This window comes from Melanotaenia boesemani, chromosome 13, assembly GCF_017639745.1.
Source record: "Melanotaenia boesemani isolate fMelBoe1 chromosome 13, fMelBoe1.pri, whole genome shotgun sequence".
NCBI classification, from domain to species: domain Eukaryota; kingdom Metazoa; phylum Chordata; class Actinopteri; order Atheriniformes; family Melanotaeniidae; genus Melanotaenia; species Melanotaenia boesemani.
This window is the reverse complement of record NC_055694.1, coordinates 6,625,740-6,751,773: the sequence shown is the minus strand read 5'-3', so window position 1 is coordinate 6,751,773 and position 126,034 is coordinate 6,625,740. Positions and strand designations below refer to the sequence as shown.

General features: G+C 37.8%; 8 protein-coding genes across 9 annotated transcripts; 3 read left to right on the top strand and 5 right to left on the bottom strand.

Annotated features, from left to right (window-relative positions):
* Positions 1 to 9,225: 9,225 nt before the first annotated feature.
* ormdl2 (ORMDL sphingolipid biosynthesis regulator 2) lies at positions 9,226 to 17,176 on the top strand. The gene is made up of 5 exons (XM_042004735.1): positions 9,226 to 9,244; positions 9,397 to 9,515; positions 11,465 to 11,638; positions 13,699 to 13,850; positions 16,824 to 17,176. Exons 3-5 carry the CDS (start codon positions 11,465 to 11,467, stop codon positions 16,957 to 16,959), a joined length of 462 nt encoding a protein of 153 aa, XP_041860669.1. The 5' UTR covers positions 9,226 to 9,244; positions 9,397 to 9,515; the 3' UTR covers positions 16,960 to 17,176.
* A 2,465-nt stretch (positions 17,177 to 19,641) lies between these two features.
* On the bottom strand, positions 19,642 to 26,477 carry nemp1 (nuclear envelope integral membrane protein 1). The gene is made up of 9 exons (XM_042004729.1): positions 26,316 to 26,477; positions 25,694 to 25,815; positions 23,039 to 23,255; positions 22,878 to 22,950; positions 22,689 to 22,782; positions 22,477 to 22,591; positions 22,009 to 22,234; positions 21,590 to 21,766; positions 19,642 to 19,965 (listed from the first exon to the last, which is right to left on the bottom strand). The coding sequence occupies exons 1-9, from the start codon at positions 26,422 to 26,424 to the stop codon at positions 19,818 to 19,820; spliced, it is 1,281 nt and encodes a 426-aa protein (XP_041860663.1). The 5' UTR covers positions 26,425 to 26,477; the 3' UTR covers positions 19,642 to 19,817.
* A 2,131-nt stretch (positions 26,478 to 28,608) lies between these two features.
* On the top strand, positions 28,609 to 39,785 carry cd63 (CD63 molecule). The gene is made up of 8 exons (XM_042004732.1): positions 28,609 to 28,733; positions 29,473 to 29,552; positions 35,255 to 35,443; positions 35,629 to 35,703; positions 35,787 to 35,885; positions 36,090 to 36,233; positions 39,009 to 39,092; positions 39,353 to 39,785. Exons 2-8 carry the CDS (start codon positions 29,487 to 29,489, stop codon positions 39,416 to 39,418), a joined length of 723 nt encoding a protein of 240 aa, XP_041860666.1. The 5' UTR covers positions 28,609 to 28,733; positions 29,473 to 29,486; the 3' UTR covers positions 39,419 to 39,785.
* Positions 39,786 to 40,292: 507 nt separating this feature from the next.
* letmd1 (LETM1 domain containing 1) lies at positions 40,293 to 48,583 on the bottom strand. Its single transcript, XM_042004731.1, has 9 exons — positions 48,353 to 48,583; positions 47,909 to 48,063; positions 46,716 to 46,831; positions 45,383 to 45,465; positions 45,085 to 45,271; positions 43,003 to 43,104; positions 41,565 to 41,717; positions 41,387 to 41,483; positions 40,293 to 41,036 (listed from the first exon to the last, which is right to left on the bottom strand). Exons 1-9 carry the CDS (start codon positions 48,466 to 48,468, stop codon positions 40,948 to 40,950), a joined length of 1,098 nt encoding a protein of 365 aa, XP_041860665.1. The 5' UTR covers positions 48,469 to 48,583; the 3' UTR covers positions 40,293 to 40,947.
* Positions 48,584 to 54,926: 6,343 nt separating this feature from the next.
* zgc:56699 (uncharacterized protein LOC405758 homolog) lies at positions 54,927 to 59,125 on the top strand. Of its 2 annotated transcripts, none has more exons than XM_042004734.1 (7): positions 54,927 to 55,018; positions 57,073 to 57,184; positions 57,276 to 57,382; positions 58,114 to 58,240; positions 58,327 to 58,413; positions 58,663 to 58,720; positions 58,810 to 59,125. In XM_042004734.1, exons 2-7 carry the CDS (start codon positions 57,106 to 57,108, stop codon positions 58,883 to 58,885), a joined length of 534 nt encoding a protein of 177 aa, XP_041860668.1. In that variant the 5' UTR covers positions 54,927 to 55,018; positions 57,073 to 57,105; the 3' UTR covers positions 58,886 to 59,125. The 2 variants fall into 2 exon arrangements, with proteins under 2 accessions (XP_041860668.1, XP_041860667.1); XM_042004733.1 differs by lacking the exon at positions 54,927 to 55,018 and adding an exon at positions 55,380 to 55,488.
* A 4,525-nt stretch (positions 59,126 to 63,650) lies between these two features.
* nr4a1 (nuclear receptor subfamily 4, group A, member 1) lies at positions 63,651 to 69,714 on the bottom strand. The gene is made up of 7 exons (XM_042002905.1): positions 69,629 to 69,714; positions 68,147 to 68,927; positions 67,904 to 68,033; positions 67,428 to 67,591; positions 67,142 to 67,344; positions 66,858 to 67,036; positions 63,651 to 66,421 (listed from the first exon to the last, which is right to left on the bottom strand). The coding sequence occupies exons 2-7, from the start codon at positions 68,915 to 68,917 to the stop codon at positions 66,165 to 66,167; spliced, it is 1,704 nt and encodes a 567-aa protein (XP_041858839.1). The 5' UTR covers positions 68,918 to 68,927; positions 69,629 to 69,714; the 3' UTR covers positions 63,651 to 66,164.
* A 24,485-nt stretch (positions 69,715 to 94,199) lies between these two features.
* On the bottom strand, positions 94,200 to 104,499 carry tamalin (trafficking regulator and scaffold protein tamalin). Its single transcript, XM_042004070.1, has 8 exons — positions 104,167 to 104,499; positions 102,543 to 102,595; positions 101,467 to 101,521; positions 99,572 to 99,674; positions 98,340 to 98,433; positions 96,758 to 96,824; positions 96,128 to 96,194; positions 94,200 to 95,151 (listed from the first exon to the last, which is right to left on the bottom strand). Exons 1-8 carry the CDS (start codon positions 104,362 to 104,364, stop codon positions 94,661 to 94,663), a joined length of 1,128 nt encoding a protein of 375 aa, XP_041860004.1. The 5' UTR covers positions 104,365 to 104,499; the 3' UTR covers positions 94,200 to 94,660.
* Positions 104,500 to 106,187: 1,688 nt separating this feature from the next.
* On the bottom strand, positions 106,188 to 123,532 carry dgkaa (diacylglycerol kinase, alpha a). Its single transcript, XM_042004069.1, has 24 exons — positions 123,314 to 123,532; positions 117,181 to 117,284; positions 116,765 to 116,841; positions 115,513 to 115,642; positions 115,260 to 115,334; positions 115,127 to 115,176; positions 114,951 to 115,025; positions 114,542 to 114,658; positions 113,355 to 113,472; positions 113,114 to 113,202; positions 112,886 to 113,005; positions 111,527 to 111,625; positions 111,209 to 111,295; positions 111,012 to 111,085; positions 110,856 to 110,930; positions 110,686 to 110,771; positions 110,499 to 110,588; positions 110,171 to 110,328; positions 110,000 to 110,064; positions 109,662 to 109,752; positions 109,365 to 109,551; positions 107,582 to 107,699; positions 107,335 to 107,395; positions 106,188 to 107,220 (listed from the first exon to the last, which is right to left on the bottom strand). Exons 2-24 carry the CDS (start codon positions 117,254 to 117,256, stop codon positions 107,140 to 107,142), a joined length of 2,199 nt encoding a protein of 732 aa, XP_041860003.1. The 5' UTR covers positions 117,257 to 117,284; positions 123,314 to 123,532; the 3' UTR covers positions 106,188 to 107,139.
* Positions 123,533 to 126,034: the final 2,502 nt, after the last annotated feature.

Genomic DNA, 126,034 nt, shown 5'->3' with positions numbered 1-126,034 from the left:
GCAAGTGGATTGCGGTGATATTCGGAGCAGCTCTCTGGAGCTAAATCACTATGCTAAAACAGCTGTAAACCAGGTGAGTCAATATGTTTGAATTTTTTGTGCAAAAATGGGTTAAATCATTGAGGGTGATATATATATATATATATATATATATATATATATATATATATATATATATAACTTATTCAAACGCTTGCTTTACACTTTAGTGTTTGTCTTTTTGTCTTAATTTATTATTGACTGTTTCCAAATGTTTTAGGCCAGAAATCAATCAACAGACCTGGCAAATTTCTCCAGCTCTCTTGCCTGGATGGGGGCTGATGATTTGTGTGACCCTGGGAGCCTTAAACAGAAGTCTACGGTAATACCAGCAATACATTCAATTTAATGTCCATGTCTGACATGCACCATGGAGGCTGCAAATGCAAATTAAATGATGGAACTTTAATATAAAACCATGTAAATGTTTTTTTTTCTCTTCCTCTTCAGCCATGTGTTGGGAAGATACTCAGAGTCCTGATGAGCTACAACTCTGCAGTTGAAAGGATTTCTGGATTTCAATGCTGCTCCAAGTTAACCAAGGATGTGAAGCCAGCTGTAGACCAATTGCAAAAAGATATGAGCAAATGTGTGAAGTCCCTTGGAGAGTGGAAGCATGAGGAGGTAAGTTTAATTCATTTAAAAAGAAGCAAATAAATCAAGGGTTGTATCACAGCATTTCTAATTCCAGATATGTCCCCACAGGACTCTCACATCCTTGAAGAAACTGCTCAGTCCAGTAAAGACTGGCAGGAACCTTATCTGTGCCGCTACACACTGGAGAGACTGTTTTCCTTCTCCATCCTCACCGCTCGTGTCTTTGCCGTTGGTGATCCAGCTCATCACGTCGAAGGCTCGGCTCAGAAATGCATGTAGAGCATCAAATGTCTCAGTGTTAGCTGATGTGCAGCTGCTGATTATATGATCACACTGATCAAAGCATGCAGTGCTAAAAGTTCATTATCTACAAGTGTTTCCACTTGTGTTCATGCCATGCATGCATGGAAAATTGTATTTCAATTATTATCTGAAATATTTATTCAAATTATATTTATTGTATTTATTTGGTATTTATACAAATATTTAAAAAAAAAGATCTATCTTTGTGTTTCTTTTTATGTAGAATAAAAAATATTAACAAAAAAAGCCTTTTCACATTTGTGTTTTGTTTCACACATAATCGCTTTTCATGGTGACTGTTCTTTCCAAAGAAAACAATCATGATATGCAATCATCAAAGAAAGTTATGAAATTACCTGCACTGAGAAACTCCCCTTTTTTGAATGAATTTAAATAATAACATATCAGTATAAGAAGGAAGCTGTGCTTTCCTGAAACAATCCTCCTGCTCATTGGAGATCCACAACTTCCTGAATACTTCCTCTCACACATGCTTAGCTTAGGTTTTTCCAGGTTTTATTATACAGTGTCAATCCTGTGGTAATTTGAAAATTAAAAAGGAAGAAGATGACATCATGTTAAAAAGGAAGAGGAAGTATTAATAATTTTAGTGTAAATGTGGGTCTATGGTTGGGCTCAACAAGGAAGTTTCTCCTCTGAGTGAAATTGGAGCAAATTTTCAGAATGACTTTCAACAGACTAACAGAATTTTTATTTCTTTTTTATAGTTATGGTGTAAAATAGTATTAGATTTATCCTGGACCTCAATACAATAAACTGGTTTCTTGAAAGAAGATCAAATCAGACCATTTTAAATTAAGAAATAAATTAATTATTATATAATGATTAAGTTATTATGATTATATAATGATTAAATCCCCCCCTATTAAGAGGAGCCAGATGAGGTGGCTCGGGCATTTGATTAAGATGCCTCCTGGACACATTCCTGGTGAGGTCCTATCAGGCAGAGACCCGGGGAAAGTACCCAGGGAAGGGACTGCATCTCTCAACTGGCCTGGGAACACCTTGAGATATCCCTGAATGAGCTGGAAGAAATGGTCAGGGAGAGGGAAGTCTGGGCTTCCCTGCTTAGGCAGCTGCCCCTGTGACCTGATCCTGGATAAGCAGAGGAGAATGAATGGATGAATGGATTCATTTTGAAAAGTTGTCCCAGTACCTTATGCTTCAGGTCAGTGGTGCATCTTGGAAATTTTTAATAGGGTGGCCAAAATAAAACAGACAAACATTAGTGTTGGGTGTCAGGTAGATATCATGAACTGCAGTAGTGGTGGGAACCCTGGTTCTCGAAGGCAGCAGTCCTGCTACAATACACCCGATTCAAATCAAATGGATCCAACAGCCTTTCAAGTTCTGCACAGTGATTCATTAATTGGAATAAGTTGTGTCAAAATGTCAAAAACTTGCAGGATGAGGGCTAAGTTCCCCACCACTGAACTACAGGGTTGAGCAGTATCAGTTTAAATTAGCCATGTTTCCACCAAAGGGTTCAGATCAGTACAGGAAGGGTTGGTTCAGCAAATCCTGATCTCTGTTGGATTTTCCACATCCAACCATACCTTTACACTGACAGCATGTCAGCCAGATAGCGATAGATGCATCAACTACATAAAAGTGTGATGTCATAGCAGCGCAACACCTTTTTCTGAATTCTAACGAAGAAGAATGCGACACAGAAACAAAGGAGGGGAATGGTGGACATCCAGCAGGTTGTGTTCTTTGTCCTTGGCATGTGGTTTTAAACCACATAAAGTCCACAGTATATTTAAACATGGTGCTGCATGGGAAGTGATGATGCCTTCGACCGATCACTAAAAAAGGCGATTTAATCAACAAAAAGAAAATCTGTTGCTCTAAACAAGGAACCATTACTTTGTTTTAACACCAGATTGCACAGGAAGGGATTTTTTTTTTCAACCAATCAAATTATTGCAGTGTGTCAAGTTCCACCCTTTTTGGGTCGGATTGATTAGATTGGTACCCCAAAGGAAGGGTCCCAAAAAAGTGGCACAGGTCTGGTCAGAAATTAGGGTACCCTTCCCACTTTTTGCATGTGGAAGCACAAAAAAATGTCCAGACCCACCCCGACCTGCACCTGTTAGTGGAAATGGGGCTTTTGGTTAGAAATAATTGGCATGACATCAGAATAAACTTAAAACATACTATAATCTTTCCAGGTGAACTTAACTTGACTTTCATGAAAATTTTTAATGAAAGTGTACAACAGTTCAATGTTTAAGTACTAATCTCACATCCTGCCAGCCACCTATTCGACCTGCTGCCATCAGGGAGACGTTACAGATCAATCAAATCACGCACCATCAAATTCACAACCCACTTTTCCTCCTGGGCTATAAGAACTGCAAACAAACACTGGAAAAAAATTAAATTAAATTAAAACATCAAATGTCTTAATGTCTTTTATATTGTTTTTATCATGTCTATTTATTCTTGTTCTTGCACACTGTACTGACTAAGCAACTTAATGTTGTTGCATGTTACATGCCAACCAGACATCATGGTGGTTGCTAAACTACAAGAAGGCAGGAGTGATTGATGGAGGGATCCCCAAATGGCAAAAAATCAAGAGGAAGACAAATGGGAAGCTGAAAAAATACTAAGAGCTGGGAGAGGAAGTGAAATAGACGTGGGAAGTGAAGGCAGCAGTTGTGCCAGTGGGAATTGAAAGCCGAGGCTGTGACACTCCAAATGTGGGTGAGTGGCTCCAGCAGATCCACTGTGAATCACCTTCCAACCTTCCAATAACAAATCTCCTTCCACTACAATCAATCAAATGTTTGATATGATTCCATTTTTATTTTGATCACTGGAGAGCAGAAAAAATAAGTAGTTACTTCATCCTGCTCCTTTTCAGACTTAATAACTGTTCATATGGTTAAACAAATTTTTGTTTTATTTAGTTGCTTTTCTAACTATGCATCCTTTTATTTTGTAAATGGAGTATAACTTTGTTTACATGTTTGAAATAAATAAAAAGATACCAAATGTTTGAAATCTGATATTCAGTGTGGCCCAAGAGATGGATAGTGTTTCTGTTTATTTTATTTTTCTAATAGATTATTTGGTCAGGGACCATGTACCGTAAGAACATTAGACTCAGTGATGACAACCAAATGTGTAGCCACAGCTACCCGGTGGCAGACTGACTGAACCTGGCAGCCAGTCCACACCTCTCCAACAACCACAAAACATTTATCCACATTCCATCCATCCATCCATCCATCCATCCATCCATCCATCCATCCATCCATCCATCCATCCATCCATCCATCCATCCATCCATCCATCCATCACCTCCTCTTGGCAAAGCAAATTTGTTTAGCACAACAAAGCAGCCAGACCATCATTCTGCTGGACACAAGTATCCTCTTCATCACATTATTTACGTTTTCCTCTGATATAATGACCTATTTTAATTTAAGCATGGTTTAACTCTGTATGAACAAAATGTAATCAACATGTTATTGTTTCTTTCATTCTGCTCCTCTACCTCACCTCATAGACTTTGTACAACCAACTTCCTATACCCACTTCTTTCTACTGTTTTTGTCCTCTTTCTTTGATTTTAAGCCAAACTACAGATTTAACTCACAGGTGCCTGTGAAACTGCCTGGCCAGAGTGTTTATTTAACGAAAATAAAGAGTCATAGGTTAAAAATGACTACACATACAACTGTCAGTGCTTAAATAATCTTGCGTCATCCTCTCAAAATGGTTTTTGGACTATAACCTTGACAGGAAAGTTTGTTCTTTACAGGAACCCATAGATTGAAGTTACTCATTTCCAGCAACCATCATAAATAAATCCTAAAATAATTATTATTTTTTCAATATCTAAAACAATACACAGCTGGACAATAAAACAATCCAGGGTCTCATTTCTTCAACATAAGCTGTCAAAATCTCTCCTGCATGTACAGATAAAATCAGTGACTCATCTGTAAGTTTTACTGCTGAACTCTGACTCAGTGGATGAAACAGACGTTGTCTCAAGAGTGCTGTTATGCATCTGTGAATATCTGAAGATAGCTGGTGTTGTTATTTTTTAATATACACCATAGTTGTAACAATAGGAGCTATTGTTTTTGTCTAAGTTGAAGGTGAGCTGTCGGCTTGTTTTCTTTTTGCAGCATGGACTTACCAAGTGTGATGCAGGGGACGTGTACAGACTAAGAAAACATGTATAGACGAGTTGGCAAAAGTTTAATAATTCATGCTACCTGGTTGGCTAGGAATAAGAAATTCTGTAGCCTGTGGAAAAGACAAAGGAAGGCTGTGGATAAAGATTACATTATTTGTCTCTCTTCTTTTTAGTAGTGTATTGGTGAAATCAGGAGGAAGCCAAAGAAGGACATATTGATGGACTAATATTTCCTTGAGAAAAATCTTTTATTCTCTCTCTTTTCCCTGCAGGACATTCCTGTATCTTACATTGAATGATCTTCATTATATTCATTTTCACTGACCAAGAAAGTTAAAGTTAGCTACAGTCCTATTACCTCCATTAGATTTCCCCCCATTTTCACTTCCCATTGACTTCCAACCAAGCATCTCATCACATCTGATGTGGGCTTGATTTTTTTTTTTTTTTTCAAAATTTTCTGAAAATGACCAAATCCTTTATGTTTTTTCTGCTAATCACATTTCAAAAATGTTACTGGTTTTACTCTGTTTCTTGTGAACAATTAAACTTCAACTGGATATAGTTTTAATCATTCCCATCATTCCCATTTGGGCTGCAGGGCGGTGTGGTGATTAGCACCGTAGCCTCACAGCAATAAGGTCGGTGGTTTGAGCCTCAGCTGGGGGGGTTTTGAACCTGGGGGGCAGTTGCCTTTCTGTGTGGTTTGCATGTTCTTCCCCCCGTGTATGAGTGGGTTCGCTTCCTACCACCGTCCAAAGACATGCATGTTAGGCTAGATTCTCCCCAGGAGTGAGTGAGTGTGTGAATGGTTGTTTGTCTCGTTCTGTGTTGGCCCTGCGATGGACTGGTGACCTAGGCTCCAGATTAGCCGCGACCCGTGATGAATGAGTGAATGTAAAATTTCCATTTGAAATTCCCATTCATTCACTTAAGGGTATGTGGGATAATAACAGTAACGTATCTGAGTTGATATAAACAGAGATCAGTGGTAAAACCCTCCATGCAGTCCATATGCAGTGGATTCGGTTTGGCACCAAATCACCAGGCATTTCTCCAAAACATCAGTTACTGAGTCTGAATCTTCATAGATTGCGATGGTATTTCATAAAAAAAGGAGAGCTGCAGCCAGATGATGCAACAGTAAGCTTCTCATATGCTATTTACTCCATTTTTCTTTCATTAACCAAACCAATACAATTTATTTATAGAGAACCTTAAACACAAAGTGCTGAACACTAAAACAACATATCATTTACAAAACATGTATATCTATAAATACACTAAAACATAGGCCAAAACATCACTCAGTCATCAGTTTTATTGTTTTTATTGATAAAAAAAAATAAAACCTTAGAAAACATAAAGCCATCACATCAGACCTCTGGTTTCAGTCATAATGCCCCTTGTTTCTTTCAGTTACTAACAACCACCTGCCATCTCCTATTTTTGGTTTTCTTATTTCAAATTCACTGATACATAAATAACCTTTGACCCTGGGAAGCATGCTTCATGATACTTCTTTAATATCACTCTTACCAATTACACTTGCCCTCTAACCATATAGCATCACAAGAGGGTTAGGATACCTGTTTCATATTACAGCGCTTTACATCCGTTTTAGAAAAAGCTGTTAGCTTTTGGACACAGTTGAATTTCTCTCTCCATTTCCTCTTCTGCTTAGACAGTCTTCATTTCATGTTTCTCCAAAAGACACTTTAACCCGTATTTGTGGAATTTAAAAGTCAGCTTTTCATGAATTGTGACAGTTTTGTTCTGGTGACCAGAACCAGCAGATGAAGACTGTAAACCAAACTATTTATTTATCTTGTTTTAAGGAGGAAGTGGACAGATTTGATCAAGGAAATGAACATTTAGAAACTTTCTGTCCTTGTTCTACTGGAGCTTAGTGTCTTAATGGTCTTGGGCCCTCTTATTTATCTGACCTTCTTTTAAATTATGGACCTTCACTGACCCTGATGTCCTCTGCTACCAGCCTTTTAGTTGTTCTAAGAGTGAGGACCAAAACATACAGCAAGGCCTCTTTCCATTGTTATGGCCTCGTCTGTAAAACAGCCTGCCAGAGAACCTCAGGGCTGCAGAGACTGTTGATGTTTTTAAAAAGCGGCTTAAGACACACCTTTTATCTTAGCTTTTAACTAAATTTTATTTGATTTTAATTTATTTTACATAATTTTATTTTCCTTTTACTCAACTGTATTACTTTATCTATCTATCTATCTATCTATCTATCTATCTATCTATCTATCTATCTATCTATCTATCTATCTATCTATCTATCTATCTATCTATCTATCTATCTATCTATCTATCTATTTATTTATTTATTTATTCATTTATTTATTCATTTATTCTTGGTTGTTCTTTTTGTTTCTTAAGGTTATTCAATCTTTGTTTTAACTCCAGTGTTTTTCTAATGGGGATCCTCCATGCTGGGGGTTTTGCCTGCTCAGTCAGGGGGTTGTTGCCGTGGTGATCGCACCTGTCTGGATGGCTGGGATCCTGCACTGCAGCCTTAGTGCTGTGGTGTCGGCCCCGGTCTGCCCTGTTCAAATGACTGCTGTGGCGGTGGCGACTGTGGACATGGGTGGGCTGGTGGACTAGTGTGGATGGATTCCCATGATATTGTTTCCTCACAGCAGCATCAAGCCAGATGTTTATCACTTTTAGTATTTTATACCTTTATTCAGTTTAGAGACAGAAATTGGGGAGTCATGTTTGTGCAAAATTAGGGGGCTGCTTTGGGTGTGTGCGTGCAACTGTGTGAAAGATTTCAATTATTGCTATGTAATCTATTTTGACGTGTGTAAAGGCTTGTTTTATTTTTAATATGCATGAATTGCTTTTTTATATCATGTAAAGCACTTTATAAATAAAGTTTGATTTGATTTGATATCAGTACAGTCGGAGTAATAATAATAAATGTTAATATAAGAAAACATAGGATTGTCCTGCACATGAAATCACCGGGCTTTTAGTTCTTACATTACATCATCTAACAGCTTACATCACTTCCTTTTTTACACATGGTGCTGGGAAACAGTTTCCTCAGTGACTGGAACCATCAGTGTTTTTGTTTTTATTCCCACTGCATTTGTCATTAACCCTCTAATAGGCTGCTCTGGGTTTCTTATTCTAGCCTAAAATTCCTGTCTTCACTTAAATTCAGAATAAATTTCCATGCTTGACTATACAGGTCACTGCAGTTCAGACTGATGTAATATAACTCAGCAGTGTGGCTTCAGGGTGATCAAAAGGGATGTTATGTTTGCAGGTCATTTAGGGGGGGGAAACTGATGACAAAGGTTTATGGCTGTGTAAACACATTGTTTCAGTTTTTTACAATGTACGGTAAAATGACAAACTCTCTTAAAATGTCTGTTTCTCTTTGGTCATTTTGTGCAACACTGCAAATCAGAGAGCATTTCTGTTTTAAGGTAGTGAATTGTTGTATCAGTATGATCCGGTTTTTCCTGGATTAACATGCATTCACATCTGGAAATTTTATCACCAGTTTTTGAACTGCAGTTGGAATTAGATGGATGTATTTTATTTACCAAAAAGATAAAATGAAATGACAACCACTAGGGTAGAAGACAGTAGAAAATGTTGACATCCTTACATAAAATCCTTCATTTCAGACACAGAACTGTTCTTATGTTTTCCAAACATTCAGGGTTTTTTTTATTTATTTTATTTATTTATTTTTTTTTTGTTTTTTGTCAGATGTATTTGCTATGAAATAACCCCAATAAGGTGATAAGGCGCACTTTTGCATTCAGGATCATCTCAAATCTCCCCATGCAGTTGTTGCATTAGGGGTAAGTTAGTTAGCTAGACTGGCACTCATTCATCTGCTAAAGAAAAAGGAAACCATATCCCTGGCAAGGCATACTTTTACCAATAATAGTTGCCATTAATATTTTACCAATGCAGCTGATAAGCGAAATAATTTACACTTGACATTGGTGGGATGTCACTCTCTCTCTTAAACGCACACATGCACGCGCGCACACACATGAAAAAAACTTTCTACCTCCAGTTGCTAAAAACAAGCACAAGAAGAAGAAGTGGGGGGAAAAGAAGAAGAAGAAAGATGATGCGGTGTTGAATTAGTATTCTTGGGAATTAACATTATTGAATAAACTACTTTTTAATTAGAACTTTTGGGAAATTCTTGGAGGACGGCTGCTCTTTCGTGATTATAGCGCGCGGTTTCTTCCTCTCACTTAGTCTGTTTACCTCTCCTTGTTCAGGAACGGTCAGGAGTTTTGAAGGTTGACCGCTGAGGCAAGAGGAACCAACCCCGACGTAACGAGGGCGGGGTTACAGAATAAACAAGGAATTTCCTGGTGCGCTACGACAACAGAGAAAGGTAAAGTTTGCTCCGGTGAAATGTAAAGTTTTAAACCTTGAAATGTCGAACGGGCCAGCTTATTTCCCCACAGCTTAGCAGAAACTGTAACCCTGCTTAGTATTAACGTGTCAGTAGCCACTGTTAGCTACGGTTAGCATAACTTTTAACTTACCATAGCTGGACAACCTGTGGATGTTAGCAAGCTTGCGAATATTCTGTCATTATTATTAACTAACAACATGTAGTTAAAGTGTGTGAATATTGTATGAATGATTACTGTGAGACTCTTGTATAGTATTTAATATATCTGCTTCTTCATGGTCGCTATTTTGTGCCGGGCTAGTGTATGAAAGCTGAGGCTAGGTAACGTTAGCTAAGGGATGGTGCAAGGAAGCGCGTCTTTTGTTTACCAGAACGATTCAGTCGCGCGGAGTTAACCACTCGGGACTGATTAGAGGGATTATAACTATTATGTAAATTGTGTAATTTTAAGTGTCCAATAATACAACAAATTATGACTTTTGTATGTAACTTTGAATCTATAACAAAATTATTATTATTATTATTATTATTATTTTAAAGTAACTGACTAATCATTAAATTAATGACTCTTTATTAACCACACCAGTAGTTTCACAAGTTCAGTCAATAAACCATTAATTGGACAACATTTACACTGCAGGCAGCCTTCAGTTTGTGGCTGATGTGGAGCAAAATATATCATTATATTTACACCTTCAGATTCAAAGTTATTGGCTACACACACACACATACACACACACACACACACACACACACACATATATATATATATATATATATATATATATATATATACATATATATGTACGTGTGTGTGTGTGTGTGTGTGTCATATAGGTGTGTATAGATAGACAGACAGACAGACAGATTTTGGTTCATATTGACATGAATGCATCACACAGTTGCTGCAGATTTCTCATCCATGATGAGAATCTCACGTTCGACCACATCACAAAGCTGCTCTACTGTATTGAGATCTGGTGACTGTGGAGGCCGTTGGAGTCCCGTGAACTCATTGTCATGTTCAAGAAAGCAGTTGGATATGATTGAGTTTTATAACATGCTGCATTATCCTGCTGGAAGTAGTCATCAGAAGATGCTACACTGTGGTCATAAAGGGATGGACATGGTCAGCAACAATACTCAGGAAGGCTGTGGGGGTTAAATGATGCTCAGTTGATACTAAGGGCCCCAGAGTGTACCAAGAAAATATCCCCCACATAATTATACCACCAGCAGCAGCCTGAACAATTGATACAAGACAGGATGGATTAATGTTTTCACATTATTTCCACTAAAGTGGACAGAAGTGGCACCTGGTGTGGTCTTCAGCTTCAAGGTTTGACGTGTTGTTCACTCAGGGATGGTATTCTGCATACCTTGGTTGTAATGAGAGGTTGTTTCTATCATCTCCAACCAGTCTGCCTATTCACCTCAGACATCAACAGGGCATGTTGGTCCATACAACTGCTGCTCACTGGATATTTTCTCCCTTTCAGACCATGCTCTGTAAACTGTAAACTCCAAGTAGATCAGCAGTTTCTGAAATACTTAGACAAGCCCATCTGGCACCAACAACCATGTCTCGTTCAAAGTCACTTACATTCCCTTTCTTCCTTGTCCTGATGCTCAATTTGATCATCAGCAAGTTGTCTTAACCACATCTACAAGCCAGAATGCGTTTTATTCCCAGCATGTAATTGGCTGATTATTGGTGTTAACAAGCAATTGAACCGGTGTACCAGATAAAGTGACTGGCAAGTCTAACCTATGACTATTACATCCTATTCTACTGTATGAATAAGTTCCTCAAGAATGACCTGGTCTAATTTGCTGCTTCAATAACATTGTGTATAATAAAGAGCCATGAATGAAATCTATACAACTTTCTTGCAGCCATATTTACTCTGTCTCCTTCCTTTCAGATGAATGTTGGCGTAGCTCACAGCGAGGTGAACCCCAACACACGGGTGATGAACAGCAGAGGAATATGGCTCACATATCTGCTGCTCACCGTCGTGTTGCACATCACCCTGCTCAGCATTCCTTTCTTCACAGTGCCGCTCGTCTGGACGCTCACTAATGTCATCCACAACATGGTCAGTCAAAAACAATTTTAAAAACCAAACAGTGGTCAGAAACAATACTACAAGAGGTATTTTTATGAATTTATATATCCAACAATTTTCATGGTTGAAGCAATCAGGTATAAGGTTTTCGTGTGATTCTGAGTATCACGAGCATTGTTTTCAATGAAAGAAAATATGAGGTTTTCCTATTTTTTTCTTTTCTTAATGTATGAAAAAAAAATTGTTATGCATAAAATTAACTTGTTGAGAATATATTTTAAATGTGATTATAAACTTGAAACAAAAAGTAAGGAAATTTGTGTTTGGTCGATCATTTCTTTAACAATGTTTTTTGGGCAAATAAGTCTAATATCATCAGAAAGTGTTTATTTTCCATTTAAACTGAATTACACTTGAAAGGAAAATACATTTGTGGAAGGAGAAGCAGAGTTGAGTATCTTGGTTGCTACCATGAAAAACGGGCCATATCTTCTAATACCAAACAGCTTTTTCTGCTATTGACTCTTGTTTGTTATTGTTTATCGGGTTGAATAATTGAAGTCTGAAGAAAGAAAACATATTCAAGCTTTCTTTTCATTTTTAATTACAAGAAAACATATTGGTTATTAATAATTTCTTCATTTAACAAACCGGGGGCTCAGCACACAGCGTATGGATATAGTCACAACAGCCTGGCACCTCCTCCTCATGCTGGTCAACAGCTTGGTTCCACACTGCTGTGGGATGGTATCCCATAATCAACCAGATTTTTTTTACTATTAACAATCGTGGTTGTGTTGGTCACTCAGGCACAAATAGCACACCCAGGCTGATCCCACAACTGTTTATTGAGTTGAAGTCAGAACTACAGGCTGGCCACCGTCCTCTGAACTTGAAGTACTTTCTGACAAACCTCACTCTGTGGGAGTGAGTGTCATCATCTTGGAGAACAGAGTTTGGTCCTAAACTGTCAAGACATGGGATTGCTACTGGTTGCAGAATCTCATCTTCATATTTCTTTGCAGTGAGTTTGCCTCTAATAATGACACCCCTTTTTTCAGTGAGGGAGATGCCACCTCACACCATCACATTGCCTCCACCCAAAATTATAACCCTGTCAGTGCCTTCTCCATACTTTGACCCTACAGTTCCAACTGACTGTTATACCAGGGTCCATGCTCATAGATGCAGCTAATCAGGAACCTGGTTGTCAGTACCTGGACTACCAGACGCTAAAACAAGAATCAATAACAGAATAAGCTCAGAGAAGATTTTTTTCATAAGGTGTAACCCACATACTCAACTTTGTTGCTCATCCCACAAATGCATTTTCTTTACAAACGTGGCTCAATTTAAAAGGGAAATGACTTTCCAAAAGAATAAGATTTATTGCCAAGAAGCATTAATGCACTCCTGCAGGTTTTAGATGTTTCCTTGCTGCAACACACCTGACTCATATGAATGGGTAATGGAAGAGGTTTGTGCAGAACTTGACAAGCTGTTGGAGAATAATGTCATGTGATGTAGCAGGGAAATATCTAAAATACTTTTTCTCAGTCTGCATCCTCAGGGACCATGTCCTGCATGTTTTAGTTCTTACCAACTCCAGCACACCTGATGCAGATTAATTGAACTGCTCGTCAAGTTCTATGCAAGCCTGTTAATGAGCCATTTATCTGAGTCAAGTGTGTTCAAGTCTTGAAACCTCTAAAACATGCTGGGGCAGTGGTCCCTGAGGCCAGGATTGAGAAACACTGGTCTAACACCTGCAGCATACTGGCCCAAGAGATCTGGGGTTTGTGATCCCTGCTCTAAAACCTGCAGGGCAGTGGGCCTCCAGGACCAGGGTTGGTCCCTGCTCTGTTCCTTTGAATGCATATGATTCAGGCTCAAATCTGACATTTTCTTTTTTCTGCATACAGTGACGTTGGTCAGTGAACACATTACATTCTTCCAATGATTCAGTTTAACTCAATTTCTGTGAAGGATTTGTAACATAATTATATAAGCGGGTGGGGAGCCTACTGTCTTTGTGGTCTTTGTGTGTGACAGTCATTGTTTATCCCTGGTGTGTGTTCTTTCCTCTGCAGGTAATGTACCTGTTTCTACACACAGTGAAGGGCACCCCTTTCGAGACACCAGACCAAGGAAAAGCTCGTCTGCTCACACACTGGGAACAGATGGACTATGGTGTCCAGTTCACTTCTTCACGCAAATTCCTCACCATCTCACCAATTGTTCTGTAAGTACATTTGTTGTCTAAGTTTGAAAAGGTCATGTACCTCAGCACTCAATTTCACTTTCATTATAACCAAATCCGTATCTTGTTAGATACATTATGTAAATACTTTACTGGAATAGGTGTGAGGTTTTGACTCACTTTATGTTCAGACTGTTGGGACTCTTCAAGCAAAGGTGGGAGTAAATTAGAATAGATAAATAATAAACAAGCAATTTATCAGTACCAACAAATGAACAACATGCATAACAACATAACTTATATCAACTAAAAATATTAATGTAATGTGTGAATTAGTTGCTTTTTGTGGGTGTACTTATGTTTAATTAAAAGCACTCTGCCAAGCCATTTTTTTGTCAATGACTGTGGGCATTGTTTTTGAGTTAAAAGCTTTAATGATAAAATTATCCTTATCTCCTTATAGTGAAGAATCCTTTAAAAAATTCCTGGATCCAGGCTGTGTTCCGGATTACCACCAAAATTTAACCACCTCTTCCTTATTCTATTCCTGAGTTTTCCTAACAATTTAATAAAAATCCGTCCATAACTTAGCCTTGGCGGAGGTAATAAACATCTTTAATACGACATAAAAGCACTGTTCAAATGCCCTTCATTCAGAATTAGATTTTTTTATTATCTGGAACTTTCTTTTGTTTTTATTTTATTTTATTTTTTTTTTTTTAACATCTTAGCCAAATGATGACCGAAAAATGAATTACACTGTTGCTTTATAGCTAAACTGAAAATGAGATGAAAGTATAAAAACAGTGACGACAGGCCGATTGTTGATGGAAGCTGAGACGTGAAATTACTACATAAGTGTCAGACTCAACATATCTGTTACTGTGTCAGAGTAAATTCACCTGGAACGCAGTAGAAAACATAAACCATTATCACCTTCTAAAAGAAAACCACATTACTTTCAGTGGAAACCAGAGGATATCCGCCCAATTCATCTAGGAATTATTAAGTAATATCAGATGAGGAACTGTGTTAAAGTAGTAAGTAAAACAGTAAACCTGATCAGTTTTGCAGATGTCTTAATAATGATTTTATAAAGGTAAATATCTCAGGAAGCCATCGTTTGATTTTGATGACCTCTATCAATCCTCTGAGTCAGGGTAATCGGCGTATAGTCCCCAAATTTATCTTAGAAACACGAGAGTGAAAACTTCACCACAAAACCTCCTTCATCTGCGGGTAAATTATCAGGACCTTCATGATTCATTTCAAATTAGTCATAGGAGAACACATTAGCAGAGTTTTTTTTTAGGTAGAATAAAACTTTTGACCACAAAATGGCAAAGGTAAGACATGTTTATGATTAAGGTTTTTTAGTTTTTTGACCACTTTTTTGGCTGCTATCACAGAGCTTTTGTCACACAGTGATGACACCGACATCTTTGTAATCATCCATCTTTTAGAGATGTGACATTCATGAACGAATCGATTCTTTTGAATGACTCTTTTAAATGAACGATGGGACACTGCCTTCATCAAATCAAATCAAATCAAACTTTACTTATAAAGCGCTTTTCATGCCATAGGCAACACAAAGTTCTTTACATGATTAAAAACATAAGAATGAAAACACTCAATGAAATCTTTCACACAGTCACACGCACACATGTATACACACACATGCCAAGCCCAACCCCCCATCCCCCTTCCAGCTAAAAATGACTGAATGAATAAATAAATGAATAAATAAGAAGTAGTACAGTTGAGTAAAATGAAAATAAAATAAATAACATGTGACATCATAGAAGTCTGATGTCCAGCACACTCCATTCATGTGAAGCATCTTTGGGCAGAGCGTGTTTGGAAACAAATACTGTGAGTTCTATCCAAAACATTTACTAGAATTTGCACTGACGGCTCAGGTTTATCCTTTTTTATCTATATTTTCCTATGATTATTCAATCTTGTATAGTAGATTTTATACAGGTACATATTTTAATTGTTTGTCATTCTTATATATTGTCAAATTTTGTAAGATATTGGGAGAACGAGCCAGTCTTTTGAATGAAAGGAACGGCTCCTCAAGATCCGGCTCCCTTCAAAGAGCCATAAATCTACCGTCTTTGGTTTCTTGACACCTTGTTTGTGTTGTTTGCTTGACATGAAAAAATTAACAAAACTTCAAAGTGGACAGTGCTATTCTTGTGTTTTTGTCACATTCCCATATAATTGCTTGGGGTTTGAACTGATGCTAGTGTTTAGTGGAGTCTCATAATGGGAGTTTCTCCCTGTGATTTTGGCATGCTACATGTTAGGATTGGTGCTTCCTAGTGTGTGCAATGCATATATATCATGCATATAATCTCTTCTTGTCAAGAAGAGATTAAACCTGTGTAATGCTATTTCTGAAAAAGTTGGGACACTATAAAACACATAGAAAACCAGAATGCAATGATTTGTAGATCTCATAAACATATATATTTGATTTCCAATTTCCACTTTTACTGGTTTGGGAAGAATATTTGCACTTCTTTATTTTATTAACTAATACCATGCACAAGCGTGTGCTCTGGTGAGCAAATGCTGCAGGATATTTGTTGACATGTTCATACACTGTCTGGCACTTTGACGGCCCCAGATAATGTCCAGAAAGAATGTTGTGGACATTTGTGTTTTTACATGGCTTTGCATTAAACATTTCTAAAATATTTCAGGACTCCAGTGCACTATAAGCGACTATATACCTCTGATCGAAGGCCTCGTGGCCACTTTGTTTGATTTCATAGTTCTAACACATGCAAGGTGCTTTTATAGTTGTTGTTTTTTTTTTTTTACATTATGGCACTTCCTGGGAAAGACATGAAATATCTGGTAAAAGATGGGGAAATGCCAAAATCTTTCTCCTAGCACGAAGCTTTGCAACTTGACAGCAGCCTGTGATATCTGGAATTTAATGTATACCATTATTTTTACTTTCCGATATCTCTTAAGTGTTTAAATAAACTCTCTTTGCAGGTACATCCTGGCCAGTTTCTACACAAAATACGATCCTACTCATTTTTTCATCAACACCTGCTCCTTGCTCAGCGTTCTCCTCCCAAAGTTGCCTCAGTTTCACGGAGTACGGATATTTGGCATCAACAAGTACTGACAGAACTCAGAACTGGACTGTAACCACCAACACTGGACCAATATGTTGCTGTTCCTTCTGAACCTTGTTCTGTTTTGAGGAGAAGCAAGTTAGTGAATTGTCTTAACTGTGCAACGTAGAGAAAAAAGTAAATGTGCTCTTCACTGAAATTCCTGATATTAAAATGAGAGTTGTCTCTTGTTTTTAAGAGAGCAAAATTTGAACTGCACAGCTTTCAGATGTGTTTTTTTTTCTTGTCTGTAAAGCTGAGTGGATCATGACTGAATGTTTTCATTTACTGGGGCAGTTCTTTTTTTTCTTTTTTTTTTATTTAAAACGTGCACTTATACAACCACAATAAAAATATTGCCATGTTATAAATCCTGTGATGTGCTTATTGAATCTAGTTCTGCAAATTAGGCTGTTGAAGCCACATAGTTCAGTAGAAAAACTCTTTTGTAATGCTTTGTATTGATGTGTGTAGCAATCAACTGATCAAACACAGACCAGTTTTCAACTTGTGGGGAAATCCAGACACTTTACATGAAGCCACCATGAGGGGGTTGTCACAGTGTTTGCTATATAATCACATATCCAAGGGTTTCCCCCCCCCTCCACATCTTACAGTCATATTTGCTTTGGAGTGAGGTTTTCCTGTCCAGAATGCATGTTTTTGGGGAAGTAGTTCAAAGGAAATGTGGCATGATGTGAATGTGATTACACTGTTGATTATGTCAAACACAGCCTGGGAAACACATGCAAATCAAGCTAGCTGCATCAGCTGTTCTACACAGGCTGAGTAATTGTAACTAATCATTTGCAGTGGTGTTTATTACATTTCCTGCCTTCCAATGCTTCCTGCACTGACAACCTAGGGAAGCCTTTTAGTTGGAATGAACACAACAGCTGGGTTAAATGTCAACATGCCCACAACATCTCAGAAATGGGCCCACTGAAACTAGAGTGGGAGAAAGAATGACTGTACCATGAGCAACTGGTTTCAAATAAAGATAACATCTGGGTTAAAACTGAAATTAGGTCAGTTTTTTAAACATTTTTAATCAGTTCCGTTTATACTTTAAATTTAAAGAAAAAAAAATATCTACCAAGTGTGGCGTAAAATGTGCAGCTCAAGTCTGTTCCAGTCACCCTTGTAACTTTTGAAGCAAAGATTCAGAAAAAATATGTGGGAGGCAATGCACCGATAAGAGAAAGGTCAGAAATCTCAAAAAAAAAAAAAAAAAATGTTCTCATTTGGATGGGATTGTAGATAAAAGGAAAAACTAAAGTTTATTTAAATTAATCAGAAAGTTGTTTAAAGTTTACAATCAAACGTAGCCTGTGTAAGTGGACTGTTTGATTTAACTCAATTCTCTTGATGTGTGTGAAGTGGAAAAGCCTAAATTCATGAGCGTGCCAAGTACTAAGACTGACCAGTAAAGAAGCTGGTTCATAAAGTGAAAACCATGCTGATAACTGATTAAATGGTAAATCTGAATACAAAAAAAATTAAACTTGTTTCATCTTCCAAAATGCCGGTATCAAATTATTCAATCTTTTGATTGATTGTTCAAATATTTTAGGGGGTTTTATTGGGTTAAAACTTGAACTGTTTAAAACATTGTCAGAAGCTCTTAATACTGATCTCCAACCCAACACTGCAATGGCCATATTTGGTACTACAAATAAAAACACTACAATAAGGAAAAGTTATAAAACATAATTGCTTTCACAACATTGATTGTATGTAGAATATATTACACTGGAAGTCACAAAAATCCACTTAAATCGTCTCTGTGGTTCAGTGACTTAATGCAACACATGCAGCTATAGAAGACAAGATACACTCAGGAGGTCCAGGGACTATTTTTTCCATCTGGGAACCACTCAGTACCAATTAGAAGCTCCTGCATTTGTACTTGTGATATTTATCCCTGTGAACCGTGTCCTATGTAGTGCAGTTTTAGCAATGGTGAGCCTGCATATACTTTCTTATGTTTTCCTAATTTTTTGGATTTAATTATTTTCTTTATTCTGTCCTGGATGGATGCCACATATGTTCCTGGAGAGGGGATGGAGGTGTTATTAGAAAATACAGATATTAGCAGTATTCCAGAAATCCTTTTTCCTTTGCATTTGTATTGCCCTGTTCCACTGGTGCTCAATAAAAATATATAATTCATGTAAAACATTTCAGGTTTCACATTTTTTTAACCAAAATAATATGGACTTAAAAAAACTTATTATAGGATATTAATAAACACAGAGCACAAATATATATATTTTATTCAAAACACGTGGGGACACTTTCACTGATGTGTCCAATAAAGTAAATAAAATGAGTGGAAAACAAACACTTTTCTTTCTCTAACAGAAATCTGGAATAAGAGCTGTTTTAGCTGATGTTCGAAGGTCAGAAGTAGAAACATGATGTAAATCTAATTATTAAAGTGAACATCATCAAAATGAGGCTGTAAACTGTATATTTAGAGAACTAAAACCTTTTTATGTTACTAAGGACAACAGAAAGCAAACAACAGCTTTCAATCACTGAAATTCAACGTATTTATACACTTATAGTACATGAACCCATCTTCCCATAAGAATGGATTTGGTTTCAGTGCACATTGAAAGTAGAGTTGTTATTATCTTGTAATGCTACTAATGAATCTGACCTCATAGATATTTGAACTCTTTGTTGTCATGGGGATACAAAATAGTTCATGTAAACCTGGAATCCAGTCCAGTGTTTGGTTTTTTTTCTTCTTTCTTTTAATCTAGCCTAGCCTCCACAACGTTAACAAAATCATTCTGGACAGCCCCCCCCGCCTTTCTGAAAGGCAATAATTGTTTCTGTTTTTACACATCGACTTTGTGCCTTAAAACTCTGGCTTATTTTCCTCCTCTTCGTCATCAGTGTCAAAAAACTCATCCTCAAAAAAAGATCCTCCAAAGCCGTATTCCTGCGCATGAACAGACACCTCGTTTGACATCAGGTGAGGGGACCCTTCAATGAAATCGGCAAACCTGTGGGTCAAGGAGAACAAGTTAACACTAATATTTACAACTGAGGGGGCAACACATCGACGAAAGCAATGCTTTTGAAAATGAGCAGAGTTTGTATGCTTTATTTTATTTTCATACATTATTTTTTGCTCAAATCAGCTTCCAACACTCGTCACACAACTTCTTCTTCTTCTTTTAATAATCTAAGTTAGCATCTGCTGTCTACAAACTTGACTGACGCTATTACAAATTAAAGCGACATAATTGTTCCTTTGTTGATTCTTCATAATGTGGGTGATAGAAATAGCATATGCCTGTTTACATGATTAATTGCAGTGTATGTTAGCTTAAGTGTTTACGTAATTGAAAAAAAGACGGGGGTATGCTTCCCTTGTCTTTTACATAACCAAAAGGGAATAAACATCCATAAAAAGTTACCTAAAATACTAGTATAAGGTGTAAAATACACGTGTAACATGTTTTCAGCCCATTTTAATACTCACTTCATGTCATCCAGCCGACTGCTTTTAGAAGTCATGTCATTGGGTAAAGGAAGATCACCTACATGTAATCAAGGGGTTTCAGAGGATTGTAATTTAAATACATCTGTACTATATCCAAAACTTTCCAACTTGCGAGTCAGTATTGTGGTACAACTAACAAAGCCCCTCATCTAATTCTTTTCTGGTGATTAATGTTATGAGCTTGCCGAGAGAACGATACCTACACAAGGATACATTTAACGAATATTTTGCTCAAGCCTGTGAAAATTACCCTAATGTTGACGTCAGTGTTAATGCAATGTTAGCGACATTCACTTGTTGGTTCAGGTGATGTTATAGTTACTTAAAAAAAAAAAAAAAAAACAAAAAAAAAAAAACAGAACTATGTCAGGTAGTTTTTTGTAATGACTGTGAATGTTTTTAAAAGAAAGGGAAGAACCTGAGGGAGAGAGTCCGGTGACGTACGATAGTAGAGGTTCAATGTTCTTGATTTATCATGACTTTATGTCCTCAAATTCAGAGGAATAGATGTGATATTGATGACCCCAATGATAACTGCGCAATAGAGGTGATGCAAAAGAATATAACAGTTGCTACCTGTTTACTAAACAGTCAGAAGTAGTGGAAGAACCTAGTGGGGGAAAGAAAAGTGGAGTTCGAAAGTGCGGTAGCACATAGATCAAGGATGGCCAACTCCGGATCTCTTGGGCTTACAGGTTTTAGATGTTTCCCTGCTGCAACACACCAAATTTAATTGAAATGGATTTCCAACAACTTAAGTTCTGCACAAGCCTCTTAGTGACCCTTTCTGAGTCAGGTGTGTTGCAGCAGGGAAACATCTAAAAACTGCAGGATAGTTGCCTAAGAGGTTTGTAGGTGCTGATCCCTGACATAAACATTTATATGTCTTTATTGCATTATGTACAACTACATACATACATTTTCATGTCATCTGGCAACATTGTTGCTTTACAACTTTTTCTTCTTTTTTATTCGGAACAAAATTAATAGTTGGAATATTGCTGTGCAGGTCACAGTCACGAGACTGAGCCAAAATTCTGTTCAAGATATGATGCATTAAACTTAAAGAAATGTAAATACAAGAGCATAAGATTAAAAAAACGAATAATAATAATAAAAACCTTTTAGGTGACTGAAGCCTGGACACAGCCTTCCATGGGCTGAACTCTGGGCTGTTACAGTATTTCCGGAGCTCTTCCAGAGCATGTCGAGTCTCTTCCTCTCCTTGCTTCTGATATTCTTCCTCAGTCAGCAGGCGACGTGGCTCAGGTTTCCAGTAAATACGCTTTCTGATTTTCCTGCAATGCAGATCAAATATGTGAAACACGAACCTGTTTAATAACACTTACAGATACAACAGCAAACAAAGTAGATCCCCCCCCAAAAGCTGCAGTATAAAGAAATAATGTATAATTTTAGTACTACAGCAGAATGAACATGATAGTGAGGGAGACAACAGGAACACCACATGAACTCTGTTCATTTTGTAATTTAACAATACTGTTACGCCATCTTCTGGTTGAATTTCAATAGCACATACCTCCAAGCCGCAACTGCAAGAGACACTGGGTACTCCAGGTTTTTGGAGAACAAAGCTGCCACAATGATCGCAAAAGCAACTTGCTGAATCTGAATTCCTAAATAAATAAGAAACAGACCAAACAGCTGCAGCGTCCATGACAGGATGTTAATGCTCTTTTCATCCGACAGAGGGCCGTAACGGTAACAAACAGCAAAACTGATGAATCCCACCACTGATACGTAACCTGGAAAAACCAGAAACATTAACTTACACTGTGTTAAAGCACAAATTGACAAACTCATTTGCATTTTCACTTAACAGTTTTGTTTTTTTATAAATATTTTCATATTGCATATGGTCTCACAATAGTTCTTTATTGTGAATATAAAATAGAATGAGTAATTAAATATTGCAGGGTTTTTTTTCTGTGCTTCCTATTCCACAAAGTCAGTCTACATACTGTCTGTGTTCATGAGGACTTTGTACCTAATGCTGCATGCCAGTGTTCTCGTAGAATTAAGCTGAGGTTCCTGCAGACAAGCTGAATGGTGTACAGAGAAAATGACCAGCCGCTGAGTATTAACAAATAAAAGGGGCTTTTCTGTGGGAATAAAAACAAACACACAAATGGAAATTAAGCATTAAGAAGATTTAACTTGTAAAACAATGTACATTTGGATGTAATAAAAATAAATTACCTTTGGTAAAAAGCGCGCCAGAATAAAAAAGAGGATGATGAGAGAGGCGATCATGCCTGTGCTCATACCAGCAGAGTAGTAGAAAACTTGACTCCTTCACATGGTGACAAATCATGCAAAAATAAGTAGTTAATAATAATAATCCTGTTAACTCAAGCAATGGAAAGATGGGTTATGAAAAACAAATACCTGCTGAGGGAATCTGCAAAGACAAACAACAACGCCCCAGAGAGGAACACCAAAAACAGGTAGATGTCAAACTCTGTGAGGAAAAAATTACAACCAAGATTGGCCATCGCTTATATGTTAATAACCACCAATCTAATTTCAATCACTCATTTTCTACTTACTGCGAATGGCTTTGACAGTGTACTGAGTTTTTTCAGTAGGATCAACCTTGAAGCATGTCTTCTTGCTGAAGAGGTTGATGTTAATGGTGGTTTCATTGTGCCGCTCACGTAACAAGCTCTGGAACCAGCCCCAAAAAGTGAAACGATCCAGCTCCTGCAGCTCTTCCTCACCTTCTACAGTGTCCACTTTAAAGACCTTTGAACTCCATACTTTCACCTATCAGAAATCAGACACCATTAACAGAATTTATTGGAGCAGCCCTCCCCTCCCACTCCAGCTGCAAACCTCACCAGCTTCAATTGAGGAAGTGGCATCATCTGTGCTTTATTTTGTAAAAGGTCTAGGCAATACATCAATTTATATTTGAAGTTACTATGTTTGACAATTTGTTCTTACATTTTTTGGTAACTGTAGATTATAATGGAGCCTGATGACCTTGGTTACGGTTAAACATGTGTGAACATGGGCCACTTCACCAGAAAACACAAAACGGTTTTGAGACTTTGAAACGGCACCAGAACCAGAATGGTCTCTGTCTAAAAGGACTGACAGATACACAGTCAAGGCAGTCGCCATTCATAGCTGGAATTTAGCTGCACACTTGACCACAGAGAGAACTGTTGCCCTCTGTGAGATGCAGAAGAAAGCAGCAGCCACAAACTCCTGCTAAAGCTGGATTTATAAGGTCAGTTACGGAGTCACCACTGTATCAGTGGAAACTTGACGCACAGCTCTTTCAGACCTGACATGGACCCTTGCTTGCAGCACAGTTATGCGAAACTACTTTCTTGTGAATGGTTGGTTTGCAATGACGTCTTTCTAGATTTCTGGAGCTTCTCGCTGGAGCGTCTTGTGTGGTAACTGCGGAAGAGAAACTGCAGTACAATGCCATCACTACGCTGGACTTTGTCAGCACAATACACCAAAGTCAGTATAAACCCAGCTTAAGAAGCAACCTACATCAGGGGAATGGATTTCAGTGTATCCTGTCTGATGAGAAAGAGGCCCCAGTGGAAAGAAATCATGAATATGGTTGTATTGGATAGCTGAAGATGCAGTCTTTTTTTTTTTTGAGTGGAAAAGCCCAACTTTATTCACCATATTCCCCAGGTTTTTTGGTTTTTGTGTGTGTGTGTGTTTCTTTAAATACAAGAGGCACATTTACATAAAAAAGCATTGAGTTTATTTTTGTTGTTAAAGACCCCTCCCTGTGCTGCATATTGCAGTGGAGGGGTTTGTGTGCCCCGAAGATCCTAGGAGCTATGTTGTTGGGGGCTTTAAAAAAGAAAAATATTAAACCCAGAAATTGAATCATTGGAAAAAAAAATAAAAATTTTATTTATTTGGCCATATCGCCCAGCCTTATTTTGCACCTTCATCTGGGACCTTGCTCTAGGGCAGGGATCTCTAACTCCAGTCCTCGTGAGCTACTGTTCTGCAGATTTTAATTGTTTCCCTGCTGCAACAAACCTCACTCAAATCAATGGATCATTACCAGGCAAAAATGAAGAAAAAGAAACATAGCAACAACCAGAAAAATGAAGAACCATGGCAACAACCGGAAAACACAACACACAGCAGAGCAGAGGACATACATAATGAAGTAATGATGGTGGTCCTGCGACCATTATTAAAAGTACCATATTATACATTTTTGGAACAATTTCATACGGTTTTCAGAGGTCCAACAACATTGTTTCTGGACACCCAAATTCAGCCTTGGTCCTTAATTTCAGCCATTCCAAAAGTTGCCCTAGTGAGAACAGGCTGTTTCTGTATCTGAACCTTTAAATGTTCATGAGTGGTATCTGGCCATGCCCACTCCACCCCCTCTCTGAGAGAGAATCCAGCTGTTGCTGGTGCCTGCTCTGTGAATTCAGAAGGCAGGCTCAGCTGGCTGGGAGGGGGGGGTCAATGGCCGTGACCACTAAAGATCTCAGACTTACTCGTTTGAGCACACGTTTGCTTTTCTTTTTTTTTTTTGCATAAAATGGGACTTTTATAAGAAAAACCCTGAACTGAAAAAAAAAACAAACAGACTGGAGAAAGCGTGACCACAGACTTTACATCCTTCCTTGCTCTCCAGTCAGCTCGTTTGTTCTACATCACAATCCACATAGTCACAACACAGGAGTCATTGGCTTTCCACACACACGTGAAGATTTTTGGTCGCAAATATTGAACATGTTCAATAATTCCAATTGTTGCCTATGACCTGTTTTGGAGCCGATTGTCAGGACAAATTCGGTCTTAACACAGCTCAGACCAAATGATAATTTTATAGGATAATCTTATAAAACTTAAGATAATTGGGTGCTTGCTGTCCTTGGGTCAGGAAGGGGAAAAATCAGGACAAAAACAGCTGGATAATCTTTATGTGTGTACCCAGCTTTAAGGTGATGCTTCACATTTGAGTCTAACAATCAAAGTACTTAAAAAATAATAAATAAAAAAATTACTTTATTTGACTTGTCTGTGTTTTTTTTCAGTGTTCTAATGATATAATAATAAATTAGAATATCAAATGGTTACCAAATTTATTTGAGATGCTTCTGTCCTTCTGCCCAAATTCCTCTTTCAAGCACATAATTAAAAGACTAAGAGCAAACTGTCATGGATATGGGATGTGGCTGGATATATTTAATAGATCTTACCTGAATTCTTGTCCAGGCTTGCCTCCAAGTTGGTACCACAGAATTTTTGTAGCAGAAGCGGTTGGACCCTGACATGTCATGCTCCTCTCCATCCTGCAGGTCAATCACTGGATACTTGTTACCTAGGTTTGACAAGCAGAGAAACACGAGATGCTAAGACTGAATGTTATTTTCTAAACTGGAATCTCAACTAAAAGATAAAGGTGATATGATTGGATAGTGCTCATGGTTTGAAAAGCAATAACTTATGGCCTGGTAAATTATGGGGTAACACGTGCATTCTTTAGGTTTTTTCAATTCAACACAGAGAAAAGAATAAAGAAGAAAAAAAACTGAGCTTGTACACACTTGTACAACTTTAAGGATCTCTAGACTGGTTCTAAAAAAAAACTACTACAAATTAAAGGGCCAAATACAATCTTATTTCGGACAACAAATATTTTTAAACATCAGTAACAGCTGTAAGTGCTTTAAAATGCGCCACAAAGGCTCGATATAAAATTAGTGTTGTACAGTTTCACTTTACTTCATAAACAAGCTAACATTTATTAGCTTCAGCTTGTTTGAATGTGTACCAGATAAGTGAATATCTCAGTTCCTGTTTTATAGCAGAGCTTCTTACCTGTACTCTGGTGGGATATTTGGGGGAAACTAATAAAGAGCACCGTAAAAACCAATAATGTATTCCTTGCGAAAGCATAACAGCTTATCATTTTCATGCATCCCGCCATGATAATCCTAACAAACGCCCTCCTCTAACGTCTGGTCCCGCCTCTTCCGCTTCTTTAACTTCGATGAGTAACAGGCCGATTATCCAATCACGACGCTTTACTGCTATCGTCATCAACGTCTCTTGATTAAAAAGTATTTTTAAAAACAAGTAAATATACTTACAAGCTGTGCGTACGTTATGTCAGAAGAGATGTAACGCAATGTCACTGTTTGCTTCTGTTTGGAATTTTTCCACTTTAATGAGTTTTCAAACTGTTTTCTGTAATATTTCTTAAAATGCGTTTTCTTTACAAATATATATTTTTGCACACATGACAAGTGTTATATATATACACTGATCAACGACACAAAATAGATGTGCTACAATATGCGTTCATTTCATTGGCATACGTATATATTTTGTGGCCATATTTATTCATTTTGGTATTTATTTATTTAATTATGAATAAAACGATTTTCATAGCCATCAAAGATCGGAGGTCTGCTGAAGTACACGCTGCTCTCACAAGTGAAGGTTTTATCAGTGGTTGATTTTTCTTTTTGTCTGTGAAAACAATGTAAAAATTGAAGTTGAGTAACAGCATTTGGCTCCACCGTGTGGACACAAGACAGAAAGACAATTATTTTGGACACAACCATATGTCTTTGTTGTGTCATATCGCTGCATGTCACATTATGAATACCACAGTTTAATTTAATCTTGTGGCTTGACAACATGCAGCAGGGTGACCAATCCTGCTGTGTCACTGACAGGTGTGCATGTGGGCTGCAGCTTTCTTGTTTTGTCTTTTGTATCAATGTATTTCTATTTCTTTTTACACTAGCAAAAAGTGCTAAACTACTATTCCTGATGTGTATGTGAAAAGATGCTAAACTAAAATGGTAAGTATGACAGTGTGTTAAACAGTCAACAGCCACTGTGCATAGCTGCTTGCACAACTACAAACTTCTGTTACGTGCTGAACTAACACCCTAATGTTTTGGCTAAAGTGCTAAACCACAACACGTTGTTGTTTAGATGCTTTAGCTGTGGTCTACCTTGGTATTTTTATACAAATAGCTTCATCTTTGAGACTTACTGCTACAGTAATGTAGTCAAATGTACTGTAAAACATCTGAGCTACTCGACTAAATACAGTTTGTGACATTAAATAGTCTCACTTCATCTAGTTCAAGCTGTTGTGTGTTCAGTGGAAAATACTGTGTAAAGAAAACACATCTCAACATTACAAACATTCACATTTGAACTGTCACACCTTAAATACATGAGCTTCCAAAATGATTATTTTCACCGTATCAGCACTTGTGACTTTCAACACATTTACACACACTTACATGTCACTTTTTTCCATTAGAATTATGAGACATATCCGTCATTATTTTAAAACAAAGAAGTGCTCATGCTTACAAAACCCTAAAAGCTTATTTAAGTAGGATGACAAGTTGGTGGTCATGGTGTCATTTCTTTGAGTTTGTTGCACAAGACAGATGTTTTTTCAGCAGTCTGATGATGTTAGTGTGTGAAAGAGGACATGTTTGAGGAGTTAGTCTTCCCTTTACAGCCTAACCTTTGAAACAATTATTCAGATTCATCCTTCCATCTTTTATATCACCTCAATTAAACAGCTCAGAGGTTATATTAACAAAAGTAATGCATGATTTCAAATTCTACTTTGGCACAAAACCCATTCAAAAACACAGATGCCTCATTAGAAATTTCTAGTAAAATTGTTATTAATAAAATTGCATATGATTAGTTTACACAAATGGATTCCAGGCAATATACTGCCAGGAAAAAAGTGAAAAAAGTCACCTCCTACCTGAATATGAACTATTCTCATTGCTCATGAAATGATTTGTTTATAATGATTTAAAAGAATTTTAGGAGTTAAAAACAATCTAATAATATAGCTGTTAAATTAGCAAACAACATAATTATAGAGCTCACATTCTAAGAAGATATCTTTAATAATTTTAGATCAGCAGCACCATCTTGATAGACTAGTTAAGTTTTTAAGTGTTAAATCTGATATTAGGAAAACCCCATAATTTAAATATTATCGTGATAACAATAACAACTTAGCCTAATAATTAGGAAGCCACAAACGCCCTAATGAAAAAAAACGTCAAGAGTGATGTGTTTTACGAGGAGCCTTGAAGGCACCACACAGTCGAAAGTCGTGGGGGGAGCACGCGGGGAGCAGAGCTCACTGAGGTCTGAGTGTGAACGCAGCAACTTCGTGTGAAACTTCGACACCTTGTTGTTTTCCTTCCTTCGGGGATTTTGAAGTACCATTTTATCTACAAGGTATGTCAGAAATGATAGCGAATACATTTTAAAAGTATTTTAGTAACGTAAACTTTCCGTTTTTAATTTTCCGAAACGAAGTATTTAACGGGTTCGTCGTACGTCTTCACACACCCACCAGAAGACAAAAAAACGTAATCAAATTGGGGATTTATTAACTTTTTCGACGTACATTAAACTTTAAGTGCTTAGCTGTTAGTGTTTATAAAAGTCTAACTCACTTAAATGAGTTATGGATGAAATCTTTTTTGGTTTGTGTTTGATGTAATTTGGCCTGTGACAAAGCTGCTGCCGTTGTTAGCGGCTATTAACGGTCCAGAACGAAGCTGGACGGCCTCTCAGAAAGACACTTTTATTACTTTTATTTGTGCAATTCGCGCCTGTTCAGTTTTTACACTTTCTGGTGTTTGTCTCGATGAATTTTTATTTAGGCCCTTCCCCTTTTGAGAATTATCTTTAGATTTGCCACCAGTTTATGACTATGTCGCAAAGGCAGGATTATAGAAAATATTTAAACTGTGACTGTTTGTCTTTTTAAACTTAATTTTCAAACGTCCTCATATGTTTATCTTATAGTAAGTTAATGTAGACTTCAAACTAAAGTTTTTCCGTCATCTTTTTTGCTAATAATGATTCATGTCCTCCACGCTGCTGCTGCTCATGTTACAGCTGATGCAATGATCTTATAATCCAGCCTGATTTACTTTTTATTTTTTGTTTTCCTTTTTTTAAAATCTAGGATCTTCATCAGCCATGGCTATAGAAGGGGGATTGAAATGTGTCAAGTTTCTGCTTTTTCTTTCCAACTTCATTTTCTGGGTGAGTAGCACTCCTTTCTAAATGTTTGTGGTAGAAAGCCGGTGGATACCATGTGGAAAACACCCAAAACGTCCTTGTTATGATGTAAAATATTTTGGTTATTAGAATAAAAGCAGCAAGGGAACAGAAGAGAAAGTAAAAACAGGTTCTGATGTTTGGTGTAATTATTGCTATCATCCTGGTAATCTGATATGCTTCTAATACTGTAGTACTGGACTTGTTTTGAACCAGCCATATGACTTTGAGCATGAAATACAATTTTGTTCCACTACTTTAAGGATGACATGCACAGTGTTATCAGCTGATGAACACACAGTCACATAGTCTATTGGACAGCCCCCTTTGACTTATACTTCCTGAATCCTTTTAGAGTGTTTGTTTATTATCACATTAAGGAAATCCTGGACAGTATATATTATGTTTGGATTGTCTCTTTATGATTTGAGAGTTTTAGAGGAGGTGAAAATGGAATGTAAAGTCTTATGACTGGATTTTAAAGTGTAACAGGATCATGTGACTCATCCAAGTTGAGGTGAATGAATTTTTCCCTCCGTCACAGATGCAGCGTTTGCACACTGCGTAACAACCAAGCAATTGCGATTGTGACATGAGGAAGTGCAGAATTGCTTAAGTGTGTTGGTAACACTACTCTTGTCCTTCCAGTTACTTTATACAAATACTTACTTGCCTAAAATCACTATAATATAGGTTTAATCCAGTGGAGTATTTGCATACAGCATTTGTCAGCAGTTACACCCTCTTCCATGAACACATATTTTAGATTTTTATTCATGATGTCTATACAGTGGAGTCCACTTTCCTGGGCATATAAAATATTTGTCAAAGCCAATACAATTTAATTATACAATTTAATATTGTAAACAGATATTTACAGATGCAGAAGACTTCTTAAAGTGGAAGTAAGATATATAAATGGTAGTAGTTACCCTCATTTATCCTACAGTCTCCAACGCCTCATGGCCGTCCCTTGGTGTTAAATGGCATGGGGTTATGAAAAATCTTGTGAGGTTTTTCCCACCCCATTGTTGAACATGTTGATTCCCATTGTGAATATTCCCCATTGTTACCTTGTAAGAGTGAAATTACCCCTTTTCTCCCATTTCTCTTTAATGTACAAAGTACTGCCTAATTTGGCCCGGAGAAAACTATTATGCAGTCTGGAGATCCCCTTATTACAAGTGGATGAAGTGAATGCTGATATAAACACCTTTAAGGTACTTGAGATATCCACTTCAAGTGATCCACTCAAATGATGTAATAGTGTCGAACATGAACATATCTGTAAAAATCATTTCACTTAAGGGCACATTTTCTCTGTAGGAATTCAAAGGTCTTGACTGCATCCTTATGGACAAATGCCCCATAGTTTAATAGGCCTCTGCTTGACCAAACTTTGAATTTAGAGTCAGTTTTATTTGGCAGGAAGTCAGTATAGTATGCACACCATCTAAGCACTCTGAGAGTCCTCAAAGTCTTCTGATTTTACAGTTTCCTGCCAAATGTTCACAGTCGAATCAATCAAGGGATTGTTTTTCACCCCCAGCATGTTCTTAAACAAGATTGGGATCACCAATCACTGCTGGCAACGGAACCACATCACTCACTGAGCTCTCAATATCCTTCCACCGTGAAGAATAGGTCTTAAAACACCAACATATTAGCGGCCTCAACTGGGCAGCCAGTCCTCCCAGCTCTGTCTTTAATAGCAGGATTTTAAATCAATTCCATTATTTATTTATTTATTTTTATGCCTTGACACAGAAATCTAAATATTAATTTTTTCTAGTCTAAAAATTGCCTTGCAGGTATTTCTAAAGGGACCATAATCAAGATCAAATAATTGGAAAAATCTTGAGTCAGTGTAACCCGGGGTAACTATTCAGTTTCATGAAGAAGTGCATGTCAGACGGAAATGTAACAGTAGCCTTAATAAACTATGACTATGCCTCACTTTATCCCTTGTAATCTCATACACTATTCCCTTTGTTTTAGTTACTCAGTAACTAACATATGGGAAATAATTAAGCGGTTCTCCCAGAACACAGCAGTAAATTAAGATTGCTCAATTGCTGAATTGCAAAGTTGATTATTTTAAATTTATTTTAAGGACATTTAATTGATTCACAGAATTGGGTTGTGCAAAGAAACTAGCATGAATGCTGTGAATGCTAGTTTTTATGGCACTTTGTGGTAGGTAAATTTACTCAGTTAAACAAAAGGAAAATAAACGTAGTATTTAGTGAATACGGACACAGCCTTGTTTTATCAGTGTTATATATTCTGCCCAGTATTTTATTCCATGACTCAGTTGCCTTTGTTTACCTGCTCTGTTCATGCCTTCATGTTTTCCAGCGTCAACCATTAGCCACCTATTTGACCTGGCTGCAAATATTTACATTAGTGTTGCAACAAGGAAAGCTTTTAGCTGAAGAGCTTAAGATGGTTAACATAAGACTGGGTCATTTAACTGTAAGGCTATATAGATAGTGGCTATTATAGTAAGTATTTGATAAATCATCTTCAAATATTGTAAATATAAAAAGACACTGAAGAGTGTTCAGACCAGTTTGAGCTGGAGCTGCTGTTAGTCGGCTTCTCTTACTGTTTTTAAACAGTCCTTGAACTGCTGTTTGAAACACTACATAATAGAGAATTCATACAGTATATGCATAACAGTGAGAAATTATGTGTCTTACTATCTTTATTTCTAATGTTGTATTTTTGGGGGTATTTCTAATTACACAAAATACCAACGAGTTCCAATGTTGTTAGTTTTTTAGTATTTGCTGACTTTTGTCATCCTCTTTCTACATAGTGCGTAAGTAATGATTTGCAGCTTTGACTTGAGCTAAACTAATTGTGATTATCTGATTATTACTTTAGGTAGATTATTAATTAACAATTATTATTTTTAAATTTCCCATTGGGACAAATAAAGTATTTTTCATTTCATGAAGCCTTTTTAAGACTTGTTTCTGTCAAAAAGGATAGCAACAAGTACCATGTTGAGTTGACTTCAGATTGTTGGATTTCAATTATCAGTAAATCTCATCTTGTTTACTGTATAATTAATCTGAACAGATATCTGTATTTATACGTAAAACCTGTGGGTAGGCCTGTCACGATAACAAATTTAGCTGTACGATAAATTTTCTCAGAAATTATCGCGATAAACGATAATATTGCGCAAAGCGCTAATGTGTCATTTTGAGACCATTCTCAACTAATACAATAATAATAATGCAAGTACACATTTTCAAAGATCAATAAACTAAATAAATAAAAGCGCCTTTTTCACATAAGCCGGGACGCCGGCCCAAAAGTAATGCAGCCCACTGGGAATCCTCCCAAACCTCTCGATTAGCCGGCATTGCTCTTAATGTGTATTTTGTCAAATACGCTAGTGTTAACCATTCCCGCTTCTTATCCGCCGATAGTAGTCGGAGGACACGGGAGAGATCCGTCCTCTCCAGGGCCGAAGTGGAGTTGGCTTCGGGGTTAACTCCCAATTACTCTCTTCTCTCGCCGCTCACGGCGTGGAGCACCATAAAAAAAAGGAAACAGCGGTTGTGCTGAGAAACGGCTTTATTATAACGCACCGTTATTGTTTTTCCTGACTGTTCTGCCTAACCGCTCCGTCTCTTCTCTTCACACCTTTTCTTCTTCTGCTACTCTCGTTCCTCATAAGCTCTTCTTCTCCTCCCTCTGCGCTCACGCTCACTCTCACGCGCACTGAGCTGCTGGATCGCACACACAAAGTTAGACACATCGCACAACACTAGTATATAGGCTGACTCTATTTGCGTAATGTGCCTGCGGATTACAGGGGTTATTACGGTAGACCAGGAAGTGGGGGCTTTGTACTGACGTCGTAAGCTAGATGTGTGTGTTCTGCTTACATGTGGGGAGCAGCGAAATGATAAAAGAGGAGGTGCTTGCATCTATTATTTCTCCATTCGACTTATTTACATATTTCAGCATGAGAATCGGAGGTTTAGCGCGAGAGCGTGAGAAGCCACTTAAATGCGCAAGTCTCACGGCCATTGCGTGTTGGCAGCCCTGCAAAACAAATGCGGCTTACCGGCTCGTGCTGCAACATGCTGCAGTCAAGTATGACACCAGAGAGATCACTCCGCAACAAACCAGAGCGTTGAGTCGAAATACGCCATAGTGAAACCTATTGTCATACACAGTTTATGGTAAAGGGGGGACTAATAAAAATTATCGCGGCCGGCAAACTTATCGTGCTCTTATTTTCTTATCGTTCAATTAATTGACTTATTGCTTATCGCGACAGGCCTACCTGTGGGTGATAGAAACATTGGTTTATTCATAAGCTTTATTATGAGATAAGTTTTAATGTGTAGTCTTCTTGAGTAGTATTGACCAATCACAGTGAAAATGGCCAGGCAAGAGCTGGCATACAGAGCAGGAGGTCTTGGCTCAGACAGCAGCCATCTGGAATGATATCTGCTGGCTACATGGGTGGCTCAGAAATATTTCTTGCTGTCCCAAAAGGGATAACCGTCAGACAATTGAATCCCAGATTTCATGTTTTATAATCATGAAATGTGAGTTTTAATATTTTAGAACTTAAAACTAGCAAATGTTTGGTGATGTTGCTTAAAATGATAAATGAACAAAACTTTTTGCAATGAGTTTACTTTAGAATAATTTATAGTTGCCGTTCTGATCAGAGCACTTTTTCTTGGGCTCTGAGAAATATGTATACGTGGATATAACTTTGACATGTTCTGTCATTTTATAGCTGTTACAGTGGTTTTATGTAGCCGTTGATTCTTGTTACTGAGTTTTTAAAGGATGATTCAACATTAATTATAATGTATGACTTGCAATTATGTTTCCCCTTCTCTTTATTGCCACATCATTTATCAAACTCCCTTACTGATGTGTTATCATACTGTTAACACACTGACTAATATGCGGTGAAAATTAATAATAAGATACAAATTCCCAGTAATTCTGTAAGAAATATTGTCCACGTCACAGCACACTGCACCTAGCATGATGTATGGTCATGAGTAAATGTAAACACTGCTTGAGTAACTAATGGTTACAGATACTTTGTATTTATTCATTCAAAATATATATATATTTTATTAATGACATTAACTGTTGCAGTTGTCATTACCTATACAATTTTTTTTCTTTCATTTGAAACAATGCAGAATAAAAAAGTTTATAAGACGGATTTTGGCTTGAAAATTTCTATCCTTACTGACATTATGAGCTATAATATAGAAGCTCTGCTCTGACGTCAGACTGAATCCGCCACGTTTATGTCATTGGGCTGAACTCTTCTCTGGAAGAACACAGTTAAAGTGAGAGGAATCAAGTTTTCTGATGTTTACTTAACATCTCATTGATCTCAGGTGATCATAGTCAAACAATTTATCAACGCAATGTTTGTAAAAGATCTGATGTCCTGCTCTTGTAACTCCACCCTGAAGAAGGAAAGTTGCAGGTTATTATATCACGGTAAAATTTGTCTCTGTAAATATCGTGATAAGAATCATTGAGTATTGTATAAGTATTCACTAGCTTTTAAAAATTAATTACTATAGTCTTTCCTAGTATCCATACAATCACATGAAACAGTGATATGAAGGCTACAGACAGCCGACCATAAAACCTAAACTAATCTCTCCCTGTTTCTGCAGTTATGTGGAATTGCACTGATTGTTGTGGGAATCATGGTTCAGATTTCCCTCCATAAGACCTTCATGATCCGTGATGCATCAGCCTCAGGAATTCCCATTGTGCTCATTGGAGTCGGTGTCTTGATTTTCTTCATCGCCTTCTTTGGCTGCTGCGGAGCCTGGAAAGAAAACTACTGCATGATTACCACGGTAATCTATACAATCATTCATTTTATACAACTATCCATTAAATCATAATGTAACATTAAGTTTTCATATTTTTACTGAGTGGAATTTATCTGATTGATAATGAATTATGTGTGCAAAGCACATGTTACATTAGTGCTCAACACACAGAAGATCCCCTTAATGTTTTTAATTCCTCTTCATTTCAGTTTGCCGTCCTTCTCTCACTGATCATCATCACTGAGATTGCAGCAGCAATTGCTGGATACGTCTTCAGAAAGAAAGTGAGTGCTGAGCTTCAGTTTTCTTATAAGTCCACACAGAAGGGTTGTTTTAATTTTTGCTTTCATTTGTGTCTCCTATGTAGCTCTCAGCTATTGTCCAGGACAGTCTCACGGAAATGATTGGCAACTACAAAAATGGCTCAGCAGATTTCATAAAGAGCGTGGATCAACTGCAGGAGGGGGTAAGTTCACTGCAAACACTGCTCGTCAATGTTTACTTAGTCTGACAACGCCCTCTCATTACACTGCTGCATCCTGTTGGTTGGCCCCACAAGCCATGACATTATTATTTTTTGCACCATCTGTTGACCCAAGTTACATCCTTTTACTGTAATGGCCAAACCTTACAGCTGGCACTTCCATGACAATGACTGACTCATTTGCAGTGGAAATGCTGTGGGGTGAACAGCTCTGCTGACTGGAGAGATTTCGGCCCTGATGGGAAGACAGTGCCTGATTCATGCTGTCGCAATGTCACCAAAGACTGTGGAAAAGGGAACATGATGGATCAAAACAAAGTGTACCTCAAGGTAAACCCCCATTGGCAAATGTTTGCCAAGTCAATGCATAAAAATGATATCAAACTGTAGATGGAAAAGGTACTAAGAGCACAAGAGACTTCGTTAGGCCAAACACAAGCTACATTCCTCGTAGATGGAATGTAAATATTAGACAGAAACATGACTCCGGTCAGATAACTGTGTTGCTCTGTGACAAATAGACATGAACACATTCTCGGGATACAAGTACTCACAGGTGCATGAGGGGGAGTTCCAGTGGGTTTGTTGGTCTGATCAGCCTCTTGTGTCCTTTTCTTTAACTACCCCCAAACTATAAAGAATGGTGCCCAAGGAATATCATGTACATACAGATTAAAACAGAAGATGTTTCCTTACGTGTATTCATAGTTTATCATAATTTCCTTTTTCTGCAATCATCACTGAACACTGAAACTTATGTTTTAAAGAAAAAGTTTACCTTCAAAATTTCCTTTGATATTAAGGTTTAGAAACAATAATCATTTAAAGTAATGAAAAACCTGTGAACCTCTTTGGCATTATTTACAATTAACAGAAATGATGCTAAAGAGAGACTTGCAGTGGAAAATGCTCATGTGCCAGAAAGATAACTGATTTTGCTGTTATTTTCATACAAATAGGACTTGAGTCTGGACAATAAAGACAAAGCCAGTGCCAACATGCCTTTCAGTACACAACCTTAAATGGACTGTTTACTCATTGACCAATGTTTAAATTTTTATTTTATTTTATATATTTATTTTTATGAGGCCTATTTTTTGCCTCCTGTCTGAAATGACATACCCAAAATAAATTTTACAGTTACTGTGTCAGAGTAAACTCACCTGGAATGCAGTAGAAAATATAAATAGTTATCTCCTTTTAAAATAATACCATATTACTTTTAAAAAATAACAGCCCAATTACTAGGAATTAGTAAAGTAATCTCTGATCAGAAACTGCTCATAAGTAGAAGGTAAAAAATCAGTGGATTTGATGGCACTTCTATTAATTGTCAGAAACTGGAGAATCGAGGGATGACCCCCAAATTCACTTTAGAAACACCATGAAGATCCAGAAAGAAGTGAAACCCAAGATAGTATAATAAAACGATTGAATACTTCATTATAAACCTCCATCATCTTCATGGAAAGTTAAACGAGAACAGTTATTTTATGTTTTTTTAGCTGGAATAAAACCTTTGACCATAAAACAGCAAAAGACGTGGTTTTGTGATTTTTTTTTTTGTATACTTTTAGGCTGCTAGCTCAGACTTTTTGTCCCACAGCGATGAGGCAAGCAATTTTGTAATCAGCAGTCGTTGCTCTCACATGACTCCTTTCGTAGTTTACTCAATGTGGAGAAATTAGCAGAAGTACTAAAATGGACGGTGCTGTTCTCATGTTCTTGTTACATTCTCATATAATTGCTTGGGGTTTGAATTGTGTTTTGTTTGGCTGCCACTGCTTGGTAGAGTCTTTTTTTTTGCTGAGTTTCTCCTCATGATTTTGTCATGTTACATGTTAGAATTGGTGCTTCCTAGTGCGACGATCTTTTGTACTGCATGTATCTCATGCTGCCTCCTGTACAGGGCAGAGGTTAAGGCTCCACATGATCTAAAAAGTGCATATCCAGCTCTGCAGAATACTAGAGCTGTATAACATATACAAAAATTATATGTAATTATTTAGGACAAGCACAGTTGTGTTAGTGCGGGTTGCTGTGGACTTGCTGTGGTATTTCTGCATGTTCTACAGCCAACTAGCATGCATCGGTGCAAAAATGGAATGCAGCCCTTATTAATACACCAGAGATTAGCTTATTGAAGTTGACTTGGATGTGATTCTCATTGCAGAAATTTTAAGAGGAACATGTACATTTACATTTCAGTGTAGCATAAAATCTGCCTGTAAAGCAACCAGTCTCTTAGATCACACGTCAACCAGGTCGATCTTTGTCATTTTTCCTTTATTTAACCAGATTAAACTTTACTGAGATTCCAAATCTTTTTTTTTTTTTTTACTTGTCCTGTCCAGCATTGTAGCAAACAGAATGATGGTCGGGTTGCTGTGTTGTGCTGAACAAATTTGCTCTGCCAAGAGGGTCTTTTTAGGGGTATAAGGCTCCTCCTGATAATCAAAGTTTTTTGTTATTTGAATATATTGTTTTATCTTATTTATTTGGAATTATGGAATTTATGTAATCTTGCTAGACCTGACCGGAGGGGACAGAGAGAAAAAGGAGAGTAATAAATAAAAATAAAAAGGAAAGTGGAAAAAAGGTAAAGGGGACAAAGATATAGTAGATAATGGCAACGACCCTTTAATCCAATCTAACACCAGACACCCAGCTGCTACACCTGTACAGAAACGCAACAGAGAATTTCCTACAGCTTTTACAAGTTAACTGAGCTGACAGTCATTAGGAATTCCTAAAAAAAAAAAAACAAGACAACAAGATGTATCACAACAACAACCAAAGTACCAAAGACACACACATTAAAAAAATAAATAAAAACAAAAATAACTTGTGTATAAACCCACTGGACAACTCAGTGACTGTCAGCATGTAGAGTGTGAGGAATGAGGAGTGAGCAGAGATGAGTGTGATCGTGCAAATATGACCAAGCCTCCACGGAGGCTAGAGGCAGACTAGGGCGGCCCAGAGACCCGGGCGATCAGCGGCAATCCCGCTGAAATCTCTTCTAAGAGCAACCTGGCCAAGACGGCAGCATAACCACAAGTTGATAAAATACAACAAAACAAAGCAACATTTGTTTTGTTTCAGGGTTGTCATGATGTCCTGGAGACTACCCTGAAGAACAACATTCACTGGGTGATAGTTGCAGCTCTTGTTATTGCTTTCATTCAGGTATGTAAACTGTTGATTTGTTTTTCAGATTGATTATTACACTTTAAATATTATGTTTTGTTTATTTTTATTGTCATGTCTGGGGCCTTCATTTTGTTTCTGAGTATCAGAATTTCTAAGCTTGGTTACTTTTAAAGTTGAACAGGATAAAAAAAAATTCTCATGTATTTTCACCAGCAAAAATATCTTTTTCAGTTGTTTATGAACAGTTTTAAATGTAAGAAACATTAATGCCAGCGTTTTGGACTCTCTCCTTCCAGATAATGGGCATCGTGTTCGCCTGCTTGCTGATGAGAGGCATCCGCGAAGGCTATGAAGTCATGTAATAAACTCTTTTGTAGGTGTTGGCTCGTTAAGCCACTCTAATTGGGATCTTCATTAGGAAACGTTTTCATAAATGTTAATTTGCTTCCTATATCATACACAGAACAGTATGTTTTTACTTACTCAAATTTTGGGTTTTTATTTTAATAGGTGAGCCATATCCCTGCTTTGATGCTGTACATGCATAAGAATGAAATGTTAGAGAAGGTTAATGTCCACTGTAATGTGTAAGTACGTGTTGTTGGTTATGAAGGAAGTCTGAACTCTTTTTCTTTGTTACTGTTGAGAGATTTCAAATCTATTTTTGGGTTGAGTTTTTATGTGTTGCCGGTTGCCAGTTTCCATTTTTATTAAAGATTCTTTAAATTACACCAGAGTTTGATTTAAAGATGAGCACAGAAAATTACACGTAGCTTAAAGATATTTATTTCAGACACATTTCAATTAAATTATATATGATATTGGCACAAGAACACAACTTGAGCAATAATTGCAAAAAAAAAAGAAAAATCACCAAGAGAACATAATCTTGCAGCTCATCGTTTGGATGCATTGTGCCAGTACTTGTAAAAGGCACAGGAAGCAAATGACAAGCCCGATTTTACCATTTACAACAGTCACAAGATTCAGAAGGCAGGTAAGAAATTTGTGCTGAAGTGTAGGAACCTTACTGGGATAACTTCATTTTTAACCTCCAAGGCAAGAAAACAAAATTATTATAAGAAGTAAACAAAGTGCCATTACAACTCTTGCCAGACACTTTGTAACTGCAGCAAAGCAGCAGTTTATGACGATAATGTTCATCAACGGTAAGAAGTTCAGCTTCTCACCATGCGAACACGCCTCAGTGTTGGGCTTCCTCTTTTTTTATCTTAATTTATCAAAGTGCTCTTGAACATTTCAAGTTTTTGGTTTTTTTTCTGTTGAGAAAAGTCTTCCTCTTAAACATGTTTGACAACTTCATGACTAATAAAATTCTAAGTAAAAAGCAGAGCTCAAAGTGATTCAACAGCACAAGAAGATTCGTAATGAGAATGTTTATACATTTTAAATGCCAGCTTATCTTATTAAGAATGGAATATAACTTAAATCAACGGGTTTCCTGCTGAACTTAAATCAGGCAGAATAATCTTTGTTTTCTATTTTGTCCCTGTAGTAAGCAGATGAAAACTGATCATAAATATACAAGAATCCAGCAACAAGTAATCATATCACCATCTCACAACTTAACACACTTAAGTGCATCACAGTCAATTAAATTCCCACCTGAGAAACATAATTACACAAGTACTGATCTCTCAGATAAAGACACTTCTTCTTTTTTCCCCAAAATAAAGCTCTTATCACATATGCATAGGCTCTCCTCGTTTTTCTTGTTTTGTCATTTCAGATGCTTGATCATAGTCCCCTCCTCAGTCTAATAATGTTACAAAGAACATTTTTAATCAACTTTTTCCTCTGCATTAAAGAGCCGTTGACAACTTCTCCAGTGCAGTGCACAAGAGACCGTCGTCACGAGTTTTCGTTTTCATCAGGCTTCCTGTTTGTGGCTGCTGGGGGGATTTGGGTAGTTTGCAGAGAGAAAGACGATGCAGTGCAAAAGTAGTGAGACCTCTGATTCTGAAAAAGAAAAAAAAGCAGATAAACTAAATGATACTAGAGTAAAAGCAATGGTGCAACATGCAGAGGATTTCTGCAGCCTTTAAAATGATCCATTCAGCCTCCTCAAAAAGGCCTTTAAAGTAAATTACTAATGCATTGAATATTTCTTTTCCTTCTATTTAAAGAAAAAGGTTTACTATTTATACATATCAGAATACATTAAATAGCTACAAGCTATTGGTACAACAGTGGACAGAATACTGCACAAATTTCAAACTATACATTTCATATACCCTATATAAGGAAATTAAACTTTCATAACATGCTACAGACTAAATAAGACATATATACATATCAATAATCAATACCTTTTAATGAAGAGGACATCTGAAGCCACTGGGACAACCACTCACGACACTGATAAACATCAAGACTATAAGAATTGATCCCTCTTAAATAACAAGCCTGCACAAGAAAACATGTTAGAATGATCTTTGTGTAAAATAAACCAGACTGAACATGAAAACTCTGGAGGAGTTACAGAACCTGTCTCAGTTCGGAATCGCTCAGCTGGTGAGGGCCCAGTTTGCTGAGAGCCCGATCCAGCAGGAGCAGCTCCACGGCGTGACTCTTTAGTCGCCAGTAAATCAGGAAACCCGGAAGGCGTGGCGTCAGGAAGAGGAGGCGGCTGATGTGTCGCTGATTAGCCACAAAGATGAACAAGCACAAAGATGTCCTGCATTATAAGACTTTGTCATTTCATGTTCAAGCCCAATTGAACTAAATTTAGAGGTTTGCATGGACGTGTTAATTTCTGAAACATTATATGACTGTTCCACAGAATTATGGAGCTGGACTGGTACCATTTTTCAGATTTTCTGATCAGGATTTTTAAGATGGGTCTAAAATTGAAGATCCCAAACTGTGAGTGAGTATTTAAGGAGAACAAGAGTCAACCCTCTCCCTAACAACGATCTTATAAAAGAGTCCCACTACAATGCCTCAGCTGAGACGATTATGCCACCTAGCGGTGTAACTAACAACTAGCTAGCCAACCATTTTGCCTTGATCACTGATGCACAAAAAAAACAATAAACATGGAATCACGATGGTCCTCTTGAAACAAATAATAAATAAATACATTTAGGACAAAGAGAAAAAAGGTTGGCTGCATGACCTTAAGCAAGGTAAAATAATCTCAGAAAGGTTGCCCCTTGTCAAAACATTTCCTGATTACATCTTTAGGCTGCTGAGAGTATGACCCGGCCCATTCCCTTAGATCTTCAGGTCAGTGTTTACTGGCTCCCCCTCACACCAAATTCAGGACCAGAGGAGATTGTGCCTTGCAAGCGGTAATTGTTCAATGCTCTGCCACCATCTGATGAGTCTTTTCAAAAGCAGCTGAATAAACTTGTTTAAATAGGCTCTTAGCTAGATTACAGCTGTTTTACATTATTATGTTTGTATGTTGACTTAGTAGCATTTTATCTATTTTACTTTATATTTTTGTAATATTTTACACTGAAGCACTTTGTGAATCTTTCTGTGAAAAGTAAATAAACTGTAGTTAAACTGAAGAGGAAAAACTGGGTTCATGTTGTAAAGAGAGGTTAATACGGCACTGCAGATGTTAGAGATTTAGACTTGGTGGACTGAAGGATCAGTTTGGTAATCTCGTACTGCATGTTACACAAATGTACCTGAATGTTACCACCAGGGTAGCAACACAGGTACGATTCTGAGGAGAGTCTGAGAAATAAAATCATACGAGTAACTACATCAGGGGAGAGAGCCACAGTGATGGAGACCTGGGGATCACAGCCAACACTTACCTCATTTTCCACCCGGAAATTTTACAAACATTTGGCACTTATTTCTCTGTGATATGACAAACTCAGTGCAGATGTGTCACTGCTTTACTATAGATTTTAAAGAGCGACTGGTGTATGTTGATGCAAAAATGTGAGTGAAAAGTTTTACTGACCATATGATTGGCATTCATCGTCCTTATGCCCAGGGGGGGTCCATCAAACAGGCTTCGAACTGCAAGGATCTCAGACACTTCAGGGTTTTCTCCATTTTGCACCTGAAAGTACACAATATTTACCCCTTAAATCTCCAAGGTCCACCTGTTTTTTTTAAAACATAAAAATGTATGTAACAGCTCTGCCCTTTAATCACAGTCAACATACAGATAATTTTTTTAGGACAGCTTCAGTTCACAGAATATGAGGCTAAAATGATGTAAAATTAACATATCAATAGAACAGTATTACAAAGAGCAATATTTCCAGTTATTTATGCTACTATTTACCTACTATCCTCACACAGCTCGTTTTTGGCGCCCCCATGTGCCGAAAACATCTTCTTGACTTTACTCCAGACATGGAGGAGCATCATTTTTCTTTTTTTTTTCAGACAGACACATAACTTTCTGCTCACTCGTTGATCTTTGGCTGCTCGTGACTGGACATCACCATCAATTTAAGCTAACTGATTTGTTGAAAGTTTGACAGAAATTGGATCCTTTATAATTTCCGTGTCAGAACAGAGCTCACTAACTGATCACTAACATAATAGTGATAGCGATCTTTCTTTTAATACAAACATTTGGTGAATAATGGTGTTGGATCACTCATTGTGGATTTACCATAGAACCTCTGGATGAACACTACATTTTGCAGCTTAATTGTAAATCTCCTGGACAAGATATAATAACCTGAAAACTTCTGTAGATCACCTAAATGGTAAGCTCTGTTCCTGAGAAACGGTTGACAATATAAGCAATAGTGGCTTGGGAGCACCAACGACCTAGCAGAGTTTTAAGGGTTAAAGAGAAATATTTCCCTAACTGTACCTTGTGGTGTCACAAGCTACATTTAAAGGGGTAGTCCAACCTGAAATGTGTTACAGAACCTGTCTCAAGTGGTAACATTCCCTTAACTGTGATGAAAACCATCTATAGTGTTGATAAAATTAGTATTTTTTTATTTTTATTTCTTTATAAAACTGGATTTTCTGGGTTAAAAATAGCCCATAAGGCCCCCTACAGGGTAAAACAAGGTTTTGTTTTTCGTCATGTAGAGCCATACTTGGTGCTTTTCTGTCACGAGAAAATTTTAAAAACCTCACAGCCCCTCCCTCCAGATGCAAATTGGCCAACAACACATATGAACAGATGTGATATGGTGTAGATTTGCTAGTTTCAGACTTCTATTCTTTCACAGAGTTTCTGATTAAATATTCCTGCAATGGGACGGATTTGTGCTTTTGAGGAGAGTAAAAGTAACACCGGACTTTATTCTTTACCTGCTAATCTTTATCTGGTGACAGACAGCAGCTTAAATCGTAGCAGCAGCAGTTTACAGCAGCACTTCCTTCAGCTGCCACAACCTGCCGCGAGTCTCCACAGCTCTCCAGAGCTGCTGAAAGGCCAGCGTAACAGCGCTAACGGCTCAGACTGATACGGTTCAGGACCACCTTGTTCACGTGTAGATGAGGAGATTCAGGAGGGTAAAAGTCTTCCACCTCAAAGACCGCTCTGTGGCATAGCTGCTTTGTGAATCTAGCTTTTCAGCTTGCTAGTGGCCACTGAGCTGCTGTCTGTCAATCATTTCTGCCTGTGTATTCATGGCCCGCCCACTCTCCACCCCCTGATCACCCCACATCCCGCACCCAACCCTTGACATTTCTGACATTTTTCAAAATTTGGCAGTGGGTGGAGTTATGCAAAAAGTAGGGAGTGTAGGTACACTGTAAGCTTTTCTAAAGTAGTGTGAAGTCAAGGAACAGGAGCCTAAGGTGTTGCCCAGCCTGCTTAACAGAGAATATGTGGGATTCACAGAGGCAAACGTGAACCACAGAGACAGGGTCCGAAGAATTCTGATGCCAGAGATCCCATAAACATACCATGACAGGCTGGAGCTATTTTTAAAGCAAGAGGGGACCTTTCAAATTATTCGTAGAGATGGATTTAGGACTGTGACTCATTAGGGCTTCAAACACAGATACAAACAAATAAAAAAATAAAATGGTACAGCTAAAAACTTCTCTTAGATTCACTTACTTTAGCACACAGTTCTTTAAGGCGACTCAGCAGGTGATCATTGCTGTTCTGGTGGCTGATTCGCTCGACCCCTTTGAGCACTGGCAAGTGGTGCTGGGCCCTGAGGGTGTGGTACACCCCCCGAAACTCTACGTGCTGCTTGGGAGTCCAAAAAACAGGGATCAGGAACTGACGGGGAAAATAGTACCTGTGATGGAAAAACACAACTGATTGGTGTGAAAAAGTGGCAGCTTTTCAGAATTCTTTGTTTAACATGAATTAAACTCAAATGTCATCAGAATAAACAAAAGGAACTCACATTATGACAATAACAAGGTAGTTGGCAAAGGGAGGGATAGATAAGATCACCGATGGGATTGCCTTAATAAGGTTTCTGCGATACTGAAACATGTCAAGAAAGTGAGGCTGGTATGAAATAATTATTATCACAGTGCTCAAAGGAGAAATTGCAATGCATGAAATAATAACACAAGACACGTATAAGAATACTACTCAATGTACAGCAACCAATAATAAACAAATCCACATAAACTAAGAGTTGTCAATAGATTTTGTTCCTGCTCTATCAATATTGTCTGCATTTAAAAGATGCTGCAGCAGTCTTCATGAGCATTGGGGAGAGTTTTAAAGACAAATATATTACAGTAAAATCGGCATTAGTGGAATTCTCTGTATCTTGTTCTTGATTTTTTTCTTTTAAGGTCTGCTGTGTTTTTTTTAACACTGAATATATTCTTTTTTTCTAGAAATTTTATTTTGATTTTAATTTAAATATCCTGGAACACCCTAAACCAGATGAGAATATGCAGATCCGCCACATTAAAATCACAGCGGTCCACCTTGTACCACCAAAACAGATCATGAGTATGGACACAGTATGTCTTGGTTTCCTGTGATAAGTTGGCACCAGATTCTGATGAGTGCAGGGTTTTGAATCTTTGCATCAGTCCATTCTGTTGCATCCTGAATGGTCTTGATTGCATTAAAATCTGGGGAGTTAAGAGGTCAAATTAATGTCTAGGGGACTGTGCAGGAGTTGTGCTTGGTCTCAAACAAAGTTTAGATGTGTGGTACTGTCAAAATAACGAAAGACCCAAGGTTATGCATCAATGAGATTTTGAGCAATGAGATGGTAAGACGTTCAATGTCGTTCACCTCTAATTGGTTTAAATATTGTGGCTGTTTAGCTTAGTTTACAAACTTTCCTGGATATAATGGGTCTACAGGATGTGCTCGAAATATCTCCTAAGGTTGAGCCCAGACACACTTCAGAGGAAGCTCAGTTTTTGGTGGCTTGTATTTATGATCAAAGTCTTTCAGATATTATCCAAAGCTCATGATCAAAGGTTATGGTTGAAACATAGATCTAGACAACTTAGCCTTTAAACTCTTAACTCTGTTCGGTTCTACCTCCACTTATGAAGAAAATCCTCTACTAGATAGTAAGAACATCAACGCTCAAAAGGGTACCAGTCTATGTGGATTGGGACTTACCAGTCCAATCCCCAGCTGCTGAAATTGGTTCATTTGTGTCTCTGCAAAAAGCCTAAGACCAGTACTTCTTATTTCTATTATAAACCAAACATGGTGCCGTTAAAGTGTGGTGAGGCTCACCGAGTAAAAACACTAACCTCTCTGAGTTTCTCCATATCTCTGTAGGGCAAATCCTGGACCTCCATGTTGTGATAAGACATTTTTGCTCTTATCCTTCCCACCTCATTGGCATCTTGGAACAGCACCTTGAATCCTGCAATGACACAACCCCTGAGATGTACTCCACTGCTTTATATTAACCTGTGTTTCTCACATTCTGCCCCCCACCTTCATCCGTGTATCATTGGGCCTCTTTCTGGGACAATATATATTTTTATTGTTGAGATGAAAAAGAAAACCAAACGCAGCAAGCAAACGTTAATCGAATTTTTAATTCTTCATCATTTCTTTTGTAGCCAGATTTTCTGTCTTTGATGTCAAGGACTTCTACTTGCACTTTGGCTGACGTATGTGGAAACAATACTTTTTTAAACCATTCTGTATATCCTGTATAGCTTGCTAACAAACATACTCAAAAGAATAAAACATTTCTAACCAACCTTATAAAGTCAGCAATATATATATATATATATATATATATATATATATATATATATATATATATATATATATATATATATAATAACTGATTTAATGAGCCATTCGCAGTTTCACTGTACCGTCCATGTGTACTTAGACTTGCATGCATGCATGCATACATATATATATTTATATATATGGGCTGGGTAGCTGTTCATCTCAAGCTTGGGTCCTCTACCAGCTTGAGGGTCCTACGCAGTATCATAGCTGCTCCTAGGACTGTGCTCTTCTGGATGGTGATGTCTATGTTTCTCCAGGTATCTGATGGAGCCACTTCTCCATCGTTGGGGATGGCTAACATTGATTACTACGGCCTTCCTTTGCTGCTTATCCATGAGCACTATTTCCGGTTGGTTGGGCACCACCATTTTGTCAGCCTATATCTGAAAGTCCCACAGCTTCAGGCTGTGGCTCTCATTCTCCACCACCTTGGGAGGTGTTTCCCATTCTCTTTTATCTTGCATTAATTGCCATCTCATCTACCTTATTCTTCAGAAACCTAGAAAGGGTGTGCAGTTATTATATCCTCATTTTCAGCAGAGTACTTGAAGAATTCCATGTTTACAGGCTTCTGGGACATGATGTTCAAAGCTTAGACAGGATAGTCCAAACACACTATCCATCTACAGTAAGAACGTAGTACGTCATGAGGTGAGTTTTGAAGATGTCTGTGAGTAAACGCTGACCTTACCTTTCAGAAAGGTTTGATATAGCTGAAAAAATCGGGGGAATCGCCTTCTAAGGAAATCCTCATATTTGGTATTTGCCCACTGGAGCTTGGAGACGACATATCGTCCAAGACCTCGTCTAACTTCGGAGGATCTGTAGTGTCTACACAGGACCTGTCTGGGATGTACCAGTAGTAAAATATGACATTGAATGAATGATAATCCAATATATCATTGGGATTTTATATATATATATATATGAACGCTGACAAGTCTTTGTTGGAAACGGAGCAGTGAACATTTAAGTTTAAATACCAATAATAATACACATTAGGTTATATATATAATATATATTAAAATGTTCTTTGACGTTGAGTTAAACAGGTAACTAGCTAGCTTAGCATAGGTTTAACAAATGCGACTAAAATAAGTGATAAGTACTGATGGCATGAACTTATAAAACATACCTGGACTGACGAGACATGTTGGGTAAGTGAAAGCCATGGGCTATCCTGTTGATACCGGGACCGCACAGTCGGATCAAAGACAACTGGCTGCACAGTCTTGAACAGGACAGCGCCATGTTTGCTACCCCGCGTGGTTACCGTAATGATGCTCATATGCGTCCAAACTGACTGTTGATCAGTTACCGTAATACAACGAAAGCCACATGATAAACTGTACGTTATTAATAATAAGCTAAGTTTAATCTGAGTTATTGATTTATATAACTGCTATATTTATGATTATACGAACACTTCTTTGTAATTTAATCAGAAAAACTTCTCAGAATGAAAAATTCTTTAGTGGATTGGATGCCTCACTTTCAATGTGAGTGTTGGTGCTGCCGACCTAGTCTCTTAAAGGTTAGTTTTAGTGTTTGATCTATATAAGTTTTTTTGTTGTAATTTTATGTGATTTTTGTGGCCACAAAGTATGACAAATAAGGGTCAAGGCTGTTTGAGCAGCTAGAATTCTACTTTAGATAAGAAATGGACAATATTCCCAGATAGCAAAACATAAATGGCCCAAATAAGGCCCACATCAGCATTTTTTGTTTGGCCCATATTTAACCTTGACTTGACTCTATGTGAGTGTGGCTACCAAAACTCACACCACTTCTGGCCCACCTAACAGTTGCCATAATTCATGTCCAATCCAACAAGTGATGTTTCAACCACATTTAGCCTATAAAATACTTGCAACCCACATCCTGGCTGGCAAATGATATCTGGACCTCCTCTGGGCCACATAACATTAGCCAATGCTGTAACAAAAAGTAGCCGGATTAAGCCCAAACTTGTCGGATCCTCTCATATGTGCTGCAAGTGGTCTCCTCATTCCACAGACATTTACTGGTTGTTAAAGGTCCCATATTATACACTTTATTCCCAATCTGAGACCATTCATTAATATCTAAATGAAATATTTCCGCCATGGTATGGACAAATCGACCCTCAGTTTGAGTGCAGCGGCTTCTCTTCACCTCCCTCTTTTTAGCAGCTTCAGAAATGTGCCGTTTATGGTGGGCGGAACCCTGGTGGAGCAGCTCAGCTGTTGGCTCCGCCCATCGCATCGCCCGTCATGAGGTGATTGACAGGTTAATATATTTTCAAGCTATCAGACTAATAAGGCCGAAACGATAAAATAACTGCCAGCTCTTACCTCTCCAGCTGTGTCACCGACAGTTGGTATTGAACCTGGCTTCAGCTTCAAACGGTTGGCGAAGCCTGCTTTCCATGCCCCCATGTTGTGGAAACAGTCCTCTTTGAAATGCTGGCCACAGACATGCAAAACCTTTGGAAGTTTTCCGGGTACATTTCCTCCAAAAATAAAATTAATCCACTCAGTCCTCGTGGGTTCAGTGGATGGAAGTAAAAAAACGTTTTCGTGTTCATTTATGCAGCCACAAACAGAACAGTGCTTCTGTCGCTTAGCCATGTCCGCTAACGAGGGTTGCCGAAGAGGGAAAAACACTGGGCGCTAGGTGATTTTTAGAGGGCGGGCTTTGAGAGCCGGTAGACGGGTCCATCGCTCTGTGGGGAGTGGTTATTGTCCCTTATGACGTCATAACGTACACGCTTTCAAACAAGCTCATTTCAGCGCTTACTTCCCTAGAGGTGGAGCAGGGGGGAGAGAGAGCGCCTGAAAGAGTTTCACACTTACGGGTCTCCTACACATGCGGGGGGACCAGTATGACTGTTCCAAAACCATTAAAAAGTGAATTTTGCATAATATGGGACCTTTAAAAGAAAAGATTGTGCACATATTTAATCATAGTCACCTTTTAAAAAGCACAAGATTAGGTTGTAATTGCATGCATGATTATTAGGCAAATTGCATTACAGGGCATAAGCAACTGCTTGGAATGCTACCCACCCCCCAAGTGTGTTTGAAATGTCAAGATATCTTGATTTAAAATAAATTAATAAATACACAAATGTTATTAAATGATATAAATAGAAAAAGTAATACAGAAACTTGACTTTATACTATTTTAATCATGAAAATGTCATGGTTGTCTATAGTTTAAGTTATATTCTATTGTAAGATTACACACTTTTGTACCTCTGTTACAGATTTTAAGTAATTAAATGGCTTAACTTGTTTACTCTGCTGACACTTTCCCTCACTTTTAGATACAAATTCAATACGCAACAATAATACAGCCCTCTGCATATTAACCTTCTTAATGCCAAAGTTGCAAAATTGCAACAAGCACCAGGCCATGTCTCCAGGTGAGACACTATATCTCACCTATACATAAAAATATAGTATGAGAGAAAACAGTTTGACTTTCTCAGGGACCTATACACCATATGCAGACAATTTTCAGACAGCTGTGATACAATCTAAATTTCTTTATAAATTAAATTGTACAACTTTATACATTTCTTTATATATATATATATATATATATACACACACAACTTTTTCTTTATTTTAAAACCTAATGTTAGAAATAAAAATGTGATTCTTCAAAAACGACAACAAATTTACTATAGTAGAAGTTGACTTTTCTCAAAAGGTTTTGTAACATTAGCAGCTCTAAACGAAATTTCGCTGGCTGAGGGGAAAATGGCTCTTTGGATTGTAAAGGTTGCAGACCTCTGCACTAAACAAATAAACAGATTTAACAGCATTTTTCTCTTTAAACAGTAAGAGTTAAAAATATTTCTTAAGAGACATAAAATCAAATATTTATGACAAAGAAGTATGAAATTTTCAAGAATTACTAACTAAAAAGTAAAAATTCAGCAGGATGAATTTAATATCTGATGAATATCAGCCATCAGGTGAACAGACAGAAATCAAGACTAGAATCTCACAGCTTCTAAATTATAAGGACAGATAAATATTCATAATATGCACAATAACTTCCATCCATGCACCTTCAGTGGTTCATTATCCAGATTCCTTGCTTATAAATTCTCTAACTTTGCATTCTTAGCGTGACTGTTTAGCTTAACCTCTTGTGCCTGCACCCTCCACTGCTGGGAGTTAAGGGGTTAACATCCGGATCACTGGTGTAATGTCAGGTCTGTAAATATGGAAAGCCGTTTTATTCAAAATTAAATAAATAGAAAAATAACTAAATTATTGAATACATATGTATATATATATATATATATATATATATATATATATATATATATATATATATATATATATATATATATATATATATATAAATAAATATATATATATACATATATAAATATATATATACATATATATATAAATATATATATATATATGCATTAATTTATTTAATTGGGATCATGAGGACACTTTTATTTTGGAGTAATTTTTGGGAGCAACATATAGTGCAGCACCACATTGTGCTGCACTATTTCGTGCTTCTGTTTTATTTCGGATCCTTATATTCAAATTAAGGGGCGGGGCTTCTAGACGTGGGCTGAATCTAGTAGGGGCAGAGTAGAGTGCCTCTAGAGAGAGAGTGGCGCCATCTCCGTTCACTGCAATGGTTCAGTTTTTTCACAGCAATGGCGGCGTATGGAGCCCCTCAAAAGTTCCCGGTAGTTAGCAAAAGCTAAGCGACGGTCAATGTATTTCAATGGAGCAGATTGTCGGAGCTACACTTCTTCAAGGTAAGATGTTTTAATAGTCATATTTCCATATCAGCTGTGAATCGAAATCAACTTGACAGGAGTAATTAAATATGTCGACGGATTGTCCCCGTCTAGATTAATATATTTAGAGATTATAAACCGATAAAAGTTTATGCTAGCACACTGATAGCAACAGATGCCACAGGCTGATGAATGTAAATTCTGTTCGTCAATATAAATTGATCCAACGCCGTTGATAGCGAGGTTAATGTGTAGGGAGAGCGATTGTAGTTACATTTTTATTTAATTTTAATGTATTTATAAGGCTGTGGAATTATGGACAAAGATATGAAGATGAATACACAGTATTAGATAGCACAATACTCTTAGTATATATGTTTACAATCTTTGCAACTATAAAACCTAACCTGTTAAATGTTACAAACATGTTAACCTTAAGAACAAAATATACATATACAAAATAAGTGGCTGATTGTACTTGAATGCATTTGCTGCACTAGAAAGCACTCAGCACTCTCCCAGTGTGCAGGATGAGAGCAGAGAAGCAGAGAGATGCTTAAGGGAAGTATATCACTCTTCTCTCGTGCAGCATTGTCCTGAAGAACTTTCAGCAGTTCTGGGGTTGCCTGACGTTAACTGGGATACTGTTCTTCTTCACCTTCCTGGTTTGGCCACTTTTAAGTGTTGTTTCCTGTCTTTTTTTCTACATTCTGCAACCTCAACCATATAAATCTCCCTGTGATGTGTTCTCTGTGTTTAATTTAAAAATATTAAACTTCCCAATGATATGGTCTTTGAAAATGTGTAAATGCATTGTTTTAATATGATTACCGCACATATTTTTTTGTTTTCACAGTCCCTGATGGTGGTCAAATGTATCCTGCTGACTTTGGCCATCCATATTTTCCTTCTGTCCCTGTCTTTGGGGAAGCCATACATACGCACGCCTTTCTCTGAGCGATTGGAGCATCCCCATGCAGCACAGCATACCATGGTGAAGACTGTATTCAAGGATAGCAGAGAAAAGAAATGGCTAGATATGCTGATCTAGTCGAGTTTTATTGTAAAGGAATTCTTTTAGGTATTAAATGCATTTGGAAAACAAAGGGTGTTTGTCTGATTTATTGTGTATATGTAGGGAGTAAGTCTTGGGATAGTTAACAAATAGTGATAGAAAGCCATGTATTTTCCATGAATTGAAATCAAAATTTTATTTATTTGCCATGGATTTTCTGTAATAACACATTATATTGTGAGTCCAGACTTGTGTAGTTATCAGTCTGCCTCAGTCAAAATAAGTCTTAAGACTTAAAAGCAATTCACACAAGTAGATAGTAATAAGTAAGAATAGATAACCCATTTATTTGAAATGAATTGGGATCTAAATTTTATTTATTGGATATAGATTTCCTGTAAGAACAGTTATCATTATGCTGTGAGCCTAGATTTATTGTGTAGTCACTTTGTAAATCATTGTCATCACCTGTTGGTATGCCTCAGTCTGAAAGATAAAGTTAAAAAAACAGAAAATATTACGATTTACATTGCTGTTGATGTCATACAGGTTTAGTTAACATGATTCATATCAATGAACACAACTATAAAAATATTGCAAAGCAAAGTCTTCATTGATCATTATTTACCGATTATCGTAGTTTTCTTATTATTTTGTATTGGCCGCCAAGCACTTCCTGGAACTTTTGGAGGCTACATGGACCACGTGATCGGCAAGCGTTTTGAGCTTCCGGTGGCGCCACCCTCTCTAGAGGCACTCTGCTCTGCCCCTACTAGATTCAGCCCACGTCTAGAAGCCCCGCCCCTTAATTTGAATATAAGGATCCGAAATAAAACAGAAGCACGAAATAGGCGCAGCACAATGTGGTGCTGCACTATATGTTGCTCCCAAAAATTACTCCAAAATAAAAGTGTCCTCATGATCCCAATTAAATAAATTAATGCATATATATATATATATATATATATATACATTTATATTTATATATATATATATATATATATACATTTATATTTATATATATATTTATTTATTTATATATATATTTACTTATTTATATATTATTTATATATATATATATATATATATATATACATTTATATTTATATATATATATTTATTTATTTATATATATATTTACTTATTTATATATTACTTATTTATATATATATATATATACATTTATATTTATATATATATATTTATTTATTTATATATATATTTACTTATTTATATAGTACTTATTTTTATATATATATATATATATATATATATATATATATATATATATATATATATATATATATATATATATTCAATAATTTAGTTATTTTTCTATTTATTTAATTTTGAATAAAACGGCTTTCCATACTAATGAGATATTTGATGTATAGATTTATCTGTGGCTTGAATAACTCTGAAAACAGCCTTGTCCTGATGCTGGTGAATCCTAGTTTTAGTACAGTATGTTACCAGTCTTCTCTGTGGAAACACTGGTGTAAGTGTCTTTTATAACTGTTGTTGTTGTTGTATTTGTTTGATGTTTCTTTTTATGGACCTTGAGTCTGACAAATAAAGATGATGATGATGATGATATATATATATATATATATATATATATATATATATATATATATATATATATATATATATATATCCCCATCCTAAAGGACTGTGAATCAGGACAGACAGGCCAAAAAATAAGCGAATCCTATCTTCAACTTTACATTCTCTTAATCTGACCTGTTGTTGTACTTGCTTTTTTAAGTTCCTACAGTGCAAGCTTAGTTTGTTTTCTATGTATTACTAATATTTTCTATTATCTGTTCTGCTATCCACAGTCTGGACAAAACAGATGGCTTTTGTTTTTGGACCTTGACTTGTGCTGTGTTTATGTTGTTGAACAATGTTGGGGAGGGGGAACTCTGGCAACTTAGCCATACGTGTGTCACGTGACTTTCCGCTAGGATAAGAGAGGTCAGGGTCGCTACTCAGGTGAATTAAAGTCGAGGTCGGGTAGACGAGTAAGTTAAGTCTATTAACTGTTCTTGTTTCGAAGTGAAATATCACGTTTTCCTCTCTGTGTTTGAATTCTTTATTTAGAAATGATCACACGTAAAGCTCAGTCCCTCAAGCTCCGCTTGTTTTAACTTTGTTTTCTAACGTAAAAAAATGAAACAACTCTTTAAATGAGCTACTTGAGTCACGCTGCTAATTGCTAGCAAGATTGTCTACGGGCCAACTTCTTGTGCTCGTACCTATTGGGAGTGAGTTTGGGTACTGGTTTAGTTGGGATTGTACTGACAAATGTGTGTGTGAAAAAAGTCTCTTGCATAGTAACGCGTCAACACACAATCTGGCGTCCTTATGTTTCCTTTTAAATAGTTCACTGGCGCGTAAGATCTTTAAATGAAAACGCCGCCATCTTGGCAGGAAGACGCAGTGTTCAAATTACTGTCACATATCTCGTCGCTTGCAGCTCAGCTGAAAAACGGTAAGTATGGAGAACAACAAAGGTCTCTACTCTTGTCAAGTATGTAGCAAACTTTAAGAACAACAGCAGCCGCTACCAGCTTGTTAATGTTAAACCAGGCATTCTTGTAGGCTGTTGGGTGGATGTGACGATTTCGTGCGTGTGTATATGTGTTAGGAATTGCTCACAAACGTTTGATCACCGAGACATCGCAATTGTAAAACTCGATGACTATAATGAAATGATACACTATACTGCCATGAACATCGAAAACACCCAATTTTATTGTTTATTCTTTGCATTTTCAAAAACCTTATTCAAATACCACAGCGTCATTAGATTTTAGTTAACAATATCACACTTCAGTGTTTAAAGAAATACATATAAATAAATCAGACAACGTTGAATGGATGGCTGTATCATGAGTGTGTGAGGAGACCTCCAGTGGATGAGGAGATCTTCCTAACTACCGCCACTGTGAAAGTCACAGGTTTGCTTGCCCATAAAGGAGAAGAAATTGATTTGTTCTATTATGACAAGATTTTCAACTCTTATTTTATTTATTGAAATATTTATTTTTCTAGAAGCTTGTTTTTTAAATGTTTCTCGTAGTAATTTGCAGTGTTTTAAAAGTTGTGTGGGAATAAAAACACAGGAATAACAGTTTTTTCTCGGTTGCTTTCTTGAGTTAGTATTGCTATATTACAATTGTAAAGAGGTAAAATAAACTTTTTAGGTGAAAATTTCACGCATCAGTTACACTCAGAGAAATTCCTCCCTTTTGAAATTGGGAAGCGGATCAGTTTGCACAGGTAGGTCATGAAAAGTTAAATTTTCCCTAAACTAAGACATAACAATAACAGTCCTGGAAAATACATAAAGTTCTATTTTTAAACAAACAAAGCTGTAAATAACAAGGGTAAAGTAGTCCTATACCCCTGCACCGTGAAATATAAGTGTGCAGGGGGTATAGTACTCTCTTTGCAATTGTAATATAACAATACTAATTCAAGAAAGCATCCAATAAAAATCTTTTAGTTGTTCCTGTGTTTTTCTTCACACACAACTTTTTACCACCAGTAAATTGAATCCTGTTGGTCCCAGCATTTTTTACTTTTGAGAGTACAGTCAGACCATGTAGGTCTGAGCTTAGCAGCTTAGCTTTCTGACCAGCTGAGGCAGTTAGGAGCATGCACGAGTGACATATGTGTAATTTACAAAAATCACCCATTCACATAAATATATTCTCCAACTTAATTATTTTACCATTTCATACTGGGCTGGCAGCTGCAGGGGAACCGTAACTTATTTAGCAGATTTATTTTTTCCTGTGCTTTGAACCATAACAACACAACTTAAAATAGGTTTAGATATGTTACATGGAAGTTACCCCCTCCTTCCCCCCCAAAGAGTGCATCTATCTAACAAAAAAGACCCCCACTCCTATGTTTTTTTTTCTTTCCTCCCTTCGTAGTAAGAATCCTATTGCTCCGTGGGACTATGCTGTGGTTATAGATGTTTTGAACATTGCTCAAGCAGCACGTGTGTCTCTTATCTTCATAGTTTTTTGCAGTCTCTCCTAACTCAAATTATATTTCTTCTCAGTTAATCAGTTGGCTTGTCTCAGCACAGTTGGACATGGCAAACACCGTCCGATTTGGAATCACTACTGATCCATGCAGAATTGCTTCTGAGAAACAGGAGGTTGAGGAATACGGTAAAACTAGAAATTCTCACTACTTTTTGTTTATTTTTAGTCTGTCAGTTTTGAAATATTAACAAGATTTATTCATTGTTTTTTTTTTCAGATGAAAAGGCAAACTCTGACCCAGAAAAACTTGTGCAGTGTCCTTTTGACAAAAACCACCAAATCCGAGCCTGCCGCTTTCCTTACCATCTTATTAAGTGCAGAAAGGTGAGTTGAGAACTTTTTCTGTTGGCTAATGCTAGCGGCTGTGGAAAAATGGACGTGCAATAATGGGTAAAACTTGCATCAGTCAATGGCCAGACGTGGAAAAAAATTTAGTTTGGCTGATCGATAACTAAGAAATCTGCTTGCCAGTCTATGTGGACTTTGGCAAAATGCCACCTTTTTATTTTTTATTTATTTTTTTTTTGTGTCCTAACTAGATTGATCAGTGAATCAAGTCATAGAAGCTTATTTATTTGGGGTTCTAAGCTGCGGGTTTTGTTGGTTGTGTGGGTGTCATTGTAGCAGGAAGAAAGTCATAGTATAGAGTTCTTGTGGGCAGACATGACATTCAGACATGAATATAAAGTGAAAGTAAGGGCACACAATGTTGAAGAACCTAAAATATTTGGGCTAAAGGGCTAGCTTTATAAAAAACCTTATCAGTGAGGCTTATTTGTTGGAGGGTATGAATGTTATTATGGATGGCTAGAAATGTGGTGACATTGCATGAACTGATTGAAATGATGCCATGGCAACTGTCCCATAATCAAAGTTAAACATGAGTCAAAAGAATCTTAAGCTGTGACTTATTTCCCCAGAATCTGTATAACTAATTGTTGCTTTTTTATTTATTTATCAATTCAAACTTGAGGCTCTTATCCTGAGTGATAAAGGGATACTCCTCTGTCATAAACTGAAAGTTTATTTGCTTGTCTCATTTCTTACTGATACAGAATCATCCCAAATTGGCCAACGAACTAAAAACCTGCCCCTTCAATGCACGCCACCTGGTCCCCAAGCATGAGCTGGCTCACCACACCGAGACCTGCGAAGACCGGATATCTATGGACACTGAAGATGGTGAAATGATCATTTGGTTGTGTGTGTTGACTCATGTATTCAGAGTTGCATTTTTGGCAATGAGTGAAATTACGCTTTAATTTCAGTCAGTGGAAACGCAAATGGACATCGTGAATGGCATGTTCCCGTCAGTACATGGACAAATCCAAACGCAACTGAGGACTGGGAGCAAGGTATGAGTAGTAACCACATTTTATTTATTTATTTTTTTTACATCTATTGTTTTATTGGAGATATATAACTTGTTGGTGAACTTTAGATAAGCTAATGATTTGATGCTGTTTAAATTTGTAGTCTGCTCCATATTCACAGATGTGTTGACGGTACTGGTCTTTAAAATATGACTTTTTAATTTCTTTACCACGGTTTGCCTTGTTTGAGATTTTGAATAAAGTTAATTTTTAAAGTATTTGTACTTGCAGAGGCAGATAATGAACCGACTCCATTTGTGTGGGGTGTCAACACAATGTTGACTCAAATGTAAGTGGTCTGCTTCACCTCATCTGTCAGAAATTACTGTAACACTTTTTTTATTTGGTTATTTAATTGTTTTGTTTCCCTCTCTGCAGCCCTAATGCAAGGCCCACCAGCAGTCCTGGCCAAAGTCTTAGAGCGCCCAAAAACCTGCCATGGTCGGACTTCTGAGCCATAAACTGTTCTTATTATGCATGCCAAGTTTTTTTTTTTTCTTTCTAGAAATGTGTTCTTAATGTTTCTATGGCCAACTTTAAACTGACAAAACCAAATTTTCTGGTCTGATTTATTTGTTTTAAAAATTTTTTAGGTTACTGGATTTGGAAGTGACATGTGTACAAATTTTTTTTATTGGTCCTGTGTCATTGTTGCATTGCTCTTGTATGTTTTGCTATAAAGGTTTTGAAATTTTGTGGTTTAGAATTATTTATATACTGTACTGAGCAATGTCAGTACACAAGGGGTTTTAGATATATTGAAATATAACTACGGCAGAATGGCTCATTTGATATAAAGTTATTGTATAGAACTGTTCACATGCATTATTAAGTAGTGTTATGTGGGTTGTGGGTCAAATTGAGATTAGAAATTAGATTTTGGCTTATTGGTGTAAATGATAATATAAAATAGGCCTAAAATCTTGCACTTTAGATCAACTTTGCTTCAGCTTTAACTGAAGATTTACAGGTGAAACAAAAAAGTTTGCACAAATTTTAATTTCAGTAATTTAACTTAAAATGTAAACTTAATATATGCAAAGTGAGATATTTCAAGTATAATCATTTTGATTATGGCTTACATCTAATGAAAACTCAAATCAATCTCAGAAAATTAGAATATTACATCAAATCAAAGTATTTTGAAATGTTGACCATCTGAAGAGTATAGTCATGGATATGAACTCTACTTGGCTTGAGCCCCTTTTGCATGAATTGCTGCCTCAGTGCAGCGTGGCAAGGATCTTATCAGCCTGTGACCCTGCTGTGGTGTAATGGAAGACCAGGATGCCTCCTTAGCGACCTTCAGCTCTTCTGCATTGCTCGGTCTTGCTTGTCTGGTCTTTCTCTTGGCATTATCCTATAGATTAATGGGGTTCAGATCAGGAGAGTTTGCTAGCCAGTCAAGCACAGGAATCCCTTGGTTATTGAACCAGGTTCTGGTTCTTTTGGTAGTGTGGGCAGGTGCCAAGTCCTGCAGGAAAATAAAGTCAGCATCTCCAAAAAGCTTTTCTACTGAAGGAAGCACGAAGTGCTCTAAAATCTCCTGGTAGATGGCTGTGTTGAGTGTGGACCAACACCAGATAACATGGCTTCCACGTCAACACAGACTGGAAACTTAATGCTGCATTTTTAAGTGTCTTGGACTGTTGTTTCTCCATTCTTCCTCCAGACTCTGGAACCTTGATTTCCAAATGAGATGCAAAATTTGCTCATCAGAAAAGAGCACTTTGGACCGCTGCTCAGCAAACCAGTTCATTTTTTTCTTTAGTCCAGGTAAAACGCTTCTGACGTGTTTTGTTCAGGAGCAGCTTGACAAGAGGAATACAAAATGTGAAGTCCAGGTCGAGGATCCGTCTGTGTGTGGTGGCTCTGGAAGCACCAACTCCAGCCTCAGTCCACTCCACGGGAAGCTTCCTCACATTTCTGAACAGCCTTTTCCTGACGATCCTCTTCAGGCTGCATCATCCCTGCTGGTTGTTTCACCTTTTTCTTCCACACTTTTCCCTTCCACTCAATTTTTTATTGATGTGCTTTGATGCAGCACTTTGAGAGCATCCAGCTTCTTTTGCAATTACATTTTGAGGCTTTCCCTCCTTGTGGAGGGTGTCAGTGATGGTTTTCTGCACAACTGTCAGGTCAGCAACCTTCCCCATGATTGCAAATTCTACTGAAATAGACTGAACGACAACTTCAGTGCTCAGGAGTCCTTTGCAGGTGTTTTGGATTAATTAGCTGATGACAATGTGGCACTTCGAGGCTACAACATTGAGCCTTTTCACAATATTCTAATTTTCTGAGATTTAAAATTTTTGGGTTTTATAATTAGCTGAAATCCATAATCATCAAAATTATAACAAATATGTGCTTTAAACATCTCACATTGCATATGATTATATGTATTCATTTAACTTTTTTTTTAGTAGAATTACTGAAATAAATAAAGTTTTGCGCAATATCAGTTCTCTTATTTTGCCAATTCCCCTCTGTGAAAAAGACATTCATCAATTTGAAAGTGGAAACTACTGCTGCTGTGGCCTCCATAGATCAGAATCAGGATTTAGTTAAGGGAGTAGTTAACACTTAGTTTCTTTGCAGTGTGTTGTGAGCAAACCATAAGCAATTTGATTAAAGATTAATAGAATAATAATGAAAAATAAGTGTTTATTGGTGGAGAGCAATGTCCCACTTCGCAGGTTCTTTAATGAACAGAGCAAAGAGCAACATATTTGATGTGTAATAAGTAATCTGAATCTAAAACAAAGTAAAAATCTTAATAATTTATCTGATTATGTGTAAAAGTGGCACATGTGTAGAAACTGATAAAAAATAATAAAGTATAGATTACTGATTGAATCATATGAGTTTGGGAAGCTGTTTCCAAGTCAAGAAAGAATTTTGAGTTTAAATATACTGACCACTAGGTGGTGCTACTCATCAGCTTTTTCTGCTTTTAAAAAGCAGTGTGCAGCCCTGACATCAGTAGTCATCTGTGCCTCCACTATTTGCCTTTTTTGAAGACATTATTTTGATTTTATTCATTCAAAAAGCTCCACTGCAAATCAGATGTTTTGAATGAGCACATTTAATATAACGACTCGCGAATCAGCTGTGTGCTGGAAAAGAAATTCCCTCCTCAAAAGCAGCGGTCTAGGAGTGAGCTCAGGGTGACAAGTGTCAGGATAATTCAAGTGTGGGGACTGCCTGCCAGCACACTGTGTCATATCTAAGTGGCATTATTGATTTCATGTGATGAATGTCTATTTTGGTTGTAGCTATTATTGGAAGTCCTCAGACACATCTCTAAGGATGAGATGTGCCTCCTCAGAGTTGAGTACATGCTGATTTTCTAACTTTGACTCAGTGAGTTCCCTCTTAGATGGATTGCATACTGTATATTTATTAGTTATAGAGAATACTTAGAGGGGCATAAAGAAGCTTGTGTTAATTCCAAACTTGACAGGCTTAAATGTCACATTGTACCCTTTAAAAATTTTGAAATAAACAGCTCAGTGGAGTCCACTGGTCATGTCACTTTATGTCATGCCTGCAAGAATTGCTTATAGGAGCTGCAATTTAAAAAAAAAAAAAAAAAGAAAAGGAAAGTTATGCACTCCATCCACTTGCACACCAGCACATGATTACTGGTAAAGGCAATCAGCTAAAAAGATATGCATAAAATGTAAGTACAACCACTTATAAAATAATGATCACTAATACATTCCAAAATTGTACATAAACATATTTATTATTTATTATGACTTTACCGATGTCAGTTATTAATGCACTGGTTTTACTACCTGCTATTATTGGTAGATCCTGGACCAAGTTGTTCTATAAAATATCTGCACAGTGATTAATCACTGTTGATTAAACCCTTTTCCACTTTGGTTGAAAATCCAATGCCAAACCTATATTTACTCTCTTGGCAGCCACAAATGTGACATGAAACCAAATCTCTATTACATCCTGTTCCAGACTGACAGCCTGGTAAGACACTGACAGTTGGAAGAGTACTGTAAGTCAACCAGGGTACTATTTGTCTCAAGGGAAACTTCAACTGATTTAAATACGTCTGAATGTGGCATCACAGTATCCACGACAGCCCCAGCCTTTTAAAAAACAAATATATATTTCTCTCAGCCAGCCTTATGAGCTTTTCCACCAGAATGAACTGGTGGTGCTGGTTGCTCTTCCTACATTTTTTACTCCAACTCATCTACAAACCTCTTAACTTCAGTCCTCCTCTGATTTATGCAATCTTCTTATAATAAATTAAATCAAACATCCACATCTTGAGCTCAGTTTGGCTATTTTTGAGATCGGTACTAATGAACTTCTATGCAGCAGATGGGGTCTTGATCTTGAGTCGTCTTTTATTGCAGCTTTTGACTAATTTTGGAACTGACCTTGATGAAACTTTCAAATAAATAATAAACTATTATTTCTCTTTACTCAAGTTTTGCAATTCTTCCATTAGTTTGCATGACTTGCACAGTTTAATAAGGTTAGTTGCTGCATATTAAGAGTACCTTAGCACAACAAAAGTGCTGTCAAAAGCATCAAAATTGATAAGTAATTGATTTATGTCACCTGAACACCTGCTAACTAAAAACATTTCCATGTGATTATGTCATGCAGCTGCTCAAAATAGCATGCGTAGGTGGCTGCTACAAGGAATGTAACATTCATTTTGAATATAAATCTTTTTTCATGGTTCATATTTAACCTCTTATTGTTTTTATATCTGGGAAAAAAACTAAAATTTGAGTTAGTGGATGTGTTCCAATAATTTGTTTATGCTATAAATGAATAATGTTCAGCCTCATTGTTTCACTGAGTAAACTAAAAATCAATAAGCACCTAACTTCAAGTCTTGTTCACGTAACAGTGCAGAGAGTTCATATGTTCACACTGCTGGTCTGGTGTGACCCTGAAAGGCAAGGCAAGGCAAGGCAGTTTATTTGTATAGCACATTTCATGTACAGGACAATTCAAAGTGCTTTACATAAAACAAAGACATTACAGATATTTAGAATAGTAAAAGGCATCAACACATAATCAACACATAATCACAATAAAATAATAAATTACATTAAAATGATTAAAAGCAAGATAAGTTAAAAAAAAAAAAAAAAAGTTACCGTGCAGATTTCATGCATAGGCACATGAGAAAAGAAAAGTTTTTAACCTGGATTTAAAAATGTCTACATTTGGGGAAAGTTTAATCTCCACTGGCAGTTTGTTCCATTTGTTTGCAGCATAACAGCTAAATGCTGCTTCTCCATGTTTAGTCTGGACTCTGGCCTGGACTAGTTGACCAGAGTCTTTGGATCTACCACCTGACCTAGTGGACGCTCTGCAAACAAGTTCCAGGCACGTCTCTGAAACCAAAGCCTCTTGGCTGGTCTCACTTTGTTAGTGTGGCACTCTCATTTTCTCACAGACACAAGAGTCCTACACAATATGCAGCAGACGGTTTAGGCCCTGGAGCTGGTCTCTAATCCTGTAAGTCTGCGTGAAGCTTGTGATCCTCTGTTGTCGCCTGCATTTCTAGGGGACATTTATGCTGCTCTAACTTTGCCTAGTAACAACTGAGGCATGATGGCTAGACCATTATCCATACTACACTGCCTGGCCACAACAAAGTCCACACCTGGATTTAACTAAGCAAATAGGAACAAGCCTCCTTTGGATCATTACTGCATGGTCAATTATCTTTCAGCTGGCAGCAAGTTATTTAACCCCAAATGATTGATTGAGTAGCTTCTTATTTCCTAAACAACCACGTGGAAAGACACATCCTGTGGTCGTGGAAAAGATGTTAGTCTGTTTAAGAAGGGTCAAATCATTAGCATGCATCAAGCAGAGAAAAACATCTAAGGAGATTACAGATGCTAGCAGACTACCTAAATATACTGAATGACCAGGTTATTCCATCTTCCCTGATGGTACGGCTATGTTCCAAGATTACAGTGCTAGGATTCATTAGGCTCAGACTGTGAAAGAGTGGGTCAGGGAGCAATGAGACTTCATTTTCACTCATGGATTATCCACCACAGAGTCCAGACCTGAATCCCATTGAGAATCTTTGCAATTTGCTGGAGGAGGCTTTGCGCAGTGGTCAGACTCTCCCATCATGACCATGTTGTGGACTGTTACAGTGGGTCATCGGCTCCTACATGCACACGGATAATAATATTTCATAACCATGACCTGCCAGGAACTGTGGCAGTATATCCCAAACAATACTTCAAGCACTACCAGGTGTGCATTCATGTGATTGCACACTAACATGGATTCATGTGCAAGAACAAAAACACACAAAGATAAAGTGGTCTGGGTTATTTGAGACTGGACAGGGAATTCCACCACCTTCTAAAAACAGACCAGCACATAACTGGGAGGTGGGTGGGAAGGGGGTGCATTTTTCAACAGTATGTTCTGATCTGTTGCCAAAAGAAGAAACTGTACTTGACAAAGATTTACAGGCTGCTGCTGCAGCAGAATACTCTCCTCTGTCAAACAATGGAGGAATAAACAGCCAGCCAACCCAATACATGCAAAGGGAAAGATACGGTATAGTCAATGTTTGTAATGACGAGAGAAAGACGTTGTACAAACTTGTGAGCTCATGCGGACGTCACTCTTTAAAACAATAACCAAACCTTATTACTACATAGTTCAGGAGACAATTTTAATACTAAAGAGTAAAGATATTTAAAAGATGCAGTTCTACAATTTATTTTAAGCCACAGTGAAACATCATCTTTATATCATTAGCCTCATAAGATAAATGCCCAAGTCATATTTTAAGTTTTTTATGCAATAATGCACAGCCAATCGGCAAATATAAGGAGAGTAGAGTTAGACAGATATCACAATTTAGCCAAAGTATGACTTAGGTAATTATGCTATGAGGCTAACTGCATGTAAAAATAACAGGCACACAACATTTTCTGAGACTGTTAAATACAGTTCATGTGGCAAAACATCTGCAGGATTAAAATCATGTACAAACAAGATCAGTGTGTAAGACTGTACTGAATCATACACAGTATTTTAGCTGCCCAATGTTGATTCATGATGCATGAATGATACCACTGAAAATTTCTGTAGGTTTAACCTACTTTATTACCACCAAAAATTATTATGTTATTAAATATAAAGTGTAATGGAATTTTGAGGGACTTATGCTTTGCATGTTGATGAAGGAAAACTCTGCTGGAGTTAGAAAGTGGATTTGTGAAATGATTTTCAGGTTTGGATATGAGCTGATTCAACTAGAGATAAGAATAAAGACCATTTTAATGCAGCTGCTAGAGGTGTGATGGTAATGCTTAATGCAGATATTGTTTGCATTTGCTTAGTAACTGATCAGAAAGTGCAATAATTTTCACTCTACAGGAGTAATGCCATTTATGGCACATTGTTGCATGTAAACAGTCACCGCTTGGTCCATAAACTGGCCCTTCCAATCAGTCTGGAGACTACACAGTTTCCCAGAAAGACAGTTAAGATGAGCATAATGTACCAGCTCCAGATCCATGTTTTCCTACTTATCCACTTTATATTTAAAAGAAACATTTTTCTTCTGATGCTGCAGAATCCCTAAGGATTATTACACTCTGTGCATTTTCCCTTTGGCATCTGGAGCAGGAGCGCTCAGTCCGTTCTCTTAGGCTCTCAAATGAACTCCAGATTTCATGTCACAGACAGTCAACCTTTCACTCTCAAAACGGTAACGTGTCCATGAAGATTTTTTCCACAATTGGAGGTGGTGGAACAAGATCTTCTAATTTCAGGTAAAAGATGCGTTGGAGGCCTTGAGTGCAGAGAGTCCTGAGCTCCGGCAGCTTCCCAAGAAGTCTGGACAAATAATTGGGCCGCAAGGACTCAGAGTCACAGCTAGACACGTGGTCTTTAAGGCATGTGACGAGCTGGTTCTGCATGTCCTCCACACGTTTTGGCTCCTTGAGACCATGTCGATCTGTAGTGAAGACAAAAAAACATTATATGACTTTTTCTGACTTTTACAAACACATATTGATAAATGCCATAGCTTTAAAATCATGTGGTGAGAATCCATCTTTTTCTAAACCAAAGCTGACCATATTTAGCAGAATATTACTCTCCTGTATGCATCGGCTATGTCAAGGCTGCTACACTGACATAATTTCTTCAGTCTACAAATAAACCTTCACTATAACTATGCTCAGCTGTGTTGTACATGAGCTCGTGTTCCACTTTGTCATACACCTGTTGTGTCAATCTTCTGTTGTGTAACTGCTGTTTATTGTCCAGTTGGGTTGAAAACCAAAGAGGATTCCTTATGCATTCTCTTGTGACAGCCGATTAAATGAAGTCTTTTTTTGAACTCGAATGGAGGAAGGCAAGTTAAAGCATGACATGAAGGAAGATCTTACCAGCGATTATGACCAGGGCTGTGAGACAGGAGAAGGAAGAAACATCCAGTTTCATGCGATGCAGACTTTGAGAAAACTCCAAGATGGAGTCGATCCAGTCGCCGAAGCCTCGGACACACTGTGTTTTATGAAGTACAGCTCCATTACAGAAGACAAGCTTTTCTGTTTTAGGATTAGATCTTTAAAAAGAGGGAGAAAAAAACAGATTGTTGGTTTATTTATATTTCTGAAAGATGGTGCGGATAACTGCAATGAAACAAAGGGAACTGAGAAGTTCCACTCACCGAAATGCAAGACGCAGAATGAAGAGTTCAACAAATGCAGATTCTAGTAGCAATTCCTGATCCTCTGAGCAGAACTCTGAGAAACCTGGAATGTCCTTTGCCCACTTCCTGATAACCTCCATGGAGGCTGTGAGCAGGTCATAAAACTGTTTTATGTCACTTGCATCCTCTTTCTGGTCCATACTGACTTCCTTCTCAACATACTGAAATACCAAAGATTACAGATGTTCAGACACCTTTAAATGAGGAAAGGAACTAAAATCAAAGGGATGTTGTTTCTTCTCACCTTAGAATAATCCAGAGACCCGGCGCCAGGGTTTGAATCGATGTGGGCCCTCACGAGTGAAGCAATCATGCTCACTGGAGACACAGCAGTTGTCACATCCTGGATGACTTTAGGTTTAGAAGGTAAGCGACCCCTTCGTCCTTTCAGGCTATCCGTTCTTACAACTGTAAAAAAGAGGTGACATCAGCTGTCATTTAAACTTTTTCCTCACTGGAGCCCACCTCTGCTCAGTCTGGCTGTATTTGTTATGAGAGTGCACCCAGCACCTTTTCTAAGGGTGTCCAAGCATGGCACATTCAAACTGAAGAGACTGAAATGAATGGACTTGTTACAATTTGTTGTTCTTTACCATAGATTTTACTCTTAAAATCTCACTCTGGCTTGATTATGTTTTTTCTTTACAGACTAAATTTGAGGGTGCTTTCCGATTGTGGTTTTCTTGAGCTTAAGTAGTGTTTTTTTTCCCCTTTGCTCACCTTCCCTGACCATGCCCACAGCAAGACACTTCTGGAAGCGGCAGAACTGGCATCTATTTCGCCTCCTCTTGTCCACAGGACAATCCTTGTTAGCAAGGCACACATATTTGGAATTTTTCTGTACTGTGCGCTGTAAAAGAAGAGGAGAAATTACTGTTAATTTTGCACAAAAACATCCTGCTATTAAAAAAGCGTGTTTTTAAACAGATTTCTTGGCTGCATGGAGTAGTTAGAACTTATTACCTTGAAAAACCCTTTACACCCTTCACAGGTGCGAACCCCATAGTGCTGGCAGGAGGCGTTGTCTCCACACACAGCGCAGCCTCCCTCATTTCCACCTTTCAGCTTGGGTGATAAGCCTCCATCCAGCTGTTCGGTGCCATCAAGACTACATGCCTGTTCCATTGCCATGGAAGGGAAGGTCAGTGCAGATGGGTGAGGATGAGCCATAGCAAAAGGTTCCTGCTCTCGTAAAAGTGTCTGCCCCAAATGAGACATGTCCTCCACAGAGCCGGAACCAAAAGTGAAAAAAGATGGGGCATGTGCCATTGAGGTTTCCTCAGCTGCCCAGTACCCTGGACTGGGTGAGTATACCCCAAAGGCTGAATCCCAGTTAGATGTTTGCTGACTCTGAAACCCAGGCGTTGATGGCGATGAGGCAGATGCTGGGCTGCCGAAATAATCCGACCCACTGGGGGACACGGCCTCATCTGGGTAACTCAGCATGAAGGATCCAGGGTAACAGCCGTATACTTGGAGCTCATCCAGCTTGAAAGGGCTCTCCTGCCCTGGGGCTGGAGTTATGTGGGCCGGGGCTGTAGTGAACTGGCATGAATATGCATCTATGTCTCCTGCAGGTGTGCCCACCAGGGAGCTAATGCTCGGCAGCAAAGGAGCAGAGAGGTGGTCCCGTGGGCTGCTCATGTCCACAGCCAGCCTGGAGATGAAGTCTGCGCTCTGAAGCTCAGAGCTGCTGAGGTTGTTCTCGTAGGGCTGGGGGTGTATGCAAGTCATTGCTGCAAGACTGAGACATGCATAATGAACACGTTAAAGGAGCTGAATGAGATTACACTTTATCTAACTTCAAGCTGTCATTCATTAATCTGCTAAATAATACAAAAATAAAAGCAACCCCCCTCTTAAAGTCTTAAAACAACTTCCTCCTCCTAGAGCCCCCTTGCATATTTACATAAACATTTGCTTAAGTAATAAAGTGGAAACAGACTAATAATAGACTAGCTGCAGTGGGTATGGTTTGAGGGAACCCCTGGGTTTCCGGTGCTCTATTTTAGCTTTGTTGTGTCGCCATGAAGAGAATTAGTATCATTCACTTATAAGAAAAACTTAGAAAGTGATTTTCTCTTTAGTGAAACGGAGACCTTATCATGTATGACTACGTAGTAAATATAGTAACGCCTGCAAAGTGGTTGACTTTCAGGCAGGGGCACAGTGCCAAGACACACATGTGCCCACCGCAATGACAGACATCACACTTAAACTTAGAAGAAAAGCTTATTTAGCTGATAATTTAGGCAGACTTAGAGAATATTTGTGCAGCTACAACTTAAAACAGTTCATTTTACTTTAATTAATTAGCAAGAAACGTCAGTATGGTTGCAACAGTAATTTAAGAAATAATTCACACAATTAAAAGAAATAATGATAATAATAATGGTGTTTCAGCGTTTAAGTCTAAAGTATGAAAACTTCAAATGGGTTTCTTACCTGTCTGGCTCGTCTACAAGTGTTTCAAAACTCTGTCACTCTAAAATTGAGTGTCTGTCATCTTCGATGTCTCCCAGCTGAAGAGCTGTCCCTCCGCTTTCTTCGCCACATCTTCTCTTATAGCGCTCGCGCTGCTGTATCCATGACGTCAAAATGTTTTCCATACAAGGCCGCGAGGTGGGCGGGGAGATTTCCAAAACTCAGCCAATCGCACCGCGCCGTTAGAGAAAAGTCGCTGGATGACGCACTACGGGATTCCGTTGACGCGCATTCAGCGAAGAACCGCAGCATTGTCCTCCAACACATAGTCTCACACGCGCGCACAGAGTTAAAACTCAATGAGACTGAATGAGACTCTTCCTGTGCAGGTGGACGCTGTCAGTAGCACAGTTCTTAATAACCTAACTCACCACAGTTCTCTGTATATGGTGATTAGTTTTACTGATGAAATGGAAAAAAAGAAAGAAAAAAGACAACAGACGAGTATAAAAAAGCTATTCAGTCATTTTCATTACTTAGAAACAGGAAGTTAGATATTTTTTTTTTTCAATTTCTGTGACAAAGAGAGAGAAAAAATATCTTCATATGGTGAAAAGCCTCATTTATCTGATACCACACTCAAAAAGAAAGAAAGAAAGAAGTAAAAGGGAAATAAAAATAGTAAACGATAGGTTGCAGTTGTGTGAACTCTTCAAGCTGCTTTGTGGTTCCAGCTTTCTTATCACAAATCAAAAGTTAACCCCTTAAAATCCTGCATTATTCATCTAGACTGAGTTTTTATGGATAAAATATTGGACCCCTGCTGAAGTAACTGGACTGTTTTTGTTGCAGTACCATCTACTGGACCAGTGGTTCTCTGAGGTTTTGGAGCAATGTACCCCTTGTGTAGTACTTTTCCAGCCAAGTACCCCCTAGCAAGTGCGGAGCTTCCTGGTTGGAAACACAAGTAAACAGGACTTGGCAATTAGCGCACAATTTGTTAAAATTTGTACCTAATGAAACCCTTTCACGTTTCAGTCATTTTATAAGGACAAACATGTTATCAATGATTCATAAATAATTTCCTGGGAAAGGTGAGAAAACCACAATACATGTTCTCTCCTAAACACATAATTAAAACTGAATACTGAGAATAAACTTACAGAAAGATTTACTTTATATCACAGGATTTTTTGAAATTTTACTGAAAATATTTTTGTGATTTCTATTTTCTCAAGTACCCCTTGGAGTGTCACAAAGTACCCCTTGGGGTAAGTGTACCCCCATTTGAGAAACAGTGTACTGGACTATTGATTTAGAGGTAAATGGCATTTGTGACTGGACTGAAATAAGTGTTTACTGAACCTGTAGTTATGGTTGCTGCCTGGAATGATATACATAATTCAAATCTCAAGAATATTAGCTTTCCAGTGGTGTGTAACACATGTAGATACTTTGAAGGGAGACAGAGTAAAATACATATTTATTTGTCAATGCATGTTATTTGCTGTTTAAAGTACACACTATCCCCAGACATTAATTTAATTCCTGTTATGAGGCTTTGGCTGTCTCTGTTTTACGCTTTTGCACTAGAAATTCCCAAAATCATTGGTTTTATCTCACAGCAAATACCTTTAAAGTTTGCACTAAGAAAAAAAAAGTCAAAAGTAAAATGTTTCTTTGCATTATTATTATTATTATTAATATTATTATTATTCCACTATAATAATAATAAGAGTTAATAAGAGTTAATTATATAGTAGCAATAGTGAAATAGTCTAAATCTGAAACACTTACTTTTGGCATCACATACTCAAGTGGAAGACATGGCTCGTGCAGGTTTATTTCCACCAGTTTTTGATAAATTTCATTAAGGTCACTGAAAAATTTGCTTTACCAAATGGTAGAGCAGGCCATTAAAGGGTCGAAGCATTTTAAAGCTCTCAGACATGCTTATATCTTATTTGCAGCTTTGTGAGGTTGTATTAATGCTAATTTCAATCAAAACTGTTGTCCTCCACCCGGTAGGTTGGGGGATCATTTCCAGGCTGACTACATGTCAGTGTCCTTGGGTAACACACTTAACCCCACGTTGCCTCCCGGTGTATCTATGAGTATGTATGTGTGTGTGTGTGTAAATGGGTGAATGTGACAGGCAGTATAAAGTACTTTGAGTGGTCAAGCTGACTGGAAAAGTACTATATAAGTACAAATCCACTTACCATATTTTTAGACTCTTTTCAGGGACTCGGTTAGAAGATTACCCCTGTTTCCACCTTGACTTTGGTTTTGTCAAAGCATGTTTGAACCCCAGCATCTCTAATGAGTTGCTCTCTTTGTGTATGGCCCATGGGAGGAAGAGTATTTTATGAGCTGGTTCAACAGAGGAAGCAGACCACACATACACACACATATGAAGCTGAATTTGTGACTACGGAAATGTTGATTATTTAAATAAAGGGAACGGTTTAGTTGTGTGTTTAGTTGTGAAACTGAGACACAGTTGTCATCACCTTCAAAACCAAACATTTGAAGGGTATGTATTTTTTAACCACAGTGGCACAATCTGTATTTGAAACTAACTTGTCCTCCGTTCCTTTTCTTTTTCTTATCATTTTTATTTTATTTAATTTGAATTTTCTCTTGAATCTGTGGCATCAAGCTTGTATCGGTTGGGCCTACCTGCTTCATAGTAACTGATTTAATTTGTTATCTGATCTTTCTTATCAGACACAGCATTTTCCTGCAGTTGTTAACAGTCAATCTGACATCAACAGGATCACTTCTTTGGATCACCTCTGGGCACGTTTTCAAGTCATTTGCTTGATGATGTCGCCAGTCCATTAGCATCTGCTCACCAGTTATGATGTTTCCATGATGAGCAACATCATGCACATCTGTTTTCACACACAAAAACAAAAAGAAGAAAAATAAAACCTCTGGATCTTTGGTCCAAAATTGTTGCAAACCTAAAAGATGTGTGAGTTTATTTATACACTCAACCTTGATTACAAATCTCTCCACACCAGCAGAAGAGCTGCAGGGGATCCACGAGGAAGCTCTGCATTGTGATGAGACTGATAACAGAGAGATGCTCATTACACTGTTTTTCTTGGTATGACAGCTTGGAAAAAAGAGCTGTTACAGCTGTTAAAGTCAGATCCCTGGTAGTTTGCATACAGATGTAAATGAGGTGGAGATGATGTTATCAAAGGTGCTTTGCATCTTTTCCAATCCTAAGAGAATTTCACATCCTATTTGCAGTTATCCTTTGTTAATATCAGACCTTATAGTCTCATGTATTGATTGTAGACTGAATTTATTCATATTCAGAGTAAACCTTAAGTTTTTAAAAAATATTCCAGATATCTGAATAAAGGTCCTATGTTAAGGAGTTAGCTTAAACTTCTTTAGTACGGAGGTGATAGCTAACTTCATTCCCATCAGGTTGTACACAGCAGGTCAATATAGGAACACGCTCCAAGCATGTGTCATCCCCCTGTTCTGCTAATAGTTAGTGTCATCACATAAACTGTGAAGATAATATCGCTAAATACTCAGCTGCTATTTTTAGCTTGGCAATCTGTCAGTGCAGCAGCCTGACAGTGAAGTTTTTGAAACGGGGCGATGAAAAGGACGCTATTGTGAGCATAAGAGAAAAACTAAGTCTGCATGTGGTAATTCTCATAAATCCTATAACACACCGTCTTCTCACACGTACCTCTGACAAGAAATCAAGCAACACCAGCCTCTTGACTCCTTGGACATGCAGTCTGTTTTAGGACTTGCAGATAAATTTGTGTCTGACCCTGCTCATATTCTACACTCAAAATATCTGCTTCTCCCAGTGGGAAGAACATCAGGAACCTTGCAACAAGCCAATCAGGTTCAAACATGCCTTTGTGCTCACTTACTTTTTCATGGCAAGCAGTCACATATATTTTTTTTATGGGCGTGCCAGGTGTGCGCTGTTTGCTTGCAACCTGATATAGTTATCTGCCGATCAGTTTCTACAGTCATGTGAAGAAGAAAGTGCAACCTCTTTCATTTTTATTATTTATTTATTTATTTTTTCACAAATTATCTGATCATTTATAGGTCAGAGTTAGATGTACAACAGCCCATATGTTTGCTGTGCCATTATATGTATCAAACAAAAACTAAGTTAAAACACAGAAGTTGTACAAATGCACTCTTATTGCTTCTGTAGGAATTAAAGAGGTCAGTAAGAGCCAGGTGCTGCAAATAAAATAGAGTTGATATTTAACTGATCAGCAAGCGTGACCATCTTTAAAAAGCAGATGTTGTGGTACTTTACAGGTTTGTGTTAACACAATATCAAGGAGGAAAGACATCAGCAATGCTCTTAAAGAAGCAATTGTTACTGTTCATCAGTCTGGGAAGGATTATAATGGATTATCTATAATCCTTATAATGAATTATAATGTAATTTCCTAACTTTTTCAATCATTGAGAATGAATAATTACAAGTGGAAAGGATTCAGAAGAGCTGACAATGTTTCCAGGAGTAGAGGTTCGTTGAACTATTTGACCTTGAGATCAATGTTAGGCCAGGCAATGCCCAGAGAAATACCGAAAAGCTCCAGAGAGCAGCATAGTTTCATTTTGCAAATTTGCATCTGAACAAAACACAAGTCTTCTGTAGCAATGTCCTTTCAACCTCAAAGGGAAGATGTTTGGTCATAACACAGAGCACCGTGCTTGGTGATAACCAATCACAGCATATCATCACAAACATAATCTGAAAACACAGTGGTGGGGGGATGATGATTTGGGCTTGTTTGGCAGCTTCAGGACCTGGACATCTTGCTGTCATTGAGCCAAAGGTGAACGACAGATCAAATGTGGGCCATCTGTCTGACAGCTAAGGCTTGCATGCAACAGGAAAATGATCCCAAACACAGTAGCAAATCAAAAACAGAATGAATGAAAAATAAAAGAATCAAAGTGTTGCAATGACCCAGTCAATGTCTAAACCTCAAGCTGCTCAAAAGAGGGTTGTGCTCTTAGAAACAATTAAGCTTTAATTAACTACATGATTCTACTTTTATGTTAAGATGTTCGGCTCTTTAACTTAAAGCTGGTTCTACAAGCTGTTAAATCATGAGGTTTAGTTATTTCTTCACACACTGTTTATTTATTTTGTCTTGGATTTTGTTAAATATATTACGACACAGTGGTGTATGTCACACAGTTGTTAATAAAAAACTTAATTTTTTTAACACCTGGTAAGAACCAGATAATTCTTTACTTTGTCCCAGTAATTAAAACTGTAGTAAAGAAACATCGTATGACGTATTTTTCACTTGACTATAGTGGTGTTCCTAATTCATACTGTATGTGCACTTATTTATTAAAATTCATTTAAATTCTTCTTCTGTACTGAGTCTCATGATATGCTAAATCAACCAAGCTTAAAAGGTGAACACTCAGGTATAAATATCATCACTTTAAAAATTTTGTTTCTGTTAAGATTTTTTTGACAATTAAAGAAGTATTTTGAGGTTATATCTGTGATATTTAGTCATTTAGACAAATACCACTGAGGTAAACAATATATATATATGTATGTATATATATATATATATATATATATATATATATATATATATATATATATGGTTGTCTACACAGAAACCATGGTATTCAGTCCTTTGTTAGCACAAGAGACTAAAAGAGACATAAAATACTTTGCTTAATGCCACAAATGGTGGAAATGCATGAAAAGTCTGTAGTGAAACCAGTAGAAAAAAATATATATATACTTATTAAATGAGAATAAAATGAACAACTTTATTCTCATCCCCATAAAGACTTACACAAAACATATGAGAAAGTTCAGATAACACTTAGTTCATTGGCAGGTGACTGCCAAACATGATCATATGATTTACATTCATGACTGCTTGAGCAGCAAATGGAAACACTGGGATTCATTTGTTGGGGTTTTCCCCTCACTATCAGCTGGTTTGTATCGCTTGATACATTAAAAAAAAACGGTGTATCCAGTCACTTCCAGTTAAAGCACACAAGAGACTAAAGGGAAAAGGAGGGAAAAACTTTTTGGGACCATTTTTGCTGACATGGTTCAGTCCTAATTTTCCCCGTAAAAGTGATGTGAATCATGTGATCTGGCCTTTATAGCTAACAAATCTAAACCTAACTTAATACACATAGGAGATTTTGATCTGACGTGTTAGACAGTACTTGTAACCATCATCATGTCACCACATGAGAAAATATCTTCCAGATATGATGACCAAACACCTTTCTTTTTTCTTTATTTTTCCACAAATGCTGACACTTTTACATAACTATTTAAAATATTTTCTCTTTAAATTATTTTAAAACGACTTTTATAATGTTCTTAATTTTTGTATTAACAGACACAGAAGGATAAAACATGGCTTTCCTTTCTTCTTTGTAAACACAGATATATGAGAAGTGGTTTTAAAAAGATGTAGAATTTTCTGTATGCTCCATTTGACACTACAACATGGAATATATTGCAAAAAGCAGAATTGCCAGATTATGAAATGGTCATAGTTAGAGAAGCTGCTGTCTGTACCCATGACGAAAACATGACTAGGTCTCCTTGCAACTCTTCCTTTTTTTTCATCCACACGTGACTGTCTTTTATATCACCCACACATTCCACTTCTAGGTTTAAGTCACCACTGTCCTTATCAGGTTTCACTTTCCAGTGTCAGATGTAAAGCTGATCAGACACCCCATATCAACTATGGCTCATATTTTTATAAACAGATCCCATAAATTATGACCTTCTCCTCTTTTTCACATCTCTAAAGCCTTTAATGTCCTGTTTGTGCAAGTATTTAGATTATGTTTGGTGAAGGAAATACAACCCCTATGTTTTTGTCAAAAGTGTGTGTGCTGTGAGAGACAATTTATAATGAAAAACTCCAGTAAAGGAACAAGTGACATCTTATCCGTTGTGTCTGTGGCCACTTCAGAGTTCTCAATTTTCGCTTACATTTGCAGCATTGAAAGGAGGTTTAACATACCGTTCATGAGCCACCTGGTGGCTCAAACTGGGAAAGGGTCTGGAACTGGAAATCCCTGCCAATAGTAAATGTTAAAAAGTCAAAAGAGAGTCTCAGATTCATTGGTGTTGAATTAAAATAGCACCCTACCACGATATAATCCACAGCTCCAGAAACTTGTGGTACCCTGTGGAGAAATCTACTTGGTGTCAACCTTCATGTATATAAGTCTTCAAAGTCCAGAAAAACACAACTCCAATGATTTAATAGTATCCTAATTAAGTATATATATATACACACACACATATATATATATATATATATATATATATACATATATATATACATTCTTCAAAAGTCCTGAATCAAAATCCCACATACTAAATGTGTAAACATGTTATTATATTAATAATATAATTAAAGTGCACATTTATTTTGCAGATATCTGACAGTTATGAGCTTTTTCTGCCCAAACTTTGTTCAGTTTCTCTGTGCAATCATATAGATTTAATGAACAGCTGGACAGTTGAAAGTTAATCAGAGAAGATAGTGTAATTTTTAACAACCTTACTTGTATTGTTGAGAGGATCGTTGACGCCTCCCTATTGGATCTGGGTGACATCCATAAGATCCACAAACATCCTGCGAGACACCACACACCCTAGGAATTGTTTCTTTACCACAGAAATCCCAAAACAGTACAAAAAACTGCAGAGTGGTGGATATACGACAGTCACAGAGACATAGATGGCAGAGTCAGAGATTGTGCAGTGATAATCTGCATAACTGTTGTCATAACTTGATTTAATTGAATCTTGCCATACTGTCGTGTTTTTAACCTTTTTTTTTTATCTGTTCTCAATTCTTTAGTATGGAAGCAGCCCTGTTATTTACAGTTTATGTGTGAAATCTGTGGAATTTCCCTTTAATGATAAAGCATGTTTGTAGAAGCTGTGGCTCAATGTTGTTCCAGGTTGAGATGAAGCAGATGGGAAGTTAAATGTAGTGCCTACCTTATAATGTCCCAACATTTATTTGATGGGTAAGCATGATTAATGAGAGGAAAAAGAGGAAGAAACAATTGCATTTTACAAAACTTTGCTGTTTTCTTTTTGTAACTAGATGAAACCATAGAGTAAACATTTGTTTTTATTGTAACTGTTAACCCAAGAACACAGGAAATATCATTAGGAAAATGCTTATGTCTGTTTATGTATGTTTTAGTTCAAATCTTGGCCCATTTTGCAGAGTTTAGGTGTGTTGAGTGTTTTAGGATTAGTTCATTTGCTCCATTATATTTAACAGCACAATTTCCTTCCACTGATTATTACAATCCCAACTCAGCTGGGGTGACATTTAAATGAAATACATGTGGTTTGTCGCAACAATTCTTAGATTTCTAGACACTTCACTTTTCAATCTGTATGTCTCAGATATTTAAAATTCATTCAGTTAGCACATCTGCTAAATCCTGACAAGTGTTCTTCACTTATAACTCCTACTCACTGTGTTGATTAAATAACTCAGACGCTGTTGAGGCTTTACAAGAAGGAAGACATCTCTTCCCAGAAGAGTTTTTTTATGTCCCAGAAGGAAGGTGAAAATAATACTCATGGCTGAGTTTCATGTAGCTGCTTTGGTTTCATCCTCTTGGTCTTGTGTAAGTTGGCTCACTGTCCAACTGTTATAATTTACCAGGATGTCCTGGTGTAAAGCTGCATCTTTAGTAACTGTGACTTTAATGCTACGGTTTGTCTTCAAAATGTCTGCTAAGAAAAATGTTGATGTTTAGCATGAATCTAAAAAAATAAATAAAAAAAAAGTTGGAGTGAAACTGATGAAATCATGTAAAAGAACCAAAGGTTACAAGAGAGAAGCAGTCCACATGCTGCAGGTGGATTTAGAGAAATTAAGAGACCTGGTTACCTAAATAAGGACTGAGAGAAAGAAGAAGACAAGAATCCAACGGAGAAAGACTGTTTTATTATCAGAACATTGAACTCTGGCCTTTGCATGTCTTCATACATGTTAAAATGTTTTACTCATTTGCACGGTCCTAACTCATTAATATTCTTACCGCAACTGCAACTTTATTCATAACGCAGTTTAAAAACAACAAAGTTGAACTAAGTGCTGCAATGTGCACATAACATTAAAACTATTAAACAGCATATGATAGACATTAAAATTTTAGATACATTTAAACAAAATAAAATAATTAAAATAAACTAAAATCAGATATTTAAAATCAGATCAAACTAAAATCAGATCAATGTGTCATTTTGTGCTAAAGACCAAAGTGAACAGATGAGTTTTAAGAAGAGATTACTTACAAATAAATAAATAAACAAAAATAAAGAAGAGATTTCTTACTTCTAAAACTATCTAAAATTTATTGTAAAGAGAGGCTTGCTTACTAATCATTTTATTAGCAACATGTTAACCTGGTGACTTGTAAAATGAGCTATTCCCCTTTACCAGGTGAGCTAAGATGGCAGCTCAGTGTGAGCGTTTCTAAAGTTGTTGATTACCTGGATTCTTACTACGTTGCTGCCTGTGAGGGATGCTTCTGTTAGACACAAGCAAGGTTTTTTTTATACAAAAAATCACATTATTTATTTTAATGCCTGAAGATCTGCAGCTATCACCATCTGTAAATAAAGAAATAAACAGATAAAAATGTTGTGTTTTTAGAGGAAGAGAAACTAACTTCAGCAGGTGAAGTGACACCTCTCACCTTAAATGATTGAACTGATTCACCACAAGAGGGCAGCATCCTAACACGACTGCACTACCTCCTCTCACTGGGCTTCAATCATCATGATCATCATCCTGACTTTACCAGATGAAATGACATGCAGTGGATTTTAGCCAAGGTATTAAACAAAATAAACTGTATTATGCAGATTAGCCATTTTCCAAGGTGTTTATGAAATTTCAGACTCTTCTTGTTATAGATTTGTTATGCACTTGTAACAGGACCCTGATTCTCTTCAACACTGTGCAGATTAAAATGATAATAAATACAATTTTATTTAGTCAATCAACTGAGAGGGATATGAGGCAAATTTGTGTTAAATTATCATTAAACGTAAGTAAAACTAAATTCATGTTATTCAGTAAAAGCAACAGGAACACACAAGTACAGATAAGAGTAGATGGAGTGGACATTGAAAGAGTACATGAAACCAAATTTCTTGGGGTAATTAATTGATGATAAAATAAACTGGAAGTCACATATAAAACATGTACAAAGCAAACTGTCAAAAAGTATCTCTGTTCTAAACAAAGTAAAACACAGTCTGGACCACAAATCACTCCACATTCTGTATAGCTCCCTGATCTTAACTTATTTACAATACTGTGGAGAAGGCTGAGGAAATACTTTTAACTGTACAACACAACCACTATTCATACTGCAGAACAGAGCTATAAGAATAATTCATAATTATGGTTACAGAGATCACACAAATTCACTGTTTATAAAATCTGAAATATAAAAATTTACAGATATGGTTCATTTTCAAACAGCTCAGATCATGTACAAAGCTACACACAATAAACTACCTGGGAATACTGTTTCTTAATAGAGATGGGGGTTATAATCTGAGGGGAGGACTTAATTTTAAACATCATTTCTCATGTACAACATTAAAAATGTTTTGTGTTTCCATTTGTGGAGTGAGGTTGTGGAACAGGTTGGGGATGGAGCTCAAGCGGTGTCCAAGGATGATCCAGTTTATAAGGCGATACAAGCACATGGTTCTTACACGGTACAGGGAAGAAGAAGGGCTTTAACAAACAATGTTCCAGTAAATAAGTCATATATATATATATATATATATATATATATACATATATATATATATATATATATATATATATATATATATGTATATATATGTATATAATATTTAGTTTAGTTTTTTTTTGTTTTGTTTTTTTGCTTAAATTATTTATTTTCAAATTGTTGTAAATACCTTATGTAAATGTGTTTTGCTGTTGTTGTTGTTTTGGTTTTTTGGGGAGACTAGGGTAGGTACAAATAAGCTTATGCTTCAACCTACTCCTTTTCGGACATGTTGGGTTTATATATTAGTGATTGTTTTATTATATTCTTTGTGTTACGTATTTATTCATGTTTTGATTGTCTTGTTTCTTTCAGTTTACTCCTTTATGTTATTTGCACATGAACTAAAAAAGCAGAAAGAAAGAACATAGAGAAGAAACTCAAACACAAATAAACAACCAACAACTTTATACACACGATCAGCTTTTATTAATACAAAGTGCCATGTTTAATCAGTCATGTGTACCACATACACCATTAGAAAAAAATACCATTAGAGAGGAAGATGATGCTGCAGAATGACTGTTTGGTTACAGAGCAGAAATTTTCAAATGTTTCACACATCTGATCATAAATCTGTGGGACTGTCAACACTGAACAACAAGTTTCTGTCCAGACTGGATGAAGTGAAAATGAAAAATCACTGACTGTGCCATCATCAGAGCCATCTTTTCAGAGCATGTCTTGAATCATGAGCTCTGTCTTTATGCTTGTTTTTGTCACCACAGAGGATGACAAACTCTTTTCTGTCATCCATTTGTAGTTCACAAGAATGTCCCCCTTTGAGCCTTCCCACTCTCACATTCCTCCTTCATCAGCTGCCCACACACTCTCAGTGGGCCACACACACTGGGCTGCTGCACTCAATTAATATCAGAGACATCTGTCTGTGTCACTGTGCTACAACAACAAAGTAATGCAGAAAAAAATGAACATCTTCAGGGACTAAGTAAACAGTTGCATTGTCTTTTCACCAAAAATACATCTGTTTTGCTCAGTTGGTATAGCACACTAGAAGACATGATGCTTTTAAACGGGGATGGGCACGGGTACTTGGGCGCCTATACTTGGAAATAAATTAGATCTTCTCTTAAAAAAACACTCAGATAGTCTTAACACATTGTAGTTGTTGATTTTTGCCTTCACATATCTGCAGGATATCCATCTCATCTGTACTGATTGGACAGATGAGATGGATGAGATTGTAGTTGACTTCCCTGATTTCCAAACAGACTGTCCATAGGACAGTTTTCTGTTTCGGTTCAGTTAATCTTGAATAGTTCAGGCTCAGTAAAGGCAGTATCTAGATCAGAGATGTCCATTTCTGATCCTTGAGGTCCACTATCCTGCAGGTTTTAGCTGTTTCCCTGCTTCAGTACCCATGACTCAAATTATTGGATAAATCATCAAGAGGCTTGTGCAGAACTTGACAAGCTCTTATAGAACTTTGTTTAATTTGAATAAAGGTGCAGGAACAGGGAAACATCTAAAACCTGTAGGATAGGATAGTCCCTTGAGGACTGGAATTGGACATCCCAAACGAAGATGTAATTTTTTCTAATGTTAAAGTTTTAACTTCCATCAGTAGATTAACTGTTTTACAGCAGTGTTTAGAAGTGATCCTGAGCCCATGCAGTGCAGATATTTCTCTGGATGCCTGTTCAGTTTTTGCAAAGTGGCAGATATTTATTAAGCTATAATTATGAAAGCTTCAACCTATCTGCTCTGTTATGATTGATCATTTTTTAGCAAACTCTTGCAAATTAACTCCATTTGCTGTAAAAAAACAAAATAAACAAACAAAAAAAAAACCACAAACAAAACAAAACAAAAATCTTCCCTTTCCACATTAGACAGCATCCTGTTGACAACAGAGGTGAAAGGTGCAGTGTGTAAGAATTACTGACATCTAGTGGTAAACATAGCAATGACTTCATATGCAAATCACAGCTGAGAATGGGCGGTGGCCATTAGTGGCCAAAATTCTTCATAAACATCTTTTCATCTGTAAGTAGATCCGTTGGTCTCAAGTGCAGTTATGACTGCAAACGATGCTCGAGCACCTATCAAACAAAGTCGTTTTAAAGCTCAGAGTGTTCTCCCTTCATACACAGGGTTGTGTGTCCATTCAGAGACACCGTAGTAAAAATAGTGGCACAAATATAGAAGCTCCCATTTGCCCACAGGACCCACAGCGAGTAAGATATAAATGGTTCATTCTTAAACAATCAAAATATAAAGTAATTCAGTAAAGTGATCAGATACCAATAGAAACACAGTAAACACAGTCACTAACCTTTGACTGTGCTACACATTGCACCTTTAATGTTTCTCTAAACTCTCTAAAGGTTACCAAGATGTATTTGAGAGGTTGTGGGGTCATGATTATGACTAAATTAAGTAATCATCAAGTTTTACAGCACAAGTCTGTTTTTTAAAACTCCTCTTTTATTATCATTTACTTGCGAATTGTAAAATTTAGTGATTGTCCTTCCATAGGTTAAAGGTACTTTACACACTTGTGTTAATTTCTAAATGAATAAACTAAGTGTAGGCGTAAAATATACGCTATAAAACTTTTCTAAAAGTCCTCTCTAGAAGCAGAATGAAATAAAGATGTTCAAGGAAAGTACCTCAAGAAGTGTGTCAGAAGTTTCTAACGCAGAGAAGAACAGCAATGTGGTCACAGCCTGAGACAGGAAGCACCTCTGCCTACATTCACACCTCGGTTTGGTGTCTCCTCTCACTTGGTTTTTTAGGACAAGTTGTAGTAGTTGCGTTTGCTGCTGTCATCTTTGGGCAGAGGTGTGGATGAGGGTGGGGAATGTTTTCATAGGTCCCACAGGAAAACAGTCAGGAAGCATTACACGAGGCCTCAAACACTCAGTCAAGTCAGTGAGCTGGAGGAGGCGTTAAACCCCCTTCAGGAACTCCTCAGAACCAGCAGCTCCTCTCAGGCCTGCACAGGCGGCCCTCACTGGTGGACTGCTGCTGCTTTTTGTTTTGATTGCTCTCCAGGTCTGGGACGGTCGCCACCAGTGACTCACTCATACTGGCTCTTAACTGACTTTGGCCCATTTTCTTTTTTTTTTCTTTCTCTTTTTTCAATGAATTTCCTCTTGTTTTTTCCAGATACAGTTGCTGGATCAAATAGTGGTGTTATTGTCTCAAAGTTTCCTGGACCTCCTCAAGGTCAGGGGCCAGTTGTTTAACAGTAAACTCTGGGACTTTATGAAGAGCTTGTCTTCTGTGGGGCCGATTGCACTGACGCAGGTGAAATCCCCAAATTATACAAAGGCTCACTTCTTCGCATTTGATTTCGATGGAAGCGACTTGTAAAGGGTGGAGGAGAAATGTCAGCCACAAGAACCACAGCTGTTATTCAACTGGAAATGGATAATGAATTTTGCTCCAGTGTGCCTGTGTCTTGGGTTTCTTTTCAAATCACACTGAATTCCCCTGGTCTCATTAGGCGTCAAGTACAGTCACAGCATGAACACTCCTGTACTAAACTGAAATCGTAAAGTGTATTAGACCTATATCTAAAACATCAAACACGTAACTTTTATGTATTTCTGAACTAAGAAACTAACTAAGAAATGACTGTAAAGTCTTAATAAAACAAGAGGAAGAAACAGCAGCCCACAAACTAACGACAAAGTCACAATGCAGACATGCAACTTCCCTTATTCTTAAAAAAAAAACAAACAAAAAAAAAACAACTTTTAATCAGCGACAGTCATGCGTGCTGCCTCCTTTCATAGTCGTCACTTGGCTACCACACCCCCCTCAGAAGAAAACAGTTGTTTCGATAAGAAGTGTGGGCTTGTGTCATCACCGCAAATGAGTCACTTCTACCTTTTTGGGTTGAGTGCGAATGACTTTGAGGTAAAGAGCTGGTGGGTATACGAAGGATACTTGAAGCAGCTTATACGAGCCCACACATTTTAAAATTTGAAATATTGTTGTGAATAAGTTCTTATGTCATTTTAACATTGATGTGAAAGGTTACTGAGGAGGAGGGGCTGTTTGTGACATGTCTGTAGTCTATGTCTTCTTACTAAAAACAGAAAAGTTTAACTAAGTAGAACCATAACCATTTCTACTAACACACTACAGTATTTCTGGAGTCCATTCTTTCTGTTTTCCAGAAGCTTAGCTCTTGGAAAAGTGAAGAAAAAAAAAACATGGTGAGTCAACATCCTCTCTCTTCTCACACAAACACGACAGCTTCCAGCATTCCTGAAGGCCAGACTCTCCACACTGCTCCACAGCCTGCGTTCTCAGACAGCCATGTTGATTTCATTTGCTCAGACATGGTGGCATGTCTGAGGAGAGGACAAAATGCTGCCGATGTGGATGTAAAGGTTGTGTTTGTGCAGCATCTCCTGGAAGAAAAATATGACGTCCAGAACAGTCTGATCCCCACCGCTTCCTGTCTTTGGACACAGGAAGAAGTCACTGTGGCCGTTTCCAACCCTTTAATCTAAGTGTGGATATCAGAACGACTGCATGATGACCATTCAGTTACAGGAATGGACATAATAGAAACAAAAGAAAGAAGCCCTTTGGGAGATAACTCAAATGAAATCTTATATTGCTGAAATTTCTGAGAAGTTTCAAACTGTGGCAGCTGTTAAAGATACAAGCCAAAGACACTTCCTGCCATTGTGTTTTAGGGCTTTCTCTGTCTGTGTGCGCACATTCACAGCTATCAGAGGTTTTATATAACAGAAACTTGATTTTTAACCCTGAAATGAGCAGGCTGGGTCAAAACTGTTCTATATGTGAACATTCATAAAGAAAGTTATCACTTTTTTTTTTACTGATGTCTACATCACTCTTCACTGTTATCAGCTGCCTTATATTACATAACATGACTTATTAAAGTAGCTCTGTATAACTTTTTGACCTTAAAAATGCAAGTTTCTGACTCATTTTAGTGGCACAGTGACATTTATAGGTTGTTTCAGTTGTCTCCCAAGTTAATTTTACAAAGGAATTTTGTCAGAAATTACGAAATGACCTCATATTTCTGAATGGAGAACTCGATGGCTGCGCTCACCGGTGCTGTGTCGAAGCCAGTTACCCCGATGAGATCCAGTCTTCCTCCAGCTCCATCTCATCCATCCAGGACGTGTTCCCCCTGCTATAACCCACCATTTATGACTCAAAAGTATGAAAATTTTAGGATTTATTTATTAAAAGGTATCAAATGAGCAGTATGAACTTGCCCTCCTTCTAAACACACGGGAGCAACGTCTGACAGTGAATTTCCATCCACCAGGATGTGTTGCTTCTAACCAGTTATGATCCAGAGGGATGGGGGATTTCAAGATTTATTTATTAAAAAGGTAAGAAGTAAGCAAAAAATTTAAAAAATATTATTAAATCTTATTTTAAAATTACATGTAATATCAATGAGCAATTGTTTTCTCATAAAAACTGCATTAAAAATGAAAACTGTCAAAGCATTACGAAGGGTTTTTGTACATGACAGCTTTTGTGACTGTTAGCGACACAAGTTTGTTGAGAATACAAACATGAACAAAGTGCAGAGTGCACTTCCTTCCTGTGTGTGTGTGTGTGTGTGTGTGTGTGTGTGTGTGTGTGTGTGTGTGTGTGTGTGTGTGGGTGGGTGGGGGGGCACCTAATCAGAGCTGGAGGGGGATCTTGAAGTGGAAACTGGTCTCTGCAGTTAATTTCTTTCTAATATGTTTTGTGTCAATGTGTATTATAATATGTCATATATGATATGTGTATTTATTATTATTGATTTTTACAGATGCATGAAAGGGTAATGTAATGTACTGCTCAGCTGACAACAAATTAAAATCAATGGAATCCAGATATCCATTTTATGATAAAAAAAAATCTAGATATTGTAAACATTTATCATTAAGATAAACACAAAAATAGAAGTTATTTTTTGACCTACTGGATGCTAGTGTGTGTGTGTGTGTGTGTGTGTGTGTGTGTGTGTGTGTGTGTGTGTGTGTGTGTGTGTGTGTGTGTGTGTGTGTGTGTGTGGGTGAGGGTGGAAGTGGCAGAACATGAGCAGGTGGTTTCTTATCAGACTTTATGTTCTCAAACATCATAAACCCATCATGGAAAAGAGGAAAGAGCTGAATGTCAATCCGAGGCCCATCCTTTATTGTACCTGTGAATCATTAGATTTAATCCAAATTTAAGTCTTCAGAGTTTTATTTTTACAGCAGCAGTGATATTTTTTGTTGTTGTTGTCTTTTACAACTCAAGTTTAACTTTAACACAACCACACAAGTTGCACTGATGCCAAGCTTGTGATTCACCACATCATATTTTCTTAATATGTGACCATTTTTACATCAGGGTGAGCTACGTGCAGCTGTTGTTCCCTGTGCAGGCAGTGCAGTTAAGTGGTCATGTCTGTCTGACACATGAGCCATAAAGAGAACGAATAGTGTATTAGGAAACTAAGTTTCACGCCTGTTGCATGTGAGGAGGGAATATTTTAGTTTTTTTGTTACTAAAGGTCACCAAGTGAAAGGTTGAACAGAAAATGTGGCTGCAGTAACTGAACAGACACTTTCTTTACTACATAAACACATAAAATACATAAAAATTTCAAATAATTAAAGAATGTTTTACTTCAATAAATAAAAATGAGTACTCATTTCCAGAGAGATTCTTTAATTTTTCTTAGTCTCTTTGTTGTGGATTAGTGTTACTCTACTTTCTTTCTTATGCAGTCCTGCATAACTACACCTCTCCCTCCGTGCTTCAATGCTGATGCTATGTTAGCCTTCAGCTGGCTCACTTCAAACACCACCTGAATTGTACAAAATTTAATTGGGCCACATCTGGCTGAATAATATGCACCCTAAATGTCTTAGAGTTTTTATAACCTCAGTGCTAAGAGTCAAGCATTTTCCCATCTGATCAAAGCTAGATTGAACATAGATCTGATTTGTTGGACAAATACAGTAACTCTTGCTAGCTGGTTAAACTGCAAATGTCTTGTAGGACACACTGAAGGACCCTCATTCAGCTCACATATCTTTTCTAATGGTCATCTGGAAAATGTAATAATTAAATTTCCATATTTTGAGAGCATCCCTCGTCATGCATGATTTTATTTGCCTGGGACACACTAATATCTGTTTTTTGTTGTGTTCTGGCAGATTAAGCAGAGCTATAAACATGCAACAGGTTTTTTTTTGCAAACAGAAATAATGCACGCTTTCATTTGCAGTGCAGGGGAAGTGGTGAGCCCTGATGCATCTTAACACCAAGTGGTAATTTTATTTTATTTTTGTTTTTTCAACTTTCTCCTCTTATCTGTTAAGTTAGCCAACTGAACCTAAACATATATATGCACTTTTTTTTTATTTTAAATCATAAAACTGATTAAATTATGATGGAAATGTGAATAAGACATAATATATAAGCCCATAACTGCCCAATATTAGTCTGAGAAGTGTTGTATTATACATAAAGTCTTCAAAACTGTGATCTTCTCCTGGTTGAAGTCCTTATAAAACTTGTGTTTTCCAGTAATAAAATCCAGCAGGTCACATAACACACCAGAAGAGTTTTTCTTCTGCAAATGAATTCACGTTAAAGCTGAGCTAATCTGCTTCATCAGGACAGTGGGGGTGTTTGTTTGATCAGATTTCACAGACAGCTGCCTGCAACATGAGAAAACAACTGCACAACTGCCACCAGACTGCAGTGTAAATGTTGCTGAACATTTATTGATGCATGGAAACAAACGCCCGCCTCCTTCCAGCTAAAAGGAACAACCATTGCACCACTTTTTTTAGATTAGTGAAATATCATTATGTGTGAAAAAATTTTTAATTGACAAAAGAGGCTTGTATATATTGTTTTTTGTTTTGTTTTTTTTACCTGTGATGCAGCTACTAGAAAACTTTATGAACTGTATGTAAGGGTTGATAAATAATTCATTGATGAAGTTCCTAAATCAAGTTTCCAAGTTGTTTATTAACAAAGCCGTTAAACAGAAATTATGAACACCAGCTCTGGGGAAGAGTACACTAACGCCGCAGAAACAAAGCAACCTTTAAAATACCGGCCTGCTGCTGCTGCTGCTGCACGGAAACCAAATCTTTATCTCAGATGCAGATATTGAAAAGCTGACCAAGCTTTGCGTTTGTTAATGCGTTCAGATAGTTGCTGATGGTTACTCTTGCTTAGTTTTACAGCAAAGCTGAGTCATCCAAGTCACGCTGGGCAGGTTCCTCATGCTTCATCATGCAAGTGTTTTTGAGGGACAGCTTCTGTCTGTAATTTTTTACCCCCAAGTCTGCTTTATTTCACAACTGTCATCATAAAGAAGGTGTCCGTTGTAGTTTATTGCAAGTTACCTGTTCTTTCTTTGTTAAACACGCCCACACTCCAACTGACAGCCAAATATAGACAGAGCCTGTTTTTTTTTTTTTGTGTGTGTGTGTGTGTGTGTGTGTGGTTTTTTTTAAGCCCTGCAGTCGGTTGGATTCTCTTATCTTTATAGTGGATTTCCGGCACATTTGTCAACCACATCCTGTGTCTTGACGACCCACGCAAGCTTGTAATCAGACTCACTGAGGCAGCCTGCCCCACCGGCCGTCCACACTTTGTAATAGCAAAACAGTAACATTTCGCTCCAGACAGGTTGATTTCTTGCGTGAGAATAACATTTGTGCCTATATTTGTCTGGTGTCTGTGTAATAGTTGAGCCATGCATCCAACTGCTTCTTTATTTTTAAGTAATGAGAACACACAAAACCAAGTGTAATGTAACCAGAGGCACCAACACCTTATTAGAGAATGTGACGCACACACCACTTGAGAAAGGCCATTCTGGTTGGAGCTGTTTCACCACAGAAGCTCTATTCTGTCCCTTCGGCCCTCCTGCTTCCTCTTCTCTATGCTCCTATCTTGTTGCCGGCAGCTGATGCAAGGCTGGGTCAGCATGCATGTCTTGTTTGCCTACTGTGCCTTAGGTGATCACATCCTTAGATACATTCTTTAATCATTTCTGGTACTTCTTTCAAACAAAACAACCTCAGTGTAAAGAAGGTTTGGAAATGATTTAACTCCTGTGTAAATGCTGGGAGCAGAATTAAAATAAAGTCTGTTTCTGTTGCGTCAGCTTGTTCAGTAAGGAACAAAATATCTCAGTCTATTATAAGTTTGAGGTTACATGTAAAGAGACAGCTGAAAGTTACTGATGTACAGTTATGTTATGTTAAAGAGAATAAAGTTATTCCCAGTCATACCCCAACCTGCTTCTCATTCCTGTGAACATTCATAAAGAAATGATCATTTATTTTACTGGTGTCTACATCATTCTTCACTGATATCAGCTGCCTTATTTTACATAACATGACTTATTAAAGTAGGTCCGTGTAACTTTTTGACCTTAAAAACGACTCGTTTTGGTGGCACAGTGACATTTATAGGTTGTTTCAGTTGTCTCCCAAGTTAGTTTTCCAAAGGAATTTTGCCAGAAATTACGAAGTGACCTCATATTTCCGAATGGAGAACTTGTGGCTTGCAGAAATCCCCAAGATGGCTGCGCTCACTGGTGCTTAATTCAGGTATCCTCTTACCTCAATGCAACTTGACTGCTGAATAATCAGATTTAGAAACTTTTTGTCTTAAAAACCTGAATGAAATAATTTGATTATTTGAAATCCACCACTTGCTCTCTGGACATCCTGCCAACAGGGTTTTAAATTAATGTTTCAGGATGCATGGCCTCATATATTTTACACATATATATACTGTAAGCATGGATCTGCTCTCTTCCCTCCAACCCTAAAAACAGCCATCATCAAGCCACTCCTGAAAAAGAACAACGCAGACTCGTCTCTCACGAGCAGCCATATTTAACCTCCCCTTTCTAAGTAAAATGGTGGAAAAAAACTACACACAGTACACATCTTCCTGACCGGTGAGAAACTAGGGATTATCTTGCAATGCAATTAACTGGTTAGAGTTCTAGTTGAAAGACAGGGACTACTTTGTCCATAGGTAACTAGAACTAAAATAACTTGAGGAGTTCCCCAAGGCTTCATCTTGGGGCCACTGCTGTTCAACATCTCCATGTTCCCACTCACTCAAATTATGAAAAACAACTAAATCTATTACCATAGAATTACAGCAAAACATAAAAACAGCTGTGAAGTCAGCTTGCTATCACTTAAAGAACTTAACGAGGATTAAAAGACTGATTTCTCTCAACAGGATTTGTGTATTTATCTTCAGTAGACTAGACTATGGTAATGTTGTTCTTACAGGTCTCCCTTAAAAAGTCCATCAGACAGCTCCAGTTAGTTCAAAACGCTGCTGCTCAAGTCCCCACCAAGACCAAGAAAGTGGATCATGTAACTCCAGTCCTCAAGGCTTTACACTGGCTTCCTGTCTGTGTAAGAATTAACTTCAAAATCCTGCTGTTTATAAAGAACTAAACTGTTTAGGGCCAAAATATATTCAGGATTTTCTGATTCTTCATGAACCAACCAGAACGCTCAGGTCATCAGGGTCAAGTCTACTTTCTGTTCCCAGAGTCAGAACCAAACATGGAGAGGCAGATTTCAGCTTTGTGCTCCTCACATGTGGAACAAACTCCCAGAAAACTGCAGGTTGGCTGAAACTCTCATCTGGTCTAAATCAAGATTTAAAACTTTGCTGCCTTTTATCATAACAGCTGTTAATTCCTCACAATTTTTAACTTTTATTTCTTGCATTTTATCTTATTCTATTTTAGCTTTTTCTATTGTTATTTAATTTTGTTTAATCTTTTTAAAAGTTTATTTCAATTTACTTTTTAAAGCTTCTTCTGTTTTATTCTTCTGTTCTTTTAGTGTTTTATAAACCGCTTTGAATTGTCTTCGACATTAAATGTGCTAATCAAATAAACCTGCACTGCTGTTGCTCTCGTACCGATTAACACATTAATGTGATAAGGTCATTTAAAGTAGTTTTCTTAAAACTTTCATCATTCTACTTGGTTTTGTTACTACAGGAGTCGTCTCATCTCTTCATCAATCCATCTATCCAGGCTGAATTGGAAGACTTCTTCTAAATTTGTTGGTTTCCTGGCTTGCATTTAACTTTCTGAGCTCAGCTCACATTTAATCCCTTTTCTAAAGAAATTGGGTCACTGTGTAAAATATAAGGTGGAAATAAATATTTTTTTTAATCTTGTAAACCAATATTTTATTTACAAAAGAAAACTATTTTTCAGACACATTGGTCCAGTCAAAAATAAGATGAAGCAATTTGATATAACTTCTATGTTTAGTAGTGAACACAAAATTAATTTCTTGTTTAAAGATGATAGTTTGAGGTTTTGCTGCAGAATCCTGAGGTAGTTTTTTTTATTATTCCATCCCATTTGTGTGATCTGCGTTCCATTAGCAGCAAAACATTCCCAGAGCATGATGATGCTTCCACCATGATCAGTGGAACCATCTTTTAGTGCAGAATGTTTATTTTGGCTAAAATACTCTTGTTTTTGATTAATCTGACCATGAAATTTTCCCAGAGGACTTTTTCTCTCATGAGGTTAGCTGCAAAGCTCAATGAGTGTGATTTAGGAGTCACTGCTTCTTTCTTGGGTTATCTAGTCCACGGTGATGAAAGCAACACTTCAGAAATTAACACAGTGTTCCAGCAGCTTTCATTTCGCAGCAGATCTAATCCTCGCTGTGCAAAGGAGCAACGTTACTTGTCTGTCCTCCCTGCTGCTGTCAGACTTTACAATGAAAACATGTAAACTTTGTTTACATATTTATGTACAGATGCACTGTACATGCTCACCCTGTCAGATCATATGGTGTAAATATTAGTATTTATTATTTGTGAGTGTTCTTGTTTGATATCACCTGTGTGCTTACTGCACCTGCATTGTCACAACAAGGCCATTTCCCCACTGAGGGACTAATAAAGGTTTTTCTATTCGTATTTTTATCTGTGTCTTGGTGGTTCCTCACGGGCTTCCTCTCAGCCAACAGGAGGGGGTAAATTGGGGTCTTCTTCTAGATGTGTGCAAAGCAGCTACATCACTGTTTCAATAAATGATCTTGGAATCTAGAGTTGCTTAAAAGATCCATCCAATCTAAACCAGCCTTGATTCATTGATCTTTCCTATTACATTGTATGCTGATCCATCCAATTAGTTTAATCAAAATATTTTATATTGGTACAGAGATGCAAGCACTTGTAATCAATCTCACTCATTAATAATAAATCAAGAATTTAAGGCATGTAAAAACTCAGTTACTTGATAACACAAGTGTTTGGATATTTTATCATTTTTCTTTTAAAGATGTGAACTGCAACCATTCTGCAAGAGCACAATCTGTTTAAAGAAGTCACATAAACTCTCCTTTCCTTACATCTTGTAGATGTGGTGTCACCTGATTATTTTTTAAGGGTTCTCTGAAGTTACTATGAACAAAATAGTTAATTCATTATTTAAGAAAACAGTTACTCCCCTTCTTAGTCTTCAAATGGAATTAGGATTTACCAGAAAATGTAGAAAAACTTTATTTTTGTTGCAGCCTTTTAAAACGTTATGATTGAGTTTCATGGCTTCATTTCCAGTGACAGAGTTTGTGTTGCTGCTAAAAGTGGTCCTTTTTTGTTTTAATAAATTGTGGAAAAATGGAGCAAGAAGCTGAAACTGAGGCAGCCTTGTCTGACCCACTAGTCCACCACTTAGTCTTTAAATCAGCTGTTATTTTAGCAGGCGGGTGACATATTTGCAGCAGACCGCATGCCTTTGCTGATCTCCTACTGTGTTAATTGCTGAGCATCAGCTGCGCCCCCCGCCCCCCTTGTTTGGCCCCTCCGTTTCTGTGAAATGGCCCTTTCACGCATTGTTTTTAGTGTAGCATCATCATGACTAATTAGCGCCTCGTTATGCAGTCAGCCTCTTCACTCTAAACCCATGTTTTTAAGCACCAGCGAGCATGCATAACAATCCTTTATATCAGTGTCCTTTCCAACCCCCCCGCCCCACTCCTGCTGTTTCTCCCTCTCCTTCACGGCAGTAAGAGCAGAGAGCACGAAGAGGGCCCGGCTCCAACACATGGCTGCATACCATCGCTCACCATCATCGTCACTACTGATGCATCTGTGAATGAGGAGCGAAAGGACAAAAGGGATCAACGCTGCAGAGCCAACGGAGAGAGTGACCACCATGACCTCATGGGTCAGCTGGGAGCCAGGAATGAAAAGACCCCGAGCAACCCCCACCCACCAAACAAACTCACACACCCAGCAACCTCTCGGGACAACTGAAGACGCCATGGAAATGTGGGAGCGTGGAAGAGGAGGAATCAGCGTTCGCCTGCGGGAGCTGAAAGAAAGCGGTTGTGTTGGGAATTTCGGGTCATGCTTTTCTCCGCACATTCCTCACTATTCTCCCAACAATAAACTGTGTCAGAGCCGATACAACAGTCTCCATTCTGGACACCTACCACCAGAAAATGCCTTAAAGCAACCAAATCCACACACAAGTCTCTAAAACTCGGGTGACAGTATTCCTAAATGGTGGAGGAATTGTGAATATAAAAAAGCTTACTATATTTAAGCGTCACATGGAAAAGGACATCTTTGGAGACAGATTATGTCTACACGAGGTCTGAGAGCTCATTTTAATTTAGCAACCACAGTTCCCTTTTCTTGCTAGTTTTGAACAGAATAATGAGCATAATGTTTGCAAATGCCACATACTTTATTCTTAGGAACCATTAACTCGGTTTAAAAATAAAACAGGATCTGACTCACTGCAGGTCATCAACAAGTTTGTCTTTTACAAATTACAGTTACAATTATGGTGGGATTTTTCTTCATATGTCAAAAGAAAAGTTTTGTGTGCAGAAAAAAAAGAAATATTTTTCATTCTGTATATAAACATAACATGTAGAAATAAATAAATAACTTAAAAATCAAGATAAACAGAAACAAAAGTTATGTACACCTGTGAAACACTGAAAACTACCGAATGTAGCCAATTGTTCATCGGTCCATCCAGGGTGAGGTGCAGCTATTCAGCCAGTTTGCTTTGCTCCCAAACGCTTCACTCTTTGGGGCAACTTGCTGATATCTTTGGTTTAGTTTGACACGGATTGTTTTTTTGGTCTGTCCTCTAGAGTTTGGTTGAACAGCTCTGTTTGCTGCTCACAGCTTGCTTTCCTCTTCCTCCAGCGGTCGATTCAAGCCAGGGATGAATTTAAGGAGACGCCTGCGGAAGCTCTTCTGTTTGGGTTTCCTTTGCAGCGAGCCCAATCCTCCCGGTTTCTCTCCCGAGGTGGACGACGATGACGACGAAGATCCCCTCATGTAGCTGCGAGTGCTGGCGCTGCGGGTCAGCTGAGTCTTGGCCACAGCGAAGAACTCGCTGGCCGGTCGGAGACGCTGCTGCTTCTGCGGCAGCTGTTTCTCTTTCTGTTTCTCGACATTATCTGAGTCCGCATTGCTGTCGGCATTGAACAGGCAGGTTTGGTAGAGAGGGTCGTCCTCGGTTGCAGTGCTGAGGAAGCTGGCGCTGCTGCTGGTGCTGCCGGTGCAGCGGAGCGCCCTCTGAGCTGCAGGGCTTGGAGCGCCAAGGCTGCCGTAGATGCCTGCTGACTCCAGGGACTCGTACACTGCAGCATCACTCATCACTATGCCTGCGGGAGAGGAGGGCAGTGTGAGGACTGGACTACCACAACATCAAATCAAAACATTACATGTTCTCCCACAACAAACTAAAAACGTACATTAAAAAATCTCGATGAGAATGAATAATGGAAAACTTGGTGAATCAATAGAAATAAGGTAGACTTGACTGATGCTTGTGGAAACTGGTAAAGAGCACAAACTTCATTATATACCTATTCAACACTCACTTCCCTTCATTTAAGCACATATTCATGACTCTAGCACGTTCTTATTATACTTTGCTATGCTGCAGCACTGCCTGGAGAATAGGATCAACCAGCCACTTGGCCAAAAATGTAAATTCACATATTTTTTACTTTTTGAAAAAAAGATCCATTGCAAGACATTTGGTTGGAAAGCTGCTGGTCACAAAAGATGCACAATACCCCAACACAAACCCAAAAATATTTAACCTTTTAATTCCTTTAAATATAACAAATTAATCATATACATATTTTTGGTATCATTAATCTATAGTGTAAAAACTCCAAACTAGCTAAATCTTAAATATTGACGCCTTAATGCCTTAATTTATTTACAATTATATAAAAACAAAATAAATACAGGGGGGAAAAAACAAAAAGGAAAATACTGGAATAAAAAAAAAAACATTTAAAAATTAAACAAATGAATAAGTATTAACAAATAAAGATAAATAATATAAATAAATAAATATATTCATAAGAACGTGCAAAATCAAGTAGATAGACAGAATAAATTGATTTAATAAAATAAATTAAATAAACAAAGGCCAGAAGCGGCTTGTCGCACATTCACAACAATGAGAGGTCAACAGAAGCTCAGCAATGATGACCTTTAAGTATGTTAACACATTAATACTGCCTCATTTAAACATCCTTTGGTTGTCTTCGTCTCATATTTTGAAATCAGCCATCATATTCTTTCTATAGGGCTAAAAAAGTTGAGGCACACGAGACGACCTACCATGAACAAGCCTCTGCTCCTGAACCATCAACGAGCGATATTCATCCCATTTCTCATGAAGAGTTTGCTACGGGAGGAAAACAAAAGATATTTGAGTTAATTGTGACAGAAATCAAAAGCACACAGTCAACAGAACCACTAAATTTAAGAACAGCTGTAACTTTTTAATGCAACCTAAGACTGTGTGTAATTGGGAAAAAGAATTCACTTTTGATTAGCACAACTCTTTGTCTCTTTTTGGTTTTGTCTTTAACGGGTTCGTATTAAAAAAGATATCAAGATTTTAAAGTGCACCAAAAGCAGAGAGTTTCAGCAGCAGGTTGATCTTTAAAATGATGGATTAGTGTGTGAGAAGGCGACTGTGTTGCAGTGGATTAGTGCTGGACAGCTGCTGTAATCTGGCTCAGTCGAGCCACTTGACTGGCAGCTCGAGCTGAGAATGTCTGCAGCGATCTGTGAGCTGGCTGCACAAACTGCTGATGTAACAGGTGGAGCTGCTGGGAGACAGGTGTGCAGCGGGTGGAGGGGGATGTGGCGTCAATATCTAGGATGCAGTGAAATGCGTGTGTGTGCAAAGCTGCTGGACACACAGTTGGGCTGACTTACTCTCAACAAACTGAACACACTCACCTTCAGATACTGCAGCCGCGCCTCCAGCTCAGCTTTTCGGATTGAGTCACTGTAAACCGTCTCCAGCCTGCAAGTGAAAAAAAACAGAAGGCCACAGAGTTATTAAGCTCAGCAGGAAACACTTGTAAAAACTACAAGGGCCGAAAACAGCACTACAAAAAAAACCTCCATTGAATGAAAGGCCCTTTTCATCAGCCAGTGGTGGGAAGGGGTCTGCTGTCGAGCAGCAGTTTACAAGCAGTGAGGAAGAATAAAAAAAACTATAGTTTCCACTCTGTGGTGCTTCAGTGCTACAAAACCTTTTGAATTGCAAGTGAAAGAACAACCTATAGCGCTTGTTAACACTGGTTTATTTGGATTTGAGCTGTGCATGTAATTTGATGATGTCAGTGTGTAAAACCCGAGTTTACACTACCACTCTGATACGTTTTTTTTTTTTTTTTTTCAGTAGCTCTGAAAGCTTCAGCAGAGCTGCACTAATTGTCCTTTTCATCTTTTACAAGCAGAGATGGAGGCTGAGGAAGAGAGGGCACTTCAAATTAAACACCCACTAAGGAAAAGGGGAAACGGGGAGCTTGGACAGCTTTATATGAGACTCAGATCATAACAAAATTATTCCAGCTGAGATAAATAGTTACTAAACTGCTGACTTTTCAAATCAATCTTAATCATTTTTAATATGCTAATCTATGAAATGTAAGGATGAGAATTTATTTTCCAGGAGCCAAAATCCAAATATACACATGATGTCTACATAAAATAAGGAAGGGCATCATATTTCAGAGGGAAATAAAAGTTTCTGTTATTTACTGTGTTGATATTTTAAAGCAAATGCACAAGCAGAACCAAACTCTCCTGCCCCTGTGACAGTTTTCAAAAACAGAACTACACTTGACTTTGCTCTGAGGGGTGTACAATAAGTCAGGCTTTTTTATGCCAACTGCTATGAAAAATACCTGCAACCCCAATGACTTCATTATAACTGTTCATTTTAATCAGATCCTGTTTTCTGTCACATAAAAAGGGTGATTTCTTTCACACAAAGTAAACCAGCAGCTTTCTTTAGTCTAGACACTTCTGTTCTGGTAAACCGAGACAGCTGAGGAGCTCCATTTGAGCCCCATGATGAAGAATTCATGAAAAACTCAAGGACTTTTTTAAAGAAAGGACAATGTTGTCTTCTATTAGCTTAATAATAATAATTTTAAAATCAACGTGGCAGAAAATAAGTTAAAATCATTCTGCGTTTTGTTTTTGCATTTGTAACTGAATGCATACAGGTTCCCATGGCAACACAACACATACAGACACAAGACAATGACCTCAGGCGTCACCAAACTATAATAACACAACGCTGTAAAAATGAATGAGTGAAAATGGCTATTTAATGCTTTACATCCTCCAGAGGGGGTTAGCCATTCCTAAATAAGTTACCATAGTAACCTAGTGAGTTTTTTTTTCTTTGTTTTTGTTCATACCTAAATTGAATAAAAATGTAAAAAATGGAACAAATCGAACATATTATAAACTCAAACATGAGATATTCCTGCTGAAGATGTTGATTTGTTTTGATTGTGTTTACCGGAGCGTGTTGCCGCAGGCCCTGATGAGCTGAACGATGTCCTTGTGTCGAAATCCCTCCACAGTGGCCTCGTTCACACTTGCAATAGTGTCTCCTGTACACACACACACACACACACATAAATGACATAAGAATTAACGTCAGTAGTGAGATCAGGATGCTTCCATCTACTGTGGCTGCAGTTACTTCATGATGCGGCCAAACTGAGGGATGTTTGATTCCAGCTTAAACCTTAACACATGTGAAACAAAAATATGTGCAGTTGTGGCATTCAGCTCATCATTACCTCTCAGTCTCCTTGAGTAAAACATTTATTTTAAATCGAATATCAGTGCAGTGTGTGTTATTAAAGCAGTTAATCTGTCAGAGTCTCGCAGTTTCTCTCTAGGCTCAGCAGAGTGATTAGACGCGTTTTGGACTTTCATTCGTGACAGCGGCCTTTGTGAGGCTTTCCATCACAAAGCCTATTTTCTTCTCATTGAAAAACCACAGCGGTGAAGTCATTGTGTTCACAGCAAGACGCAGCGGACAATAGATGTAGCATGCGAAGAATGTAGGAAGTGAAACTCTGAAGAGAGAGAGAGGCGGCAGCAGCAGCAGACAACCACCTTCCCTCATTTTTTGACAAAGTGATGGAGACTTAACGCTGAGAGCGGCCAGCTCGTGACTCAGCCGTCACGAGTTGCCAAACCAGAGATAATTTACAGAAGCAAAGTGGAGTAGAGAGCTACTTCTCATCAGTTCACTTTAATTTTCCCATCCTTGCCTGACCCTCTCCAGCTCAGAACACCAGCAACTCTGATTCATTAATGCACTGCTTCCACTTAAAAAAAAATAGACATAAAATGACATAAAATAAAAATATCACTTCCTCTAAAATAGTATTTCTGAACCAGGAACATTGACGTGAGGAGGTGGCAAATACGTGTTGCCTGAAACAGACGCTTATTAACTTGTTTGTCGACTGGAAACCAGAGTGGGTGTTGAATTTATATTTGTACTTCCCTAAACAGCTTAACAGCAGGGTGAAACTCACAAATGCTTTTGTTGATGCAAGGAGCACAATGTCAACTGGCAAACACAAAGCAGATGGAGCTGAACCAAAACCTAACACCACGCTCACTTCCCCTCACGTGTATTTCCAGTGTTTTCCAGGTAATTTCAGACATAGATGGATAGACGCAGCTCAAGCTAAAAGAGGAACCATACAGAAGAAAGAAAAATTTACTCACCAACTTTAAGTCCTGCTCGCTGGGCCGGGCTGTCTTCGTGCACCTTACACACAAATGTGCACATCTCTACAGAGTTTTGGTCCTGTTGGTGGAGGCCGTAAGTCTGAAAGAAGTAGAACAAAGTTTCTGAGCAAAAGAGAAACCACTTCCTTATTATTGATGTCCAAGAATGACCTTACATAGTGTGTCTGGTGTCTGCTGTTCTGAAATAATGTGGTAAAGACAATGCAACAAGGAAAAACCACCAAGCGACATGCAGAGGAAGGCAGGACGGACAGCGACGGAGCAAAGGTTTTATTATGAGATGGCTGAGAAGTGACGCAAAGAAGCAAAATGTTTCCTTTTTTCTCATAAAACAAATTCAATAGTGAACTTGGGTAATCTCATTCACACATGACATAAAAAAATCTTCACACAAAACTTGAGAGGCTAAAGTTCACCTCAATGAAAGCTGAAAAAGTATCTAGAAGATACTATTATATGTACTAACTTTGTAAACTCTATTGCAAGTATGCAAATTATAATAAAACTTTATTAATTTGAGCTGCAAATAACAAGAACTTGTCTCTGAACTTATAGATGAATCATTCAGTCAGTTTTGCTGCTACGAATAGAGCAGGTCAACGTTTTCAAATATTTTCTTTTATCTGACAAACAGTCCTAAGATACTCAGTTTATTTTGATTTAATACAGAGAAAATATGCTGATTTCCTGTTGAAACCAGAGAAAACTGTTATTTCACTGAATAAATTACAATTCAATCATTTAAAAAAATCTACTTCTTGTTACTGTTCAGGCAAATCTGTGGCGTGCTGCTTTAAAACAACTCTAAAGTAATTATTTTGTACATATTTCCTTGCATTTGCCTATTTTATTTATCCAACACTTAAATGTTTTGTCATGGAAACGTGTTTTTGCCACTTCCTCATGTCACTTCAGTGTCTGCAAAAGACCACAGAGCTGTAGGACAAAAACGCACTTCCCCTTGTCATGCAACGTCCGACCAGTGAGCATCCTGCTGAGGAAGCTTTTGTCTTTTCTTTGGCTATAAAATAAAATGATCAAGATAACATAAGTGTATTGATGAAAACTGGTAATGATTCAGATCCACTTGTGGCCGTTTTTGCAGCTGCCGGCTTTACTCTCTGCAGCCCGAAAGATAAACATGTTGCCATGCAAATGTCACATTTACATGCTGGATGCTCGGCTCCATATGAACATTACAGAAACTAAAGGGGGAAAACCACCAGGAAACACAAGACTCCACACTGATGGCTGTCACCATCAAACTGCTCCTCATGGCCTCACTTCCTTCTGGCCACAGACAGGCAGGAAGGGCGGGAACGCCTAACGAAAGCGTAAATAGAACACCATGTCTTTTCCCAGAAGAAATACTTTACTCCATTAAACTTTAACTGAACACCAAAGCATTAAATTGTCTATGTTATACTCGCACACTTTAATCGTTTCTGAAAACTATTTAAAGAATGGGCTTTGATAACAAAGCTGACAGTGTGAGACGGCGCTGCAGGGCAGCAGATCGGAGCGAGATATGTGTAAAGCGTCTGCTGCTGGGTGGGTGAGAGTGTAGCAGGTATTACATGGGATGCGTGTGAATAAACCACACAGCTTAAAATACAGATGCTGGAAGGGAGAGGGAAAAAAAGGCATCTTTTCCTTGCTAGAGTCATGGGATTAACATGAACGAGTTATTTGACTGAGGAGTGACCTTTTATGCCCTTCGGGGCAGGGAAACACTCAAATAATCATATTTCTGTCACATAGAGCTGGATCATCTGTTGATAGAGATGCGGTACATCATGAAAATCCTGCTAAATGGTTCTCAGAAGGTTCTAAAACCCTCTCATACTCTATGTCAGGGTTAAACTACTTACCTGAATCTCAAAGCCAAATGATTCCTCTTCTTTTTTCTCCACGACCACCATCTTCCTGAAGTAAGAAAACAGAAAAATTTAACATTTTTATCTTGATCTACTCATCTCTCATCACTTGCTTTATATTTAAAGCTAAAGAAGATTTGAAAAGTCATGTCTATTTGCATTTATTTTGATTATATGCGACTAATTCAAGCCAGATTAATGCAAACAGTTGATAGCTGCAGTTTTAACATGAAATTTTGTTTTTCTTACAGTAAAAATAAAATTGTCGCATTAATTAAATGGAAAAGGGGAAAAACCATTAAAGGAATGTAACTAGAACAGAGCTGCAACAGGAAATCAGGTAAATAACATTTATTTGGTGAATTAATTAGTAATTTTCATGCAAAATGTCAATATATTGTCAGGCTTAATCTATGAGAACTTAGGAAGATGCTATTTGATATTTTATTTTTATTGCTTTCAAATTATTTTTGGATTGATCATATAATTGTTAAATTGAAAAAATAGTTAAAGTAATCACTGATAGCATTCATGTTTCAGGGTTATCTGAAACCAGTCCCTATAGATTACCCATTTCTCAAATTTCTTTGACATTTCTAAACCTGTAGTCCCCAGACTCAAGAGTTAGTATACGGCTTCCTTAAAGCAAATAATTTGGTAATTAAAATACAAAAAGTCTAGGAAGAAACTGAAAATAAAAGACGATTAACGTCTGAATTCATTAAAACCCTTTTCTAAATTGCAAAACAGGTTACATCTGCTGGCTGCACAGCACTTCCTCTGTGTCTAGCAGCATCTGGACGTCACAAGCAGTGACACAGAACGACCATCTGTTAGAAGGACGTCAATGCAAGACGTCTCATGCAGAAACAAAACGATACATGTAAATTCATGCCAGCCCTCCAGGATCATGGCACACGTTACCACAAAAGATCAGTGTGTGCGGGGGTGAAGGGGTGTGCACTTCGAGATGACAGAGATGTCGTCAAAAAAAAAAAGAGACGTGTACGAGAGCATTGTAAGAAAAAAACAATCAACTTCAGTTCAAGGAGATATGTGGGAGACTTCACCTTTGTGGTTCCGGTGACTGTGTTAGGGGTTTCCATTTCTGTGGCCCGCCACCCTGTGAGGAGAAAACGAAACAAGACATGAAGCGTATCAGACACCTGCTTCAGATCACTACAAGATTACTCATAGGGGTTTACCCCCAACATCTCCTAGACACATCTACTGTTTACATCATTGTATCGACTAGTCCTTCAGGTTTCAAAGCCGGACACGTGCCACGCAGTTGTTTGTTTCTAAAAGCCACTGATCCCTTGTGTTTGCCTAAAACACTGCTGTCGAAACCAGAATTGCATGTCTGGCTTAAGTTATTTTACTGTCAAGTGTTTGTGTGCTTCAGCTAAATTTAGCTTTAATTTCACACCACATCAGCTGCCCACTCAAACTGTTGACCTGTTTAAAAATTCCCATCATTTGAAGTAGTCCACACAAACACTGTGGTGAACACTAGGGCACAATAAGTGCATTGAGGGAGAACTGGTGTCGGCAGCAGGTCAGGCCCCTGCCCTTACCTGACTGTGTAAATAAGAAAGGTATCTGCACAGGAGCCTACACTAAATCACTTAAATCAATCCACCTCTGTTCACCCTCAATCATTTTCAAATGCTGCTCCCATGAAAGCCTGCTTTGTGCCACAGTCTGTCCGCCTAGTAAAATGCAGCTTTCTTTATGTCCCAACACTTATAGACTTGTCCTGCACTCGTCTCAATGAGTGCATTTATTCCCAAATACCCACAGAGACCAACGGGGGTGGCTTGACAGGATCTCTGTCCCTCCAGCGTGCACAATGCAGTGTTGTAGCCTCCCCAGCTCTTGTTACTACACACTGGCAGTGTGTGGGTTTGCAGCCAGCCGTGCCTCACTGTACAGTACGCTGTCTGGTTCACAAGCCTGTGTGAAAGCTGCTCTACTTCTGAGATGTCCCTGCTAGAAACCTCCAAGAGTTACAGAACTGGGTGAAACAAACAGTCTAGAAAATGTGCTGACTGACCACTAGAGATGCAGACTGATTACCAGTATTATGCAACACGGACTACAGCTGATGTCATTCTTGACCATAAGAGCAGGGGGGGCTGTAAGTCCTTAAAAAACTTCACATATGGGCTTGGGTTGTGTTAGCTAATAGATACTGTAGATGCCAAACTAACGAGGCAGATTTGTTTCACAGCATCTTCAGGAGCAGATTAAATTGTTTGTGGCAAGTTTTCAGAGAAGTAAACTCAGTAGATTGAGCTCCATTTCATTTCAGACAAGAGCGGGTTTGAAATGCATCTAGAATATAATTTAATTATCTTGTTTAATTGCCTTGTTTCTTATTTTAATCATTTTAATCCTAATAATGAATTCTGATATGAATAACATCACAATATGTGTGGTCCAAACTGGGATACCCTCTCTTTGGAAACTTTAGCTGGAAGTTCCCAAACTTTTTCAACAAAGTACACATACGCATCTCATATCATATCATATATATATATATATATATATATATATATATATATATATATATATATATATTTACATAGATTTATTAATAACTGAATACTAGTTTTAGAACTAACAGGTTATGTTTACCTTTACTGGACAGAAAATAGTGACAGCTTCCAGCTATTTATTTATATTTCTTACCTTTTTTAAGTTTCTGGGCAGCGTCCCACCGGAGTACGCCAGTGTCTTGTAGTTATAAACCTCTGAGGAGTTAGTCGGTAAGTCCACTGTCCTGCAGCTGTCCGACTTTGACGAAGGGAAGTAAATGTCGCTGTCTTGGGATGCGGATCCGCTCTCCGGCCCGCTGGAGTTTACCTTCTTCAGCCTCCTGAACGTCATTGTTGATAACTGAAGTTAAATTGTGTCGCTGTCCTCCAGTAGAGAGAGAAAAAGAAACCAGGTAGATGTTGATCCTCAACGTGGACCTGACTGCCGCAGCTCCCTGCGCGAGCGCTGCCTCTCAAACGTTGGAGGCGGGATTTTGTTGTGAGGGACGCAAATGTGGGTTGACGTGCATCCTCTGTGGTGCTTTCAATGACGGTTTGGATGTTTTTGTTTTACATTTGCGTTGCAGAAAACGAAGGTGCTGCAAAACTCATTCAGTTTAACATGATTATAGTGAAAATATAGTGTAACGATTTGGAGCTGAATATTAATAATTACTTCTTTTTTTTTTGTAAAGTTCCATGCTAATAAACCAGCTTTTCATTGCAAACGTTGATCACAGATACATAAATTTAGCACAAAAAGTAAGTAAATGAGTTATTTACCCCTGTAATAATACCTTGTTGTGTTGTCTTACACATTGTTGGGAAACCTGATTAGATATAAGATATAAGGATTATGTACTCGTGGAAATGAGCAACACAGCTAAACAGATGGGTAGTGTGACCCAAAAATGTGTTAAAATCCCTGCAATATTCTACTGTATGTATTAACTGGTTGTGGGTTGCTTGCTGTAACTGGATACGTGCACTCTTCCACAATAATAATAATAATAATAATAATAATAATAATAATAATAATAATAATAATAATAATAATAATAATGAACACACACAGACTGATCAACTTTGCATTTAATTCATTTTACACCATCAGTGACCTCTGTAGTGGAGCATCTATAGGCAGTTACAACAGCTTGGCACCTCCTCCTCCTTATGCTGGTCACATTTTGCTGTGGGATGGCATCCCATTCCTCTATCAGGAGTTGCTGAAAGTCAACAAACATGAATGTATTGGTCTGAAATTTACAGCAAGCCCAAGCTGATCTCACAATAGTTCAGTGAGGTTTGGGTCTGGACTCATGGCATGCCATTCCTTCCTCTCTACTCCCAAAATCTGGAGGTAGTCTGTGTTCCTGGCTCTGTGAGGGGGCAGTGTTTTTAGCCTGGAAGATGAAGTTCGCCCCTGATTCTGGAGATAAAGGTTCACCACTGACTCCAGAATCTCATTCTAATATGTCTAACTATCAGTTAGATGCCAAACAGGTGCCAGTCGTACATCTGTGACTGGCACGCCTGCCAGCACTAAAATCTGGAATCAAGAATCCAACAATATATAACACAACACCAGTTGGCATTATTAAAGGGGAAAAATAATCAACCTTACAAAAAATTTCATTATATTTTGTGTCAAGTTTATAAATTCTGGTATTACTGATAGGTCAAAACAAGGTGGCTGAGGAGCATTATTGTTGGTTTATCACTGATCATCCATTATTTCAGACCAAATGAAGATGAAACTATCAGTAACTGCTGATTTAAGGAACTCAGCTTTTAAACTCTAATAAAACCACTTTAACCTGCGCTGACACCAAAAGACTGCTCTGTGAATCGGCCTATTGATTCTTGATTCTTTTCATTATAGCAAAGCTACATTTTTACTTAATCTCATATCTGTAGTTGTGATATGTCCCACAGTTTGAAGGCAGCATCTGTAACTTAGGTTACTTCAGTTTTCATTATTCATAAGTATTTTACATGTAAATGTTGTTTCTGCTATTTGATACCATAAATTAAATTGTAAATAAAAGTTAAGTTTAACAGAGACCAGATCAAGCAGAAGCTAAATGGCACAGATTATAAGTGAATGTCGCCCCCTCCAGGAAGAAACATGATCACATTATGTTGTGAGTAGGTTTAGTAAGTATAACAAAGACGGAAGTTCAGATGATTTATTAAAATTGTTACAGTTATTTCAGGCATATTACATTTACATCTTTAAGATATATTTAAATGATATGAATGATAAAGCATTTAAATAAAGATTACATCCAATAAAAGTGGGCTGGGCCCATCATTTTAAATCCAACTTATAAATTCAGTCAGTAGCTCTCCGCCCTCACACACACACACACACACACACACACACACACACACACACACACAGAAACCACTATTGGTCCATATAAAGATAGAAAGACTTTGTGAACACATGCACACAGAGAAACAGAAGGCTGACTGTCGTGGTTTTTTTTTCTGTTCCCCAAAATGCTTTCAAGTATTTTCTAAAATTACAGAAAAAAGTCAAATAACCTCAGTCTCATTTTGAGATGTAGTCTTGTCTTTCCATTGCTCTTGGTTCTGAATTGACTTGGATTTATATTTGGCTTTTAGAGCATATTTACAGGCACAACAAAATACTACATGGTCTATGCTCAAAGTTCATACACGTACAGCGCCTCGACTGTCTTCCACCTAACCACAGCCAGCGAGAGCAGATCATAAAGGCACATGAAGCCAGATATTCTTCACTTAGCATATTTAATATACACTAACCTTGATTTAGGTTCCTACACAGCAGCACTTCCATTAATTGTGAAGCGCAGACAGCAAAGTGGAAGCTATCAATAAAAACACTGAAAAAATTTGGTCAAAATCATTTTGCCATAACGCAAATATACTTCACCATAAAATTGTTTGTATTCATACCATACATGCTATATATATATATATATATATATGTGTTGTGTGTGTGTGTGTGTGTGTGTGTGTGTGTGTGTGTGTGTGTGTGTGTGTGTGTGTGTGTGTGTGTGTGTGTGTGTGTGTGAAATAAAAATAAAGTCTCAGTCCTACACGTTCACATTAAACACATGCACTAATTTAGTTGGTTTTATTTGGAGGTGAAAAAACCTGATGATTTGGCCTGAGGAGCCATCAGCATACAGGCTTGATTCTTGTGTGTGATGTGAATCTGAAACAGAAAAATGCAAAATGCAACAAATCAAATGATCTGGTGACCGAAAGTATAATTAAAATAAAACATTTTACTAGTGCCATTGTGCTTCTGTGACTGTGCTGTATTTACCGTGCAGGGGGGCTGCATCCATGGCTCTCCATCTATCTGCATAGGTAATGCTTTCTTTGTCCTGGTGTGAAGCACAGAGGGGTTGACAGAACATAGGAGGCATTAAAATCTTAGTATGTGATTACAATACTAAAAGGTAAATGTAAATGATTGTTTTTAGGTTAAGCATCTACTAAACACAAGCCATTGTCATGTCTGAAAAGCCACATTTGTTATGTCTGAACATGTCTGTGTGGCAGTTTCTCACCTTATGGTGATCTGTGAACTTTTTGCAAGCCGAACAGCACTCTTGAGGCCAGTGTAAATCTGCCCCATCTCCATGGCTCCTTCGAGGCCGACAACCTCTAACCGACGGTCACTGAGATCTGACAATAACACACACACACACCGAAGCACCAGTAAACAGAAACAACTGAGACAGAGCAAGACAACAGTCATCATATTTATGCTGCAACAGAGTAGATATCGCTTAAAGTAACAAAACCATTTTGTACACAAAGCACATTTTACACGATGACTATCCTTTAAAACAAAGTGCAAATATCTTGATTCAGTGTTGACTTATTAATAAAGAATCATTTCACTATTGTGGTTTACTTGGATGGAAATATTTTCAAGCTTGAACATTTACAAGCTTAACTTAAAAACTTCGAATTCTAACCTTTATTAAACCTCTTCTAACAAAAGTGTTGTCATTATCTCTTGTTTAGTTGCCTCTTGTTGTGTTACAGCTTGTTTTTACTGCCATCAAGTGGTCAGAAACATAAGTAACTGCAGGATTGTGTCTTCAAACCAAACACTTCATCACACGGGCCAATATTTAATTAGATGCATTGAAAGTTTCTTAAAGCTGCATTAACTGACTGAAGAGTTGCCTGGTAACATAACCAAGAGACAACAACAACATTAACATTAATCTAGAATCTGGTAGCTCAGTACTTCAATAATATTTCCACAGTCTGAAAATGTATGCGCCTCACAGCATATTGGCTCAAAACAGAGAAAATAAATGATCTGGTGTCAGCCTCATGTTGTTTTTACATTTGGTTTGGTAAGTTAATTTTATTGTCACCCTATTTTGAATCCTAATAACTTAGAGCAAAAATCTTCGCTTTAGTTGCTAAATGTTTCCTGTTTACACACAAACACGGGAAAATGTGCAGAAAAATGTGCTGTTTTGACACCAAACGTAGCTGTTTTGCGTTTTACAGAGAAATATTCTCTCAAGCACCCTGAGAGCTGCTTGAGAGAACATTAGGAAGGTAGCAGGCTTAGCATCACACAAAGATTGGTGCTTTTGCTGTGTTTGCACATACAGCTGCTATATATGGACTAACAGCTGTTACTTAAGACTTGTTTGCGCACACATGCATATTCATCTAAAATCGTGCATAATAAAAACATTTTTTGTAAATTCTCATCTGTGTAAATGTTTATTGTGTCTTTTGTCAGCAAGAAAACAATTTTAAGAGTTACAACTTTAAAGAAAATTACAAATACAAAGTGTAGTTTGTGACTACGGTTTTTTTTATAGTGAATTTATGAACTGATAGCTGTGAAATAACATCATTATTCATGGAGTAGAAGATAAATCAGTTCCACAAAATGTGCAAATCATAAATTACACTTTTTATTTGTAAATATTTTAAGTTGTACCTTTTTAAATTGTATTCTAACAGACAAAATACACAACAAACATTTTATGTGTGAATTTAAAATTTTTAGGCATGTACAACTTTAGATGGGCATGCAACAATGTGTAGTTGTGCACACACGTGTTCTTTACACCCTGCTAGTTGGTGTAAGCTAGATGTTATAAGGTGTGGTGTTGGTCAGGTAGTGTACGTTTGGTTTATCAGCTGTTTAACTGACAGCAGCTGCAGAAGGAAATCTGGATTTAGACTTTGCTAAAAACAATCAGCTAATGAGTTTTGTACAGCTGACGGGGAACTTTCATGTCACACACTAGTCACATGATACACCGGGTTTAACATCATCACACAGTAGAGCTGAGGTCATTGACAAAATACCTTGGGAAGTCACTTTCAAAATCTCAGGGTTGATTATCACATTAGGCTCCTCTTGACTTGTCAGTGCCTTAGTGTCCCCTTTTTTGGTCTCACCCCACAGGTTGGAGCCACCATGCATGCTGGGGATGTTAAGGACTGCAACCCCCTCCATAGACAGGCCACTGAGATCCAACGGAGTGCCACAGCACTGACATAGACAGAGATAGAGCATCAGAATATTGTCTGTGGGCTCTTTTTTTGTTGCTTGTTTTAAGTTCAAAATGCACACTTTCGGTTCTCCTGCTGCTTTGCTCTCACCTCAATTGTAAGACTTTCGTTGAGTTTCTTGCAGGAAGCAGAAATGGTTTCTGAAGTGGCAAATTCAAAATACCACAACTTGTTCTTCATTCTGCAGAGACAAAAAGTGAGTCTTTTAGGTTAAACAGACATTTCATGTGCATAGAGCATGTCCTCTTAAAGGAGGAAGAGTCATGTGGCAACACTTGCTGCCACACACACCTGCTGTCCCCACCTGCATCTATTTTATTTTAGCTTTAAATAAGGCAAGTAATTACAAAAAGAAATAGCTAAGCATTTTTTTAATTATAAATGGCATGCTGCTGTCTGTTGATCTTAATTAGGTGCAACAAAAATACCTGCTGTTGAATTTCTGAGGATGTTTCTCCCTCATTGTGTGAAACCGGTGAGCAATGGAGGCATCCTATCAATGCAACACAATGTGACAATGAGCGATACAGCAAGCTCCCCTACCTCCCAACTGAAAACAGAACACTTCCCCTTGTGTGTCACATTTCTAAGAAACTTACAACTCCAATAGAGAAGTAGTTGTTAATGATTTCATATGGTACAGGGTCACCTTCCTGATCCTCATCTGTGATAACTTGCACGCTCCAGCGGTCCATTAGCACTTGAGAACTCCCCTCAATGTCTTTAAGAATACGACTCAGATCTTCACCATCATAACCTGTAAAAAACAGAGGCGAGAGGAAGCCGATGTGACGCAGTCCTGTCATGTGCACAAACATTACACAGAGCATTTTGGAGAACACATGCTTTGCAGAAGTACATTTACTTAAGTGCTACCATTTTGTTAGATTCAAGAAGGAAAACTCAAGCGTCTCATTTACTTCTCACCTCCTCCCCAACGCAGACATCGTGCGAGGTCATTTCCTGTGCCTAGAGGAAGCACAGCAACAGGTGGTCGTACCAGCAGATTGGCTTTGTCTGATTGTAAGAAAAGGAAAGGGGGAAGGAAAATAAATAAACACGTCAAAACAATTTCTACATATGCCTTTTATAAAGCCTGACCGTACAAGCTCACCTATTGCATCTAAAATCCAGCCAACAGTGCCGTCTCCACCGCACACCAAGATTCTGTAGTCCTGCAGATTTCTGAAGAAACTCAGTCTGAAATAAAGATGATGATGGGAATTACAACAGCAAGGTATGCAATGATGATTTCTAAGGATACCATGGTCTGAAAAAACTCACCCTGGTCCAGGACCACCATTGGAAAGGTTGTATACCTGCCGTGGGTTCAGTAAATACTGAAATTTACGCAGGACTCTGGAATACATGAAAACAAGCTTAAAAATGCACTTATATTAGAAATCTGTTTTTCCATAAACAAATGCTTCCTGAGCTCACCTTTCTCCCTGCTTGCCACCACTTTTAGGGTTGACAAACACTAGAAGAGGATGGGTGTTTGGCACAGCGCTGATCTGTTGATATATAAATGAGTGCTGTAGTTATTACACACACATAAAACACAGATTTAAAGCATATATTTTAAGAGCTTGTACATTTTTGCAGCTCTCATTCTGCATCACTGCCATGAAAGCTACCTGAAGCACTTGTCCATCAGGAGTAATATTGAGGTCGCTGTCTTCTGCTGATCCTGAGGAGCCATTTTTCATGTTGTTTGGTCTCTCCTTCAGTCACAAAAACAAAACCATTAAGTAAATAAATCTGAGAAAATCTATTAGTGTTCACAGCCTTTAGAAGACAAGAAAAAAATATCCATTATACGTATTTATGAAAATACCACACAGGTATGAAGGTTTTCACAAACAACCTTGGCTGACGTTATGTTCTGCGTTGGTGTGACAGGTGCTGTTTGTACTGTACATGAGCTTGAGATGAGCCTGAGGATATTTCTGTACCTTTACGACAGGATATATTGCCCATGGAGGCAGGATATGGTCTCGGAGCAGCCCACAGGTACACTCTGCTGGCTCCTTGTCTGCACATTCGTCATGGCGCTGGTTAACACAAGGGGGCGATACATTATATAAACTCTTGAAACAGTCGTGACAGAGAGAATGTAGCTCTGTCTTTTTAAAGATTAGCTTTGTGAGACAGAAAAGCAATAAAATCAGATCTGATTATTGCTCAGATTTATACTGATCATCCATAACATTATGATCATTTGCCTAAAATGGAGTTGGTCCTTCTTTTCCCACCAAAACAGCCCTTACACATCACAGCATAGGCTCCACTAGACCTCTGAAGGAATCCAATGGTATGTGGCACCAAGCTGACAGCTGCAAGTCCTTTAAGTCTTTGAAGTTATAAAGTGAGACATCCATGGATCAGACATGTTTGTCCAACACATCCCATAAATGCTAGAGTGGATTGAAATCCAGACAATTTAGAGGCCAATTTAACACCTCATACTCAGGGTGTATTATCCTGCTAAAAAAATGCCACTGCCATCAGGAGACACATTTTTCCACAAGGAGATGTTGAAAGAAACAATGTTTAGTTAAGTGGTCTACGTAAAAGTAAAGCATAAATGGCATGACCCAAACATTTCTGCCAGAACTCTGCTCAAAATGTGACACTGCCCCTGGCAGCTTTCCTCATTCCCATGGTGCCTTGTGATGGCATGCCTTCTGTGTATCAGATCACCTCATCATCTGCTACTGCTCTGTGGTCCAGATCTGATGGCAATGTGCCCATTGCAGGTGTTTTTGGAAGTTAACATGGATCAATGTGAGCAATTTTAACAGTTTACAGCTATGCAGCTCCAGAGTGCAACGCACTGTGTGATCTGACATATTTTTTTAACCATTCTGACCTACTGTGCTAAATGAGCCTTTACTCCCCCAAGCCCATTTGCTCTTAGTGATCATGAGACTGACTGGTGTACTTAAAAATGCACCACTCCTATTAGCTATGAGAATATTTAAGATGTGTGTCATAAAGTCATGCTGTGAAGTTAATGTAGAAACACATCTGTGTAATGATGGACATTCATTCATCTGGCAACATTTCTTCTATAAACCACAAGCGGATGAGTGGCTGTGCCGTTATGTGGTTTAGGCTGTCATAGCCTCATACACACAAAAGATTTATCCACTTATAGCTTTGCACCACACAATCTTTGAGTCCAGTCGAAGGATTTGTCAACTTGCAAGAAGAGTCAGTAATTAAACATCGCTACTAAATTATATGAGGAGGTTATATTTAAATAGGAAAAATAAGTGTGGTGCACTTTTAAAAATTAGATCCTTCCTCACCATTGTGTGACACCACACACAGTGTTTGCCTGTTAAGCCTTGGAAGCTCTTGATCTTCTTTTGGCATCTATCACACTTCCTTGAATCACAGTTCCCACTCACCCAGTCGTGCGCTGAAACCTGTGAAGTGGGACGCATGTCCACATGTAAAAGCCTTAAGATAAAGGATCAAACCAGATTTAGACTACATGCGTTACTGTAAAGGTTGTCATGGAGACACCAACATACCCCTGTTTCTTTCTTTGACTTCACGTACGTCCTGGTGCAAGGAGCTGGGTTCCTGTTAGCACAGCGTCCATGGACTGTGTATTTGCAACCTGCACATAATTCAATTGTCATATAATTCTTAGATAAAAATCACACTATCAAAAGCAAAGTTAACAGATGAGTGATAATTAAAGCAAAATGGATCGTGCAGTTCTGAGAGTCCTGAGAGTGTCGCCCTCCTCTGGTAAGCTTGGGTACTCACAGGTGCAGCACAGGCCTTGCTTCCTCAAACCCAGCAGCAAACTCTGACATACATTGCAGTACACCGGCTTGTTAAAATGCTTCATCCTCCAAAGGTGTTGTCCGTCTGTTTGGGTCATCTGATAGTTCAAAAAGCCATCATTGATGAAAATGTAAAAGAGGGAAGAAAAAAATTGATTATTACCTCTGTCATTTTTATTTGTTTTCTTTTTACAGAAAAAAATCTTTTCAAGTCTAGAAGCTTTTTATCTTCTCTAGCTGAATTTTGAATCCACGCTACAATTGTTTTGCAGTCAAGGTTTGCTTCTCGGTCATTTATTGCACCTACTTATGACAAACCACGCCTTAATGAGACTGCCCAGTACGCAGTAAACACTAACTCCACACATCACTGCATACTGCTCAACATTATGCATATTCAAATCAACTTTGGTTGGTGATAATCCTTATCATCACAAGATTAAAATGTTGCTTTTAATCTATTTAAAGAGTAACCAGTTCTCTAACCCAGATTACACACTGAAATGCTTTTTTTATGACATGATTTATCAGCCGATCAGTTGCTGCATGAGCCGTAGTGGGCAGCAAACTCCAACTGTGAGGGGCTGAATTCATGCACCCCAGGCTTCAAATGTCCATTGGTGGCTAGAAATAGCCTGTCGGGAAGTCCCTTGCATTGTTGTATAGAGGCAAAATCCAGAGAATATTCTGTCTCTGCCTTTAGTTTGGGCTTTAATCATCACAGTGAGCCATAAAACTGACAGTACGTAGCTTCTACATTCTGGGCAACACATTAAAAATCCCTCATAACACAACTGTAATCTGTCCTTAGTTTAAGACTACCATTTTTATTAATACAACCTACATTAAAATGATTAATTCCTTTAGTCCAATATAGCGTATTAGCACTAAATATTGATATTTTATGCAAGCACTTAGATGCTGCAGAGTAAGTGGAAAAACACTACAGTATTATGATGGTGCAGAGCTTGCATGGGGGGGGGATGACATTACCACACCCTGTAACACTGAGTCGGCACAAAGGCTTTCAGAGACAGGGAGGAGAAGGAGGCAAAGGACAGAGGAGTGCCACACAAGGGCAGGGTTTCAAAAGAGCAGTTACTACTTGATGAAACACCTGCTGTAAAAATGAAACATGCTCTCAAAATCTCATGAAAAAAAGAGTACCTTCAAACCCAGCAAGACGAGCAAGGGAACGTTGTTCATGCCTCCTTCTACCCACTCATCCATAGAAACTGTTCCACTGCTGTCAGCATCAATCGCTGTCATCATGTCCTTCAGAACCTGATGAAATCTGTTGTTATTACCTAATCAACATGTCTATCACTTTTACAGCATAACAGGTTTATGATTTGTGACAGTAGTTAAGCACAGATTCCACATGCAGGACAGTTTAAAGGTTTATGAATAACCCTTGCCATATCATGAGCTTAACAGGGTAATGGATTTATTATGCAAACAAATGTATATTTTAGTAGATATGTTTACTTGATTGCCATGGCTGAAAATTTAGCTCATACAGAGTTGAATGTTTATGGGATGTTCATGTTTCAGAGCGGGGCATCCTGGGACATACCGGCTTGAGCTCTGACACATCCCAGTCAAGATATTCTGCAGCATGCATCATCTGGGCAATGATCCGATCAACTTCCTGTTTAAAAAAGGTCACAACAGACATATGCTTTTGTTTTTGGTCTGGTAGCATGAAATGATTTGTTATAGTAAAACAATAAGACTTTCTCAACAACTTACAGAGCTGTCGAGGACTCCGTTATTATCTCTGTCATAAAGCCTGAAAGCAACTAAAAGGAGAAAGAAAATGAAAGTGGAACTACTAAGCTGTCAGTCCTTTAATTCTGGGCAAAAAAAGAAAATAAAGACTCACATTCTAATTTGTCTCTGGGCTGGCCATCCTCTAGCAGAGAGAAGTAACATGAAACATCCTTGAGGAAAACCTCCTCTATAGAACAGATGGAGAAAAGAGAGAGGGCTGTGAATACTCTGGTTACCATAACTGCACAAACTGTGCTGAATGGGCATGCAGTGATAAGTGAATGTACGCCAAAAAGGCCATAGCGTAAATTGATAAGGGACTGCTGTAAAGTGCATGTGAATAAATGCTCCACATATAAACTCACTGGTGCTGTCTTCCTGGGTGGGTTCAGAGTTTTGGAAGGAGCGGAAGAGTCTCTGGCAGAGATCCACAGGGAAGTCCTCCACTTCTAAATAAGTCTTCAAGAACAGACGAAAGCCTTCTTCATTGACGCACTAGAGGGAAAAAATGAATGGTGCAGGAATATTTTGGCATTTGAGTGAAATGTAAAATGAGAAGGGTAAACTAGATGTACGCAGTTTACTTATTAACTTTCTCATCTGAAGATAAAGGAAGAAGACAATCCAATTACTGCACCAATGCTAAAATGCCTCTTAGGAAAAAAGACACTGTGCTGAAGTATTAGGTGTGTGTGTTTACTCAGAGTTTAAAAGGCTTTCAAAAGCCTAAGATACATTAATCCTTTATTCATAAGTAAACATATGTCTAAAACAAACTGGAGTGATTGGAGGGCTTTCAAGAGACCGTGACATAGGACAAAAACTAGCTCCTGATTCAAGTTTCCAGTCCATCTGTCAAGCCAAACAGATGGACTGGAAACACATGGTAATGTGCTGTAGGGCTAACAAGCGGTATTCCCTCGATAATGGTGAGCCACAAACCCATTTCATGTTGATATTATTCCATTTCCCTGGCTTATACTCTGCAGAGATGCCCCAGTAATACTTAAAAGTTGCATCAAGGCAGCGAGGTCACAAAAAGAAAAGAAAGAAAAAGCAATTGCGAGTGAGAGACCAAAGGAATTGCCTCACTATCCAGAACACACCGGCTATGTGCAGAGCAATAATTTCACCGCTGTTTATTTCAACAAATATCTGCTGATCCTTTATGGCTTTATTTATGTTCTTGTTTTCTGGTATATCTAAAAGGTAGCCAAATAATCCATCAGAAATAACATAATTTGCCTCCTGCACAAATAATTTGGCAGCATCGACCACTGGTGTACAGTATTTGAAAAACCTTTTTCAATCACAATTATGCTTACACTGCATGAGCACAGCCAGCTCACTGAGCGAGACCGTGCTGCGTGGGCAAATCTAAGGAGGCAATTTACATTTACAGCCTCGGACAAATGCAACAGCTTAGTCAAAATGATCAATAGGTTAGAATCTAATTAAGCAGCACAGGAAAATTAATAACTACCCAACATACATGAATCATGGTCCCATTTCACACTAAACAGCTGCACTGAGAGTTATTATTTTACTCAGTTATGTGAGTCAGTACTGAAAGGGGGTGGATTTGACTGCGTACAGCAGGAAACACCATCCCCTCACCTCTCCATGTCGATGCTGGGCCAGTCTCCCATCTGCATCAAATTCCTTCAGCACATCTTTCACTTTCAGGCTGCAGTCTGGAGACGAAAAAAACAAAGGTCACACAGGTGTACACATATATTTCAGTAAAAGTTAGCAGTTCATTAATGTTTTCATGTCATTCTGAAGTGTTATTTTAATGTTTAATCAAGCAATACATAAAGGTACATTAGGCTATAATAAAACAAAATGTGTATGCTTAACTTGTTAAAAAAAAAGAAAAAAGAAGATGTGGTAGACTACTGCTGCCTCCTCTAGATATGAGAAACCATGAGCGAGTGTAAATGAGGGTGTGTGGGTGGAAGTGTGTGTGGGGAGGGATGTTAAGCGCTGCAAAAGCTGCCCGCCCGCCCGCCTGCTTGCCTGTCTGTACTCACATTCAATATACTGCTGTAGCTGGATAAAGTCGACAGGGCTCAGTTCCTTCACCTCTGGGTTTGTGGGGGTGGACATGGTGCCTGCTTGTGCACTAACCGTCTGCCTGTGTACATACAGGCGAGAGGAAAAGAGAAGGTGGGTGCACAGTACCCTGCTTCTTTGTAAAAACATAAAAGCATGGCTGCAAGCAAAAGATAGCATCATCCATCTTGCACTGTAAAAATCCATAATTGTAGACAGAGAATTAACAACCAAACTTTGTGTGAGGGAGAGAAACTGAGAAGAGGCCTGAGAACATGAAAAACTCCTTCATGATTAATCATTTCTTTTCAACAATTGTGATGCAACTTCACTTGAAAAATATGAAAAATATTGTAGAGTTACATTAATAAACTTTGCAAAGTTTCGCATCATCTTCCATGTGACTAGCCAGCTGAAACTGGGTCTGGCAGAATTTATATCAGGCACCCATGATACTTCGACTCTAGGGATTCCCTGCACCCAAAATCTGTTTCCACATACTTACTGGCCCATATTAGCTTTAAAAAATACTACATCTAGCAAGTGAATGGTTTAGTTAGTGCCAAAGTGAAGCACTACATTTTGGTTTGAGGATGCAGAAATTAAAATCTTATGTAAAGGTTACAAAAAATACATGCAGGGTTGTCAAGGGGCATCCCCATATGTGAAAAGGAAGAGACTTAAATGTCAAACAAGACTGAAAATAAACAAGATATTTAAATCTTTCACAGAGAGAGAGAGAGCTCCTAAGTGCAATAAAAACAACTGACCTCACATTGTTTTGAAGGCGGAAGCGTGAAGCCTGAAAGAACGTTTAGATGGTTTGTTTTGAATGCTTTAATCAGCATAAAGCAGTGCTGTTAAAGCATAATGGAAGGAGATTTTTATCATGACAGAAAAACAAGCAGTCCGTCAAATAAACAACTCATTAATCATTGAGGGAAGGAGAAAAGAGTTAATGGACAGGTGAAAGCTGCCATCCAGACATCCTGTTTAACGCTGCTGCCAAGATGCATGTCAGTAAAAACAGTTCAACAAGAAATATACAAACTGATCATTAATAAACTGATGATGTGCAATTATGTTAGTGAGAAAACATGTCATAACAAGCACTAGAAGGTAAAACGTGCTTCTCTGGTTGTCTGATGCATTCCTCTTCTGGTAAAAAGAATATATAGAGGCTTGTATTAGTTTTTATTCTGCACATTGCAACTGTTAAGGAAGAAAATCTCCCATGCTTATAATGCAGTAGTAACTGTTATGACCATTTCAGAGCCCTGGTATGACTTACAGCTTACAGTGGCTCAATACAGATGTAGATGCTGCTGTTAAGCTTAGTTACTTAGACGTGTTTTATCCTGTTACCAGCACCTCACTAGCTAGATCTTCTTCATATTAGCAATTTTGTCTGATTTACTTACGAAAAAAAGAATATTTTGTATTGTTCGCTAAAGAACATCATGTTTCTTTACAGTAAATGAAACAAACAAGAAACTGAACAAAATGCATGTCTAAATTACATTTCTATAATAAGAAAATACAGCGCATAATTTTTAAATCAATCTGCATTAATGGGCCCTATAAAACAGCAAATACAGTTTTTATATTACCATTTTATGTATACAAGTAAATTAAATAGAAGCTGTCTATCATCTTGAGGATAATAATAATAATCCAGAAATAACCATTAATTATTGCTCATGTTAAAACCATTTTTGATAGATTTTTATACAAGTGTAACATCAAAAATGACTTGTTTGTGATTATCTGGTTGAGTTGGCTAATCTTGCATTCGACATTGTTACAGAAGGAATTACAGGATAAATGAATTAATCATGTTTACTAAAACTACAAAAGCAAGAGATGCATGCTGTTAATCTAATGTGTTACATTTCAAATCCATTATTATCATCCTCTACAAAATGAGTGTATGATGGTTTTTAGTCCAGGCTGATGAAAAGGCCCTTGGTATAAAGGCATTGTTCCCATGTTTTATCACACATTCAAGTGCATCTGGTGCAGGGATCAGTCGCAGCTGCCTGCGCTGAACAGAGTACTCAGGGGACAAAGAAAGTACTGAGAAATTAAATGAAATAATCTGAAATAACATCCGACTCCCTACATGTGATTTGGATCCATTTGCTCTCTTTGGGCTCTGAAAGGTTCACACTGTCCTCACTTAATTCCCTCAAAAGGTCAGCAACGTTGCCTAGCATTCCTGCTTATGCAGCCAATCAGGTGGACCAGGCCTGTATTGACAGCAAAACGACACATGAAGGAATCATGAAAAGCCACCTGCTCCTGATCACAAGACTACAGCCTCAAACTGTTTATCTTGGAAATATTCTCCTGACTCCGTCTTCAAACAATGTCGTACAAATAAACTAAAAATAGGCCTCTAAGTTTATTTGCGCTCTTCTTTTTTTAGAAACTTCTGGGTGTTATTCTTTCTTTCCCGTTCCTTTTATGCTCTCCAGAGAAGCGTGCATCAAGAATACTATCATGTCTATTTTTTCTTCTTACCAACTGAGCATCATCACTATAGTCTGGTTCCACACAATCTTTGAGCTATCTGAGTAATCCGATTCCTCACTTCCTGATTAGATAATGATTTGCATGCACAATGCAGAGAGAGAATGAGGACAGCTCAGAACATGGAGCACAGGAAGAAGAATTATATATTTAGAGGAGAAATTAATAGTGTACTGTAAATTGTCCCCTCACAAACATGAGGTACACTACCGAAAAAAAGATGGCATCAAATAAATGAGCCTACCAAAGCAAGCATGAATATTTCAAAAAGTTTTACAAAGGCTTGAGGACTACACACAGTCAGCGGGACGACTCAGTTCTTGGTAAAGTTACACTGTTTGACTTAAGTTAAATGACAGAATCTTTATGAGGGGACTGTTTATGTTCATTTATAGCAACATTTATGTGGAAAAGTCGGTGTTGTGTAGACATATGAAGGGTTTAAATGCTACCTAACAGGGGTTCAATGAACTGGGATTTACTTTGGTTCCTTCTACTGAAAGATGAGATGCAGTTTGGAATATTCCACACAATCAGTTCAGAAAAAAAGTGAATGGTACATTATCTGAACAGAAATGCACTGAAGCTTCATGAGTGGTTCTTTAAATCTGAGTGCAAAACTATATATATGATAAAAAAAAAATAAGTAAATAAATAAAAAAAAACATCTGACACTTCTATGTCCGAACACTTAACTCAAAACCATGGAAGCAATTTGCTTTCCAAAAAAAGTCATGCAGACATCATATGAATCTCAACGTTGTTAAATAAAAAAGTGAGCAAGAATGAGACTGTTCTCTTCATAAATATCTCTTCGAGGTATGGTTGGGGATGACCTTTTTTCCATGAGGGCTGATGTTTGTGCAGGTTGTTACAACGCCCACGCCTTGTGTCAAGGAAATCTGCTGTTTTGCAACACTTGCAACGCATATGTCACTGACTTTGTCATGCTGTGGTTGGAAAAGACCATGCTTGCTCTTTGGAGAAAGTGAAGTCAAGAATTTGTTTTTCTTTTGAAACTACAACAATTCTCTTTATTGAAGTGTGTGCAGATTGCATCAGATTAGCAGAGGGGAAGGACCAACATGCTTGGTTGCTATGGAAAGAGTTTCCCTCCATCGGCTGCTCTCTGTCAAAGCACTGCACCGGGTGACTAACAGATAGGAGGATCCACAGGCAGAAAGGGAGGTAGCCTGCACAACGAGGGGGGAGCCCAGTCATTAGTTTTAAGTATTTCCCCCTCAGCTCCCTCTCCTCCCAAGCCACAGGCCATCAGAACCAGAGGAAGTGCTTTAAACTCTATTCTTCATGATGAATACTGTGACCCACTGCTTGAATGAGGGAATACTCCCTTACTATAAATGGACTGCTTGTTCAAGGGGTCACTTTGCAGGCTTAGCCAGAAGTCGCAAACCACAGAGAAAAGAAAAAAAGGCACATTTTTATGCACTGAGGTATCCCTGGAGTTCCAGGGAGCCACGACTTCCCCTGTTTTTGCACTTTGCTTCATAGAAACATCCCAAAATATAATGTTGATCCTATTTATATAACTAATTTGGTTTGCTAAATTATATTAAACACTGTCCTGGATAAGTGAATTTTAAATTATAGATGGAGCTAAATTTTCCTCATGAATATGTCAGTTGTATAATGACCCAAAGCCCAGCAGAAATATGTTATAACTACATGTTCACAAAAGATTATGCTTATCTAGAACTGTGTGGGGACATTTGAGGAACTGGGAGGTATGCAAAGCACATGCTCCACTTTGGAGAAACAGAGGATAAACTGAACACGATAAATACAGATTGTATATTAGACCAAAAAATGAAAAGAAAAAAAAGCATCCACTACTAAATGAATCATAGATTTCTTGTAAAATGTTGGCGAGGCTTTGCTTGCCTCCGAGCTTCAAAGTGAGGACTGCCTATCATTCTGAGTTTAGACTTGAATGTGACTTATATAATAGCATTTTTTGTGGAGGCAGCCTTGTAGAATAGCATGCTGTGTGCAGACACAGAGGAGGGTGGAAAAAAAAACTAAAACCTGACCAGACTTGACAGAGAGCATACTACTGTACAACCACACAACTTATTTTTCTGTTAATGTGTCAGGTAGTCTTGTTTAGCTTGTTCACAGAGCGACATCTAAAAATTAAACAACAGTTATTTGATCGGAAAGACAATTATGTAATTTTCCCACAATCATACAAACATCCTAAAGACCAGAAGACAAAAATAAAAAAATGTGCTATTTTAGATTTTTAATTAAAATATAAAAAGGTGAGACTGACTGCCATTATGGTAATAATATATTGGCTAATGACATTGTGTGAATGCCAAATACATAGCTGGTTGTAAACACATAATTTAGGCTGAGATAATATAATTAATTAAGTGGAAATAAAACAGATGATAGAACCACTGTATCCAGAGATGTGATATAGTCTATAAACAAAAAGCTTTAATGTCACACCACTTTCACCATAGCAAATATTTACAAATTATGGGGAAAAAATATACTGAATTCTAGTTTTTTTTTTTAAATCTGCATTATGCACCTGACTACAATACTCTGTGCCATAAAGCGCTCTTGCATCAACAACAAATGAACACCATGGAGACTCTCGACATTTCCTGCTAACAAAACAAACATCTAGAAATGTCACAAGGAAAGAAATCTAGGTGTTTGTTTTGTTTTCCCCCAAAGATTAAAAACGCAGGCCAAACTAACAACAAAAAAAAAAAGCGTGGGAAACAGAAAGCAGATTACACATAATGCCTATCCTGCTTTTCCAGTTGCCTTAGGTCACACTCACCATTTACTGTCAAAAGATGGTGAAAAGTGCAGACTTGAGTAAACAATGACTTCACAGATGTGGTAGTGCCCACACACACCCACCATTCTCTACTTCACACCATGAAACATTCCTTTTATTTTTCATTTTTGAGGTCCCAAAACTAACTAAAACACTACAAAAACCCTTTTAGAGTGTTTAATGTGTGCTGTGGTTGAGGTTTGCCAGTAGAAAAGCACCCTATCCTGCAACACATGATCACAGACGGGGTCGTTCAGATAAGCTCTGATCACAAGAAAGCAATAATCTGTTTCTTCCATGTACCAGTGACACATTAAGTCGTAAATTGTAAAGATAAGTGTAAAAATGTAACTCGATGTTGAGACCTTTACACCAAAATGATGTTTTCTTCAGACATGACCATTCAAATACGTTTAGATGCACTACAGAGGGGTTCCCCAAGGGTAACGCAAGTAGCCTACACACTATAAAGGGAACTGAAATGATGCACGTTTGTGATAACTTAATAAGGCGCAGCGCTGCGCATTCAGATACAGTTGGTGCACTCTGCTGCTTGTTGTTCTGCTCTGCGAATTATTCTGGTTGTAACACATAACTGTGTGCAGAACTCGTGGATTTTTATATCAAATTCTTCCCAGCAAGACAAGTTAAACCAGCTAAAATGATCGCTCTGTATTAGACTGCAGCTAGAACAGGTTTTGGTCTGTAACGAAACTTAAATCAATGCGAGTACGGACATGTACCGTTTGGAAGTCGCTTACCTTTCCTCCGAAACGCCGTTGTTTTGTTTTTGTTTTTTTTTAAGAGCGTCGTGGTACAGCCCTATAAACGGTTTACGATCCTGCTTTCGGGTGAGAAGCAAAGTGGCCTTTAAATTCAAATGGAGGCAGCAGATTCAGCGGAGTGGAAGCCGTGAACTAGTGCAGGGCAGAGTTAGTGGGCGACTGAGGATCCCTCCTGTCAAAGCACAAGCACCGCCTCAGCTGCTCCCTGCGCCCTCATCCGTTACAACAAAGCTCTGTGCGTCTGTCTGTCAGGCAATGCTCGTTAAAACAACACAGCTGTAGCCTTTTACAGTCCAGTTATCGTTTTGAAATCAATGCAGTGTGCATTTTAATGCATTAAAACACACTAATAGCTCAGGTGAAAGCGTTGTTAATAGTTTATAGAGACTTTAAGTGTAGTTCAACTAAGTGAAATTGTTAGAAATGTCATTCAATAAAAGACCTTCCAGTTAACCTACTTATGAAAGTCTATCTTTAGCCGAGGTTACTTTAAAATAATAGCATTACATATATCCCAAAAAATGTGCATTATAAAAGGTAATAATATACTGTTAGCTAATATTTCCTGTAGGATTATAACGTGATAATTCACCTCATGGAACATTTAACTTTGGCTACACATAGAGAGCTGTTGTTATTATTATGGAAATTAACTGAAAAATTGGTAATAAAAATGTAAACAAAGAAATTGTTATAAGAGTTAGTTTTCATCGCTTTACGTTTGTTCTTGTACGTTTGTTTTTGTACTCTTGTTCTTGCACAATGCAGTTGATGACCAAACTACACGTTTGAGAAGTTTATAGGCAGCCAATCAGAAAAGAGTATTCACTGATTATAATTATAAAAAGTAGAGGAAGTATACTTTTTTTATATGACTCAACTAAATGTATTTGATTGGTGTAGATAAAATCCATTAATGGTTTTAAAACGTAATTCGTTATTACCATATAATAAAAAGCACTATTAGTGGTTTGAGCCACCCAAAAGCAGTCTATGTCAAATGAGCTTTTTTGTGTTTCTTTTATATAAAGTCTATGGTAATAACGGTTTTCAAATTCAGCATAGGACAATATTCACCTACTAATGACCCGAAAAATAATGGACCGATTTTTTTTTTTTTTTTAACTTGAGGTCTGCATTTAACCTTTTAACAAATGCATTAAACAATGTCATACGTGGTATTAGTGATGTCACAATTATTGTAATGTAAAAGATGTCCACCAGGGGGCAGAATACAAGAATCGGTTTGTATACAACAGGGTTTTGAGCAACGTTTTTACCATATAGTGGTGCAACAGGTTTGCAGAAACTGTATCAAATATGATCCATTAGGCGTAAAAAGGGTTAATCATATACACAAATATTTATTTTGATTTTTTTAAACACTTTTGAAAACACATTTTGACAATGGGACATAAAAACAAGTTTTTCCTTTTAAAAATCCTTTTAAAGGTCAATAAATGTTGTAATATGTGTGTATATGGAAAACCTTTTTTTTTTTCAAATGGGTGCTAAGGGTGATAACAGGCTCATCAGTATTTGTTAGAGCTCCACACTATGTAGCAGCCAATCATATCACACAATGATATAAGCAGACAATAACATAGCCATGGTATTTAGTAAAGCACATGATTTCACATTCCACTGATCACAATGGTGAGGGATTATGCTCCACAACAAGGACTAAGCTGGCTGGAGAGGATAACAGACAGGGAAAACATGTAGGTGTCTGGGTTAGACAGTGAAAAGGACTATGAGTCAGGTCAGAGCTCTTTCTGTGTGAGTTCAGTGGTTAAACGTTCCTCTTTGATTTCATAATGTGGATCAGGGCCATTTAACACTCAATATCTCCTCTTCAACGCCTTCTCAGTCCGTGTAGTCAAATCTTTACATGATGTAGTCGTCTGATAGATCTCTATGAAATGAACACCGTGCAGCTCTATGAGGACCTGCTGTGGTAAAATAGGGAATTACATTTTTTCTCAATTAAAATTTCCAGATATAAAATCAAGTGAACAGAAACTACTAAATTAGACTGACATTTTATTACTTCTTGTCTGTACAACACAGTACATAACATACAAAACAAAAACATTAATTTTACAAGAAAAATAGCAAAGGGCACAATTCACTTTTGTGGTCTTCTCTATCATCATCTGAAGTTTTTTCTTTTACTACAACGAGTGACCAATGATAAATAAATTTTCCTTCGAAATAGTGTTAAGAGTGACAAATATTTGTACAATCTCCAAGCTGTGTTTGGTAGTAGTCCCCTTCCCAACTATGAAGAACAAATTCAATGTCTACATTTCCAACAGAACATGACGTATGGATCACCTAACATAATAAGTAAACTATTTTGATTTGTCAAATTGAAGTCATTATATTTAGTGAAACCCCAAATGTTAAACCTCCACTTTAACACTCAACTGGACCCACCATATAGAACATGTACAACCGAGGCAACAAAGAAAACACATGAACTTTTCTTCCTGCAGAAGTGCCCAAAAGGCAAATTTCCACACAAAAATCGATACGTTTCAAGCATATATTTTAAAAAAGGCAACACAATAAATAAAGCAAATGGCACAGAAGGTTTAAACAATCTAAACTGAGAAGCAGAATTTCTTGTGAAATATTCACTGGAAAGTAAATACTAAAGCAAGCACGCGGAAATAAATGTTCAGAATCAACATC

What these genes read in the sequence shown, in the direction of transcription:
- ormdl2 (XM_042004735.1), top strand. Translation starts at nt 11,465, where the DNA reads ATGAATGTTGGCGTAGCTCACAGCGAGGTGAACCCCAACACACGGGTG. An exon ending in CTAATGTCATCCACAACATG is followed by an intron (nt 11,639 to 13,698) that starts GTCAGTCAAAAA and finishes TTTCCTCTGCAG; the next exon opens with GTAATGTACCTGTTTCTACA. An exon ending in ACCATCTCACCAATTGTTCT is followed by an intron (nt 13,851 to 16,823) that starts GTAAGTACATTT and finishes CTCTCTTTGCAG; the next exon opens with GTACATCCTGGCCAGTTTCT.
- nemp1 (XM_042004729.1), bottom strand. Translation starts at nt 26,424, where the DNA reads ATGGCGGGATGCATGAAAATGATAAGCTGTTATGCTTTCGCAAGGAAT. An exon ending in AATATCCCACCAGAGTACAG is followed by an intron (nt 25,816 to 26,315) that starts GTAAGAAGCTCT and finishes TGTCAAACCTAG; the next exon opens with GTAACAAGTATCCAGTGATT. An exon ending in CACTGTCAAAGCCATTCGCA is followed by an intron (nt 22,951 to 23,038) that starts GTAAGTAGAAAA and finishes TTTTCCTCACAG; the next exon opens with AGTTTGACATCTACCTGTTT.
- cd63 (XM_042004732.1), top strand. Translation starts at nt 29,487, where the DNA reads ATGGCTATAGAAGGGGGATTGAAATGTGTCAAGTTTCTGCTTTTTCTT. An exon ending in TTTCCAACTTCATTTTCTGG is followed by an intron (nt 29,553 to 35,254) that starts GTGAGTAGCACT and finishes CTGTTTCTGCAG; the next exon opens with TTATGTGGAATTGCACTGAT. An exon ending in TTGTTATTGCTTTCATTCAG is followed by an intron (nt 39,093 to 39,352) that starts GTATGTAAACTG and finishes CTCTCCTTCCAG; the next exon opens with ATAATGGGCATCGTGTTCGC.
- letmd1 (XM_042004731.1), bottom strand. Translation starts at nt 48,468, where the DNA reads ATGGCGCTGTCCTGTTCAAGACTGTGCAGCCAGTTGTCTTTGATCCGA. An exon ending in ATATGGAGAAACTCAGAGAG is followed by an intron (nt 45,466 to 46,715) that starts GTTAGTGTTTTT and finishes GACATGTTTCAG; the next exon opens with TATCGCAGAAACCTTATTAA. An exon ending in GATGTCCTCTTCATTAAAAG is followed by an intron (nt 41,037 to 41,386) that starts GTATTGATTATT and finishes TTTCTTTTTCAG; the next exon opens with AATCAGAGGTCTCACTACTT.
- zgc:56699 (XM_042004734.1), top strand. Translation starts at nt 57,106, where the DNA reads ATGGCAAACACCGTCCGATTTGGAATCACTACTGATCCATGCAGAATT. An exon ending in ACAGGAGGTTGAGGAATACG is followed by an intron (nt 57,185 to 57,275) that starts GTAAAACTAGAA and finishes TTTTTTTTTCAG; the next exon opens with ATGAAAAGGCAAACTCTGAC. An exon ending in AACTGAGGACTGGGAGCAAG is followed by an intron (nt 58,414 to 58,662) that starts GTATGAGTAGTA and finishes TTGTACTTGCAG; the next exon opens with AGGCAGATAATGAACCGACT.
- nr4a1 (XM_042002905.1), bottom strand. Translation starts at nt 68,917, where the DNA reads ATGACTTGCATACACCCCCAGCCCTACGAGAACAACCTCAGCAGCTCT. An exon ending in GGTGTAAAGGGTTTTTCAAG is followed by an intron (nt 68,034 to 68,146) that starts GTAATAAGTTCT and finishes CTTCTTTTACAG; the next exon opens with CGCACAGTACAGAAAAATTC. An exon ending in ATTCTGCGTCTTGCATTTCG is followed by an intron (nt 67,037 to 67,141) that starts GTGAGTGGAACT and finishes CTCTTTTTAAAG; the next exon opens with ATCTAATCCTAAAACAGAAA.
- tamalin (XM_042004070.1), bottom strand. Translation starts at nt 104,364, where the DNA reads ATGACGTTCAGGAGGCTGAAGAAGGTAAACTCCAGCGGGCCGGAGAGC. An exon ending in CATTTGGCTTTGAGATTCAG is followed by an intron (nt 99,675 to 101,466) that starts GTAAGTAGTTTA and finishes TACTTCTTTCAG; the next exon opens with ACTTACGGCCTCCACCAACA. An exon ending in GGAGCAGAGGCTTGTTCATG is followed by an intron (nt 95,152 to 96,127) that starts GTAGGTCGTCTC and finishes CCTCTCCCGCAG; the next exon opens with GCATAGTGATGAGTGATGCT.
- dgkaa (XM_042004069.1), bottom strand. Translation starts at nt 117,256, where the DNA reads ATGTCCACCCCCACAAACCCAGAGGTGAAGGAACTGAGCCCTGTCGAC. An exon ending in GCTACAGCAGTATATTGAAT is followed by an intron (nt 116,842 to 117,180) that starts GTGAGTACAGAC and finishes TTTCGTCTCCAG; the next exon opens with ACTGCAGCCTGAAAGTGAAA. An exon ending in GCAAGGCCTGTGCTGCACCT is followed by an intron (nt 113,203 to 113,354) that starts GTGAGTACCCAA and finishes AATTATGTGCAG; the next exon opens with GTTGCAAATACACAGTCCAT.